The sequence below is a fragment of the Hemiscyllium ocellatum genome, chromosome 35 (genome assembly GCF_020745735.1).
Source record: "Hemiscyllium ocellatum isolate sHemOce1 chromosome 35, sHemOce1.pat.X.cur, whole genome shotgun sequence".
NCBI classification, from domain to species: domain Eukaryota; kingdom Metazoa; phylum Chordata; class Chondrichthyes; order Orectolobiformes; family Hemiscylliidae; genus Hemiscyllium; species Hemiscyllium ocellatum.
Window position 1 is genome coordinate 44,794,774 of NC_083435.1, and position 144,179 is coordinate 44,938,952.

At 41.8% G+C, this 144,179-nt stretch overlaps 3 protein-coding genes across 9 annotated transcripts; 2 read left to right on the forward strand and 1 right to left on the reverse strand.

Moving 5' to 3' along the window:
• Positions 1-581: 581 nt before the first annotated feature.
• On the reverse strand, positions 582-29,602 carry LOC132832520 (zinc finger protein 271-like). Of its 6 annotated transcripts, none has more exons than XM_060850600.1 (2): positions 29,342-29,602; positions 582-2,703 (listed from the first exon to the last, which is right to left on the reverse strand). In XM_060850600.1, the coding sequence occupies exon 2, from the start codon at positions 2,199-2,201 to the stop codon at positions 1,245-1,247; it is 957 nt and encodes a 318-aa protein (XP_060706583.1). In that variant the 5' UTR covers positions 2,202-2,703; positions 29,342-29,602; the 3' UTR covers positions 582-1,244. The 6 variants fall into 6 exon arrangements, 5 of the variants coding, with proteins under 5 accessions (XP_060706583.1, XP_060706585.1, XP_060706581.1 ...); XM_060850602.1 differs by lacking the exon at positions 29,342-29,602 and adding an exon at positions 13,003-13,023; XM_060850598.1 differs by lacking the exon at positions 29,342-29,602 and adding an exon at positions 5,474-5,543.
• Positions 29,603-29,705: 103 nt separating this feature from the next.
• Positions 29,706-36,421, forward strand: LOC132832512 (zinc finger protein 227-like). Of its 2 annotated transcripts, none has more exons than XM_060850583.1 (2): positions 29,706-29,730; positions 30,649-36,421. In XM_060850583.1, exon 2 carries the CDS (start codon positions 31,210-31,212, stop codon positions 32,662-32,664), a length of 1,455 nt encoding a protein of 484 aa, XP_060706566.1. In that variant the 5' UTR covers positions 29,706-29,730; positions 30,649-31,209; the 3' UTR covers positions 32,665-36,421. The 2 variants fall into 2 exon arrangements, with proteins under 2 accessions (XP_060706566.1, XP_060706567.1); XM_060850584.1 differs by lacking the exon at positions 29,706-29,730 and adding an exon at positions 29,750-29,998.
• Positions 36,422-48,031: 11,610 nt separating this feature from the next.
• On the forward strand, positions 48,032-73,608 carry LOC132832407 (major histocompatibility complex class I-related gene protein-like). The gene is made up of 7 exons (XM_060850370.1): positions 48,032-48,192; positions 63,705-63,965; positions 67,007-67,279; positions 67,914-68,186; positions 71,083-71,241; positions 71,465-71,500; positions 71,762-73,608. Exons 2-7 carry the CDS (start codon positions 63,737-63,739, stop codon positions 71,806-71,808), a joined length of 1,017 nt encoding a protein of 338 aa, XP_060706353.1. The 5' UTR covers positions 48,032-48,192; positions 63,705-63,736; the 3' UTR covers positions 71,809-73,608.
• The last annotated feature ends 70,571 nt before the right edge of the window (positions 73,609-144,179 follow it).

The following is a 144,179-nucleotide window of genomic DNA, read 5'->3' on the forward strand; positions in this document are numbered from 1 at the left end:
TTTGCACACACTATTTGTTGTAGAGAACAGTGTAAATCTCTCTGACTATACAATCCCCTAAGATCATTACATTCCTTTTTATATCCTCCCCACTTGAATAGTTTTCTGTGTCACAGTGTTTTGGTCAGTCAGCTCATCCATCATGTATCTCTCACTCTCATCAAATGTGCTGAACAAACCTCAAGCCTGGTGGACAATGACAAAAGCTGATGCTCCTACATTCCTGTTCTCTGGGTTCTCTTACTTGGTTAACTCAGAGTCGCATCATCCTTTTCCTTTCCTTTCCTATGGTATTATCTGAAGACCATTTTCTAAGGAGCGTGACTGTATCCTGGAATAAACTGTCTAATAACTTTCCCCAACCTGATGCATCACAGTCTCTACAGTTCAGTCTCCTGCTCATAAATCCTGATGCAAAGCTGCATCAGATCCAGAAACTTTCTATTGAATGTGTTTGCATTGGATCAAGTTGGTATCCAGCAGGTCCCACACTGCTGAAACTGTCATGTGTTACGTGTTCCTCCATCTTTAATGTATTTGAATTAACTACTTAATTACTTTATTCAATAATTTCATTTCTTTTAAATATTTTATTAATCTTACCACTGCTCCGAGACAATTTTAAACTGTAGCAATAAAACAGCCCTGAACCACTAACCAAATACCCACCCACAATTACTCCTGTAAATGAGTCAGAACCAATTCCAAAATGGTGAAAAGTTAGCAAAAGAAAAGAAGCACTTTGTTCTCTTTGTCACCAACTCCCAGCACTCTGTTCAAAGTCACACACATGCCTGGATATGAGTTAGCTCAGTCCCAGGTAAGAAAAACATTCAGGTAGTTTTCTTAATCAACTAATTTCACTTAATTAAGCAACTTAACAAACAGATCTCAAGTAGAGAGCGTTTATATCCCAGTGTAAAGCTGAATGAAATTTAGACTTTAAACAGTAAGTTACAGTTAAATGTGAGATACAAATACATTTCTAGACAGACATTAACAAATCCCTTTGTCACCCAAGTGCCAGCATGCTATTCAAAGTCACTCTCAGTTGTCACACACTTCACACCTGAATGCTTTCTAACCTCTGTAGATCTGATGTTTCAAGGAGGTGGGAGAGGAGTGGGTGACAGCCTGGTCATAAACACCAAACTTGAAGAATTTCTCCCCTTGTGAATCCTCTGATGTCCCAGCACATTCAAAGACATCACAGTTCCTTTCACACAAGTGTCACAAATCAGAAGTCACTTCACAGTGTGAATGCGCTGGTGTCTGTGCAGGTTTGATCGTTCTGTAAACGATTTGTCACACACCTCGCATGTGAATGGTTTCTCTCCTGTGTGAACACGTTGGTGTCTGCGGAGATTTGTTGACTGTGAAAATGATTTGTTACACAGCTTGCACGGGAATGGTTTTGCCCCTGTGTGAATGTATTGGTGTTTCAGGAGATCAGACGAGATGGTGAAAGCTTTTTCGCAGATGTTGCAAGTGAATGGTTTCTCCCCTGTGTGAAAGCGTTGGTGTGTGCGGAGGGATGATGATGCCGAGAATGATTTATAGCACACCTTGCAAGTAAATGGTTTCTCTCCCGTGTGAATGTGTTGGTGCTTCAGCAGATCAGAGGAGTTGGTAAACGCCTTCTCACAAAATCCACATCTGAATGGTTTCTGTCCTGTGTGAATGCGTTTGTGTTTGCAGAGGGTCGATGAGTTGGAGAATGACTTATCGCATACTTTACACGTGAATGGTTTCTCCTCTGTGTGAATGCGTTGGTGTGAACAAAGGGTCGATGAGTCTGAGAATGATTTGTTGCACATCTCACACTTGAATGGTTTTTCCTTTGTGTGAACGAGTTGGTGTTTGCGGAGGGTAGAGGAGAGGGAGAATGATTTGTCACACACCTCACATGTGTATGGTTTCTCCCCAGTGTGCGTCCGTAGATGTGTGCGAAGGTTCTCGGACTCCGAGAAGGATTTGTCACACACTTCACACGTGAAAGGTTTCTCCCCAGTGTGGATGCGTTGGTGTCTGAGCAGGTTCTCTGACTGCGAGAATGATTTATCACACACGTCGCATGTGAATGGTTTCTCCCCAGTGTGAATGCGTCGGTGTCTGCGGAGGTTCGATGACTCCGAGAATGTTTTGTTGCAGACCTCGCATGTGAATGGTTTCTCCCTCGTGTGAATACGTTGATTAGTCATGAGCCTTGATTGTGCACAAAAACCTGAGTGGTTTCTTTTGCAGGTGGCTGCAGTTATGTTAACAGTAATACCTTGTGTTAAGAAATATTGTCAGGCTGTGAACCTCCCAGATACAGCTGAAATACAACAGCTTCTTAACTGTAGGAATGAGTCTCTTGAGGCTCGATGAATGATTGAGGCTCTCACTACGTTTTGAGCCACTCAAACTTCTACCCAGCTTCACTCTGACTGATCACCCACACTGGAACCTTCAGAAAGGTTGGTTCTGATGGAAGTCTCCACACCACTGACCAGTTTCAGATCTGATAATATGTCAAAGTTCCCCTGACCTGATTAATTTCCAGATGATGGTTTCACTGCCCAACCTTGTCTGTGTTGAGCAATGCTGCGAAGGGACGAAATTTTTCCAACAGTTGTACAGTTGTTCCTTTGGGTGATGGTCAGGAAATATCTGTGGTGTCTATCCTCTCTGCGTTGTCAGGTATAGCACACTGCAATCTTCCTGCAAAACAGGAAAAGGAAACATGATTTCCTCCAACTCTCTCTCCTCATTTGCTGAAGGGGCTGACTCCGCAGTTAGAAACTGTTCCACAGCGAGCGTCAGTCTGCTATTCCCCTGTCTGTGGGGGGATCAGATGCAAGTCTTTTCTTTTACCTCACATATCTATCACACACACTCTGTTTCTAGCAAGGATACTGGATATGCAATCGGGAACAGACAAAGTGGATAATTTTTCTCCTATAGTCAGACAGACACCCTATCTTCCAAGGCACCATTGAAGGCAATGGGAAAAAAACTGTCACTCTCCATGGGAGTAGTGCCAGCTGACTGGAGGGAGGCAAATGTTGTTCTTCTTTTCAAGAAAAGGAAGAGGGAAATCCCTTGAAATTACAGACCAGTCAGTCTTATGTTTGTGGTAAAATAAACTAGCAAATCACTATGAGGTTGTGTTATGTTGGCAAAGATCATTTTTACCCTTTGAGTTGAATATAAAAAAATCAGGTCAAATAATTCAATTGAGATTTAGAAATGTTTCCTTTGTTACTTAAAATTATTTGATGAAAACACGTGCACAATAAGTGCTAGAATCTAAGAAAAATACTGCTTCAATGTCATTGATTGAAGGATTCTGGTTTATCCTGGAAAATTAGATATACTGTATCCGGTCACACTATCTATCCCAAATCCAGCTACACTGCTGGGTAAAGTGATCAAATCCAAGCCTAGGCTTTTGGGAGAGGCTGAGGCCTTCCAGTAAAATCTTCTTGAATTACTGTGAGTGCAGCTTTAGCAGCTGAATTAATTCAAATATGGGTATGGAATGAACTGAGAGGAAGTGGTGGAGGCTGGTACAATTGCAACATTTAACAGACATTTGGACGGGTATATGAATAGTAAGGGTTTGGAGGGATATGGGCCAGGTGCTGGCAGGTGGGATTAGATTGGGTTGGGATATCTGGTCAGCTTGGATGGGTTAGACAGAAGAGTCTGTTTCCATGCTGTACATCTCTATAACTCTAAATAGAACTACGGAATGTTACATACAGAGAATTATGCCAAACTTGCACAGCTTTACAGGATCACAGGGTAGCTAGGAAAGAACTCAAAAATGGACTGAGGATAGCTAGGAGGGGCGAGAAAAACCCTTGGCGGAAAGATTTGGGAAAACCCAAAGGTGTTCTACACATACGTGAGAAATAGAATGATCAGAAAGAGGGTAGGACCAATCAGTAATAGTGGAGGGAACTTGGGACTGGAATCCGAAGAGGTAGGGCAAGTCCTAAATGAGATTTTTGCTTCAGTATTCACAATAGAGAAGGACCTTGTTGATAGTGAGAACACTGTGGATCAGGTTAATAGGCCTAAACAAATTGATATTAAAGAAGTGGACGTGCTGGAAATTCTGGGAAACATCAAGATAGGTAAGTCCCCAGGGCCGGCCCAGATATGTCTAAGGTTACTATGGGAAGTGAGGAATGAGATTGCTGCGCCTCTTTGTATCCTTACTCTCCACGCGAGTAGCACTAGCTGATTGTAGGAAGGCAAATGTTGTTCCTCTGTTCAAGGGAGGAATAGGGAAATCCCTGGAAATTACAGACCAGTCAGTCTTACGTCTATGGTAAGCAAGGTACTGGAAAGGATTCTGAGAGATAGGATTGATGACTATTTGGACAAACATATTCAATTAAAAATAGTCAGCATGATTTTGTGAGCATTTGTACTTGTAGAGTTACATTGTACTTTGCTCAAAATCTGCATGAATCCATGCAAGACTCTATTAACTCATTTTTTAGGTTAGAATCTGTCTAAACATTATGGCACAGACAACAGAACACAGGGGGCTAACACTTTCAACATCTTATCTGGCCTGACACCAATTGTTCCAGTTAACCTGAGAATGTAACGTTTAAAATGTTTTGTGATTTACATATGAAAGAAGTGAAACTATCATGGTCATTCTAACAGGTGAGAGACTTAACAAACAATCAAGATATTTTTCAATGCATAATTTCAGTTACATCACACAGTAAACTTTTGCTGTACATTCTGTGTCTTACAATTGTGCACTCCACAACCAACCACCTGATGAAGGAGTGGCGCTCCGGAAGCTAGTGCTTCCAATTAAACCTGTTGGTCTATAACCTGGTGTTGTGTGATTTTTAACTTTGTATACCCTAGTCCAACACCTGCATTTCCAAATCATGACTACAATTGTCTGGTCTGTCTACATGTGAGTCCAATGCCACACAACATGGCTGATTCTGAATTGTCCTCTGAAGCGGCCAAACAACAATGGCTCTTCTGCCCATCAGGATTTAATAGAATTCTACCAAATCTACTGTTTAGGCCTTTCTACTGTAAGGGAAACAATCCCAACTTCTCTAGTCTGTCCGAGTAATTGTAATTCCTCAATCTTGAAACAATTCCAGTAAATTTCTTCTGTGCTCTCCCCAAAATTCTTCACTGAATATTGCTCACGTCACTTCTCTCCAATAAGGAGCCTGAATATAGCAGTCTTCACCAACAAGGTTCTGTCTGCAGATCAACGGGTCCCACAGGAGAGCTGAATGATAGAGAAAAGGACAAAGCAGGGCATCAAGACATTTTTCTCCCTCAAGTCAGACTCCGTTCACTTCCTCTCTACAGATCGATTTTAAATCAGAACCTCACTTCTGAGTACTGACCCTTCAGCCTTCACAGTGAGCATCAGCATTTACTCTTGCAGCAGCTGTTAGGAAACCATTTATATAGAAACTGCCCCTTCACTCACCATCTCCTCACTTGGTTTTCAGTCCCTATAGGAAGTGAACCAGCTCTGGAAGAGGAAGAGGAGACAATGAGCAGAGTGGGTGGACTCTCTGATTGACGTCTCTCACAGTCAATCCAAATATTTCTGGAGTAACAGGAGTTTCCCGAAACTTGGGGAAACTGACCGGGGAATTGGAAGTGACTTTGAGCAGCAGATCAGGTTCGAAACGCTCGGATGTGAACTTGAAGGAATAGATTTTTCACATTTCAAATGAAAACGGAGTAACTTTTCAATGTTAACACCGTCCATCAAACACTCACAAGAGAAGGTACAGCATAAATTAGACCGAAAGTCAAACCCGAGGAGCAGGGAAATCGATGTTTCGGGCAAAAGCCCTCGACACGTCGATTTTCCTGCTTCTCGGATGCTGCCTGACCTGCTATGCTTTTCCAGCACCACTCTAAACTCTGGTTTCCAGCATCTGCCTTCCTCACTTTTGCCTAAGTCTGAACTGTTCCTGGACAGGTAGATTAACCCAGGTCACTCACACCCGGAACAGGATCAAGACTGTCCTGCCTCTGTCAATGCTGTATTACGGAGCCCTATGTCGTTGGATGGAGTTTTGGGAGCAGGGTGTGGTGAAATAGGTTAGAATCACAGAGATGTACAGCACGAAAACAGACCCTTTGGTTCAACTCGTCCATGCCAACCAGATGTTGTAAATGAATCTCGTCCCATTTTCCAACATTTGGCTTATATTCCTTAAAACTATTCCTATTCATATAACCATCCAGATGCCTTTTAAATATTGTAATTGTACCAGCCTTCATTATTTCCTCTGGTAGCTCATTCTATACACCCAACAATTGTTGCGTGAAAAAGTTGCCCCCGAGGTCCATTTTAAATTTTTCCCCTCTCGCCATCAACCTGTGCCCCCCACTTCTGGACTCTCCCATCCCAGGTCAAAGGATATATTGCTGGAAAAGCACAGTCAGACAGCATCTGAGGAGCAGGAGAATCAACGCTTCAAGTATAAGCTTTTAATCAGGAATGAGGCTTGTGGCCAAAGGGGGCTGAGAGATAAATGGGATGGGGGGGTGGGGTAGGGGGAAGGTAGCTGGAAATTTGATAGGTAGCTAAAGGTGGGGGGGGTGGTGATGAAGATGATAGGTCACAAAGGAGGGTGGAGTGGATAGGTGGGAAGGAAGATATACACGTTGGAGGTTCAAGAGGGCGGTGCCAAGTTAGAAAGTTGGATCTGGGGTAAGGTGGGGGGAGGGGAAATGAAGAAACTAGTGAAATCCACATTGGGAATGGCCAATTTTGACGGCAAAGTGGATAAATCCCCAGGACCTGAGAACTGGGCGGCACGGTGGCACAGTGGTTAGCACTGCTGCCTCACATTACAGAGGAGGAAGTGCTGGATGTCTTGAAATGGTTAAAAGTGGATAAATCCCCAGGACCTGAGAACTGGGCGGCGCGGTGGCACAGTGGTTAGCACTGCTGCCTCACATTACAGAGGAGGAAGTGGTGGATGTCTTGAAATGGTTAAATGTGGATAAATCCCCAGGACCTGAGAACTGGGCGGCACGGTGGCACAGTGGTTAGCACTGCTGCCTCACAATTCCTGACTCAGGCGACAGACTGTGTGGAGTTTGCACGTTCTCCCGGTGTCTGCGTGGGTTTCCTCCGGGTGCTCTGGTTTCCTCCCACAGTCCAAAGATGTGCGGGTCAGGTGAATTGGCCATGCTAAATTGCCCGTAGTGTTAGGTAAGGGGTAAATGTAGGGGTATGGGTGGGTTGCGCTTCGGCGGGTCGTTGTGGACTTGTTGGGCCGAAGGGCCTGTTTCCACACTGTAAGTAATCTAATCTAAACTCTGTGGGAAGCTAGAGAGTGATTTCTGGGCATCTTGCTGAGATATTTGTATCATCGATAGTCACAGGTGAGGTGCCAGAAGACTGGAGGTTGGAGATATGCAAGTCTTGGGCCTCCTCCATCACTAAACCCTCACAACCCAATGCCAATAGACAATAGGTGCAGGAGTAGGCCATTCTGCCCTTCAAGCCTGCACCACCATTCAATATGATCATGGCTGATCATCCTTAATCAGTATCCTGTTCCTGCCTTATCTCCATAACCCTTGATTCCACTATCCTTGAGAGCTCTATCCAACTCTTTCTTAAATGAATCCAGAGACTGGGCCTCCACTGCCACTGGGGCAGAGCATTCCACACAGCCACCACTCTCTGGGTGAAGAAGTTTCTCCTCATCTCTGTCCTAAATGGTCTACCCCGTATTTCTAAGCTGTTTCCTGCCTCCAGAGTGTCAAATCCTTTAATAATCTTATACGTCTCAATCAGATCCCCTCTCAGTCTTCTAAACTCAAGGGTATACAAGCCCAGTCACTTGTTCTGCCTGGAGGAAGAACACCTCATCTTCTGCCTTGCAACCGTCCAACCACACGGGATCAATTTGTATTTCACCAGTTCCTCATTTCCCCTCCTCCCACCTTATCCCAGATCCAACCTTCCAACTCGGCACCACCCTCTTGAACTGTCCTATCTGTCCATCTCTCTTCCCACCTATCCACTCCACCCTCCTCTCCAAGCTATCACATTCACCTCCACATTCATCAACCTATCGCATTACCAGCTATTTTTCCCTCCCCAGCAACTCCTCCCGCCCAATCTCCACTTATCTCTCAGCCCACCTGAGCCACAAGCTTCATTCCCGATAAAGGGCTTATGCTCGAAATGTTGATTCTCCTGCTCCTTGGATGTTGCCTGACCGGCTGTGCTTTTCCAGCACCTTATTCTTCAACTTCGAACTGCAGCATCTGTGGTCCTCACTTTCTCCACAACCCCAGCGAAAAGACATTGTCTTTTTTCCCTATCCATACACCTCATGATTTTATAAAGTCTGTAAGGTCACCCCTCAGCCTCCGACACTCCAGAGAAAATAGTCCCAGCCGATTCAGTCATTGCCTAGAGCTCAAACGCTTGAACCCTGGCAATACCCTTGTAAATCTTTTCTAAACCCTTTCAAGTTTCACAAGATCCTTCCCAAAAGAAGGAGACCAGAATTGCACACAACATTCCAAAAGTGGCTTAACCAATGTTCTGTACAGTTGCAACATGACCTCCCATCTCCTGTACTCAATGCTCTGACCAATAAAGGAAAGTATACCAAATGCCATCTACATTATTCTATCTACCTGAGACACTACCTTCAAGGTACTATGAACCTGTACTCCAAGGTCTCTTTGTTCAGCAACCCTTCCTGGGATCTTATCATTAAGTGTATAAATCCTTCCCTGATTTACCTTTCCAAAATGCAGCCCCTCACATTTATCTAATTAAACTCCATCTGCCACTCCTCGGCCCAATGGCCCATCTGATCAAGATCTCATTGTACTCTGAAGTAACCTTCTTTACTATCCACTACACCTCCAATTTTATTGTCATCTGAAAACATACTAACTATAACTCCTATGTTCACATCCAAATCTTTTATACAAATGACAAAAAGCAGTGGACCCGGTACTGATCCTTGTGGCACACCACTGGTCAATGGCCTCCAGTCTGAAAAGCAACCCTCCAGCACCACCCTCTGTCTTCTACCTTCAAGCCAGTTCTGTATCCAAATGGCTGTACTCGATGTGATCTGACCTTGCTCAGAAGTCTATTATGTGGACCCTTGTCTTACTGAATTCCAAATATATCATGTTCACCTCTATGCCTTCATCAATCCTCCTTGTTACTTCTTCAAAAAACTCAATTAAGTTAGTGAGACATGATTTCCCTCACACAAAGCCATGTTGACAATCCACAATCAGTCCTTGACTCTCCAAATATATGTAAATCCTGTTCCTCAGGATTCTCTCCAACAACTTGCTCGTCACCAATGTGAGGCTCACCAGTATGTAGTTCCCTGGTTTTCCTCACTGCCACTGTTCAATAGTAGCATCATATTAGCCAACTTTCAGTCTTCTGGCACCTCACCTTTGACTATTGATGATCCAAATACCTCAGCAAGGGGCCCAGCAATCACTTCCTTAGCTTCCCACATAGTTCTAGGGTATACCTGGAGACTCATCCACCTTTATGTGTTTCAAGACATCCAGCACCCCCTCCTCTGCAATAAGGACATTTTTCAAGATGTCACCATCTATTTCCACGCATTCTGTATCACCCATGTCCTTCTCCACAGTAAACACTGATGCAAAATACTCATTTAGTATCTTCCCATATCTTCCACACGAAGGCCGCCTTGCTGATCTTTGAGGTGTCCTATTCTCTCCCAAGTTACACTTTTGTCCTTAATCTATTTATAAAGTGGTCTTGGATTCTCCTTAACCCTATTTGCCAAAGCTGTCTCATGTCCCCATTTTGCCCTCCTGATTTCCCTCTTAAGTATAGTCCTACTGCCTTTGTACTCTTCTAAGGATTCACTTGATTTCTGCTGTCGATATGTGACATACGCTTCCTTCTTTTTCTCAACCAAACCTCAATTTCTCCAGTCATCTAGCATTTCCTGACCCTAATAAGAACATAATATCTCTGGATTTTCATGAGCTCATTTTTGAACACTTCCCATTTTCCAACCGTCCCTTTATCTGCGAACATCCACACCCAATCAACTTTTGAAAGTTCTTGCCTAACACCTTCAAAATTGGCCTTTCTCCAATTTGGAGCTGTAACTTTTAGATTCTGCCAATCCTTTTCCATAACTATTTTATGGTCACTGGCCTCAATGTGCTCCCCCAATGACATCTCAGTCACTTGCCCTGCCTTATTTCCAAAGAGTAGGTCAAAGTTTTGTACATTCTCTTATATGTACATCTACACACTGAATCAGAAAATGTTCTTGTGCACATTTAACAAATTCATCTCCTTTAATCACTCTGTTGAAATGTCAATCAGAGTCAAAGATAGAGTTATAGAGTCATACAGCACAGAAACAGACTCTTCTGTCCAACTTGTCTGCATGGACCAGATACTGATTTTGTCGTATTTGGCAGCCTTTGACCCATATCCTTTTAAACCTTTCCTATTTATGTGCCTTTTAAATATTGCAACTGGATCCACCTCCACCACTTTCTCTGGCAGCTCGTCCCATATACACACACCACCACCATCTGTGTGAAAAGGTTACCCCTTGGGTTCCATTTAACGCTATGGCAGTCCCAGTCTATTGTTGGAAAATTAAAATCCCATCCTATTATTCTTACAGAGAACTCAGATCACCTCACAAATTTGTTTCTCAACTTCCCGCTGACCTTTGGGGGAGGTCTTCAGTATAATCCAAATGAGGTAATCATCCCTTTCTTATTTCTCAGTTTGACCCAAATAACTTGCCTGGACATTTCCCCAGGAATATCCTCCCTCAGTACAGCCATCATGTTATCCCTAGTCAAAAATGCCACTCTCCATCCTCTCTTGCCCCCCTTGCTATCCTCCCTATAGCCTTTGTATCTTGGCAGATTAAGCTGCCAGTCCTGTAATTGCTACGATATCCAAGTCCCATGTTCCTTACCATGCCCTGATTTCATCTGCCTTCCTTGTTAGGCCCCTTGCATTGAAATAAATGCAGTTTAACTTACCTCATTCTCTGTTTTGTTCCTGCTTGCCCTGACTGTTTAACTTGCTCACATTCCCAACTGTATCAGTCTCAGACTGATCTCTTTCCACACTATCTCCCTGAGTCCCATCCCCCATCTCACTAGTTTAAATCCTCCCAAGAATCTCAAGCAAATCTCCCTACCAGTTTATTAGTCTCCTTCCATTTCAGGTTGTAAACATTTACACCATCAGGTGAAGACAATACAGCCCCTCAAGACCAGTACCAATTTAATTACATCATGGCTGACCCATAATAAAACTAGGAACAGCAGAACGTCATTCAATCCCTCATGCCAATTTGAATCTCTTTGGTTCATACAATAGTCCCACCTATTTACAGCCCTATTCCTTAACACCCTTGCTGACATAAATCAATTAATTTAATCAATTCATTGAAAATGGAATCGCAGGTAGACAGTCTGGTGAGAAGGTGTTTTGTACCTTGCCTTCATTGGTCAGTGCATTCAGTATAGAAGTTGGAAAGTCATATTGTGACTGTACAGGACATTGGTGAGATCAGTTTTAGAATACAGCATACAGTTCTGGTCTCCCTACTATAAGAAGGATGTTGTTAAACTTGAAAAGGTTCAGAAAAGATTCACAAGGATGTAGCTGGGATTGGACAGTTTGACCTGTAGGGTAGACTGAATAGTCCGTCTTTTATCCTGAAGCATTGAACGCTGAGGATGACCTTATGGAAGTTTATTAAATCATGAGAGGCATGGTAATGTGAATCGGCAATTTCATTTTTTTTCCCAGAGTAGGGGAACCCATAACTAGTGAGCATAGTTTTAAGGTGAGAGGAAAAGTATTTAAATGGAACCCAAGGGGTAACCTTTTCACACAGATGGTGGTGTGTGTGCATGGGACAAGCTGCCAGAGAAAGTGGTGGAGGTGGATTCAGTTGCAATATTTAAAAGGCACCTGGATAGGGATATGAATAGGAAGGGTTTAAAAAGGATATGGATCAAAGGCTGCCAAATAGGACTAAATCAGTTTAGAATATCTGGTCAATGCAGACAAGTTGGACATAAGGGTCTGTTTCCGTGCTGTATGACTCTATAACTCTATCTCTGACTCTGATTGACATTTCAAAATAGTGATTGTGCTGGGGTATTGGGTAACGACAGGATTTGGCTGGGAACATTATTCTGTGTGTTGTGATGGTGTTCAGCTCGGGAGATATATTTTGAATTGCTTTGCATCACTGGGAAGCAAGTAACAGAATGAGAATTGGCTGGATGGGAATGGCTCAGATTGTTTGATTAGTTCAAACAGTAAGTTCTCTGCTTGTCACAGAATGTGACAGTGAATTTGAGATTTGTTTGTGAACGAAAATTTTCTTTAACCCCAGAACTCGAACCCACAATCCTGGTTTAGGAGGCTAAACTGAGGCTGTCCAAGACAAGGATTTGATGATTGTAAGGGGACCACTTATGTAATCACTGCCAAATTTCACACCTTTTTATGGCCTGCCACCTTCTTTCAAACACAGCCCAACTGGGTCGATTCCAGCAATGAGCTGACAGGATTGAGATTTGCGTGGCAGCAATTAATGCTGCAAAGTATTGTCTGTGTGTGAGGAACAGTTGTCCATCAAGAACTTCCCTTGCTTAATCTGACTCAGTTTTGGTGATTTCCCCGACCCTGATTCCTGGCCCCTCCTTGATCATACTGTCTCATCCAGTCTCATTCTCATACTATCAATCACAGAGAAGGCCATCTCTGATCACTTCCATGGACAGCTCAGCGCTGATATCTCCCTTCAATATTCCAGACTGACCACCTTCTGTAACCCTTCAATGGTAATAACTATTCCCCAATGCAATGACAACTGCACTCTCTTAGAATCCCATATGTTTCAACCTTTGATCTTTCATTCACCCCAACATTTCTGCAGCAACTGTTTAACTCAAAGCCACCCTCACCTCTGGAGTCAGAGTCAGTGGGCATGAAGTGTTAACTTGGTTCTCTCTCCACAAATCTCCCAGACCTGCTGATTTCTCAAGCAATTTTTGTTTGCATTTGTTTCAGATCTTCAGAATCCACAGTTCTTTGTTTTATTTTAAAGATTGGTCTGGGAACTGGACACGTGAATAAATTGGGACGGGGAAGAGACTGGAACATGGATGGAGAGGTGAATTAACTGTGGCTTCTTGGGAGAGGAGCTGTGCAATTAAATGTTGACCCTTAGAAATTGGAGCTAAGGAGTCGACTCTTTAACAGGGCAATGAGGTCAAACTCAACGCATGGGACGGACTCTTAGTCATTTCCTTGGTAGTAGAGCAATACGTCGTATTTCTGTCTCCTGTTCTCTGAGATGTTTCCCTGGTGTGCTCTTTCTCTCCTTTGCCGCGCTGTCTGTGCACCTGCTGATCCCAGCACTGCAAGTCATCGCTGCCTTGGATGCCTGATCAGCTGTCAAAACACATTCGAGGCTGCACTTCCCACACTGATGTCAGTTTGAAGGCTAGCAAGAATGAACAGTGCTATTTCCACACGAGAAATCGAGCCATCAGTTGCAATAAGTGAGATTTAATTCAAGTGGGACAACGACAAGTTTAAATATCTCCTAATCTGCTGCTCAAAGTCACTTCCAATTCCCTGGTCAGTTTCCCAAGTTTCAGGAAACTCCTGTTACTCCAGAAATATTTGTATTGACTGTGAGAGACGTCAAATAGAGAGCCCACCCACTCTGCCCATTGTCTCCTCTTCCTCTTCCAGAGCTGGTTCACTTCCTATAGGGACTGAAAACCAAGTGAGGAGATGGTGAGTGAAGGAGCAGCTTTTATAGAAATTGTATCCCATAATATCCACACCAATCTTCAGGCAGTCTGACTATCCTGTGGGTAATCAGGGGTGGAAATGTCCCTTATGCTGTGTGAGAAGATCCAGCTGAGAGAGCTGTTCACTCGGTGCTTTGTGCTGAACTGTTTGACTGGAGCTGTATGTTGGATATTGAGTGTGTTTATTGGAAGCGTTTCCCTCTGATTCCCAGGCTGAGTTTTGTTGGTAGGTCATTCCCAATTCCGAGAAGGTGAGGTTTAAACTGTGTTAGAATTCTAACTTACTGTTTTAAGTACTGTGTTTGTTGGAAGCTGTTTATTATCTTACAGACTAATTCATTGTAATCATGACTGATCATCAAACTCAATTGCCTGTCCCATGTTTCCCACCATATCCTTTGATTCCTTTAGCTCCAAGTGCTCTGGTTAAGATTCTTCTTAAAAGGATGTTTTGAATGTTCTGTCTGTGGCTGTTTTCTGAGGTAGCAAATCCCACATTCTTGCCACTCTCTGGATAAAACAAAAAGAACTTCTCATCTCGATCCTAACAGGTTGGTTCCATAGCTTGGGACTTTCTAGACTCATCTGCAATCGGCAGCATCCTTCCTGTATTCACATCTAGTCCTGATAGATATTTGTGGGTTTCTTTTGAGATTCTCACTCATTCTTATGAACTCCAGTCAATATAATCCTAATTAATTCAATCTCTACTCTTATCAGTCCAGCCAACCCAGGGATCAATTTGGTAAACCTTTGCTGCACTCCCTCTATAGTAAGAACATGCTTTCTCCGATAAGGAGATCAAAATTGCACATGATATTCCAGGTGTAGTTTTACGAAAGCCATCTGTAATTGCGACAAATATTCTTGCTCCTGTATCCTCTCATCTTGAAGGTCAACACCTGCTACATGTACATGCTCATCTTCAGCGACTAGTGTAGGAAGCCACCCATGTATTGTTGCACATTCCCCTCTCTCAGAATGTAGCCTCTGAGCTAATAATCTGCCTTCCTGCTTTTGCTCCCAAAGTGGATAACTAAATTGGTGAAGCAGAAGAGGAAAGAAAGGACAGAGTGGTTGAACTCTCTGATGAACCACTCTCACAGCCAGTCCAAATATTTCTGGAGCAACATGAATTTCCTGAAACAAAACCAGAAATTCCTGGCAAAACTCAGCAGGTTTGGTGGTATCTGTGGGGAACAAAACAGAGTTAACGTTTCTGTTCTGATGAAGAGTCACTGAACTGAAAATGTTAACTCTGCTACATTCCCACAGTTGCTGCCAGACCTGCTGAATTTGTCAAGCAATTTGTTTTTTGTTTCCGATCTCCAGCACCAGCAGCTCTTTGTTTTATGAGTATCCTGAAGATTGGGAAACTGGTGAAATGTGGGACATTGAGCAGCAGATCAGGTGAGATTAAAAGTTGTTATAATCCTATGATTGAATTTCAATGAGATCACTCCTTCATCTTCCAAACTCCATGGAATATAACCTTCGATTGTTCCATCTCTCCTCATCATGTAACTGTGTGCAGTCCAGGGGCAATACTTGTAAGTCTACATCGCACTCCCTCAAGACAAATTTCTCCTTCCTGTGGTGAGGTGTGTGTTCCTCGAGTGGATGTATCGTCAGAGGCTGTTGCCACATCAATCACCGTTCTCCCCCCCCCCCCCCCCCCCCCCCCCCGCTCCCCCTCCCACCACCCTACTAAAATCTGGGAGTTTATTTTGCGGGGACTTGGAGTGCAATTAACCTTCTTGATATAGCCTCTCTCTCCACAGTCCATTAGCAGGACAGAGTCATATAACTCAATCAGACCCTTTGGTCCAACTCATCCATGTCCTGATGAAGGGCTTTTGCCCAAAACATCGATTTTTACTGCTCCTCGGATGCTGCCTGAACTGCTGTGCTTTTCCAGCACCACTCTAATCTAGGCCCAGAACTACTCCCAATATTCCAAGTCTGGTCAAACCAGAGCTTTGTATCACTTAAACATGACTTCCAACATCTTGTATTCTCTTCCTTGAGATATTTCATGAGCCTTTTTGATGTTTAATGTTTTCATTACCTGGTTCCTCAAGTCTCTTAAAAACTGACTATCTGATGGCTTCTCTTCATTTGCCTGATGAGTGGAGCTGCAATAACACAACTTCAGTCAGAAATACAGAGACAATCTCCGCACCCTCTGCACACCAGGCACCAGCCCCCAGCCCTGTCAAGTTTTTACCATCCCCTTCAGACCTCCCCCTCACTGAGGATGAATGATCAGTCGTCAATAAAGCTCTGACCTTCATCCCAAAATGCTCCCGGGTCAACTAATTCCATATGCATTGCGACATCGAACTTTTCTTCTGTCACCTCCACCTCCATGCTTACGTTTTCGATTGTGACTTCCACCCACTGTCCGAGGACCCCTTCTTCCACCTCAAACATACTCCATCTTCTTGGACACCCGGTCCTGGTCTCTTACCTGCCCTAGATCGCTTCATCTCCAACAGCTGCTGTGACATTGACTGTCTCAACCTGTCCACCTCACTTACCCACTCCAAGCTCACAAAGCACAGCCATCCATTACCTCCGCTCCAACCCCTAACCCACCCATCAAACCAGCAGTCAAAGGGGATTCAGTGGTAGTTTGGCGCATCAAACTCTACATTGCTGAAGCTAGGTGCCAATTCACAAACACCTCATCCTACCGCCCCCTTGACCACAACCTCACCTCCCATCACCAAACCATCAGTATGAAAGGGTTTTGCCCAAAATGTCAACTCTCCTGCTCCTTAGATTCTGCCTGACCTGCTGTGCTTTTTCAGCGCCACACATTTTTGAATTTGACTCTCCAGCATCTGAAGTCATCACTTTCGCTCAGAAGTAAACTGCCTGTTTGATTGGTAGCCTGTCCAACACTTCCAAATTCACTCCGTTCACAACCAATGCACAGAGATATCAGTGTAAACCATTCATACCAAGCATTGCAGTAACTCTCACAATGCTCCTTCCAAAGTTTCTTCCAAACCTGTGAATTCCAGCAGCTACAAGGACAAGGGCAGCAGATGCAGAGGAAACACACCCACTATAAGTTCTCCTTAAGGTTGCCCAACTTCCTGACATTGAATTCAGTTACCATTGCTTCATTGTCACTGGATCAAATTCCTGGATCTACTTTGATAACAGCACTGTCAGTGTTCCTTCAACTTCTGATACAATAGATTGTCATGGTTCAAGTAGGTGGTTCAGCACCACCTCCTGAAGGGAAACATAGATGGGCATTAAATATTAGTCAGGCCAGTCAACTAGAACCATTTCTGGGAAAATATGAATTTCAAAAAAAATAGTATGAAATGTTGGCTCTTTCATCAAGGGTAAGATAGAGTTAGAAGAAATCATGTTTCCTTTCCCTGTTTTACAGATGGAATGCACCATGCTATACAGGAAAATACAGAGAGGATAGACATGGCAGATGGATCTTGATTCTCACACATGGAACAATTGTACAACTGTGGGAAGACATCCAATCCTTTCAGGACATTGGTCAACACAGAGAAAGTTGGGCATTTAAACCATCATCTGGAAATAGGTTGGGACAGGGGAGCTTTGACATATCAGATCTGAAACTTGTCAGTCATGAGGAGCCTTCCATTAGAATCAGGTTCAACAAATATAGGAAATCTTGATGAAATGAAATGAAAAAATAATCAAATCTCCATACTTCATAAAGGATACCAGTGCAAGTCCAGAAAATCCAAAAGCCAGCAGCTTCCGACTCTCCTGATGCAGCTCCCAGTAGCAAAATCTTGTTACTACTCAGCCTCTCAAACAGGAGAAGCTGCCCCGTGAATGATCGGTTACAGTGGGGCTAGGAAGAAGTGTGAGTGGCTCCAAGTGTAGTGAGAGCTTTAATCATTCATCGAGCCTTGTGAGCCACTGACTCATTCCTCCAGATGAGAGACAGTTCAAGTGTATGAAGAGGGCCCCTGGGTTTCATAAAGTCTCTTATCACATAAGGTGCATTTGTTGTACAGGAACAGCTTCATGGAAGAGAAGTCACTGAAGTGTGAGGTTTGTGACCCAGCCTTCACAATGCCAATGACACTTGTGAATCATCAATATATTCACACTGGTGAGAGGCCATTCAAGTGTGAGGTGTGTGACAAAACATTCTTGTACTCATCAACCCTCCGCAGACACCAACAGCTTCACACAGGGGAGAAACCCTTTAAATGTGACGTGTGTGACAAATCATTCTTACAGTCGTGGGGTCTCCTTGAACACCAGCGCATTCACACAGGAGAGAAACCATTCACGTGCAAGGTGTGCATCAAATCATTCTCTACTTCTTCAGCCCTTCGTGTTCACCAGCGCATTCACACAGGACAGAAACCATTCACCTGCAAGGTGTGTGACAAATCATTCTCACACTCATCCACACTCCACGGACATCAACGCATTCACACTCGGGAAAAACCATTCACATGTGGCATATGTGACAAGTCATTTACCAATTCATCAACCCTCCACGCACACCAACGCATTCACACAGGGGAGAAACCATTCACGTGTAAGGTATGCGACAAATCTTTCTCACAGTTATCACACCTTCGCAGACACCGATGTATTCACAAAGGCGAGTAACCATCAACAGGCACTGTACATGACAAATCATTCTGTAATTTATTGGCTTTCCACAACACAGATGCAGTCACACAGTAAGAAGACCACTCACGTGTCATGTGTGAACAAACCGTTCTTGAGGCCTTTGACCTTCCTGTTCTGTCAGAGGATTCACAGAGGAGCAACTCTTCAGGCATGAGGGGTGTGGGAAATCCATCTCGAGACTATCAAATGCCCACTCAGACCAACTCAGTGAATACAGGAGAGATTATTTCAGCTCTGGCATCATTGACCATCTGTGCATACTAATGCATTCATATGGAGCACAATCCCTTCATTTGTGAGATGCATTGGAAAACTTTTTCCTTACGTCAGAGTTCTGCAAATACCAGCGCAGTCACACTGGGGAAAAGCTGTTCAAGTGTGTGAGATGTAACAAATTGTTGTCAAATTCATTGACTCTTCACAGATGTCAACACTTTCTCGCCAGGGACGAACCATTCGCTGGTAGTATGTGTCAAATTATTCTTGTTGTAATTGCTCCTCCACACACATCTAAGCATCCACAGAGGCAAGATACCGTTCAAGTGTAAGGTGGGTGATAAATTATGCTCACAGCCGTTGTACCTCCTGCTTCATTAGATAATTCACACACAGAGTAACAATTTAACTGTGATGGTTTATGGTTAAGATTTTGTCATGTCTTCAGCTCTTCTAGAATACCAGAGGACTTATGGAGGGGAGTAAACTTTCAAATATGATTTGTGAAAAAACTTCCACCAACGTCCCCAGTCTTCAAAAGCATCAGCGGATCCATGCTGGAAAGAAACAGATTTGGATGTGAGATGTGTGTTGAGGCTTTCACACAATCTTCTGGTCCCCCTGTACACAGACACTGAGAAACTCTTCTGTTGTGAGTCTTATTTTAATGCTGGAACATCAGTGAATCCACATGGAGATGGATCTCTTGAAGGGAAGAAGAAAGAGAAACTAGAGAACAATGTGAATTTAGAGCCAGGACAGGAGGGAGCATTTATGCAAGTTTGTCCAAAGAGACGGGTGGAAGTGAAGGAAGTGGTAGAGGCAGCTCGTGGGATTGTTTCAAGCTTACTTCCCTGAGCAAAGAAGTCAGTATCCAGGAAGCAGAGACTTAAAGTCAATAGATTCAAGTCAGGATCGGAAGAGATTTGAGGATAAGTGGTTTTCACCAGAGGGTGCTGACGCTTTGGAGTTGACTGTCTGAAAAGATGTTAGAGTCAGAAACATTTTGAAACACTTGGATACAAACCTGAAGGAATCACTTCTCTACATTTAAAATGAAGATTGCAATTGAGCATTTAGCAAGAAAATTCATGTTAAAATAAGTCAACATTTCAAAGCCAAAAAATACACACTGGGAGTAAAAAGGCAATTTTGGAATGAATAATTTTCATAAATTGGCCAAATAATCCTGCCAGCATTCTGTGGTACCTTGCAAACCTGGCAAACACAATGACTGATGTTTTCAATTGACCAGTCACGAGATCGTGAATGAAGCCTCAGACCACACAATGAATGTTCATCCATCCAGTTCAATGATTGACCCAATCACTGAACTCCTCTGACTACCCTGCAGAACTGTAAATAACAATAAGTCAATAAGCTGCGTGGAGCCACCACATCTGAATGTGCTCCATATTCCTTGGAAATACTCATCACAGAGAACTTGCTGTTTCAAGTGAAATTAACCTAATCTGATAACTAGGGTCTTCTAAATCAAAACAAGTTTCATATGTTAATGGACTGGTCATGAATCAGGATTTGAGACTGTTACAATATGTCAGATGACACATTTGGGGATGTGTTTGTGATGATCATTGTCAGACGTGCTCTTTTGTCGGTTTCACAAAATGTGTGTTTCGCAGTAAGTGTGGTCGTAGCAGTAGCAAGAGACCAGCGACCCCAGAAACAGACAACAGTAAAAGCAGCAGTTACAGTACTACACAGTGTAGAGCTTCTTCGAAAATCAGTTTAAGAAGGAGATTGGATGAATTCAAACAGAACAACAAAGCTAAAGGAACAGCAAGAATTAAAGCAGCAAATTTTCAGAAGCAGCTATTCAAGGATTAGCAGTGAGACTGCAGCTCAGACTTTCTAGGAATAGAGTTTGTCAGTTTGATATTGATTTAACTCAAAAAAGGAGCAGGGAACTGATGTTTGTGTGTTTATGAATCATACAATAAACTGTTGGAGAGTGAAGTTGTGAACAGTGTTAATTTTCTGCACTTTCAGGCTGATCTATAGATTTCAGAGTATGAGAGAGAGGTGTAGGTTCATTTAAGGATGGAATAACTGCTCCACGTTGACACTGTGCCATCAAACATCATGGAGATGGTAGAACACGGGTTACAGAGTAAAACACCATCAAAACAAGTGTCGGATTAATCCAGGCTACAGCCATCAAGATCAAGACTCATCCTGCCCCCATCTCTCAAGCTCCTGTATTACTAACCCAAATATCAGTGGAAACTGAGTTTAGGAGTAGGGCTGGGTCAATTAGTATGCTGGGGGTTTTGAGGAGGAGGGTTGTTGTCCTCTAGTTCTGGGAAAGTGTACAATGATCCCAACGGATTTATAATTGGGACAATTCTACAGTCACAGCAGGAGGACAGGCTGCTGACCAGTGTCATTGAGGAACACCATAGACTTACAGTCAGCAGTCAATTATTCTGGAGTGTGGCTGAACTTGAGTCAGTGGGATTGAGGATATTTCGGATTTTGCTCGATGTGAGGATCCTCTATCGATGCCTAGTCGGTAGCTTAGAATCATACAGCACAAAAGGAGACATTTCGGTCCAACTCATATGCGCCAATCAGACAACCCAACGTGACCTAGTCCCATTGCCAGAATTTGGCCTCTATTCCTCTAAACCCTTCCTCTTCATATAGCAGTCCAGATACCTTTTAAATATTGTAATTGTACCTGCCTCCACTACCTCATCTGGCAGCATGTTTTATACATGTGTGTTAAAAAGTGATACCTCAGATCTTTTAAATCTTTCACCTGTAATCTATGCCCTCTAGTTTTGGACTCCTCCACCTCAGGAAAAAAAAACACCTTGGGTATTCACCCTATCTATGCCCATTGTAATTTTATAAACCACCATAAGATCACCCTTCGGCCTCCCAACGCTCCAGAGAAAAAAACCCAGCTGATCAGCTCCTCCTTATAACTCAAAACACTCCAGTCCTAGCCACATCCTTGTAACTCTTTTCTGCATCTTTTCAAGTTTAACAACATCCTGTAGAAGGGTGACTAGAATTGTATGCTGTATTCCAAAAGTGGCCTAACCAATGTCTGGTACAGCCGCAACATGACATCCCATCTCTAATAATCAATGTTCTGACAAAAGAGGGCATGCATTCTAAACATCTTCTTCACAACCTTGTCTATCTATGACTCCACTTCTTAGGAACTATGTACCTGCACCCCTAGCTTTCTTCATTTGGCAACACACCCCAGGCCTTACAGTTAACCGTATAATTCCTGCCCTGGTTTGCCTTATCAAGATGCAACTCCTCACATTTTTTTAAAAATTAAACTCAATTTGCCACCCTTTGATCCTGGAGTCTACTGACTTCTCTACATCAGTTTCACTTCCTCTGACACTAGGGACATTACCATCATTCACTGCTTAGGAACCCCGACACAAATACAGCATTGACACATGCAGCTCAAACTAGGTACAACTAGTAGACTGTCAGTTTACAGGAGAAAAAGTGTTTTGGACGTAGCCTTGGGACTTGACAAGGTTTCCAGTACAATATGAACTCTTTAAGTAACATCACAAAACAAAAATGTTTGGTCTTCAGCAATTTGGGAGTGGTGGGAACTTGTTCTTAACAAAATGGCTGAGGGGAAAGTGAGGACTGCAAATGCTGGAGATCAAAGCTGAAAATGTGTTGCTGGAAAAGCGCAGCAGGTCAGGCAGCATCCAAGGAGCAGGAGATTCGACGCTTCGGGCATGAGCTCTTCTTGAGGAATGATTCCTGAAGAAGGGCTCATGCCCGAAACGTCGAATCTCCTGCTCCTTGGATGCTGCCTGACCTGCTGCGCTTTTCCAGCAACACATTTTCAGCTCTTAACAAAATGGCTGTCATGTTTGTGACATTACAAGAGTAGCTTCATTCTCAAAGCACTGAACTAGAGGAGATGCTGCTTTCCAACAGGCTTAATTTGTGGTTGATGCTGATTTATAAATGTAAGTCTTTCCTTCCGACTTCAGGAAAGGTTCTGCTTCCTTTGAATGGCAATTATAAACATATTGATGGAGAAATATCGCAGTCCACAGTGACATTGACTAATATGTCGTGTACAACACTCTAAATGTAGGATCCGGAGTGTTTCAGTAAAGAGGAAGACACCAGGCTGACAGGTCAGGTAGATTAGATGAATTCAAAATTTAATTTACTGAGAATTACAAATGGACACAGAGGATTCATAAAATAAGAGAAAAACAACAAATCGATATTCAACCTGAAGCAAAGTTGAAATTAATGAAAATAACAAAACATTTGAAAATAACTCAAGATCTTTCCCAGAACTTGAAATGAATCATGGAAGAGTGTAAAGTGAACAAATCATATTGTATTATATCAAGATATGATTGCCTAAGAGAAATAAGTTCTGTCGAAATTCACCTCCCTGTCTCCACCCCCTCCCTCCGCATACTCAAGGTACTTGTCCTCCCAGACAGGAGAGTGCAGACATTCCCCTTGGTAAGTCAAACACCCTCACTTAGAAAGTCATAGAGATGTACAGCATGGAAGCAGACCCTTCGGTCCAACTCGTCCATGCCGACCAGATATCCCAACCCATCTAGTCCTAACCACCAGTACCCGGCCCATATCCCTCTAAACCCTTCCTATTTTTTTTTAGATTAGACTTACAGTGTGGAAACAGGCCCTTCGGCCCAACAAGTCCACACCGACCCGCCGAAGCGCAACCCACCCATACCCCTACATTTACCCCTTACCTAACACTACGGGCAATTTAGCTTGGCCGATTCACCTGACCCGCACATCTTTGTGACTGTGGGAGGAAACCGGAGCACCCGGAGGAAACCCACGCAGACACGGGGAGAACGTGCAAACTCCACACAGTCAGTCGCCTGAGTCGGGAATTGAACCCGGGTCTACAGGCGCTGTGAGGCAGCAGTGCTAACCACTGTGCCACCGTGCCGCCCAATGTGCCACCGTGCCGCCACGGTGTTGCAATTGTACTAGCCTCCACCACTTCCTCTGGTAGCTCATTCCATATACATACCACCCTCTGCATGGAAAAGTTGCCCCTTAGGTCTTTTTCCCCCTCTATCGTTTCCCTCTCATCTTAAACCTATTCCCTCTAGTTCTGGACTCCCCCAACCCAGGGAAAAGACTTTGTCTATTTACCCTATCCATGTCCCTCTTGATTTTATAAGGTGACCCCTCAGCCTCCGACGCTCCAGGGAAAACAGCCCTAGCCTATTAAACTTCTCCTTATAGCTCAAATCCTCCAACCCTGGCACTATCCTTGTAAATCATTTCTGAACCCTTTCAAGTTTCACAACATCCTTCCGATAGGAAGGAGATCAGAATTGCATGCAGTTTTCCAACAGAGGCCCAACCAATGTCCTGTACAGCCGCAACATGACCTCCTAACTCCTGTACTCAACACTCTGACCAATAAAGGAAAGCATACCAAACACCTTCTTCACTATCCTATCTACCTGCGATTCCACTCTCAAGAGCTATAACCTGAACTCCAAGGTATCTTTGTTCAGGAACACTACATAGGACCTTACCATTAAGTGTATAAGTTCTGCTAAGATTTGCTTTCCGAAAATGCAGCACCTTACATTTATCGAAACTAAACTCCATCTGCCACTCCTCAGCCCATTGGCCCTGAAGAGGATCTGTCTATCATTTACATCCCCAACTAAAGCAGGGTCTGATTCTACCCCATACCCACACCTGAGAGCTGGTGCACTTTTACACAATCACATCTTGAGGAAGTCTCAGAATAGCACAGATAGAAGTTTTTTCAAGATCATGTTGTTATAGGAAGGATGTTATTAAACTGGAAAGAGTGCAGAAGAAATTTACAAGGATTTTGTCAGGACTCAAGGGACGGAGTTATAGGGAGAGGTTGGACAAGCTGGGACTCTTTAGAGTGTAGGAGACTGAGGTGGGCATCTTATAGAAGTGTATAAGATCATGAGTGGCATTGATAGGGTGTATGTGCTCAGTCTTTTTTTCTTAGGGTTGAGAATTGGGGACTAGAGGGCATCAGTTTAAGGTTGGAGGGGAAAGAATAAAAGGGAACTTTTTTATACAGAGGGTGGTATGCCTCTTGAATGAGCTGCCAGCAAAAGTGGTCTGAGGTAGACACATTAACAACATTTAAAAAAGCATTTCGACAAATACATGGAAAGGAAATGTTTAGAAGGATATGGGACAAGTGCAGGGAAATAGGGTGAGTGTGAATGGACATTTTGATCAGCATGGACCAGTTTGAGCCAAAGGATCCGTCTTCATACTGTCGGACTCTCTGATTCTCTGATTTACTCTGGCTCCCAATTTCAATGGTTAGAAATGACACTAAACATTAGTGACACTGGCTGGAGCTCTTTCCCATCATACAATCCAAACAATGGTTATAGAGGTCACATGTGTAATGGATCAATCAGTTTCCATTTGTGGAAGACCCTCTTCCCCTGGATGATTTGGACAGTGCTTTCTCATTCTCAGGATCTCTGCCTCTTGGCAATCCATTCCCCACAATGCTTCTGCAGTTGTCAATCTGGTTTAACCATTTCCCTAAAATCTGGTTGCTCTCAAAATTACCTTAATTTTTTTTCCTGAAACAAATAAAAACGGAAATTGCCGGATAAACTCACGTCGAGTTGCATCAGTGGAGAGATAACAGAGTTAAGATTTTGAGTTCAGTGACCATGGTTTTTTTGTTTTATTTTATTTTCTTCCCAGTTGATCGCTATGCTTCTGGAGTCCGAAATGTCAGGCTTTGGGTGTATCTGGTACACAACTCATTTAAGCATCCATCGGTGGATCTGACTGGACCACATCAAGCATTAGCAGTCCTGCTTTCCTCTGTCAAAAAACTGTAGGTTACTGCAGGACCATGCTGAACAGAAAAAATAATCCACAACTTCTCCTCCCCAAAACTAATTATGTCCACATGGAAGTTATGTTCCAACTTTCCAGAGCTCTGTTTAGACCCTACTTAGAGAACTGTGTTCAGTTCTGGGCACTGCACCTTGGAAAGGATATATTGGTTTTCAGAAGTGACTGAATTACTGTCTTGTTCAGCTACAAAATTAGCTCCTGACTCCTATACTCAATGCACGAGCCGATAAAGGCAAACATACCAATTCCTTCTTCACTATCCTATCTACCTGTCTCCACTTTCAAGGAACTATGAACCTACACTCCAATGTCTCTGTGTTCAGGAACACTCCCCAGGAACTTACCATTGGTGTAAAAGTCCTGCCCGAATTTGCCGTACCAAAATTCAGCACCTCACATTTATCTAAACTAAACTCTATCTGCCACTTCTCAGCCCATTGGCCCATAGGGCGGCACGGTGGCACAGTGGTTAGCACTGCTGCCTCACAGCGCCAGGGACCTGGGTTCAATTCCCGCCTCAGGCGACTGACTGTGTGGAGTTTGCACGTTCTCCCCGTGTCTGCGTGGGTTTCCTCCGGGTGCTCCTGTTTCCTCCCACAGTCCAAAGATGTGCGGGTCAGGTGAATTGGCCATGTGTTAGGTAAGGGGTATATGTAGGGGTATGGGTGGGTTGCGCTTCGGCGGGTCGGTGTGGACTTGTTGGGCCGAAGGGCCTGTTTCCACACTGTAAGTAATCTAAGCTAATCTGATCAGGATCCCATTGTACTCTGAGAGAACATTCTTTGCTCTCCAGTACACCTCCAATTTTGGTGTAATTTGCAAACTTACTAACTATACCTCCTCTGTTCATATCTACAACAACTAAAAAAATGACAGAAAGGAGTCAACCCAGCACCAATCTGTGTGGCACACCACTGGTCACTGGCCTGCAGTCTGAAAAGTAATCCTCTACCATCAACACTCTGTCTTCAAAGTTAAAAATCACACAACACCAGGCTATAGTCCAAGCTTTCAGAGTGCTGCACTGTCAGGTGGCTAGTGGGGCAGGATAATAGGACACAGAATTTACAGGAAAAGATCAAACTGTCATACAACTGATGCGGTGTATTGAACAAACCTAGATTATTCTTAAGTCTTTTATCACATAGAATATGGATGGCGGTTTCGATTTACTAATGTAGAAATCCCGAACTTCTTACAAGTCACAGTCCTGAGATAACTTAATGTTTTATCAGTATAAAAGTGGTGACATCTCAGCTCCGACAATGCATTAAATGTGTGAGTCTGGTCAGAGTCTGTCTTTATCCCGACCTTGAGTCAGGCTGGTTCTATTGGAACTTATAAAATATCACATGGATGGACTACTGACAGTTTGTGTGCTTTTTGAACAAAATACAACGTATCTGCAAATACAAATCTGCAATCGCAATTCATCCCCCTTACTGTTGGCGAGTCTACTACTGTTGCAGCAGACGTTCGCGTGTCCACTTTCGAGCCACTTCTTTATCCATCAGAGGGACATTGATAAAATGCAGAGCTGGGTTGAGAAGTGGCAAATGGAGTTTAATGCAGAATAATGTGAGGTCGTTCACTTCGGAAGAAATAACAGGAACAGAGTATTGGGCTAATGGTCAAATTCTTGGCAGTGTAGATGAACAGAGAGATCTCGATGTCCAGGTGCACAAACCCCTGAAAGTTGCCAGCCAGGTTGATTGGGTTATTAAGAAGACATATGGTGTGTTGGCATTGGTAGAGGAATTGAGTTTTGGTGCCATAAGGTCATGCTTCAGCTGTACAAGACACTGATAAGGTCGTACCTGGAGTACTGTGCAATTCTGGTCATTGCATTATTGGAAGGATGTGCATGCTTTGGAAAGGGTTCAGAGGAGATTTACTACGATGTTGCCTGGTATGCAAGGGAAGTCGTATGAGCAAAGGCTGAGGAAACTGAGGCTGTTTTTGTTGGAGAGAAGAGGGTTGAGTGGTGACTTAGTTGAGACATATAAGATAATCAAAGGGTTCGATAAGTGGGCAGTGAGAGCCTTTTTCTTTGGACGGTGAAGGCTAACATGGGAGGACATAGCTTTAAATTGAGGGGTAATACATTTAGGACAGATATTAGGAGTAGTTTCTTCACTCAGAGAGTAGCAGGGGTGTGTAACAGCCTGCAACAATAGTAGATGTGCCGATGTTAAGGTCATTTAACATACATGTGGATAAAAATGGAACGGTGTAGGTTAGATGGGCATCAGATTATTTTGACAGGTCTGCGCAACATTGAGGGCCGAAGGGCCTGTACTAATGTTCTACGTTCTATATAAATGGTGAGTTCTTCCTGTATTCCATGTCACCTAACCTTTCTAAACAATCTAGATGAGCATCCTTATTGAATGCGTTACTGAATATATAGATTACATCCCCACTCTGCCCTCGCCAATCCTCTTCGTACACGATTTCCCATGCACAAAGCCATGTTGACTATCCGTAATGAATCATGCCTTTCCAAATACTGTAAACCCTGTCTCTCAGGATTCCCTCCAACAACTTGCCCAACAACTTTGTCAGGCTCACCGGTCTATAGTTTCCGGGCTTTTCCTTACCATCTTTCTTAAATAGTGGCATCACATTAACCAACCTCCAGTCTTCTGGCACCTCAGCTTTGGCTTTTGATGACACAAATATCTCAGCAAGAGGCCCAACAATCCCTGGCTTTCCATGGCATTTTAAGGTACACCCCCTCAAGTGCGAGAGTTTTATTCAACTTTATACATTTTAAGCCATCCAGCACCTTCTCTGTAATACGGTATATTTTAATGTGTCGCTATTTATTTTCCCACGTTCTATATCTTCCAAATCCTTCTCCACTGTAAACATTAATACAACATACTCATTTTGTACCTCCCTCATCTCCTGTAGTTCCACGCATTGGCGGCCTTGCTGATCTTTAAGGGGCCCTATACTCTCCCTACTTAGCATTTTGTCCTGAGTGTATTTATCCATTTGCCAAAGCTATCTCATGTCTCCTTTTCACTCTCCTGATTTCCCTTTAAGTGTCCTCCTACTGCCTTTATACTCTTCTCAGGAGTTACTTGAACTCTGCTGTCTATAACTGACAAATGATTCCTTATTTTTCTTAAATTGAATGAAGTGCAGTAAAACCATTGTTTCACCTGGAAGATGTGTCTGGTGCCTTGGATAGTGAGATAATAATGAGGATGTTTAAGGGTGATGTCTGCAAACACATCTTCACAAAAAGGGGACTGGAAACCTGGAACTCTCTCCCCATTAAAATCATGAAGCTGGAGGTCAATTGAAAATATTAAAACTGAGATTGATTTGTTCATTATGAGACAAGGGGATTAAGTGTTATGGAGTCAAGACACGAAGTTAGATTTAAAACACAGACCAGCTATGATTAAATTGAATGATGTAGCGCGTTCAAAGGATTATTCCTTAAATTCTCCTTGACTGTCTTCTCTCAATTCCAAGAACAATTGATTAGTAACATCCACTTAACCTCTAGCTGCTCTTCACATACTCTCTCCCTCACAAAGTATTCTTCCTTTCCCATGTGTGGGGATGTAAGGAGATCCAGTGACCGTGTGAAAATTTTGCTCTCTGCCTCACACCTGAATGGTTGCTCCACATTGTGAGTGATTTGGTAATTCCTGACTATCGATGAGAGTACGAAAAACCTGCCACTCACCTCACATCTGAATGGTTTCTCCGTGTGAATTCTCTGATGCAACAGGTTTCTCCAACCTGTGTGAATGCGTTGATGAAGGATGCTACTCCTACATTAGAAATCTCTGTCAAACATTTCCCAGGGGAACTGTGACAGCAGATGCAATAAGTGAGGTTTTATTCAGATTGGACAATGACAAGTTTAAATCCCCACTTGATCTGCTGCTCAAAGTCACCTCCATTTCCCCGGTCAGTTTCCCAAGTTTCAGGAAACTCATGTTGCTCCAGAAATATTTGGATTGACTGTGAGAGACGTCAATCAGAAAGTCCACCCACTCTGCTCATTGTCTCCTCTTCCTCTTCCAGAGCTGGTTCACTTCCTATAGGGACTGAAAACCAAGTGAGGAGATGGTGAGTGAAGGAGCAGCTTTTACAGAAATTGTATCCCATAATATCCACACCAATCTTCAGGCAGTCTGACTATCCTGTGGGTAATTAGGAGTGGAAATGTCCCTTATGCTGTGTGAGAAGATCCAGCTGAGAGAGCTGTTTACTCGGTGCTTTGTGCTGAACTGTTTGACTGCAGCTGTGTGTTGGATATTGAGTGTGTTTATTGGAAGCATTTCTCTCTGATTTCCAGGCTGTGTATTGTTGATGATTCATTCCTGAATATGAGAAGGTGGGAGTTGCAAAGTGTTTGAGCATTCTTCCTGATTTCATATTGTTGGCTTTTGTGTATATTGGAAGCTGGTTATTAACCTTTCCACTGTCTATTGTCTCTGGGGAAAGCTCCTGGAATTTCATTCCTAGCTGCATTCTGTAGTATAATTCCTATCCTCACCTCGGGGACTGTAATAGTTCAAATGGGTCAGCATCACATTCTGAAGGGACATTAGATTAGATTAGATTACTTACAGTGTGGAAACAGGCTCTTCAGCCCAACAAGTCCACACTGACCTGCCGAAGCGTAACCCACCCAGGCCCATTTCCCTACATTTACCCCTTTATCTAACACTACAGGCAATTTAGCATGGCCAATTCACCTAATCTGCACATTTTTGGATTGTGGGAGGAAACCGGAGCACGCGGAGGAAACCCACTATGCCACACAGAGAGTCGCGTGAGGCGGGAATTGAACCCGAGTCTCTGGCGCAGTGAGGTAACAGTACTAACCACTGTGCCACCGTGCCACCCACGGAATGACAACAAATGCTATTGAGTCAGCGACAGCCCTAATCTGAAAATGCGAAGATGAAATGACAAAGAATTCAACCAGTTTATTGAGGGGGGGAATTCGAAGAAATCATGTTTCCATTTCCTGTTTTGCAGAAGGATTTCACTGTATGACAGCAGAGAATACAAAGATCATCACCCAGAGAAGAATAACACAACTGTGGGAAGACATATAGTCCCTTCACAGCACTGCTGAACACGGACGCTTGCTCAGTAAATTGTTCTTGCTCAGGAGAGTTGACAAAGCAACAGATCTGAAAGTGATCAGTAGTGTGGAGCCTTCCATCAAAACCAAAGTTTGCCTATGAGTGATCAGTCAGATTGAGCTGGGAAGAAGTATGAGTGACTCCAAGTGTAGTAAACTTCACACTTCAATCATTCATTGAGTTTCATGAATCACTGATTCTTTCTTACAGGTGAGAGGCAGTTCATGTGTGTAAGCGAGTAAGCTGTCAACAAGGTGCACCTGTCGAAAATCTGTTAAAACCAAATGAGTTAAATGATAGAGAAACTGTTAAACAGTGCGTGAGTTTTTGTAAAGTCACCTACATTCATGAATCATTGACACATTCATTTTTGGGAGAAATGGTTCAAATTTGTGGTGTATAAATTGATTTCGGAAGGTCATCATACCTGATAAATAACCAACACATTCACATGGGAAAAAGAGCATTCACATGCAATGTGTGCGACAAATCATTCTCATCGTCATCAACCCTCCTCATGCACCAACACATTCATACAGGGGAGAAGCCATTCGTATGCAGTCAATGTGGGAAATCATTCTCCCAGTCATCAAAACTCCTTGACCACCAACGTGTCCACACGGGGGAGAAACCATTCCAGTGTAAAGTGTGTGACAAATCATTCTCACAGTTACGATACCTTCGCATACACCAATGTGTCCACACGGGAGTGAAACCCTTTCATTGTGAAGTGTGCGACAAATCCTTCTCACAGTCAGGATACCTACGAGTACATCAACGCATCCACACAGGAGAGAAACCATTTCGATGCAAGGTGTGTGACAAATCATTCTCGCAGTCAGGATACCTGCATACACACCAACGTGTCCATACAGGAGAGAAACCTTTCTATTGTGAGGTATGTGACAAATCCTTCTCACAGGCAGGATACCTCCGCATACACAGACGTATTCATGCAGGAGATAAATTGTTTAAATGTGACTTTTGTGACAAGTCATTCCCCACTTCATTAAGACTCCTGTTCCATCAGAGGATTCACACTGGGGAGAAACCATTCAAATGTGACCTATGTGACAAGTCATTCTCACAGTCAGGAAATCTCCAGTTACATCGGCGTGTTCACACAGGGGAGAAACCATTCAACTGTGAAGTGTGTGATAAGTCTTTCTCACATTCAGGATCCCTGACCCTACACCAGCGTGTACACACAGGGGAGAAACCATTCAGCTGTGAACTGTGTGACAAATCTTTCTCCTGGTCAGGATCCCTCCGCATACACCGGCGTATGCACACAGGAGAGAAACCCTTTAAGTGTGAAGTGTGTGACAAATCATTTGCGCGAGCAGTATTCCTCCGTACACACCAACGTGTGCACACAGGAGAGAAACCCTTCCATTGTGAGGTGTGTGACAAATCATTCACACAGGCAGGATACCTGCACATACACCAACGTATTCACACAGGAGAGAAGTTGTTTAAGTGTGAGGTGTGTGACAAATCTTTCCCCACGTCATCAGGACTCCTGTTCCATCAGAGGATTCATACTGGAGAAAAACCATTCCGATGTGAAGTGTGTGACAAATCATTCTCATCATCATCAAACCTCCGCATTCATGAACGTGTCCACACAGGAGAGAAACCTTTCCAGTGTGAGGTGTGTGACAAATCATTCACACAGGCAGGATACCTCCGCACACACCAACGTATTCACACAGGAGAGAAGTTGTTTAAGTGTGAGGTGTGTGACAAATCATTCCCCACTTCACAAAGACTCCTGATCCATCAGAGGATTCACACAGGGGAGAAACCATTCAGGTGTGAGGTGTGTGACAAATCGTTCACACAGTCAGGGAACCTCCGCACACACCAACGAGTACACACAGGAGAGAACTTGTTGAAGTGTTAGTTGCATGACAGTTCATTCCCTAACTCTTGGAGACTGTTGCTCCATCAGAGAATTCATACTTAAGAGAAACTATTCATTTATAAGTTGTGTCACAACTCATTCTTGAAGTCATTGAGTCTACACAGACATCAGTTTATTCACATAGGGAAGATCATTCATGTATATGTGTATCAAATCATTTTTAAATTTATCAACTCTTCACAGCCATCAAAGCATTCACATGGAGGTTAAATTCTCAAATTATTAGAGCTTCTTGCTCTATCAGAGGGTCCACACAGGGGAGTAATGTATGCTCTGTGATGAACCTTTCATGATGTCTTCAAATATCTGGGAGTCCACAGGATTCAAACTTCGGAGAAATTATTGAGTCCAATGTTTGTGACTGTCTTTGTACAGTCTGTGTATCTTCTGGTCCATCAACACACTCACAGGGAGGTAACCTAGTCGAAGTATGTTCTGTAATGAAGTCTCCACACAATTGTCAGATCTCTGGATCTTTGGATTTTCTGGGAAATCAGTGAAGCAACATGGTATACCTCCCAGTGCGTCATGTGTCAGGATTGTATCACCACTTTTTCCTCTCTCACCAGACATTTATGCCTCCACACAGACTTGGAGCTGAGTCAGCTGCCTGAGTTGCACTGAAAGTTGACTGTGTGGTTTACTCTCCAGTCCTCACACAGGAGAGCTGTTGTTCCAAAGCACTGTCCGTCTCAAACCTCTCCCATCATCTGTCCATTCAACAAGTTCAATTTAACCTTTGACCTGATCACCAAAGAAGGCCCCTGCAGAGGATTACTTCAAGTGTAAAGTTTGAAATAAGCTCAATGTGAAGAATGTTCAGTGGGATTGGTATACAGAACAAAAAGCAGCAAACAACTTGTGAATGACAATACCAATGCTGAAGGATTATGAAATCAACTGTTATATTTTGTGAGTTTTAAAACAAATGATTTTACTTATACTGCTCACTTGTCTGAAATTGAATGTGGTTTTACTCATCCCATTTTGTTAATTGTGGGAGCCCATTTCCTCCAGTTCCTCGTTTTGTGCACTCTGACTTTGTAAGGAATACAGCAACGTTGGTAAAGTTAAATGTGAAGTACGGTTTATTTCATGTACGTTTTTTTTACATTCAGGAATCCTTCACACCGTAAAAATACATGGAAATGTAGAAGTGATCCTGGTGAGAATAGTGCATGGAAAACCACCATCCCATGAGTTGTCATGTGTCAGAAACGACCAGTTGAATCTCTGGGATGGTTCATGCCTGAATGTGGCCACATTCTGAAGGAAATTATGTATTCCCTGTAACAACCTTATGTACTAACATGTAGCAAAACAGATTGTTAATAAGTAATATGCAAACTTTATCTACCCTTCTAAAGGTGAAATGAGATGACTTTGTCACAGTTTGTTGGTATTCTGACTGCAAAAGTCCCTCAATTCAGTAGCCGCTCAGTTATTTCTTGATCTTGGTTTCAGTTAGAATTTTTTGCAAGTTCTTTGAATGTTACTTCACTTGCTCAGGCTTGAAGGTCTGAGTCCCAACTGACTTTTCTCCTCCCAGTTCAGTAACAAACTGCCCCTCATCGACCATTCAAAACCCTGTTGCTGGGTAATTTACTTTTTAATGGAAGGACATCTGGTGTTGATGTATCTCACAAAAAAAATTAGAATCAGCTTCCAGGAAATGTATCTACTCTTGTGTGATCACAAGTGACTACACAGTTCCACTTGCCTTTTTAGTTGAGAAAGAACTAAAAATCCAAACGTTCATTTTTAAATTTCAATTTCCAAGTAAAGTGTGTGTCATCCTTAATAAACAGTGAAAAAGTATCCACTTAAATACAAAATAAAACCAAGAAGTGCAATTCTGGTCTTCCTATTGGAAGGATGCTGTGAAACTTGAAATGGTTCAGAAAAGATTTACAAGGATGTTGCCAGGGTTGGAGGATTTGAGCTACAGCGAAAGGTTGAATAGTCTGTGGCTGTTTTCCCTGGAGCGTTGGAGGCTGAAGGGTGACCTATTGAGGTTTATAAAGTCATGAAGGGCCTGGATAGAATAAATAGACAAAGTCTCTTCCCTGGACTGGGGGAGTCCAGAACTAGAAGGCATAGGTTTCGGGTGAGAGGGGAAAGATATAAAAGAGACCTAATGACAACCTTTTCACTCAGAGGGTGGTACATGTATGGAATGAGCTACCAGAGGAAATGGTGAAGGCTGGTACAACTGCAACGTTTAAAAGCCAATTGGATGGGTATATGAATACGAAGGGTTTGGAGGGATATGGGCCACATGCTGGCAGGTGGGTCGAAATTGGGTTGGGATATCTGGTCAGCATGGATGGGTTCGACCGAAGGGTGTGTTTCTGTGCTGTACATCTCTTTGACTCTATTTACAATTTTATCATTATGGGTTGATTGGTTGAAGAGTTGTCAACAGTTTATTTTTAAAAGTCCCTTTGAAAGGCTTTTGAGGAACTTTTGCTGAAATGTGATTTGTGCTTCACTGACTTGATGAAAGCAGGTTTACTTAAAGAGTGCACAAGTAGAGGTTAGTGGTACATTTTACTAGCCAGAGGTTTCTCCATTGTCACGTGGAGTTAAAAGTGTAGATTTTATCAGTAGATGTGCAATGGAGCAGCACTGACCCCTGGTCTATGGGTGGCACGGTGGCACAGTGGTTAGCACTGCTGCCTCTCAGCGCTAGAGACCCGGGTTCAACTCCCGCCTCAGGCGACTGACTGTGTGGAGTTTGCACATTCTCCCCGTGTCTGTGTGGGTTTCCTCTGCGTGCTCCAGTTTCCTCCCACAGTCCAAAGATGTGCGAGTCAGGTGAATTGGCCATGCTAAATTGCCCATAGTGTTAGGTAAGAGGTAAATGTAAGGGTATGGGTGGGTTGCGCTTCAGCGGGTCGGTGTGGACTTGTTGGGCCGAAGGGCCTGTTTCCACACTGTAAGTAATCTAATCTAATCTGTCTGTTATTTCAGAATTACACAGTTAAAAAGTGTTCAGAACTATGGAAACTATGCGATGAAAAGAGAAGCAATTATCATCGAGACAAAGGCTGACTGTTTATGGGCCTTTGCAAAGATTATTAATAAATCTTATGGTGTGGATGTGTCTTGCATTGTATTGTGTGAGGGATTTTCTTTGAGACAGTTGTTCCTATAGCAGATTAAAACACAACTGTTAATCTTCCAGACCCATCAGGAGTTGTCTGGGTGTTAATTGTCTGGCTGATATTGACTCTGGAGAAGTTTTCAGCAGATGATTTGTTATTCCACTTAAATGATTATGCAATCCTTTTTGTTATTCAAATTTTGGTTTTTACAATGATGAAGTGTCAATGAAACAGGAATTAGAGTAACTCCCTATGTAGTGAAAACACCCAGTTTTGTTTATATCCAGCGTGTTAACATAAACTGAACAACTTTATCCATAGTTTTAGAAGTGGAGCTTGGATAATGTCTTTGATGGTGAGTATTTCAAGCATTAACTGTTTGAGAGAGCATTGTTGTTAGACTGCATCATTGCTTTATCTCTCTCAAACAGTTACTGGATGAAATGCTCACATTTCTCAAACTACTATGTTCTCCAAAATACTTGTCCAGGATGTTACTGTTCTGTCCAAGATGGGAAGAGTGCACTTTCACTCCTTAGTCCCATTGCTGCACAGCCACAACATCAATGTAATTGCCTTTCCCGCTATGTTTAGTTGTATCTATTCGACTTACAATAAAAAAGAACTGTTAACCACGTTTCAGTAATGAGGACAAAATTATTAATTATTATGACATAGAATTTATTCATTGATGATGCAAAACTAATTAACACACAAAGTTTGTAACATGAAACAAAAAACCTTACTTCTCAAGATAACCCAAAACAAATACACGCACAAACACTACGTTAGTGGAAAAAGCAAATTTTTCTCTACCATAATTCACGATGTGAAAATAAACATTTTTGGGCAAATATAAGATTAGTGATGTTCGAATGACTAATACTCTGATGTTCTGATGTATGTATAGGTGTCACAAAACATAGGCAGTTATCCCTGGGATCTTGGCAGATGCAACATGCTGTGGAAACATAGTGTTAAGAAATCTTCCAGTTGCTTTTCAGGAGGACAGTCAGAATTAATGACAAATCTTTTTGTCCAGAAACAGGAGAACTGAGCAATGAGCCCCTTCCCGACAGCAAACTTGTCACCAGCTATTCCAAAAACTAGCCTGAAAGCTGTAGAGCCAGGAAGACATCAGAAAACAAGTAGTTGTCATAAGACATGCAACTGATAAGGAATTCCTTTAAAAAAAAAGTTTAACGTCATTTCATTCTTAACAAACCCCTGGTGGTTGTGAAGACTAGTTGTCAAGCTCAAGCCCATAAAAGAAATTTAAACCTGAAGCAAATGTGTAATAGAGGCAGTTTTTTTGTTGCTTTGACTAAGTTCTGAACAACGCTGTTAAAAACCAAGTACTCTCTTTCATATATTATAGTTTGCTTTAATTTCAGTTTTCACTTAATTTAGTTCTTTCCTAATAATATCAATAAATGTCACAGACCACAGCAAAAGTTGTATCTTGGCTGTAGAATTGAAGTCAAACTCCAGAACTAGCCATACTTCTAACCAAGTGACAACACTGGCATCTACCTGAGAATTACCCATGTGTGTCCTGTACGAATATTTCACAAACTCAGGGTGTCCAAAAGCATCATTTAGACAATCATGTGTTTTGTAAAATTTAACCACTGTTTGTTACTTCAGAATACTGGCAGCCTTGTTTTCTCATGGCAAGATCCCACAAACATTAATGTAATACTGACTGGACCATCTGTTTTTGTGACTGTGGGATCTACACTGACCAGGATACTCGGGATATATTCCTTGTCCTTCCAGTCTCAAGAGATGTTCTAGATTCATCTGAGAGGGCAGACAGTATTTTGGATTAACATTAACTGTTTCTTTAACAGTGCAGCACTACCTCAGTACTACATTGGAACGTCAAGCAACAGTACTCAGACTCTGGGTGAAATTGCAATCTTCTGACTTAGTTGAGAGGGTATGGCTGAAAATAACTTCTAATATTTCTGTTCTATTGTTTAGACATAGTTCCAAAAATGTATCAGGAATAAAAATTTAAGAAATAACCCACTCTTCCCACTGAGAGCTCAGTGTTGGTTTTCATGAGTTTTGTGCTTGTTTTCAAATTACTCCATGGCTTTGCCACTCTCTATCTTTGTACTCTCTTTCATCCCTCAGTACTTCTCTGTAGTTTCAGCCATCAATTTTGTGTTCAAGTCCTGGAGTGGGACTTAAACTAACAATGCCCTGAATCAGAGAACAAGGTTGTCAGTACAAGTCCAATTCGAGATGGATTATTCCACCTGGATTACAGTTGCTGCCAGAGAGAAATAAGTAATTCCTCAGATTCTGTGTCCCTGGACAAGCACCCCATCACCAATTATTGAAACATAAACATTGTAAAATGAGAGAAGACATTATCCAGTAAATATTTACACATTGAAATCAATCAGATCACAATGCGCCAAACTTAAATAAAAGTACTTAAAGTGATGTTTAGTAATGTTTATTTTAGTGAAATTTCTCTGCAAACAGGCCACAAAATCCAATCACCGGTTTTGGCACAACTGAAAGTTTTTTTTTGAAGTGTTTCTGTTGCCTTTGTCCACATGATCTGCACATAGCCACACCACCCTCCTCTCCGACATATCTCTAACACCCTCTACCCGCATCTACCTCTTGCCTTCCCAGTAACCTTCCTCCCATCTCCATCCCCACCCACATCCTCCTATTTATCTCTGAGCTCCTCCATTCTATTCACCTCTAGTTCATCAAAATGGGAAACGAATACTGCTTTAAATCAGAAAGTTTTGAAGGAGATGATGCAGTTCTAAGGCAAATTCTTAGAACTCAATGTATTTACACTGCATCTTCAAGCGATGGGGGAAGCTGCTGGTGACTCATAAACACTATGGATTTATATTCAAGCCAGTTCTGCCCAGACACAGCCTTTTGATTGAAAAAAAAATTAGGACCCAGTTGTATGGGTCAGGAATACTCAGCATGATAACAATTGTCTGGTTAGTGCTTGGGTGGTGAACTATCTTTGTGTGAACAAACCAGGAACTGAAAGACTCTAAAGCAGCCCCCTGTTTTTTTTTCTCTCTCGCTGTCCTTCCCAGAAAAAAAACGGAAAATAGCTAACCACTTTAATAAATCATTTGCCTGCAAACTGCCTCCTATAACCAAGTACACAGTGTGCTAACTACCATATGTGCAGCAAATGTCTTGGAAAGAAGGGGACTGGTAATCATAAGGATTTGGGAAAAGACAGGACACTTAATTAAATCTACTAGATAGGTAATTAGTTGAAATGTGTTCCCTTAATTTTTTATTACTCCACTCATAGGCTAAATGTTCTTTTGTTTGACTATGTGTGTGAGATTAATAATTGGTACATTTAACAGAGAAAATTATCAGTTGATAATTTGTACTTTGTTTATCTGAGGTTAGAACTGATTAATTTGTATTGAGTAATAATTTCTTCTTAAATACAATGTTGTCTGTTGTCAATGTTGTCTGTTAACCTGAAATCATTGAATAGGAAAATTGGGCCTTTCAGTAACAGGATTATATCTTGAACTTTTGTGATGACCCTGGGGGTATTGGGACTGAAGGATCAGTGCCGAGTGAATTATGACAATTAGTCATCTGTGATTTTTGTCACTGGTTTATGAAATATCAACCAGAAATCCGACAGCAATCACAAATGACCACAATCCCAGACAGGGAAAACTGAGAGTAGTAAGTTTCTGATATCAGTGCATGTTTGATGTGGTTCTTCAAATTACACGCAGAGCTTTCAGGTGTTCAGTCACCAACAGTTAATCATATTCCTGACTCTACTGTACATCCAGTGGCTAACATTTACTGCAGGAAAACTGCAGGCCTAAAGATGATGGTTTATTTCAGTTGTATCACAAGCACAAGAAAGAGTGAAAATTGTCTAATATAGTCATAATTATGACTACCAGATCAGTCTAGTCTTGATCATCAGTAAAGCAATGGAAGGTGTCAACAACAGTGCCTTCAATCAGCACCTACTCAGCAATAACCTGCTCAGTGACACTCAGTTTGTGTTCTGCCAGACCACTTAGATCCTGACTTCATTAATGCCTTGGTTCAAACGTAAACAAATAAGCTGAATTCCAGAGGTGAGGGAACAGTGACTGTCCTTAACATCAAAGCCAGATTTGACCAGGTGTGACACCAAACAGCCCTTGCAGAACTTGAGTCAGTGGAATCAGGGGGAAACTCACTGTTGCTTGGAGTTATATCTGACACAAAAGAAGATATTTGTGGTTGTTGAAAGTCGGTCATAGAATATAGAACGTTACAGCACAGTAACTCGGCCCTCAATGTTGCACCAGCCTGTGAACATAATCTGATGTCCATTTAATCCACACCATTCCGTTATTATCCATATGTATATCAATGCCCATTTAAATGTCTTTAATGTCGGTGAGTCTACTACTGTCACATGAAGGCCGTTCCACATTTCTACCCCTCTCTGAGTGAAGAAACTACCCCTAATATCTGTCCTAAATCTATCAGCCGTCAATTTAAAGCTATGTCCCCTTGTGTTAGACTTCACCATCCGAGGAAAAAGGCTCTCATTGTCCATCCTATCTAACCCTCTGATTATATTATACATCTCAATTAAATCAACTCTCAATCTTCTTCTCTCCAACAAAACAGCGTCAGTTCCCTCAGCCTTTCATTGTAAGGCCTTTCTTCCATACCAGGCAATGACCTAGTAAATCTCCTTTGAGCCCTTTCCAAAGCTTCCACATTCTTCTGATAATGCGGTGACCAGAACTGCACACAATACTCCAGGTGTGGCCTTACCAGTGTCCTGTACAGCTGAAGCATGACTTGTAGCTCCAAAACTCCAATCCCACTACCAATAAGCGCCAACACACCACATGCCTCCTTAACAACCCGATCAAGTTGGGTGGCAACTTTCAGGGATATATGCACTTGGACACCGAGATCTCTCTGTTCATCTACACTGCCAAGAATTTTACCATTAGCCCAGTACTCTGCATTCCTGTTACTTCTTCCGAAGTGAACTACCTCACACTTTTCTGTATTAAACTCCATTTGCCACTTCTCAGCCTAGCTCTGCATCTTATCGATGTCCCTTTGTAACCCACATCCTTCGGCACAGTCCACAACTCTGCCTACCTTGTGTCATCTGCAAATTTACTACGCCCACATCTCGATCATTTATGAAAATGACTAGCAGCGATGGCCCCAAAACAGATCCTTGCAGCACACCACTGGTAACTGAGTTTCAAGATGAACATTTCCCATCAACCACCACCCTCTGTCTTCTTTCAACTAGCCAATTTCTGATCCAAACTGCTAAATCACCATCAATCCTGAAACTCTGTATTTTGTACAATAGCCTATCATGTGGAACCTTATCAAATGTCTTACTGAAGTCCACATTCACCACATCAACTGTTTTACCTTCATCCACCTGTTCTGTGACCTTCTCAAAGAACTCAATAAGGTTCCTGAGGCATGACCTACCCTTCCCAAAAAGAGCAATAGCAAATTTCCTCCCCAAGATATTGGTACCCCTCTGGTTCAGGTGAAGACCATCCTGTTTGTAGAGATCCCACCTCCCCAAGAAGGAGCTCCAATTATCTAAGAATTCAAAACCCTCCCTCCTGCACCATCTCTGCAGCAATGTGTTCAGCTCCAATCTCTTCCTGTTCCTCGCTTCACCTCATCACCCTTCCAGGACATTTCTGCAGGAATTCCTCAGTGTCCTTGGCACAAGCATTTCAGCTGCTTTGCCAATGACTTTTCCTTGATCATAAGCTTAGAAGAGGGGATATCTGGTGATGAATACAAATGGACAGCATTATTCATGACTACTCAGGTACTGAGTACTAGAAAAGCACAGCAGGTCAGGCAGCATCTGAGGATCGGGAGAATCGACATATTGGTCATAAGCCCTTCATCAGGAATCAGCTTACGCCCAAAACATTGATTCTCCTGCTCCTCGGATGCTGCCTAACTGCTCTGCTTTTCCAGCACCACACTCTAGTCTCTGATCTCCATCATCTGCAGTCTTCACTTTCTCCTACTCAGGTACTGAGGTAGGCAGTATCCATATGCAGTGAGACCTGAACAATATCTAGGCAGACAGAGAAATGGCAAGTAAATTCATACCACACAAGCGACAAGCAATGATTCTCCAAATCTGATTGAAGATTTGTAGTTCGGGTATCCGTTGTTGTGGTTCTGCTCGCCGAGCTGGAAGTTTTTGCTGCATTCTCTTAGTGCTGTTTTTTTGTGGAGTGTTGTACTGTTCTGTCCTATAGTACTATAGGACAGAACAGGACAACACTCCGCAAAAAAACAGCACTAAGAGAAAAAATGGACAAACTAACACACAAAAAGGAGGACACTACAACACACAACTGTGTTAAAAACCTCTCCCACAGACAGCTCACAGACATGGAAAGAACTATACTGGCCAAGGGACTCAAATACAACCACAGGGATGCCAACACAGCAGACTTCCTAGCAGCACTAGAAAGCACACTCAGGAACAATGGACTGACAGAAGAGACACAACAAACAGTGAGACAAACGGTAGTACCCATGATGATAAGAAAACGACAAACACATAACCAAATGCAGCAAAAACTTCCAGCTCGGCAAGCAGAACCACAACAATGATTCTCCAGCAGAAGAGAATCTAACCATTTCTCCAGCTCAGTGCTGTCGCCGTAACTGAATCCCATAGCAACGACATCCTGAAGATTATTATTGACTGGGAACTAAGCTGGATCAGCCATATAAAGAAAGTGTCTATGAGAGCAGGACAGAGCCGAGGAATCGTTCAGCAAATCTTCCTGAGTCCCTGAAACCTATTGGCACCACATTAGCAAGAACATTTTTTCATCAGTGATCTCCATAGTAAGTATCTACTATCTACAAGATACATTGCGGAAATTCAAAGATTCTGAGGCAGCACCTTTCAAACCCATGATACTTCTGTCTGGAAGCACAAGGTCAGCAGATAGATGAGAATATCACCACCATCAGGTTTCTGTCCAAGCAACTCACCATTTTGATTTGGAAATACATTACCATTCCTTTAGCGTTGCTGAAATAAAATTTTGAAACTCCATGTCTAACAGCATTTTGGATCTAGCTACAATATCTGGACTGCAGCAGTTCAAGGGCAATTAGGGATGGGTCATGAATGTTGGCCCTTGTCATCGATGCCCATATCCCATGAATGATTTTTTAAAAATTCACATGAGTTTCCACATTTATGATATTGCCCACCATTTTAAACTTTATCTCTGTACCTCTGATCTTTGTAATGCTGAAGGAAAAGAGATAGTGAACAGGAACGAGACAGAGAGGGAGCCAAGGAAGAAGGGGTAGAAATCAAGACAATGAACAATGAAGAATAAGAGCTCAGGAAGCAGAGGTTGGAGGAGGAGGAGAACAGAGGAAATTGCTGCCACCACTCTCTGCTCAGTATGTACCTTCTGTAGCTATTTTCCTTTATCCCTCAATCTTGTGGCGGGGGGGGGAAATCACATGTAATAGTTTCTTTCAGTTGTGTCCTATACACGGGAGAAGCAGTTAAAATATCTTAATCCAGTCACAATTATAATATTAACTTAAATATATTGACAGGAGTTTCTAATTTTTATATTTATAATTGACTTCAAAACTGTGATTATTTTCATCATAGAGTCAGAGCCCTACAGCACAAAATCAGGCCTCAGGCCCAAACTGATCCATTCTGACCAAAATAGCCACCGATGCTCACCCCATTTCCTTGCGCTTGTCCCATTTCTTTCTGAATCTTTCCTATCCATGTATTTGTCCAAATGCCTTTTAAATGTTGTTAAGAGACCCACCTCTTCCGCTGGCAGCTCATTCTATATGCATACCACCCTCTGTGTAAAAAAGTTGGCCCTCAGGTTCCCTTTTATTCTTTCTCCTCTAACCTTAAACTAATGCCCTCTAGTTCTCAATTCCCCAACCCTGGGAAAAAGATGGTGCGCATTCACCCCATCCATGTCTCTCTTGATCTTATACACTTCTATGCTCAGTCTCCAATGCGTGAATGAAAAAAAAAGTCTAGTTTGTCCAAACCTCTATCTATAACTCAGACCCTCGAGTCCTGGCAACATCCTTATAAATTTCTTCTGCACACTTTCCAGTTTAACAACTTCGTTCCGATAGTAAGGTGACCAAAACTGAACACAATACTCCAAGTGTGGCCTCACAAATGTCCTGTAAACTGCAACATAACTTTCCAACTTCTAAACTCAATGCCCTTACTGATGAAGGCCAATGTGCCAAAAGCCTTCTTCACTGTCCCATCTACCTGTGACTCCACTTTCAGAGAACCATGCACTTGAACTCCAAGGTCCTCCTGTTCCACTACACTCCTTAAGGCCCTACCATTCACCATGAAACTCCTGGCTTGATTTGACTTTCCAAAATGCAAAACCTGACACTTATCTATATTAAACACCATTTGTCATTTATCAGTCCACTTCCTCAACTGATCAAGGTCCAGCTGCAATTTCTGATAATCTTCCTAACAGTCCACGATACTTCCTAATTTAGTGTCATCTGCAAACTTATTAATCATACCTTGTGCATTCTCCTCTAAATCATTGATATAGATTATAAACAGCAATGGACCGAGTACCAATCCCCGAGAAATTCCACTCATCACAGGCCTCCAGTTTGACAAGCATTCTTTACTATTACCCTCTGTTTCCTCTCATCAAACCAACTGTGTATCCAATTTGCCAGGTCCACCTGGATTCCATGCAATCTAACCTTCCAGAGCAGCCTACCATGTGGAACCTTATCAAAGGCCTTACTGAAACCCATATTCCAGCTTTCTAATATTGAGAAAGGCTCAGAGTGAATCGCACTGCTGTACAAAGGACTTCATTAAATTTAATACAGTAGTGGCATACCTTACTGGAGCTTTATGGAATAGCCCCCATACAGTATTGAATGTCACCCAAACAGACTCACAGAGCTCCCGGAACAGAAAGAAAACGTTCTTATTGTATCAACTCAGCCTCTCAACATAACCATATTGATTTACATGCTGCCAATCCATTTATTTAGTCCTGTTAAGAAGTCAATCTACAATCATTCCTCCACCTCCACCGCATCTGTTCCCAGGATGACCAGTTCCACCTCAGAAAGTCTCAAATGGCCTCCTTTTTTCACGATCGCAACTTCCCTTCCCACATGATTGACGATGCTCTCCAGTGCATCTCTTCCACTTCACGCACCACCATCCTTGAACCGCACCCATTCCAACACAACAAGGACAGAACTCCTCCGGCCCTCACCTTCCACCTCACCAACCTTCACATACAACACATCATCCTCCGCCACTTCCGCCACCTCCAAACAAACCCCACCACCAGAGATATATTTCCCTCCCTAATCAATGTTCTGATACCACATGGGATAAATGTGGATTTCAACAGCTTTCTCATCTCCCCTCCCCCTACATTATCCTAGTTAGAAGCCTCCAACTCGACACCACCCTCCGGACCCTTCCATCACTCCCCCCTCTGACCTATCACCCGCTCCCTCACTTTCATTCACTTATCGCTTTCCCAGCTACCTTCCCCCACAACCTCAATCCCCTTCCATTTATCTCTCAGTCCCAACACACAAGCCTCTTTCCTGATACATCGATTCTCCTGGTCCTTGGATGCTGCCTGACCTGCTGTGCTTTTCCAGCACTACGCTCTTGACTATAGTCATCAAGAGCTGACAATCAAGACTCTGACTCAGAGGCAAGGACCCTATTTATTGCACCACCACCCCCTACTTTGTCCAACAATACACTGGTAGTTCACAGGAAACCTTCCATGAGAATGAAATGTTTCTTCTCATATGGGACTGAGGTCGCTAGGTGGCCAGCATTGATAGCCCATCCCTATTTGCCCTGGAGAAGGTGATGGTGAGCTGCCTTCTTGAATTGCTGCAGTCCACTTGTGTGTTGATCCACAAAGCGGGTATGGAGGAAATTACAGGATTTTGACCCAACAATGTGAATGAACAGTGGTATATTTCCAAGTCATGGGTGGTGAGTGGCTTGGAGGGGAACATGCACGTGGTGGTGTTCCAATTACCTGCTGCCCTGTCCTTCCAGGTGGAAGGGATTGTGGGTTTGGAAAGTGCTGTCTAAGGATCTTCGGTGAATTTCTGCAGTGCGTCTTGTAGATAATACACACTGCTGCAACTGAGCACCGGTGGTGGAGGGATTGAATGTTTGTAGATGTGGTGCTAGTCAAGCGGGTTTGTCCTGGATGGTGCCAAGTTTCTTGAGTGTTATTGGAGCTGCACCCATCCAGGCAAGTGGAAAGTATTCCATCACACTCCTAACTTGTGCCTTGTAGATGGTGGATACATTTTTGGGGTGTCAGGAGGTGAGTTACTCACCGTGGTCTCGCCAGTTTCTGACCTGCTCTTATAGCCACTGTGATGTGAGGAGTCCAGTTGAGTTTCTAGTCAATGATAACCCCAAGGATGTTGACAGTGGGGGAATTCAGTGATGGTAATACCATTGAATGTCAAGGGGCAGCGGTTAATATGTCTTTTATTGATGATGTTCATTGTCTGGCATTTGTGTGGCATGAATGTTACTTGCCACTTGTCAGCCCAAGCCTGGATATTGTCCAGGTCTTGTTGCATTTGAGTATGGACTGCTTCACTATCTGAGGAATCGTGAATGCTGCTGAACACTGTGCAATAATTGGTGAACATGACCACTTCTGACCTTATGACAGAGGGAAGATCATTGATGAAGCAACTGAAGATTGTTGGGCCTAGGACACTACCCTGAAGAACTCCTGCAGAGATGTGCTGAAGCTGAGATGTCCTGAAGCTCCACAACCACAACCATCTTCCTTTGTGCCAGGTATGACTCTAACCAGCGAAGTGGTTGCCCCTGATACCCATTGATTCCAGTTCTGCCAGAGATCCTTGATGCCGTACTCAATCAAATGCGGTATTGATGTCAAGGGCTGTCACTCTCACCTGACCTCTGGAATTCAGCGATTTTGTCCATTTTTGAACCAAGGCTGTAACAAGGTCAGGAACTGAGTGACCCTGGCGGAACCTAAGCTGGGCATCACTGAGCAGATTGCTGCTGAGCACGTGATGCTTGATAGCGCTGTTGATGAACCTTTCCATCACTTTACTGATAATGGATAGTAGACTGATTGGGTGGTAATTGGCCAGGTTGGATTTGTCCTGCTTTTTGTGTATGGGACATATCTGGGCAATTTTCCACATTGTTGGATAGACGCCAGTGCTGTAACTGTACTGGAAGAGCTTGGCTGCGGGAGCAGCAAGTTCTGGAGCACACATCTTCAGTACTATTGCCGGAATGTTTTCAGGGCCCATTGCTTTGCAGTATCCAGTGTCTCTAGCCGTTTTTCAGATTTCACGTGCAGTGAATCAAATTGGATGGGATGCACATAAAACTTTAACAGGGCATCAAAACACAACTCACTGCAAATAAAGATAAGGTTGATATATGATCACTGTTGTAATGAAAATAATGGCAACTAATGCGTGCACGTCAAGGTCTCATAAACTGGAATATGATCATGACGAGATGATAATGTTTTGAAAAGGGATCCATATTCATCGGTTCAGTCCTGAAGAAGGGTTATACCTGAAACGTTAACTTCTCCACCTTCTGATGCTGCCTGGCTTGCTGTGTTCTTCCAGCCCCCTGCTTGTCTACCTCGGAATCCAGCATCTGCAGTTCTTTTTTTGTTTCCAGTGATGTGCCCTCCAAGCAACTGAACACACATTACTGATGAAGAGCTTATACTCGAAACCTCGACTGTCCTGCTCCTCGATGCTGGCTCACCTTCTGTGCTTTTCCAGCACCACACTTTTTGCCCCTGATCTCTAGCATCTGCGGTCGCCACTTTCTCCTAGTGGAGTACAGCTGGCTTGTTTCAGGCTGGTGAAGAGGCTGCGATCCCGGATTCCGCCACAAGGCGTCGCCATTTACAGGCGCAAGTCTCCAACACCAGCACTGTTCACGCTGCAGTTTCCAACGTTCGGCGACAGCCACTCCTGTGGAACAGAACTACAACTCCCGTTAGGCATCGCGGGTAATTCTCCCCAGATTGCATGCCTCTTTCTTCACTACGCAGGCGCAATGCCCATATGTAGTGTGGGTAATGTAGTTCGAAGAGGGAATGTGGGAAGTTTGTATGAATTGAGCAGAGACCATGTGGAGGTTTTAAACAACCTCAGTGAAGGGGGAGCTTTCTGGGCTTGGGGCTGTAATTCAGTCACGTTTGAGGAGATGGTCTGTCCATTCCTCCATAAAACGCAGGAAGGCACTTCCAGAGAACGTCTCTCCAATGTTTTCTCACCAAATGTGAGTTTTTGCTGCAAAGTCGGAGATATTTTGGAGATGTTGGGTTTTCACAAGATTTTGGGACAGATCTGAAAAATGTTGACGTTAGGATATTACTGTCTAAAAATTATTTTCACATGAATTATTGGAATCCTTTTGTGTGGATGGAGTGAAAGTTTGCATTATTTTGTGTGAACCCCGCTGTAAATGGTTATCCGATGTCTATTGTTGTCCGATTAGATAAATTACATCTGCATGTTAATGGCCCATAAAAAAAATCAATCATCTGTTGATGAAGTTTTATAGTCAACGTATCTTTTTGACTTCCTTGGTAAATTCAGCAGCGAGGTGAAGGGTTTGAACCGCAGACTCAGAGCTGAATAATTGGTTGGTTTGGTCAGGTCTCCAGGTACAGGGCATGCTCGGAAGGAGTGCACCACAATTCTGGATTTTACATCCCGGACCTGTGGAGGGTATATATACACTCTGACACAGGCTCATGGAGAATTAAGTTCTGCAGAAGGGTCGTGGGACCTGAGATGTTAACTTTGTTTGCTCTCCACAAATGCTACCAAACCTGCGGAGTTTTCCCAGCAACTTCTGCTTCTGCTTATTGTTCTATATTATTCATATTCTGTATTTTTAATATGGATAATAATATTTGTCCATTGCTTATAGGTCAGTTTTCAGAATCTAGGAGCATTGTAATATTTGGAGTTTGTCAAATGGTGAGTTTATTGTTCATAAATTCTGAAATGTTTACTAATATCAGAGTGATGGTAGCTAATCTAGCATCTGAAAAATGGGGTTGTAATTGCAGAACTTGGTGGAGATCACTCTTATTCCTAAATACATGGGGACATGACGGATGTTGAGGTTAGGGATAGATGTTTGATAACTCTCAGCAAGTTAGCATAAGGAGGGAAGAAATAGTGGATATTCTAAAAGACATTAATGTGGATAAGTTCCCAGGTCCAGATGGGATCTATTCCATGTTGCTGAGGGAAGCGAGAGAGGAAATAGCTGGGGCTTAACAGATATCTGCAGCATCCTTGAACATATTTGAGGCCCCGAAGCACTGGAAAATTGCTAATGTTGTTCGCTGGATTAAGGAGGGTCGGGACAATCCAGGAAGTTATAGACAGTGGGTCTGACATAAGTGGGAGGGAAGCTTCTGGAGAAGATACTGAGCAGATAGGATTTGTTCCCATTTGGAAGAAAATGGGCCTCTCAGAGAGCGGCAACATGGTTTTGTGCAGGGAAGATTGTGTCTTACCAACTTAATAGGATTCTTCGAGGAAGTGACAAAGTTCATTGATGAACAAAGGGCTGTAGGTGTCATACCCATGGACTTCTATAAGGTGTTTAATAAGGTTCCCCATGGTAGGCTGATGGAAAAAGTGAAATCGAATAGGGTCGAGGGTGTACTAGCTAAATGGATAAACAGGAGATAGTAGTAGTGGCCTGTGACCTGTGAGGGACCTGTGACCAGTGGTGTTCTACAGGGTTCCATGCTGGGTCCACTGTTGTTTGTGATCCACATAAATGATCTGGAGGAAGGTATAGGTGATCTGATTAGCAAATTCACAGAAGACACTAAGATTGATGTAGTTGCACATAGTGAAGGGGACTGCCAGAGAATACAGCAGAAAATTGATAGATTGCAGCGTTGGTCAGAGAAATTACAGATGGAGTTCAATCCGGGCAAATGCAAGGTGATGCATTTTGGAAGATCCAATACAAGAGCGAACTATGCAGTAAATGGAAAAGTCCTGGGGAAAATTAATGTACAGAGAGATCTGGGTGTTTAGATCCACTGTTCCCTGAAGGTCACAACGCAGGTCAATAGAGTGGTTAAGAAGGCATATGGCATGCTTTCCTTCATCGGATGAGGTATTGAGTAAAAGAGTTGGCAGATCACGCTACAGCTGTATACGACTTTAGTTCAGCCACATTTGGAATACTGCATGCAGTTTTGGTTGCCACATTACCAAAAGGATGTGGATGCTTTGGAGGGGTGCAGAGGAGGTTCACCAGGACGTTGCCTGGTATAGAGGGTGCTAGCTATGAAGAGAGATTGAATAGATTAGGATTATTTTCATTTGGAAGACAGAGGTTCAGGAGGGACCTGAGTGAGGTCTCCAAAATCATGAGAGGAAGAGCAAGAAACTTTTTCCCAAAGTGGAGGACTCAATTACTAGAGGTCACGAGTTCAAAGTGAGAGAGCGGAAATATTTAGGGAAGCTATGCCTGGAAAGTTCTTTAAGCAGAGAGTGGTGGGTGCCTGGAACATATTGGCAATGTAGGTGGTAGAGGTGGGCATGATAGTGTCATTTAAGATTTATCGAGACAGATACTTGAATGGGCGGGGGTAGAGGGATACATCTCATATATAAACTTAGAACAGAGGCAACATGTTTAGATAGAGGATCTGGATCAGTGCAGACTTGGAGGGCTGAAGAACCTGTTCCTGTGCTGCAATTTTCTTTTATCTTTGTTCTGAGCATCATCCCTTGTAATTCCTGTAGTTTCCTGCAGTGAGTTCTGTAAATCCCACCCCCTGCCACTGATTCCATTAGATCAACCTAGAAAATGCCAAACATTAGTTAAGCAATTTCCAAAAATTTCCACGTCTCGTTTCTCCATAATACTTTCACCAACATTTTCCCTTCCCCTTCAGAGCGATTGTGTTTTTTCTCTGAGCTGATTTCCTGAACTGACACTTTGGTTAAATCAGTAATTCTTTTGACCTTCCATTTCTCTATTGCGTAAACAAGTTCAAACTGAATATTCGGACTGAGTAACCAATCAGGACCCTGAAAGGTGAACCAAACAGGGCAGTGATGCCCTGTTAAATGCCAAACAGAGTTTGGGAATGAGATATTAGATGAATTGGCCATGCTAAATTGCCTGTAGTTAGATTAGGTCACTTACAGTCTGGAAACAGGCCCTTCAGCCCAACAAGTCCACACCAACCCGCCAAAGCGCAACCCACCCAGACCCATTCCTCTACATTTACCCCTTCACCTAACACTGCGGGCAATTTAGCATGGCCAATTCATCTGCACATTTTTGGACTGTGGGAGGAAACCGAAGCACCCGGAGGAAGCCCACGCAGACACAGGGAGAATGTGCAAACTCCACACAGTCAGTTGCCTGAGGCTGGAATTGAACCCGGGTCTCTGGCACTGTGAGGCAGCAGTGCTAACACTGTGCCACCGTGCTGCCCATGTGTTAGGTGAAGGGGTAAATGTAGGGGACTGGGTCTGGGTGGGTTGCTCTTTGGAGGGTCGGTGTGGACTTGTTGGGCCGAAGGGCCTGTTTCCACACTGTAAGTAATCTAATCTAATCTAATCATATGGTCAGTGGTTTTGTAATAACTAATAGGTTGTGCAGGTTAGTGTTATAGAATATAATGCCGATATACTGAAAGGTAGTTTATATATGAGGTACTATCGTAAACTGCTTTTTTTGGTTTAAAATTATTGAGGGCTTACAAGAGACACAGACTTAGATGTCTGGTAGATTTAGAGATGTTGTTATACATCAGGATCAATCGATCGATGGATGACTGTCAGGAAAGGTAAGAAGATGGTTCAGAAGTCTGCAGTGTCTATTTCTCTGAGATACTCAGTTTGGATGCTGTTGCAAAGGATAGGCTCTCAGAGGAAAATAGAAGAGACAGTCAGAACTTGGGCACTAAGAATAAATCTTATGTTAGGCAGGGTTTGACAAAATGTAAAGGAATGATTGTTATGAGGGACACTTCTGTCAAGGGTATAGACAGAAAATTCTACAGGAGCGAGTGTCCAAGGTGGTATGCTGTTTTCATAATCCCAGGATTAAGAATGTCTCAAAATGTTTGAAGTATATTGTTAAAGGGGAGATTGAGAAACCAGAAGTTGTTGCAGACATTGGTTAACATAACATAGTTAAAGAAATGATGAAGGCTTTGCAGAATGAATATAAGCGGTTAGGTACAAGATGAGAAAATAAAGAATCTCAGAAGTAGTAACCAGCAAATTGCTGCAGATGCTGGAATCAGTCCTGAAAACAAAAAATGCTGGGAATCACAGTGGGTCAGGCAGCATCCGTGAAGAGAAGGCAAGCTATTATTTCAAGACTGGATGATTTTTGATCAGAGCTGACGAAGTGTGGAGGGGACAGTATTTATGCTACAGTGGCAGCATGAGGGCTGTTGGAGTGTGAGAGGAGAAAGGATGTTGATCGTCCAGATTAAGTGATCGGAATGTGAAAATGGCAGAATATTTATGTCCAGCTGCCCATCGGGAAAGAACACAGAGTCCAGCTGGAGTTGGGGGGAGAGGCGCGAGGACATGATGACAGGGAATCCAACAAGTAAAGCTTAAAATAAGGGGAAGAAATCTGAAGGTGTTGAACTCAATATGAAGTCCAGAAGATTGTAAGGTGTCTTGTCTGAAGTTCAGATGTTGGTCCTCCAGTTTGCTGTGATTCGCTGGAACATTGCAGCATGCCGAGGACAGACAAGTGGGAATGTGAGTGGGATGCTGTGTGAAAATGATTGGCAGTGGCCAAGTCAGGGTCATGCTTGCGCACAGACTGAAGGTGCTCCGCCAAGCAATTTCCCAGTCTGCATTTGGTTTCTCGAATATAGAGTAGGCGGCATTTGTTGCAGCGAATGCAATAGACCAGATTGAAGGCGGTACAGGTGAAATGCTGCTTCACCTAGAAAGACTGTTCAGACCCTTGGACGGTGAGCAGGGAGGAGGGGAAGCGGCAGGTGTGGCACTTTCTGCATTTACATGGGAAGGCGGGGTGGTGTCCATGTTCTGGAAGAAATCATCTCTTTGAAATGCAGGCAAGGCAAATGTGGGAAAGATGTGCTTGGTGAGCTGCTGTTCTTGTCTGAAATGGCAGATGCGGCCATTCAAATGGCTCTTTGAATGCGGAGGCTTGTGCGATAACGAAAACTGAGAACAACGGGGACCCAATCATACTGTTTTGAGTGATGGGAAGGGGCAAGGGTGGAGGCTTTGGTAACAGGTCAAATATGTTTGATGGCTCTGTTAGCACAGTGGGTGGGAAGGCATGGTTATGGAAGAAGGAAGCTATGTCAACAGAGCTGTTTTTGGAAGGATATAGGTCCAATCATACTTGATCTGGGAGAATGGCATGGAATTCTTACAGAAGGTGGGTGTGAAGGGCTGTAGTCAAGGTAGCTATGGGAGTTAGTGGTTGGCAAAGGACAATTTATTTCCTAAAATGGAGAGGGTGAGGGCAAGGAAAGAAAGTGTCAGAGATGGACAATGTGAAATGCCATGGTGGCATTTCTGGGATTATTGAGATCTCTTCTGGGGCAGAAAAGGCCTGTTGAAAAAGGATGGCTTTCACTTGTACTGAAAAAGATCAATATTGTAGCGGGAAGATTTGCTAATTCTCTTAAGGGAAACTGTAAACTATTAGTGACGGGGAGTGGAGGGATTCAAAGGAGCAGAGTAAATAGCATGTAGAATGAGGATGGTTTTGAGTCTGAAAAGACCACGTTAATTAGAAAAGACAAGTAATGGCACATGAACCAGCTCTCAAAAGAGCAGACAAAGGGCAGAGTGGGTGGGCTCTCTGATCGACGTCTCTCACAGTCAATCCAAATATATCTGGAGCAACATGAGTTTCCTGAAACTTGGGAAACTGACCGGGGAAATGGAGGTGACTTTGAGCAGCCGATCAGGTGGGGGTTTAAACTTGTCATCGTCCCATTTGAATAAAACCTCCCTTATTGCAGCTGTTGTATACAGAACACAGGGAGAGACTGTTCCCACTGGCGAACAGATGAGAAACAAGAAACAAGAAACACTTTCTCCCACCTCCAAACTCACTGTCAATCACAAACAAAACAGAAATTGCTGGCAAAGCTCAGCAGTCTGTCAACAGAAATTGCAGTTAATGTTTGAGTCGAGTGACACTTTCTCAAAACTACTGCCAATTACATGTTAATCACTTGTTCAGTATGGTCAGAAGAGAATGGCCCCCTCCTGCTCGCCGTCCTGACCAGACCACTGTGGTGGCAGACTCTTCAGCCATCACAATCACCTTCCAGGAGTAGTGTTCCAGTGACACCCACAAGAAGCTGGACAATTAGTCTCTAGTATTCCTTTGGGCACTTTATAGCTCCAGCTCTCAACACTGAGTTCAAAAACTATCAAGCGTGTAGGTCAATATTAACAACTCTTCCAGCCCAGTGTCTTGTTTTCATGGGTTTAATCTAAGCAGAGCTGACACAATTTCAGGCTAACTGAGCAGAACTGGTAGCATCTGTGAGTAGAAAGCAAAGTTAACTATTCGAGTACAGTGACCCTTCTTCAGAACTCTGCTTTCTCTGCACTGCCCAGCTCTACCGCTGACCAAAGACTCACAAACCTGACTGGCCCGGCCGACCCATTGTCTCAGCCTGTTCCAGCCCGCCAAGCTCATCTCCACATACCTCGATACTGTGCTAGCCTCCTTTTCCAGGAACTCCTCACATATGTTCAGGGCACCAACCACACCCTCCATCTCCTCCAAGACTTTTGTTTCCCTGGCCCCCAATGTCTCATCTTCACCAAAGGCATCCAGTCCCTATATACATCCATCTGCCATGACAAAGGCCTCCAAACCCTAACTTCTTTCTCACCTGGCATCCCCACCAGAATCCTTCCACTGACACTCGCATTTCTCTGTCTGAACTGGTCCTCACTTTCAAAAACTCCTCCTTTGAACCCTTCCACTTTTTCCAGCCAAAAGGGGTTGCCATGGGCACCCGCATGGGCCCTTGTTATGCCTGTCTCTTTATTGGTTATGTGAAACAGTCCACCTTCTGTCGTTACACTGGCACTATTCTCCACATTTTCCTTTGCTAATTGATTGTATCGGCACCGCCTCATGCTCCCACGAGGAGGTTGAACGGTTCATCAACTTCACCAACACATTCCACCCTGACCTAAAGTTCACTTGGACCATCTTAGACACCTCCCTCACCTTTCTGGACTTCTCCATCTCCATCAACGGTGACTGACTCAATTCGGATATCTTCAACAAACTCACCAACTGCCACAGCTACCTGGATTACACCTCCTCCCACCGTGCCTCTTGTAAAAATGCTATCCCTTATTCCTAATTCCTTCACCTTCGCCGCATCTGCTCCCAGGAGGAACAGTTCCACCACAGAACACTCCAGATGAACGCCTCCTTCAAAGATCGCAATTTTCCCTCCAGCACATCTCATTCACATCTCGCACCTCTGCCCTCAACCCCCACCCTTCCCAACGCAACAAGGACAGAACCCTCACCCCCGGGTCTTCACCTTTCAACCCACCAACTTCCATATACATCTCATCATCCTTTGCCATTTCTGCCATCTACAAACATACCCCATCACCAGAGATTTCCCTCCTCAACCCGATTTGATTTCTGTAAAGACCATTCCCTCCACAAATCACTTGTCAGGTCCACACCTCCCCCCCCCCCCCTCACCAACCCACCCTCCCCTCCCAGCAACCCCACCTGCCACCTGTCTCACTTCCACCCCAAGCGGAAAGGGAACCACCTGGGTCACTGGCCACAGGAGGCACATGTATAGCAATTGCTCTTGTTCAGACTTTTTACAGTATACTTTACCCATTCAACCCAGGGATTTGCATCCCCGTACCCAGTTTCTATTTGGATAGTCTGTTTCAAGTCCTTTACCTCTATAATTTTTACTACTTTAGGGTCATCAGGAGGGGTGAAAGGTTGTATTTCATTATCCAGTAGTTCCGCTCGTTTTCCCTGTCCTACGCTAATTCGAAAACAACAGCCCGAGAAATCCTTCCCATTTGCTTTCATTTCTATCCCAGATGTTTCAGTTAATTGTATCTCATAGGTGCCCCCCCCCCCCGAATTGCTGCGTGCCATGTGGTTTTCTTTATTGTTAGCTTTATTGGGTTACACTTTTTATCGGGACAATCGCGAGCTGGTGGGAAGGGGGTCCGGTGTACTGTGATGAGACCATTATACCAAGTACCATCCCCAAGGACATCCCCATTGGACTTAAGCTGTATCTCAAAGCTGCGGTACTGTCTCTGATTATCTACATCCCCACAATTTACTAAGCTGCACGCATCAGCGTCTATTACTTGGAGATTAGTAGACTCAGGAACTGTTAATAATACATATGAAGATAATATTTGACAAAATCCCAATACTAAGAGGGCTAGCATCATAACTCTAAGCATTCCCAATACTCTAAAAATCATGCTGAAGCACAAAAAAGACTTAATATACAATCCTACAGAAATAATCCCGCGCTCGCGTCGCCACTGTATAATCAGTTACTCAAAGTCTCTTTAGTCTGAGTTTCGGTGGGTCTTGCGTTGAATCGGCTGTCCAGACGTCTTCCTCAACTAGAGAGTTCACTGTCCCTTTGATCCGAGTGTAGTGAATCCAGCCTTTCTCCGTTATTGCTTATTGTCCTTATTGCCGTTTCGGTAGGCAAAAGAGCCTGGTACGGCCCTTTCCAGTCCAGTTGCAATTTAGTCTCTGCCCATGATTTTACTAAGACCCAATCCCCTGGCTGGATGGGATGAACGTGAATTCAAGGGGCGGAGTCTGTGCCAATAAACCCTGTTTCCTGAGGAAAGACAAACAGGAAAAGCCCAGTATATACTTCTTTAAGAACAAATCTTTAGTTTCGGGAACTGGCAATTCTCCATTCGTTCCCAGACAAGGTAATCCAAATAAGACTTCATAGGGGGATAGTCCCAAATCTTTTCTTGGGGCTGTTCGTACTTGCAAGAGAGCTATAGGTAAACATTTGGTCCAAGGGAGTCTGGTTTCTATTATCAATTTAGAGAGCTGTCGTTTGAGTGTTTGGTTCATTCTCTCAACCCTTCCTGATGATGGTGGGTGCCATGGAGTATGGAACTCCCAGGAAATTCCCAACCCTTTCATTGCCCCCTGTAACACTTTAGAGGTAAAATGAGTTCCTTGGTCGGAACCTATTCGGTTTACTAGCCCATATCGGGGAATTATGTGCTCCAATATTGTTTTAGACACCCCACTCTCAGTGGCAGTCACAGCCTGCACACACTCAGGCCATCTCCTGGATACTGGATCCAACAGCTTCAAAATATATGCTACTGACTGTTTCATTCCTCCCCACCTCTGGGTTAATACTCCCTAGGCCGCTCCCTTCTCTACAGTAGCAAAGAGGTGGAAAGGTTTATCGAGGGAAGATAAGGCTAACACGGGGGCATGGATCAGATCTCTTTTGAGTTCCTCAACTAGTTTTTTTTCCTCATCATCCCAACTTAGACATTTTGGTTCCTTCTCTAATAGTTTGAGATATAATTTCTTAGTCTTTTGAGCATAGGAATCAATCCACAATCTGCAATATCCTGTTAGACCCAAAAATTTCCGTAACTCCTGTTTAGTCCTGGGCAGCGGCATCCCCAATATTCCCTCTATCCCTTCCGGGCTTATCTTTCGCTCCACATATTGTAATTTGTTTGTAGATACTCGCAGGCCCTGCTGGCCCAGGAAATTCAAAAATTTGTCAGTGGCTTCTACTACTCTTTCTCTTCTCTTTCCTGTTACTAAGAGGTCGTCTACATACTGCAACAGGGTAGTCCCCTTGGGGCTGCTAAATATCTCCAATATTTGTTCTAACATCTGTCCAAATAAATTTGGGGATTCTGTAAACGCCTGGGGGAGCACAGGCCACCGTTATTGTTTCCATCCTGTCCTGGGGTCTTCCCATTCAAAGGCGAACAAATTTGTACTTTCCTCCATCAAGGGACAAGCCCAAAAGGCATCCTTTAAATCTATCACACTAAATCATGTGTGGTCATGAGGGATCTTACTTAATAACGTATAGGGGTTTGGCACCACTGGGTGTCTGATCTGTACTATTCCATTTAATGTTCTCAAATCCTGCACCAATCGATAAGTTCCATCAGATTTCCGTACAGGTAGAATTGGGGTATTATAAGGAGACATACATGGCTCCAACAATCCATCTCTAATCAGTCCCTCAATTACTGGCTACAGTCCTTGTTTACCTTCGATGAAAATGGGATATTGTCGCTCACAGACTACGTCCCCTTTCCTTTTTAAATTTATTTCAAGGGGAGGGATTTGTAGTCCTCCACAATTCCCTTCTCTAGCCCATACAATAGGGTCAATCTCTCTCCTCACGTCCTCTCTGTCCTACATGCTGCCACCTGCCGCTCCAGTTGCTCAATATTGGTTCCATTCTTTTCTTAACTACCTCATCAACCGTAGCTACCATCATTTTCACCTTCTGTTATTGTCTCTCATCCTCTCTCTTTACAAACACTTTCTGTACCTCTCTTAACAATTCATCTGATGGTTTTTCACTCCACCCTTCTATCTTCTGTATCTTTCTCTGTATGTCTGGCCATGCCTTTGTCACAAAATATACTTTCAAAAGACCCTGTGCCACTGGGTCCTCAGGGATCATTCCAGAATATTTCCGCATTGAGTCTCTCAATCTCTGCAAGAAAGCTGAGGGAGTTTCATCTTTCTCCTGTCCAACTTGAAAGGCTTTAGTCAAATTCTGCGACTTTGGAACTGCCTCTCTTATTCCTTTTGGAATCAGGTCTTTCAATTCCCTCATTTCTTCTCTATGCTCCGGGTTTTGATTTTCCCACTGGGGGTCTCTGAGGGGAAACTTCAACTCACCCTGTCCAGCATCCCCATCTCCAATCGGGTGTTCCCTCTCCCATATTTTAATGGCTGCTCCTTGTATAAGTCCCCTTTCTTCCCCAGTAAATAGTATATTCAAAATAGACATTAACTCAGCCTACGTATACAGACTGGGCCCCAAAAATTGATCAATTTGTTCAGACAACCCTACCGGATCCTCAACCAGGACCTTCATTTCTTTTTTAAATGTTCTGACATCCCCACTGGTAAGGAGGGCACTTACAATTAGTACCTCCCGAAGGGGATAAGTCATTACTTTCTTCCCCTTCTTTTTTAAGAAATATTGCAATATTTCTAGCTCCCCATAACTTCAAATACAAATTCATCAATTCATGCTTGACTAATTTTAAAGCCTGTTCCTAACTTGTAAATATATTTATATATTTAAATATATTTATATATTTAAATAAATATATTTATATATTTACATTAATTTATTCAGTATTTAATATTTAAAATGTAAAATGCATACATTACCAACTTTGAAATCCACTATAATTACCCAGTTTTAGTCCTTTAATTTAAATCCAAACTTAGTTTTCTTAAGTAGTCCTGACCAATCATTGCTTAATTACAATACTATAGGTCATGAAATAATCAGAACTGCCTTAAAAGAATCTGTATATTCAAGTTTAAAAAAACAACTTCTAATGCAAGAACAATGGCCGAATCCAAGGTCACAGATATTAACCATAGAATTTTGTTTTTACTACAATCTAATGTGGAACTGAAACTTCAACTGTCCTCCATAAATCGCTTTTATGTAAGGATAAAAGAATTAGTTAGTAACTGATAGTAAGGCAGTCATGACCTGTAAAAAGAACAGGAGTTATCATCTTTTTTTTCATAATTTCTGTAGAATCCTTAACATTAAAAGGCATCATGTTAAGTTTCCATAATAAAAATCAGATTCAAAACAATCCTGGAACTCAGGCTCCACCGAATAAAGCGCAAACATTCAATCACCAACAAACAAATGTGCATTCAAACCAAATCACAAAGGGTTAAACTTTCTACCAGCTGTACAGCTCTTTTCATTCTCTCTCACACATTGACATATAAATTCAGATATTTACAAACCCAGTCTTCGTCCGACCTGTACTTTGGCCAGAAGACGGCGAGACAAAGAATGGATTCCTTAGTCCATACAAAGCAACAATATTTAATCATCTTTTTCCCTTGTACAAGTATAATTTTTCCAATTCCACACATCCTGCCCAATGGACTTTCTGGAGGTATGTTGTAAGAGACCCCGCCTCTATTTCCATTGCCTTTTTCTTCTTTTGTTCTCCCGGAGGCTTTTTCCTTATCCACGGCACAAACCAAATTGAGTTCCTTCGTTAGTCCCTTATTAACTACTAAAACTCAATCCCGGCCACCAAGGCAGTACTTAAAAGTCAATTTTCTTACCTTGGTCTGTGCACAGAGTTGCCTGGCCCCTTTTTGCCGTATTTTCTATCAAACTCCTTTCACTGTCTGATTCAGATGTCTCTCTTGTGGGATTCGTTGCAGTCTCCCAAGGGAGCGGACCAAACCGGGACACGAGACTGCTCCTCAATTGGGAACGGGACGCGTCTTCCCAGTGTCCAGGGCCACCACAACCCTCGCCGATAGAAGAACATCTTGGACAGCCCCCAATTGTGAGAAACAAAGCTCACTCACGTCAATAATTTCAGTCCGAGACAAGATCTGAATCAGTAGTGTCATTTATTTCACACTTGCAAGTGGGTGTGATGTCCACAAGGCAGGGACAAAAAATACCGAATTCAACAAATACTCAATATTTATATAATTTGGTTTCTTTTTTTAAATTTCATTGCTCCTCCCCTGTTTACATCTTCCACTTCCCTAACAACGACACCCATTACTCCGGTTTATCTCTTGCCTTATCCGGCCTTGTCTGTGACAAAATGCTTATTTCTGGCCTCACAAGGCCATTTGACCTCATCCCGCTGTTAGGCACATCCTTTCCTTACCATTATCTACTCCCTCCATCTGTGCCTCCCCTCTCAGCATCTTATCATTAAGACCCTCTTAATTGGGGTTTGTTCCTGTGTTTCTGTAAAAGTGGAAAACAGATGTTTATACCTATTGTTTGTCCAGGCGAATCTATTTTAACTGCCTCCCCTCACAGCATCTTATCTATTTGCCTGTAATATCTACCATTGTTTTGCAGTCCGTTTCATTCTTGCATACAATTTTAGCTAATACAAAAAAAATTATGTATTTCCTCCACATAGTTTCCATTCTTGTCGTCTCAGTTCTTGGCTGAAACAATTACACACTGGTGTGAGTTCATTTATTTTGTATAAGTAATTATAATTGCAGAAGTAACACTACTTTATTTATAGATTGTGTGATATAGGTAATGAGAGAAGGCAGAGTTTAACATTTCGGGTCCATTGACCCTTCTTCAGAATGGCCCTCAATTCTCTCCCCATTCACAACCCCATCAGTCCTCCTTCAGCTTCTGTGCAATTTCTTTAGAATTAGATTAATTGTCACTTGTTCTCAAGTACAAGAATACAGTGCAAAGTTTGCAATGTCGCTCGTAATGGTAATAATGTGGAGGGAGGGCTCCTAATGGTGCAATCTTAGATAGAAAATTGGAGAAATAAAGGATAAAAAAGTTACATCACCTAACTGATTCATGGAATAAGATAGAAAATAGCACACTCATTGGCCTTAGTGTAGCCCCATCCCCTCTCCTTCCTGCATTTTCCTTCCCTCACTGTTCTTTGCCTCTCTTTTACACCATTTCCTCATTCACATTCCACCCCCTTCACTGTTCATCCTGCTGTCTTCACACTTCCCCTGGGGCAGATTTCTCGCTGTTGTGGACAGGCTGTTCCCCTCTGGAACCAAGCCCTTCATCAGATAGCTGTCTTTGCTGAGGCTCAAACTCACTCAGCTGCAGGAAGATCTTAAAGCCCAACTTAGCCCCTCCATAACCTATCCTCAGGCCAGTCCCTTGTGAATGGATAGTCATTCCCACCTTTTTTAGATTGAAAGTGAATCAAGTGGAGAATAGGAATTTCAATCTGGGCTCCATCATGGCAGCTTCTCTCTCCATTTCACTTCCTTTCAACCCTTGTCCCACGTTCTCAGTGTGAAAAATAGGATCTGCAAATATTCTAGGATCTTTTGGAGATTCGGTAGCATGGTGGCTCAGTGGTTAGCACTGTTGCTTCACAGCGCCAAGGACTTGGGTTCAATTCCAGCCTTGGGTGACTGTGCAGAGTTTGCACATTCTCCATGTGATAATCTGGGTTTCCTCCAGGTGTTCAGGTTTCCTCCCACAGTCAAACGATGTGCAGGTTAGGTGAATTGGCCTTACAAAATTGTCCATAGTTTTCAAGCATGTGTCAGTTTAGTAAGAGGTAAATGTACAGCCATAGGAGGATGGGTCGGGGTGGACTTGCTGGGCCGGAGGGCCTGTTTCCACACTGTCAGGATTCTATGATCTATGATCCCTGTCCTAATCTATCTGTCTGTGCTTAAAAAAATGACACACAGCCCAAATTCTCAGACAATCAGCAGTACTCTTAGCTGCTGCCAACTCCCAGGCAATTAACCTTATTGAGCCATTAGTCCCTCCACCAAACTTCACGCGTTTACATTTTGCCTGAGTACACTTGTGTTGCAATTAATAGTGTTGTGGTTTCCTGTATCTGCAGGGGACCAGGTCTGTGGAGCAGCCCTTAAAGCTGCTTGTGTGCCTTTCAGGTTACATTATCACATAAGACTCTGCTCACAGAGCACAGGAGTCACCCGATCTGAAGTGGTCAAGAGCACAGGAATCATCCAGTCTGAACTCGACAGGGAACACAGTTCCTTGGAAAAGATTCCTCGTAAATTATTTATTCCAACCTGTTAAAGGAAGCTGCAATGGTCCGTTTCTCAGTGCTGGTCTCTCTGTGTGGAGTGGTCTATGCAGGTTGGTACTGGAGTCAGAGAGCATATTACTGGCTCTTGAGGCAATAACCCTTAATCAGTGGGTAATTGGCTCAAGCAGGTTTGCAGTGTCAGGCTTGGTACTGGGACATTAAACCTCAGTGAGTAATGGTGTTAGAGAGTGCATTCAGTCTCAGGCTGGAGAAAGAGCTCAGCTACAGTTTGACAATCAAGCCATGCATTTGCAACACTGTAACTTCAAAAACATCTCTCTGCAATTAAATCCTTTAAATAGTCTCATCATCTCAATGAGATCATGCTGTAATTGAAATGAATTGAATTGCATGTATTGTTAATTGCACCGAGGCACAGTGAAAAACTCTGTCTTGCAAGCAATCCAGGCAGATCACGTAGTTAAACAGCATAGATAAGTAAATAATAGGTAAACAGTGGCAAAAACAAAAACACGGGCACAGGCAAATGCTACAGGTTTGAGAGTCCATTCATTATTCTGACAACAGTAGGGTTGAAACTGTTTTCAGTGGAATACAAGCCAGGTCTCTGTAACTTGTTCAAAGCTCAGTATCTGTCTGTTTGAGATATACACTTCAACCAATCTATCCTTATGAAGATGCAGTGCCCACAACAGAAAGCAGTTCTCCAGAGTTTTAGACAACAAAAACATACTTTAATAAATACTGTCAGAACTAGTGAGTGTCTGGTTTTATTTACAGGCAGCTCTATATTTTAGGGTTTACTTATGGGAGCTATGTGTCGGGGTTTATTTACAGGGAGCTCTGGGATTAATGTACAGTGGATTCTCTGTCAGAGTTTATTTGCAAGGAGCTCTGCAATGTTTTTGAGGTTCAAGTCCTGATATCATCCTCTCTCTCCTCCTCCTCCTCTCCCTGTCTCAGGCTCTCATTCCCTCCGGTATTTCTACACTGCAATGACCCCAATTCCTGGTTTGCCTGAGTTTCTGGCCGTTGGTTATGTCGATGATATCCCAATTGATTACTACGACAGTGATCTTCGCAAAGTGATCCCTCGGCAACGATGGATGGCAGAGTGTCAGGGCCCTGAGTATTGGGAACAGCAGACTCAGGTCCTGAGGAGCTCTGAGCACATCGGGCTGACCAATATTCAGACAGCCTTAAACCGCACCAACCAGAATGGAGGTGAGACCAACCCTCCATCTGGCTCCATATGTCTGCCTATTACCCACTTCCACACCTGATACCTCAGTTTTCTCTGTTATCACCCATTCTCCCATCTCTTTATTACTCCCATCCTCCATGTCTCTGTAGTCTTCCATCCTCTGTGCCCCCATTCCTTGTGTCTGTCTATTCTCTCCAACCCTTGATATCTTTCCATTCTTACTCATTTCTGTTTCATTCCCCCGGAATTTCATCTCTGAATTTGTGGGTAGGTTGGCACTGCTGAGTCACTGTTGTATAAGCTAGCACAGCTACAAATGTCGAGGCGTGATAGATGGAGTTTAATCTAGATAAATGTGAGGTGCTACATTTTGATAGGGCACATCAAGGCAGGACTTGTACACCGTAACAGTAAGGTCCTAGGGAGCGTTGCTGAAGAAAGGGACCTCGAAGTGCAGGCTTATAGTTTCTTGAAAGTGGAGTCGGAGGTAGACAGGATGGTGAGGAAGGCTTTTGGCACACTTGACTTTACTGGTCAGAAGATTAAGTACAGGAGTTGGGATGAATATTGTGGCTATACAAGACATTGGTTTGGCTTCTTTTGGCTTGTTTTAAATGCCCCCCAACATCAGATCTTCTCAATGGTTTGATGTTGATGACACAGGTTGACGAAGGTCGAGCAGTGGATGTGATGTATGTGGACTTCAGCAATGCACTTGATTAGGTTTCCACGGTAGCCTTATTCATAAAGTCAGGAAGTATGGGATACAGGGAGATTTGGCTGTCTGGATTCAGAATTGGCTGGCTGACAGAAGGCAGAGAGTGGTTGTAGATGGAAAGTATTCTGCCTGGAGGTCAGTGGTGAGTCGTGTCGCACAGGGCTCTGTTCTTTGGCCTCTGCTCTTTGCAGTTTTTATAAATGACTTGGTTGAGGAGGTTGAGGGGTGCCTTGGTAAATTTGCCGATGACACAAAGGTTGGAGGTGTCATCAATAATATTCAGGGCTATTGCAGGCTGCAGTGCGACATAGACAGGATGCAGAGCTGGGCTGAGAAATGGCAGATGGAGTTCAACTTGGATAAATGCAAAGTGATGCATTTTGGAAGGTCGAACTTGAATGCTGAATATGGGATTCTTGGCAGTGTGGAGGAAGGGAGGGATCTTGGTGTTCAAGTGCGTAGATCTGTCAAAGTTGTCATCCAAGTGGATAGGGTTGTTAAGAAAGCATATGTTGTTTTGGCTTTCATTAACAGGGAGATTGAGTTTAAGAGCCGCGAGGTCTACAAAACCCTGGTGAGACCACATTTGGAATATTGTGTCCAGTTCTAGTTGCCCTATTATAGGAAAGATACAGAGACTTTGGAGATGGTGCAAAGGTTTACTGCCTGGACTGGAGGCTTGTCTTACGAAGAGAGGTTGACTATGCTTGGACTTTTCTCTCTAGAAAGCAGAAGGAAAAGAGGTGACCCGATCGAGGTATACAAGGTAATGAGAGGCATGGATAGAGTCGTTAGCCAGAGAATTTTCCCCAGGACAGGATTCACTGGCATGAGGGGTCATAGCTTTAAGGTGTTAGGAGGCAAGTATAGAGGAAACATCAGACGTAGATCTTTTCAGAGAGAGTTGTGAATGCATGGAATACATTGCCAGCGTTGGTTGTGGAAGTAGAGTCATTAGAGACATTTAAGCGTCTGTTGGACATGCACATGGACAGCAGTGAATCAAGGGGTTCATAGGTTAGGTTATTTTTAAATTAGATTAGAAATAATCCTCAGCACAACATTGTGGACCAAAGGGCCTGTTCTGTGCTGCACTTTTCTACGTTCCATGTTCTATGTTAGCAAAGCAAGAAACTCATAATTGATTGGGTTTTAGTATCGTGGGTCATAATTTAAAGTGATTGCTGTTTTGATAACAATTTGAATTTAATCTACCAAAGTCAGATATCCCTTTCATGGCCAAATGTTACACATTTTCAATTTTCCAGCACACTCTGGGACTGCCATCTCGCCATATGCACAGCTGCTTGTAAGCTCTCAGTTCAGACCAGCATTCACTCTCTCTCTTTCAGGCCTTCAGTTTCATAACAGTGGGTGTGTGTATAGAATAACCTGTCAGAGCCAGAGGCTGGCACAATTGCAACATTTAAAAGGCATATGAAAACGAATGGTTCAGAGGAATATAGGCCAAATGCTGGCAAAAGGGACTAGATTAATTTCGGTTATTTGGTTGGCATGATCTGTTTTCTTGCTTTCTATCTCCATGACTTAGTTATCAATGCTCTAATGATCCTGTGATTCGACAAATAGGGAATACCAAGATTCCTCTGATTGCAAACATTCCCCTCTCCCTCACCATTCAAACAAATTCTGCTTTTCCTATTTTTCAACTAATTTAATGCTTCTCCACATTGCAATGTTCTTGCCCTCTCACATACACGTTTTCTCTATCCCAAACCACCGTCTGTGTCCTCAGGTTTGTCCTGGCTACTGACCCTCATGGCCCTTGCTAGTTACAGCTCACCAATACCAATATGACCAGTTTACACTGACTGTCTGCTTTTGGTCCATTCATCAGTGCTGAATCCCATCAATCACTATTTTCTGGAATAACCTCATATCTGGCACCTTATCAAAACTGATTTCAAATTCCCATATTATACACCAGCTTCACTAGCTCCTCCTTTTATTTACAATATTCATTTTGTCTTTGAGAAGTTGAAGTGGATTGGTCAAAGATGATGTCCCAGTCATAAATGCATGTTAACTCTGTGTAAATAAACTATGAACCTGTTACTTTGTCCCTAATAATAATATGTTTCAGTATTTTGCCTGTGACTGATGTGAGGCTCTCGCTGTGTGGATTCTCCTTCCTTTAAACAGGATTGTTCCGAATGGAACAGGATTGGTCTGTTTCCTTCTTTTCACTATTTGGAGTGTTTGAGAATAGAAGGAACTGGGAAGATGAAAACCTCCCACTTGGCCCTCTCTGCTAACCCAGAGGTCAGGGTAAGTGGGTTCTCTGTGCGATGATCTTTGATTGGCTCTGTGCTTGATTGACAGGGATTCACACGGTCCAGATAATGCATGGTTGTGAGCTCCAAGATGACGGGAAAAGCAATGGATTTCACCAGGAAGCCTGGGATGGCCAGGACTACATCAGCTTTGACAAGGAGCACATGGTGTGGGTTACCCCAGTATCCTGGGGATTGATCACCAAGAACACGTGGGACCAGGATAAAGCCAGGAATCTACAGAGGAAGGCTTACCTGGAGAGAACCTGCATTGAGTGGCTGAAAACATACTTGAAGCAGGGAAAGAGAGAACTAAAACCCAGTGAGTGAGTGAGGGGGAAGGGGTTGGGGAGATTATTGGGGGAGAGAGAGTGAGGGATGAGGGCTGGGTGGAGAGCAGAGTGTCAGAATGTCTGAGAGAGAGGGAGTATTTTTCAATTCATTTATGGGATGTGGGCATTGGTGGCTTGGCCAGTATTTATTGCTCAAGTTCTCGTGTTCCGAATCGCTAGTCCAGTGACGTTATCACTCTATCACTTCCTTAAACACCACATCGGAATGAAAGTGAGGGTATGAGATGAGTGAATGAGGGGAGACTGAGGTTGAGGGGCAACTGAGTACGTAGAGGTGAATTAATAATAAGATAGGGGAGCAGGAGTGAGAGTGAACAACAGGCAATTGAGAGTCATGGAGTCTGAGAAGTGGGAATTGGTGGGAGCAAAGATTGAGATGATAGTCTGTTAGGGAGCAGTGAATGATATTCATTATTTCACCTTTAGATGAAAGGTCTAATCTCCAGATTATTGGGGAGTTTATGATTCCTTGGGTCAGGGTCCAACCCCAGGTTAAAGGGGGATTAAAGATTCCTTCGGATCTGGTTTAAACTCCAATTTGAAAGGATATTTATCAATCCCTGCGTCTTGCTTATGCAACGCTGATCTCTTTCACTTTCTCAGTTGCTCCTCAGATGTTCCTTACTGTGGATACTGCATCAGCAACTGATTCAGCCCAACTGTCCTGTCTCGTGACGGGATTTTACCCTCGCGACATTGAAGTCATTCTTCTAAAAAATGACAGACCAATCGGGGAGACATACTCTACTGGCATTCTGCCCAACCACAATGGTACTTACCAATTCAGGAGGTGGGCAGTAATCAACTTGGAGGACAGAGCCACCTATTCCTGTCAGTATGAACACAGCAGTGAAGGGTTGGAGACCCGACAGTTGGGTAAGAGCAATCGCAACTTTTGGGGATTGGGTATATGTGGATGACTGTAGGAGACAGTGTGTGTCTGGGACTGTGGCGGAGGATGGGTGTGTGTGTGCTAGGGACTGCGGGAGACAATGTGTTTGTGTCAGGGTCTTTGGGATGGTGTGTGTCAGAGACTATGGGGCTAGTGCCTGATGAGGGACTGGAGTTTCACTGAACTTGAAATACAAGGTTAAAAGGTTTCACACATGCTGCCAATTCTAAACTATGCACCACTGTCACACTGATCTTGTAATTCATCATGTGAATCTGTGGCAGTATAATGGCTCATTCACTCACTACAATCTTTATATTTGTACATCTATATCTATTTTATAAAGCAGTCAATCACTGATTTGTAAGAAATTCCCTTCACTGCAGCTCAATAAAAATGACAAGGATTCTGATCTTTCAAAAGCATCATAGCAGAAACTTCTAAAAATGAAACAGCTGTTTATCTATGAAAAACATATTGCGTAATTGATAAAATTGTTGAGAGACAGAGCTGTCAATTACACACTGTTTTACCCTTTGGTGCAGCTATTTCAACATGCTAACGGACAGGCAGCTTCTCACCCACAAACATATAAAAAGACTTGCAAAGTGGAATAGACTCCCAGTTCGGGGCTACTTTGGGAACACTATTACAACCCACCTTCCAGCCAGAAAGACCTTTATTCATCCCCATCTTTGCATTGTCACTCAGCTAATTTCTTATCCCTTAATTCTATTTGCCTGCATCTTCTTAACAAGCCTCCTTTCTGTGAGTTTGTTGAATGCTTCAACAAGTCCACATACGTAACATGTGCTGCACACAAACTTGATCAACTTTCCCTGCTACATTGTTAATCAGGCATAACGTCCCTTGAATAAATCCATAATAGTTTTGTACGATTAATCCAGGCCTTTCCAAATGAAAGTTGATTTTGTCCCTGATGATGATTTCCCCTGCTGTTGGACTGCTTGCCCTGTACTTTCCTGGATTTATCCTTGCTTCAATGAATGATGCTAGAACAGGAGTGACTCGACCCCTTCCATTTATCTCACCTGTACCTAATGAAGACTGAGAGATGGTGACCCATGTTTCTGCCATTTGTACATGAGCTTTCAATAATCTCTGACACGTTCCATCTGGGCCAGATAAATAACAAACCTAATGTCTTTCATACATCTTTCCATTTATCATTCTCCTATCTATAACTTTTGTCTCCATAACTAGAGTCACTAAATCATTTGCTTTCATTGGGAAGACTGGTGCCATGTGTTCATTTTGTAGTTTAACTGTAGTTAGGGTCATGTCTGGAGTATAATTGTGTCCACTTCTGAGCATTGCTCCTTCGGAAAGGTACAGTGAGAATGGTGTTGGGAGGAATTTAGCACAGATTTACCTAAATGTTGCACAATTTCAGAAGTTTAATTATGAGGAAAGCTTACTGATCTTCACTGAGGCAGAGTAAGTTCATGGTGATTTTATCGAGTATTTTAGGATTCTTAAAGGAATTATTGATAAAGTCAATGAAACAGATTTATTTTCCATGTCAGGGAGTCCAGGAAAAGGGAGAAGGCCTTCAAATCAGAGTCTGCCTCTCCAGGAGAGACATTCAAAATCTCCTCTTCACTGTGCAGAGCTGTCTTCTATAAGACATAGTCAACCCGAGCTCAATTAATCTCAAATCTTATATCGATAGAGTTTTGGATTGTTAAAGGTATTAAGTAAGAAGTAGTTCCGATGCAGATCACCTGGGATCTCACCAAATAGTGGAACAGATACAAAGGGTCTGAATTGTCATTTCCTATTCTTCTTGTCTGAGATATTCAGCTGCTGGTGTTACAGTGATTGGTCAATAGTTTCCGGGTTCATCTCTGTCCTCTGGAATGTTATCTTAGTGATTTTCCAACCCTTTGACATTTCCCTCATAGATGAGGAAGATAAGAAGATGGTGATCAGAGCCTCTGCAATCTTCACCCTTCAATTCCTCAGTAACCTACATTGTATCCCTCAGCCATTTTTTGACTTGCCATTCTCTTTACCTCAGTTCCTTCTCTCAATCTATTTTTATTCCATTTTATTCTCCCGCAGCCTCCTCCTTTTATTGTTTCATTGTTAGTGTCACTTTCAGTCAAGGTCTATTTTAAATACTTATTTAGTACATCAGATGTCCCCTATGTCTACATAAGGTAACCCTTCTTTTCATTATAACCAGCCCTACCCCTTCTGATCTGCTCTTAATTGCTTCATGTTGAGAATTTCACCTGGGCCAGCCTCCTTTTCAACCTTCTTTAGCTGAGTATATTCCTGTTTAGTTTTCTCAGAGCCACTCCTAACCTCAAGATATTGTAATCAATGTTTCCTAAATGGTTTCCCACTGAAATCTGCATCCCTTATCCCACTTCATTCCGCAGAGCAAGCATTCCAGGCTTTTAACAAGTCCTTTGAATAATTACGTCATCTCCACTTTGCTCCCCTAGAAACCTTTGAACCCGCATTACTTTCACAAAGTGATTGACTGTGAGGACTACAAAGTGGATTAATCAATTGTGTGACCAGGAAGGGGACTAATTGTGAGGTTGGCTGGTGATTTACCGCCCATATTGATGACTAGACTGGAATTTGGAATGACAAGTAATTCCAAAGTTTGTAAAAAGAAAACAATCTTCATTTAATTATCTCCCTCCCTAAAGTGGATTACAAAAGTGTATTCCTTGTCACAGTGCATCTTTCTAACCAGTACCACCCTCCAGTCAGACGGCCAATCACATCACAGACTGTAACTTAGCACGCAGGCTCATCCTTGGTACAGCTATTTCTGAATGAGCAGTGACTGTGATTATTTATTGAACACTGAACTCCTCCTCAATTGTCACCCCACCACAGTCGAGGCATTCCAACTATCTCCAAGATCTCTACAGGGAACAAATGACCATTTGAATATTGGAATTGTTGCTGCTGTCCTCGTTCTGATTGGTATCGCCGTTGGTATAGTTGTCTGGAGGAGGAGAGGGAAGACAGCAGGACAGGATCTGCCACTGACAGGTAGGAGCAGCTTGAAACATCACCACAGTTGAGGAACATTACCCAAGAAGGTTTGGGGAGCAATTGGGAACTAAAGTTCCCATGTAGTGTACAGTAAGTTTACGTGGGTAATGATGAGGGAGCAGCGTGTAACTGATGTCCCCTTGCGTAAATAGTAAGTTTGTGTGGGGCTGGTGTAAGGAAAAGACAATTGAAGTTCTGTTTTTGTGTGTGTCTCTTATAGGAGGAAAAAAGAAATCTGTTTATAATCTGGCAAATTGTAAGTGTGAAAATTATAAATACTTGTGTCTGTTTTTCTCCCTGTATCTGTCAGTGTACATCTCCCTGTGGATGTTTGCATTTCTGTCTCGAACAGTGCGTACATGCCTGCTTCGGTCCTGCATCTGTGTTACTGTCTGTGCCTGTGTTTTATGTGTGTGTGTACCTGTCTTTTTGTTTATTTGGCTGTATCTATGAATTCCTGTATGTCACTCTCCCACCTTGTAAAGTGTCTGTGTGACGGAAATGTTTCCTTTTACAGCTACTGATTCAGGAGAATCACCCACTACCTCGTTCTCCTTGGCCTGAGATATGAAGTCACATTCCGCAATTTTTACAGCTGAATAGACACCAAACTGGCATGAACTGTGGACCCATGGTACTAGGGGAGAGAGACTGGATTGTATGTCATCATTGCTTTCTCACTTGACATTTGTGTTTCCACTCCGAAAAATCCAGGTTTGCGACCAAGTCTGGAAAAGACATCAATGCCAGTAGTGAAGTGAATAACTCTGGTCTTGAATCATTCAGTTTCGTTTAATACATAGGGCTTTCATGATATCAATTTGTTTTTTGGAAGATACAGATTAATTTTATCACCGTTGAGAAGGCTAATGTCTTGTCAGATTGAGAGTGAAGCTTTTCTCTTCCTCCTTGACTCATCTCCTTCTGCAGCTGCTTACTATTCCTTGCTTCTCTTCCCAATAACAAATGAATCTTGTATATTGAATGCACACGCACACACACACACACACACCCCCATCCACACACTCACCCACACTCACGCAGACCCTCTCTCGTATACAAGGTCTCTCTCATACACTGACACACATCACCCCCATACTCACCCCCACACACAAACCCTGTCAGACTTATACCCCATTACAGAAGCACACCCCCACACATGCACGCACACACACCCCACAGACACACATTCACATGCTCACACTTACGCTGTCTGCCCTGCACACACACACACACTAATATTTTGTCAGTTGAATTTGTACTTTCAGAATTACATCCTATTTCGCTCAAAACTGCCAAACTCCATGTAAGATCCTGTAAATCCCACTTTAGAAATAGAATCAGTCTGAACATTGGGACACCAACAGACTTTAACCTCATGGCTTTAACCTCAGTATTCAAGCTGAGATGGCACTTATTGTTAAAGCTAACTTGAAAATATAGCTTTTAAAAAGTTCTGGGATTTACATATGAAAGAACCAAAACTAACATGGTCATTCGGAAAGATGAAAGACTTAACAAACAATCCAATTTTTTTCAATATATCATTTCAGTGGCATCACACTGTAGTCATTTGCTATGAATTCTGTATCATATGATCTTATACTCCATAACCACCTGATGAAGGAGCAGTGCTCCGAAAGCTAGTGCTTCCCAATTAACCTGTTGAACTATAACCTGGTGCTGTATGATTTGTAACTTTGACTTACCTCTCGGTCAGCCTCTCGGTCTCCTGTTTATTCAAGGGAAGTATGGTTTCTCCCATTTCCCATTGTCTAACTGTTGTCTGTGACTCTATCCAGTGACTAATCCCAATATTAACTATTCAATCTGAACTTGTCTAGTCCCCTCGTATTTCTGGTTTTGCCCTGATGTTGAAAAGTGAATCTTCTGGGAACCTCTTGTTCTATTCAAGGTCCCTGACCTGTTGCCAAGTTCAGTTCCCTGACGGATTCATCCTGCTAACTCTGCACCCTGACCAACAGGTGGATGCCACTGGGTCAAACACTGGTCCCACTTCTCCTTTAAAAAATTGGAATTAATTGACATTCCCTTCTCCTTGTTTAAACAACTTGACAAAAATTCCTCCTCATCTCTCTCCCCACTTTGTCACTATTGATGATCATTTGTTACATTGACTGACTCTTCCTATTAGGGAAAAATAATTGACTCCATCAAGACACCTCTTCAGTTTGAAAACCCTTGATTAAATCCTCTCATTTCCTCTGCTCCAGTTCAGAGTCTGTGCACTGACCAATGAGTGAGATTAGCGTTGATGGAGGTTATGGTAGGGAGGAGGCCTGTTGATGAGACAATAATGTGCATGCTTTCAGTTTTTTTTTTCCTTCTTGATTTTTAATAACAAGTACTGAGTAATAGTTTGTATTGCAAGTTTAAATTGCAGTATGCAAATATTCATATAAGGTGTGAAAGCATGTGCATCAGATATCATCAAACTGTGACACAAAATGCAAAGCTTGTCACAGATGTATCCTGTTATGAACTTGTTGTGAAAGAAACGTTACCCTAATGTGAGAAGAGTTGTGTTCTATTACATTTTGGATAAAAATAGCCTCGATTCATTGATTAATAATTGTGTTACTGATCCATTTCTTGATATGTTTGACGGTGCAGTAACCTGAATACATTGTGAAGGTGCAGTAATTTGCAGCTTTCAGAAAGCAATAATTTGATTAACTGTAAGCTGGAGACTGCATGCTGGAGCAGAACATTGTCTGAACAGGACAGGGTGTAAGGCAGTACTGGAGATTAGTGAGACTTGTTGAGAGTTGCTGAGACATGTGATCCACTTCAGTAAATGTAACTGTCTGTAAAGATTTGATCAATATAAAAGTGACTGCTTGCTGGTCTAGTTTGAAAATGGCCTGCTAAATCAGAAAATCTTTTTGAAATGATACACCTTAAACATTATCAGATGCAGGATCAGCAGTTACCAACCAACACACCCTGAGACCCAGTGTGGACCTTCCGGGAAATGGTTTCTGTTTAAATGATCAGAAATTTCTATTGTTGCTCCTGATTTTAAAGCTTTTAGAGTCTGACCAGAATCAATTGTCTTCTGTGACTCCCTCAAGGATTTCTATAACCATTCTAACTACAGAGAATACTGGGGACTGATTTGTGAAATCAGCACAGAGTTCAGATTGATAATGATGTTGTTCAGGAGGGAGAAAGGGTATATCAAAGAAATATCAGACACCTATCATTATTATGGTCATACTGGAGTCTGGTCTCATCAGAATTATCCCCACAGCCTGGGATCAGCAGATAATTCCAATCCGAGCAGCAGGACAGTCAGTGAAACACAATCAGGTTTCCAGTTTATCACTTGGATTCATCCGCATTTGCAATAAAACGGTCTGAAAGGTGCTCTTTACCAGAGAATGTTTGAGATGAAATGTAAATCTTTCCTGATGCTGCACTGGAAGATACTTTATTTACTTGTGGGAATAGTTTGTTGTCCTTCCCTAAGAAGGTGGTGGGAAGCTGCCTTCTTGAACTGTTGTAGTCCACCCATGTTGTATGTTGACTTACAATGCCAATCAGGAAGAAATTCCGGGATTTTGTCCCAGCGACAGTAAAGGAACAGCGGTACATTCAAAGTCAGGATCTTGCAGTTGGTGGTGTTCCATGTATCTGCTGCCGTTGTCCTGCTAGATGGAAAAGATAATGGATTTGGAAGTGCTGTCTAAAGGCAGTCAGGAGGTGAGTTACCACATTATTCCTCAGCCTCTGACCTCTTCCTATGTTTATGTGGTGAACCCAATTGAGTTTCTGGTCAATGGTAATCCCAGAAACAATTCGTAGTTGGGTATTCAGTTATGGTAATACCATTGAATAGCAAGCTGGAGTGGGTAGATTGTCTCTTGTTGGAGATAGTCATTGTCTGGCATTTGTGTGGCCTGAATGTTACTTGTCAGTTTTCAGCCTGATGCTGGATATTGTACAGCTCTTGTTCCATTTGAACACGGACTGCTTCAGTATTCGAGGAGTCACGAATGGTACTGAACATGGTTCCATCATCAACAAACATCCCCACTTTTGACTTTGTAATGCGGGTAAGGTAATTGAGGAAGCATCTGAAGATGATTGGGACTCAGACACCACACCAAAGAAGTCCTGCAGAAGTTTTCTGGAGTTGGGATGACTGACCTCCGATAACCATAACCATCTTCCAATGTGCCAGGTATGATTCTAACCAGCGGAGAGTTTGCCCTCATGATACCCATTGATTACAAATTTGCTGGGGCTTCTTGTTGCCACACTTGGTCAAATGCAGCCTTGATGTCAAGGGCTGTTACTCTCACCACCTCTAGAATTCATTTCTTTTGCCCATCTTTGAATCAAGGCTGTAATATACAGAGCTGAGTGACCCTGACAGACCCTGACACTAAGCAGATTATTGATGAGCAAAGGAATGCTTGATAGCATTGTTGATGACACCTTCCATCACTTTACTGATGATCAAAGGGAGTCTGATGTGCTGGGAACTAGCTTGGTAGGGTTTTTTCAGCTTTGTGTGTACTCGACTTATTTGAACAATTTTTCACATTGTCAGGTAAATGCCAATATTGTAACTGTCCTGGAAGTTTTGGAGTACAAGTCTTTAGGTTGTAAGGTCCCATAAACATTGCCCAATCCAGGAATTCCAATTATTTCTTCACATCACATAGAGTGAATTGAATTGGCTAAAGACTGGTGCATGTGACGCTGGTTTCCAGTAAAGGTGGCCAAGATAGACCATCCACTTGGAACTTCTGGCTGAAGATTGTTGTGGATGCTTCAGCATTTTCTTTTGCATTAATGTGTTGGGCAATTTCATGATTGAAGATGGAGATATTTGTGGACCCTCCATCAGTGAGTTGTTTAATTGTTCACCACCATTCACGACTGGATGTGGTAAGATTACAGAGCTTGGATCTGACCCATTGGTTGTCTGATCACTTAGCTCTCTCACTTGCTGTTTATGCTACTTGCAATCTGTCTTGTAGTTTAGATGATGTCCAATTTGAGCTGCTCTGTAAGGGAACTTTACAAATATTGTGAATAAAATCTACTGTGGGATTGTCAGAAGGTAGGTGGATAGAAGAAGAATATGAAAATGAAAAGACAATGTTACATTACATCACATCTTTTGTGACCAATAACGATCTCAAAGTGTTTTCCAGCCAATGATGAACTTTTGAAGGTTACTGTCCATTCAGTGTTCTATGTTTCCCTTGCTGGGTTGCGGGTGTCAGGGGAGAGGCCAGCATTTGTGGCCAATCCTTATTCCTCTTCAGCTCCCATAAAAGTCAACAACATTTCTGTGAGTCTGGTACCATTTGTCAGCCAGACCAGGTAGTGATCACAGATTTGCATTAGCGATCCAGGTATATTTTCATCATTTACAGTCTGACTGCAAACGCAGGTTGGTAAGCTCACTGTCTGGATGGCAGGTTTGTAATGCAGAGACGAGCCAAGAGCATGAGTTCAATTCCTGCACCAGGTGAGGTTACTATGAATGACTGTCCTTCTCAACCTCTCCCTTCACCTAAGGTATGGTGATCCTCAGGTCACCTCTAGTGGTCGATCTGTAATGAGAAAGCACCTGGTAAATCTGTGGTAGCTATATTACTATGACTAGCTTTATATTCCAAAAATAGGTATTGAATTCTAATTCCAGAAACTGCCATGGTGTGATTTCAGCCCATTCCCCAATAGGACCACTGACCTATTGATAGAACCACAGCACTGGCTGCCTGTTTTCCGCTTTTGGACAAATATCCATCCAACAAGTTCAAATTGTGGCCAGTCTTGACCTGATTCATCACTCAGTGCCGTATCTGCCTGCAGCACAATCCTCATCCATATCCTCACTCCGTATTCCCACAAAGTGCCTCACCTGAAAGACATTGGAAACCCCTTCAGATCACGTCCGCTCATTTTTCTCAACTATGGTTCAACATTATGGGCGGCACGGTGGCACAGTGGTTAGCACTGCTGCCTCACAGCACCTGAGACCCGGGTTCAATTCCCGACTCAGGTGACTGACTGTGTGGAGTTTGCATGTTCTCCCCGTGTCTGCGTGGGTTTCCTCCGGGTGCTCCGGTTTCCTCCCACAGTCCAAAGATGTGCGGGTCAGGTGAATTGGCCATGCTAAATTGCCCGTAGTGTTAGGTAAGGGGTAAATGTAGGGGTATGGGTGGGTTTCGCTTCGGCGGGTCGGTGTGGACTTGTTGGGCGGAAGGGCCTGTTTCCACACTGTAAGTCTAAAAAAAATAACCACATAGCCGTTTCTCAGTTGATCACATGGACTTAAGTCAGACTTGTGGCTGAGGCTAAAGTAAGAAACAGGATTATATATATAGGCAAGGTCCAAGCTAGCGTGAGGTGAGCTACTGATGAACAGTGTTCACGCAGAGTTTGTGGTGAAGCATGAACTGCAGAAATTATTGGTGATTAAAGACATATATTGTGTGTAAGATTGAAGCATTTGCAGCAATCTTCAGCCAAAAATGCCAACTGGATGATCCATTTCAGTCTCCTCCAGAGGTCCCAGCATCACAGATGACAGACTTCAGCTATTTTGAATCCATCTGTGTGATATCAAGGAATGTTTGGAGTCAGTCGATAGTGCAAAGTGTATGAGCCTCCATAAAGTTGTGGGTATAACAGTGAGAACTTATGTTCCAATGCTTTCACCTCCTCATACATGCTCAGTGCAGCTACACAATGTGTAAAATTTCCAAGGTATATCCCACATGCTAAAAGCAGACCAAATTCTGCTCAGTTGGTTTATTGTTGATCATCAGTAAAGTGATGAAGGGTGTCATCAAGCAGCACTTTTTTTTAGCAATGACCTGATTAGTGACTCCTCATTTCGGTTTCAGCATGGCCACTCTACTCCTGACCTTGTGAGAAATTTGGTCCAAACACGAAGAACTGAATTCCAGAGTTGACTTGAGATTGACTGCCTTGGGCATCAAAGCTGCATTTGACAGAGTGTGGCATCAATAAACCCAGCAGTATTGCAATCAGTGGGAGTCAGTGAATATTATGGGACAAACTCGCTTCAGGTTGGAGTCATACCTTGGAAGATGATTGTGGTTATTGGAGGTCAATCAGCTCAGCTCTAGTACATTTTTTGCAGGGTTAGTCAGTGTAGTGCCATAGGTGCAATCATCTTCCCTTCATCTTAAGGTCAGAGGTGTGAATGTTCATTGATGTACGATATTCAGCACCATTTGCAATTCCTCAAATACTGAAGCCGACCATGTGCAAATGTTACATGGTCTGGAAAATATCCTGGCTTGGGCTGACAAATGGCAAGACTGCTTAATATTCCCTTTTCAGGACAATTAGGAATGAAAAAGAAATGCTTGTGTAACTGATGACACTCGCATACTAAAGAGCACTTTTAAAAATGGGAGTAAACCTCCTTGGAGAAAGATTTTGTCTTCCTTCTGATCTGAGATGAAGGAGGAGTTTTGATTGTATCAGTCATTCTGCTGTGTCACTTACTGAAGCCTCAGGGCAAAAGCACAGATTGTTTAGATTCAGCTGCATTCTGAAATGTGAATTGTGTCAACATGAGTCAAAAGGATTCCTCCCCTTCATGGTGTGGACAGTAAAGAGATGGAATAAATATTCACTTCTCCATTTGCGTTATTGATGGTATAGCAATTAAATATCTGCCAGCATAAAGTGCAGTATGCAAATTATCTCACACATGAAAGGGTGTGTGTCAAACATACACAAAACTATTGACCATGGAGCTGAGGGCAGATGCATCCTGTTCCGAATGACTGCTAGAAAATAGGACAACAGGAAGTTGTTTTTAAAAAGTATAAATATTTAAATGTTCAGGAGCAAACCTGGATATGGAGCACAAAAAGTGAGTGTGCCAGTCTAGTGAGCAGTGAGGTAGCTGAGTGGCCCATTGGTCATTTGAACAGAAGAGTAGAGAAATCTTGAACTTGTATGGGCTCTGGTGAGGTCACAACTGCAAATCTGTGTGCACTTTGATCTCCATATTTAAGAAAAGATTAACTAAGATTGGAGGTTGTTGTCTGTGCTTTGGACACTGACTCCTTTATGTGTTAAAAACACTTTACACAAGTGTTTTTGTCACTGAGGTGGACAAAGGGACATAGAATTCAATTCAACTTTGTTAACAAAATATTCCTCAAACACAGTATATGCATTTTCCAAATTCTCGTAATATTTGCACTCTTATGTTTGTCCATCTGTGAAAGGATATTAAGTCTAATGTGGTTGACATCGGCTGTGGGAATCTCTTCCCTCCAATGATGGTGAGTTATAGAACCACAGAGACGCATGGCACGAAAACATACCTTTCAGTCAAATTCATCCTAAATTAATCTAGTCACTACTTGGCCCATATCCCTCTTAATCCTTCCACTTCATGCACCCATCAAGATGCCTTTAAAATGTTGTAATTGTACTAGCCACTACCACTTACTCTGGCAGATCATTCCGTACCCACCATCCACAGCGTGAACAAATTGTTCTTTTGGTCCCTCTTGAATTTTTCCCCCTCAACTTAAACCTCTACCCTCTAGTTCTAGAGTCCCCCACCCCAGGGAAAAATACCTTGTCCATGCCCCTCATAATGTTATAAACCTTCATAAGATCACCCCTCAGTCTCTGACACTTCAGGAGAAATCGCCCTAGCCTATTCAGCCTCTCCTTATAGCTCAAATCCTCCAAACCTGGCAACATCCTTGTAAATGTTTTCTGAACCATTTCAAGCTTCACGACATACTTTCTTTAGTAAGAACACCAGAATTACACACAATATTCTAAAAGTGCATAACCAATGTCCTGTACAGCTGCAGCATGACCTCCTATATTTAATGCTCTGACCAATAAAGGAAAGCCTTCTTCACGTCCTATCTGAGACTCCACTTTCAAAGAACTATGAACCTGAACTGCTGGATCTCTTTGCTCAGGGACCCACGCCCTAAACCTTTACCATTAAGTGTATTTCCACTGTATCAGTTCTTGTCAAAGTCAGAAACAGGAAATGAGCAGCCAATTTATTGGGAGTTTTCAATAGATACCCCATTAGCAACTGAGACATGGAGGAGCAGGTTGGGAGATAGATAGATTTTGGCAGAAGGGTTGTTGTCATGGATGACTTCAACTTTCTTAATTTTGATTGGGACCTTCTTAGTGCAAATAGTTTGGATGAGCAGATTTTGTCAGGTGTGTCGAGGAAGGATTTCTGACTCAATATGTGGATAGGCTAATTAAAGTAGAGACTGGATTACACCTCTTCCCACCCTACCTCTTGCAAAAATGCCATCCCGTATTCCCAATTCCTCCACCTCCGCTGTATCTGCTCCCAGGAGGACCAGTTCCACCACAGAACACACCAGATGGCCTCCTCCTTTAGTGATCACAATTTCCCTTCTCACTTGGTTAAAGATGCCCTCCAACGCATCTCGTCCACATCCCGCACCTCTGTCCTCAGACCCCACCCCTCCAACCGTAACAAGGACAGAAAGCCCCGGTGGTCACCTTCCACCCTACAAACCTTCGCATAAACCAAATCATCCGCTGACATTTCCGCCACCTCCAAAAAGACCCCACCACCATGGATATATTTCCCTCCCCACCCCTTTCTGTCTTCCGCAAAGACCGTTCCCTCTGTGACTACCTGGTCTGGTCCACACCCCCCTACAACCCACCCTGTCATCCTGGCACTTTCCCCTGCCACAGCAGGAACTGTAAAACCTGTGCCCACACCTCCTCCCTCACCTCTATCCAAGGCCTTAAAGGAGCCTTCCACATCCATCAAAGTTTTACCTGCACATTCACTAATATCATTTATTGTATCCATTGCTCCCGATGCGGTCTCCTCTAAATTTGGGGAGACTGGGCGCCTCTTAGCAGAGCGCTTTTAGGAACATCTCTGGGACACCCACACCAATCAACCACACCGCCCTGTGGCCCAATGTTTCAACTCCCCCTCCCACTCTGCCGAGGACATGGAGGTCCTGGGCCTCCTTCACCGCTGCTCCCTCACCACCAGACACCTGGAGGAAGAACACCTCATCTTTCAGAATACTTCAACCCCAGAGCATCAATGTGGACTTCAACAGTTTCCTCATTTCCCTTTTCCCTCACCTCATCCTAGTTCCAAACTTCCAGATCAGCACTGTCCCCATGACTTGTCCAGACTTGTCCTACCTGCCTATCTCCTTTTCCACCTATCCACTCCACCCTCTCCTCCCTAACCTATCACCTTCATTCCCTCCCCCACTCACCCATTGTACTCTATGCTATTTTCTCCCCACCCCCACCCTCCTCTCGCTTATCTCTCCACGCTTCAAGCTCACTGCCTTTATTTCTGATGAAGGGCTTTTGCCCGAAATGTCGATTTCGCTGTACCTTGGATGCTGCCTGAACTGCTGTGCTCTTCCAGCACCACTAATCCAGAACCATATTTGACCAGGTCAGCTGCCACATCTCTTTGTAGGAGAGCGTTTTGGTGATAGTGATCACAACTCCCTGACCTTTGCTATAGTCATAGAAAGGGATAATTGCAGGTGGTAGAGGAAAGTATTTAATTAGGGGAGGGCGAATTGCAATGCTATTAAGCAGGAACTGTGGAGCATAAATTGGGAGCAGATATTTTCAGGGAAATGCACGGCAGAAATGTGGCGGTTGTTTAGGGAGCACTTGCTGTGAGTGCTAGATAGGTCCCACTGAAGGTAGGAAGGGCTGGTGGGTTGAACGAACTTTGGATCACAAGAGATGTGGAACATCTAGTCAAGAGGAAGACGGCAACTTATTTACGGTTGAGGAAGCAAAGATCAGACAGGGCTCTGGGGAGTTACAACGTAGACAGGAATGAACTGGACAATGAACTTAGGAGAGCTAGACGGGATCATATAAAAAAAAACCTTTGTGATAGACTTAAGGAAAACCACAAGGCATTCTACACTGAGCTGAGGAACAAGAGGATGGCCAGAGTAAGATTAGCGCCAATCAAGGATAATGGAGGGAACACATGCCTCTAGTCAGAAGAGGAAGGGGAAGTCCTCAATTAATACATTAATTCACTAGTGAGAAGGACCTTGTCACTTTTGAGGAGAGTGTGAAACAGGCTGGTACACTCGAACAGGTTGGTGTTAAGAAGGAGGTTGTGCTGGAAATTTTGACAATCATACAGACAGATAAGTCCCGTGGGCCAGACGGGATATACCCAAGGTTACTACAGAAAGTGAGGGAAGAAATTGCTGCACCTTTGATGATACTCCTTGCATCCTCACTGTCCACTGGAGTAGTACCAGATGATTGGATGGTGAAAAATGCAGTTCCCTTGTTCAAAAAAGGGAACAGGGATAACCCTTGGAATTACAGACCAGTCAGTCTTACGTCAATGGTGGGCAATTTATTGTAGACAATTTGGAGAATAGGGATTTATGATTATTTGCAAAAGCATAGTTTGATTAGCACAAGCCTTATTTAATTCTCGGGGATGTGACAAAGCACATTCATGAAGGTAAAGCAGTGGATGTGGTGAATAAGGATTTTAGCAAGGCTTATCATAAGGTTCCCCATAGGCTCATTCAGAAAGTAAAGAGGCATGGGATACAGCGGAATTTGGCTGTCTGTTACAGAATTGATTGGCTCACACAGAGAATGGTAGGAGGTGAAAAGTATTGAGACTTGAGCTCGGTAGGCAGTGGTCATAGAGTCATAGAGATATAGAGCACGGAAACAGATTCTTTGGTCCAATTTGTCCCACCTGCGAGCACCCAGCCTATATCCCTTCAAACCATTCCTATTCATATAACCATCCAGATGCCTTCTAAATGTTGCAATTGTACCAGCCTCCACCACTTCCTCTGTCAGCTCATTCCATACATATGCCATTCTCTGTGTGAAAAAGTTGCCCCTTAGGTCTCTTTTATCTTAACCCTCTCACCCTAAACGTATTCTCTCTAGTTCTGGACTCTCCCACCTCAGGGAAAAGACTTTGTCTATTTATCCTATCCATGCCACTCATGATTTTATAAATCCCAATATGGTCACTCCTCAGCCTCCAAGACTCCAGGGAAAACAGCCCTAGCCTATTCAATCTTTCCCTCAGATGCTCCAACTCTGGCAATCCTTGTTAAACCTTTCTGAACACGTTCAGGTTTCACGACATCATTCCAATAGGAAGGAGAACAGAATTGCATGCAATATTCCAAAAGATTGCCCTGTACAATCGCAGCATGATCTCCCTACTCCTGTACTCAGTACTCTGACCAAGAAAGGCAATCATACCAAACATTTAATACTACCAATCATTTCAATCCAACCAGACAGGTACCATCCGGCTTTGGCCTCATTACTATGGGTGAGCTTAATTCCCTGCAACTCATTCCGATTTTTTTTTAAATTAGATTAGACTTACAGTGTGGAAACAGGCCCTTCGGCCCAACAAGTCCACACCGACCCGCCGAAGCGCAACCCACCCATACCCCTACATTTATCCCTTACCTAACACTACGGGCAATTTAGCTTGGCCAATTCACCTGACCCGCACATCTTTGGACTGTGGGAGGAAACCGGAGCACCCGGAGGAAACCCACGCTGACACGGGGAGAACGTGCAAACTCCACACAGTCAGTCGCCTGAGTCGGGAATTGAACCCGGGTCTACAGGCGCTGTGAGGCAGCAGTGCTAACCACTGTGCCACCGTGCCGCCCACTTTGTGTCATCTCCGTGCATATTGTCTAACTCCTTTTGAACCTGAGCCAACTTTTAGTGCTTTAAGTCAATAAAGATTTTGCTTAATTGGAATACCATCTCCGATATCTACATAATGTGTAATGAGATTAGCCATTCCAAACTACTTCAAACATATCTCTCCAGATGGTTGCAATAACTCTTCCAGGTCGTTTTGCTCTTTCTGTGGAAGGTAGCTTCTTCATCGTCCAAAGTAAATTGAGGAATTTCCAATTCAGAATCATCAATCTTGGCATTTCACTCTGTGCTGAAATCAATAAGAAATCCTCCATTTGCTTTCCTGCACTATCAAGCTACATAATATTTACATAACACACGCAGTTAGATTTCGTTGGAAGTTGTCAAATAATATCATTCTTAACAAATAATTCATCTCAATCAATTTCTTTTCAATTGGATAATGACCATTAAACCCTGATTAAAAGGTTCGCAGAGCGCTGGCAATAGCATGATAATTTACCTCCGCATACCAATTTGTGATTTTTTTTGGAGTTCCTGTCTGCTTCCTTTTTAATCACAATCTGTGCTATTTTCAAATTTTGTCTAACCAACTCTACCATTCTAGTTAATCTTTCTCTAAAATTTGTCACGTAGTCCAAGGTATGTGGTCTCTGAACCCTGACTCAAAAATGTCTTCTTAATAAGTTGCAATGACCTGCTTACCTCATACCGAAAAGCTGATTTGAAAGGATTGAAGTTCATTGGTTCATTAGGTGCATCGTTATTGCAAAAAGTTTAAATGGAATCCCTTTATTTCAATCCTGTTCATCAACCTGATTATACACTCGCAACATGATCTTAAGATTTTAATGCCACCATTCTAATACTCCCCGAAACTCTGAATGGCAAGCAATGTAATTGAATTATACAATTATACGCAGGACCTTTGAAAGTTTTATGGAAAATAGAGACCTACAGGTTCACGTACATAATTCTGTGAAGATTAGGAAAATTGTATAGAAAATAATTCCTACAGGATGGAAGCAGGCTCTTTGGCCCAACAACTCTACACCGACTCTTTGAAGAGTAACCCACCGGACACATTCCCTACCCCATTACTCAAATTTTACGCCGTTTAATGCACCTAATCTACTCATCCTTGAAGACAATGGGCAATTTAGCATGGCCAATCCGCTTAACCTGCACACCTTTGGATAGTGAGACAAAACCGGAGCACCCAGTGGAAACCCAGGCAGACATGGGGAAAATGTGCAAACTCCACACAGACAGTCGCTGGAATGGAAGGCAGGTGCTTTGAGACAGCAGTGCTAACCACTGACCCACCATGCTGCCGTCCTGAAGGCACTGTGTTTAATAAGGTGTTTAACATGCTCGTCATTTTTGCTCAGATATTTGTGTACAAAAGTCGTGAAGCCAATTTGGGATTATACAGACCGTTGGTGACGCCTGTTCTGCTGTATTTTGTCCAGTTCTGAACGCCCTATAGGAATGGTATTATTTTCAGTAAGAGTGTTCAGAAAAGATTGAATAGCATAAGGGCGAGGATTGATGCTTTGCATTATAGAGAGAAGCTGGACAGACTGAGACTTTCTTTTACTCGACTGTAGGAAATTTAGGGATGACCTTATGGAGGTTTTACAATCAACAGCATAGCTATACTGTGCAGACCAATTTTTTCTTGTAATTTTGCTTGCGATTTCCTTACTCCCAAATGACCTCCTGTAGTTAATACTATTGCAATTTTCAATACCTACTATCTATAATCCAATAATAATGTAATTCGTTGAATTACCATCCATTTTTCATCTGCCTGAATCTTCCTTTCTGCATTGCGACTTCAGCTTTAATGTAGTAGCATTCTGCAAATTATTCAGATTCTTCTTCTGTGATGCAACTGGTACAAGTACTTTGGTTTCTAAAATACCATTCTGCTGTAATTAACTAACTTCTCTGAACTAAAAATATTCACTTTGTCCTCCACCTGTTCTTGTTATTTAGCAACCGTTTGAACAAACATGAACTGTGACAATTGAGCTCCAACTTTCTAATCTTTGCTTCTTTCTTTCTCGTCCTGCTTCAAATTGTAAATTTGTGACCTTGTGATCAGGCAGTAATGAAAGGTCCGAGGAAATGCCTGTTATAAAACCACAGTTGTCAGATTGTCCATTGGTTTTTCTACCACACTGATACAGTTATATCATGCTGGCATCTGCAAAGCAGAGGATTTTTTTATTACTCCTAACAGCACTTTACCACTTTTTGCCAAACTCTGCAACCTCGCCTTATACAACGAAGCACTACTTCGCACACCATGAATTACACATTTTGCAACTTTCTCTGGCAATATTGCTTCCAAATTACATATTTCCTCATTTCTCACTATTAGAGATTGACTTGCTCCTGTATCTCTTATAATTTGGAGTTCATCACCTGCTCCTCCTGACTCATGCAAGTAAAGTTTGGATAGATTTAACGCTTCTTCTGAAAAAAAAACCCTGACCAGCTCATGCATTGTTTTGAAGCATTTTGTCTCCCCTTGTGCTTTCCTTCAATACTTCAGCAAAACTCACAGGCTCATCTTGTTTTCTCGTAGCCGTCTTTCCAAGTATTTTTTTTTGTTTTATTAGCCACCAATGTTGCAAATTTATATGGGATCTACTATATTACAGTGAAAGCACTTTAGCTTTGTTTTGTTTACCTTTCCCGCACGTAGATTTTTTTTAAACCCTGCAATAAACTATCTTTACAATCTTCATTGAGATATCCTTTTCCTTTACCATCTGAGAATTTTTTTCTTTTCCCCAATTTCTATCCCTGACTGATTGAAATTGATGTGGGAAGTAAAACATTTGAATTATGAACTTATTTGCGATTTCTGCCCCTCATCTTGCAGTCTTAACTCTCTGCCATTTCTCGTGATTTCCTATTACTTCATGAAGTGAACTAAAAAAACTCACAAAATAATCATCTCTCTACGAACAGAATATGTTTAAACCTATTCAAAACCATTATCTGTCTCTCGAATTTACTTTGTTTGATCCTTTCAAACTCGACGTAGATCTGACCAGTATCCCTCCTTAGATTCCAAAATGTTGCGGAAAGTGGGGACTGCATATTGTGGAGATCAGAGACAAATCTGTGGTACTGGAAAAGCATAGCCTATCAGGCAGCATCTGAGGAGCAGGAGATTTGACGTTTCGAGCATTCTTGATGAAGAACTTAAACTGCAAACGCCAATTTCCTGCTCATCGGATGCTGCCTGAACAGCTGTGTTTTTCCAACATCACACGTTTTGACCCTGAACCCATTCGACTGCTTCTGTTGTTCCAACTTAAAGATATATCCCAAAGCATCACAAGCTATTACTTTATAACTTTGAGCAGACCGATCATTACCTCTATCTCAATATTTCTTCATGAGAAAGGACAGAATTCACGTTTTAAAGCTAGTATCAACACACCGCAGATGAACCAAAAGAAAAGATGGTGCTCATAAACACTTATCTCGTGTTTAGAATCTGAATACTGTTCCAAATTTGCGAATGCCATTTATGTCACCCTCAATATCGTGAACACAAACAGACTTACCCAACCTGTCCTTAATTCAACCATTTGAGCGCAGGCATCATTCTGTAAATCCACACAGAAACCTCGACTAACTTTTTATCACTACTCACTATTCGAAAAATAATCTACTGCTGCATAAATCTGTTAGCCCCCATAATCTTGGAGATCTAACAATTTGAACACAGAACCCGAAGGTAGAAGCAAGAGGGCAATGATCGAGGGTTGCTTTTCAGAATGGAGACCTCTGACCACATTCTTTGTTGGTGGGTCCACCACCTTTTGCCATTTAAAATTTCAATGATTTGGATGTGATTAAAGGAGATATGGTTAGTAGGTTTGAGGATAACAACAAAAAAGGGACGAAAAGCGGGCAGCGAAGAAGTTACCTCACAGTGTAATTGGATCTTCATCATATGGGTCAGTGGGAGAAGGAGTGGCAAATGGAGTTTAATTCAGATAAATGTGGGGTTAAGCATTTTAGTAAGGCAAATGAGGGTAGGACTGATACTCTTAATAATAAAATCCTGGGGAGTGTTGCTGGTTAAAGAGGTTTTGGAGTACAGGTTCGCAGTTCATTGAAAGTGTAGTAAATGTAGATAGGTTAGTGAAGAAGGCATTTGGTATGCTTGCCTTCATTGGCTAGTGCATTGAGTATAGGTGTTGCTTGCTCATGTTGTGGCTGTAAAATACATTAGTTTGTCCGCTTTTGGTTTATTCTGTGCAAATCTAGTCTCCTTCCCATAGGAAGTATGTTGTGAACATGAGCGGGTTCGGAAAAGATTTCTTGGATGGTTTGAGCTTGGGGAGTGACTGAAAGAACTGGGGTATTTGCCCTGCAAAATCAGAGGATGACGGGTGACCTCATACACTTTTATAAAACCATGAGGATCACAGGGAAAACAGGCGAGGTCTTTCCCCTGAAGTGCAGAATTCCAAAATTAGAGTGCACAGGGTTAGTGTGGTGCATGTGTGGAATGAGCTGCCATTGGAGGCTGGTACGATTACAACATTTCAATGACATCTGGCTGTGTATTTGATAGAGTTTAAATAGTTTAGAGAGAAGGGTTTAGGCTAAATGTTGGCAAATAGATTTAGATTTATATGGGGTATCTGGTCGTCATGGAGGACATGGACCGAAGGGTTTGTTTGAGTGTTATATCCTTATGTGTCAAGAATCTTTTACCAAACAGTCCAATTCTGTCCTATTTCATTTCGGTCATGTTTGAGTGAAACCTTAATAAAAAGAAGGAAAGACTCTAAAATGTAACTTGACAATGTGGAATGTGACATCTCAGTAAACTGTTGACCGAAAGGAATTCTATAAACCTATCTTAGATCACGGGATCCTGCAGCAAATTATTAATTCTGGCTCCTGTGAGTGACATTATAAATTCACTATGATCCTAAATGGAAGCGTTCTTTGCACAAAGAGGAATGTGTGAGAACTCTGACAAGTTGTGATAGTGCATTTGGATCCGAAACTTATTGCAATATGGTGTCAGATTATGCAAAATGAACATATGCCCGAAGAATTCTGGGGGATTCAAGTAGATGCTTCGATGAAAAATTGTCAGAAAGACCAAAGCAATTTAACAATAGAATTTGAAACCCAACAGCCCGAGTGTTAGCGCTGTCTGCAACAAAAACACTTTAAAAATAAACTGCGGGAGTCTTCCCAGACGTGGCAATAGGGTCTTGATTCACTGTGTATAGCACCTCAATTTCCAAACTGAGAATGGGGAAACTGGGAATTCTGAATTGCGGGACAGTTCGGGTTGCAATTCATTGATTTTGTAGACTGTACTCTCTCAGAGTTAACTCTTGATGTGAGAGTCAGGTGAAGCAGGCGCCGTGAAGGGACAATATATGGACGTGTTTAATATTCCAAAACAGAAGGCACGATAATAGGAATATATGACACTTTCAGGAATAAGGCGGTATTCAACCTCACTGAATAATTAACTGATATTACCTTCATGGACCTCACAAATTATTCATTAATCCATTTCATTTCTCAATATCAAATCTCTACTAATCTTTTTCATTTTTGGTTTCTCAAATGATTAGTCTGATAATGATTTCATTACACTGCAGGCATTCTTTCTTCAAGATATTGTCGCAAACGTCGTTTTGTCAATTGTGGTTACTCGTGATTAATCCAGAATCTTTCTAATATGCATTTCTAATTCCTTTTTAATGTTACCCTCTCCCTGTTCACGACCACAGGATACCAATGGTCATCTCCGTGTAATTTTCCCACCTCTTCTGTTTCCAACACCGCCCAAACATAATGGGCATTTGATTTTTCTCTTCCAATATGCTATCGCAGTGATATCACAACTTACTGACAATTCTTTGCAATCTTTCTCATCTTTTGAAGTTGCTGTCAAGGAAAACGGAATGTTTATCCTGCAACAGCTGGGCCTTCACATACTGCATGTGAGCATGTCAGAATTTTCGTGTGTGTGTTTGTTGGTGTTACAGTTTGCATGGGTATGGGTGTGAATCAGTCGGGGCATACGGGGAAGGCAGACTGTATCTATAGTGCGTATGTGTCAGTGTCAGAGATGGATAGAGTGTGTGAGTGTCAGAATCTGCAGATAAACTGTGTGTATGTGTGTGTGTTTGCGTGCGTGCGTATGCGTCACAATCTAAAGTGGAGTGTGAATGTGTCAGAATCAAATGGGCACCGAGTATGTGTGTGTCAGCTTCTGTGAGTGAACTGTGTGTGTGTGTGTGTGGGGGGGAGGGTGGCAATTGCATATGTTTATGTATTTAAAAAGTAGATTTTTCTCATATTTCAATCTTCGTTAATCAGCTTTACATTTCAGTATCAAAATACACCAGTAATTTTGCTGCTCATTGATATACCCGTTTGATGGTTCTTCTTATTATATAAGTACTGTAAATTAAATATGTCATTGGCCATATTTGTAACCAAGTAAAACATTTCGATCTATGCAGAGACCCAAAATGCACAGATTTGGTAGAGGCAGAAGGTAGACCTCCCACGTCAGGCGTTGTGTCAGCCATTTATGTTTCTACAAATTTAATAGTGTCCATAGTGTCCATTCACTTACAAAAGTGATAAGCTGTCTTATAAATCAGAACTCTCCAGAATACAGTATATGGTCAATGATACAGAATAATTGGAGCAGCAGCAACTATTCAACCTCTCGAACCTGCTGCACTATCAAATGTGGTCATGGCTGATCATTCAGCAAGGAACCCCTTTCCTGCACTCTCCCTGTACGTGTTGATCCCTTTAGCCCTAAGAAAGGCATCCAGCTCTATCTTGAAAGACATTATATCCCCAAGCACATTCTACAGCAGGGAATGCCACTGTCTGACCACTCTATAAATGAAGAACATCATCTTCATCTCACTCTGAAATGGCACATACCTTTAAACGTGACTCCTGTTTGTGGACACCTTGGATATCCAGAATATACTTCCTTCCTATGTCTTTCTAGTTCTGTTAAGACTGTTACAGGCTTCCGTGCGATCCCTCTTCATTCATTGAAACTCTAGAGGGCATGGTCTCATTGATTCAGTTTGTCTGCACATGCCGGTCCTCCCATTAGAGTAATCAGTCTGCGAAACGTTTGTTACACTCCCCTCATGTCAGATAATGAATCAAAAACTATAAACAATTACATTGGATATAATTTTGCTATTGCCTTCTCGAAAACTCACAAAACATTCCTGCTCCTGTACTCTGTAGCTCACAGCCTATTGTTTGCCTTTCCATCGCCTGCTATACTCCCAGCGTGCTAACATTGAGAGTCAAGTGTACAAGTGCACCCACGTCCTTTTCGCCATCTGTCACCATTCAGGCAACAATGTGCCCTTCTTTTCTTGAGACCGAAACACATAATCTTTATGCACATTCGACTTTATTCAGTTTATCCAAGTTCATGAGACTCGGCATCATGTGTATTATGTGTGTGTTCTTTCAAATAATGTTAATCTTATGGAATATTTTCGCTGGCAGTGTTTGATTGGAAAGATAAGACGGGCAGTTTAATCCAAATGTACACTATGATGTATCAGCATTGTCAGTATTTGAAAGCATGGTGTTGAAGGAGGTGACACCATGGACGTGACACCACGCTTTGTCTTCATTGGCACTATTTGATGGAAACAATGCTGAAGGATCTCTTACCTGGATCATCCCTATCTGAGGTATGTTTGTTGAGGACATGTGTAGATGGCCTTCGATCTACTGTGCATCTCATTCGGTGCATGTCCTGATGACGCTGCATTCGATGGAGTGTTTTAAGATTACTCTGTTACTGGCTACGATGTTATTATTCCAACCATGTTCCGACCAGTTATTACTGCTGCTCATTTCATCACTTATTAGTTATTTCACCAAAGCAAATTACCCTCCAGAAAAGCTGCTGAATGATCAATAGACGTAGACTCACTTTCTGGGAGACTATTACATGGATAAAGTGAAAGCTGAACGTGTGCCAACAGCGGTACATTATATTTGCAGCATCAGTTATCGGTTTGACGAGGGTGATTTGGGGAGATTGTGTCCTTTAACGCATGGAGATGGAGTCAGGAACAAGGCAAATTGGTCATGAATACAGATTGTGTAATGATACAAAAACCTGGTCACTTCACCCGATGACACCTCGTCAAGGAGACGCATTAGGTGAGTGAACAACTTTTGTTAGAGTGCAGTTGGTCAATTGGAATTCTTCACCTTCGCTGGTGCATTCCAACGTTTGAGACAATATTTTTAATGCAAGAGTAATACAACACTATTCAGACAATTATTTTCAGAACACAGGTCTGCATGCATTTTATTCAACTGAAAAATGAATTAGTACAGACTTTTAATATGGAATTTTGAAATTAAAATGTTTATTAAGTTCAACTATATTAGTTTTCCACATTAGTACAATTAATTTTGCTCAGTTTAAGTCTCGCACAGAAATTAACTGTGGTGTATTTTATTCATTGCTGTAATCAGGCATCAGACTAACGTAACAAGCTAACACAAAATAAGATGTGTATGTTGATGATTTCCAAAGGACCTTTGCCACTATTTTGCCAATCAAATACATGGAAGTGAATCCACGTCTTCAGAACACGTTCACGTTTTTTTTTCGATCAGGACATGCATTTCTGACGATGTGTCTGGAGATGGATCTTTCAGTCCTGAGGGAAATTCTAAGAGCCTCACTGTTCACGTGAAAATACACCGTATCAACATGTGAGCGGCTGATGTAGTCTGTAATTTAGCTGAATTAGTCCTGTCATTTTTATCTACTTCATCTAGATAAGAAGATAATATACTGATCAAGCTGCTCCTTACTTTTATTTTGAAAACACAGTTAGATGCAAATGTAACACATCTTTTTTTTTTACAGTTTATTACAATTAGGTTAAAATGTCTTCTACCTGAATTACACCTCAAATTCTAATCTTTAAATATGCAAGAAGGCTTTTTATCACATTGAAACAATTTAGAAAACACACACCTAACATAATTCTGCATGAGTTTATACACCATCCTCAAACTGCAATGAACAAGTGTTATTCATCATTTGCAGATTATGCCACAAAAATTTTATAATGTTGTGAAATATCTGGTTTTTATCTTGCATACAACTACAATTACTGATACAAATGTAAGAAATTCCGGAGACTCTTCAACTTTGTTGTATACATCTAATTGCTGAGTACATACAAAAACAGCAATTCGTTTTTTCTAAATTGTATGGTGATGGAATTTTGCAAAATTAAAAATGTGTTTCATTGAAGCTTTTTAAAACTACTGAAAGAAAAGCAACTATTGCTGCAGAAAGTGGGGGGAAGTTGTGCGGACAAAATAGAATTCAAAGTCACTGGACTCGCAACTTTGACAGATTTGCTTTTTTAAAAAATTAAGACCATTGGTGAACCCAATATACTTTATCCAAGCATATTAAAATTGGCAATTTTTAGAAATCATTGACGAAAAAAGTAAGATGTCATGTATTTACCGTCAAGATATCACCTGTTACTGTCTTGGGTCCTCTTTGCAGATTGATATAATTTTATTCCGAGAAAAATACTTTTCAGTGAAATAGAACATGCTGAGCTAAGAGGAATCATAGACTCCCTACAAAGTGTAAGCAGACCAATTAGTCCAATGCGTCCACACTGACGGTCAAAAGAGTATTCCGCCCAGACCCAACAACCTCTCCCGGCAGCTCCGCAATCCTATCACTGTGACCCTGCACATTCCTGGAAACTGTGGTCAATTTAGCACCGAAGATCTGTCTAATCTGCACATGCCCAGACTGTTGGAGGAAATGAGAGCATCCGAAGGAAACAGATACAGACACGGGAAAATACGCAATGCCCACAGAGGTAGCCTAACCTGGAATTGTACCCAGGTTCCTGGTGTTATGCAGCAGCAGTGCTAACTAACGGAAACAGTGTTATATATTAACCAATTGGCTGAAATTATTTTTAAAAATCCTGGTGACAGATCCATCCAGTGGGAAACAAAGACGTTCCCAGAAAATGACCTTATTGTAATTCGAGCAGTGTGGGGCTGAACTGGAATCTGTTGAGTTCAGCCTGAACACAGAATATAGAATGTGAATTGGGTTTCATTGCAGATTCGATGCTGAGAATTGTTCTATTCTTTTCAGTGCTTCAATAACTTCAATATGATTCTGAGTGGATATTTGATCCCATTATTCAGCTCCTGTCTAAATTTTCTCTGGGCCACTGCATAAATACATGTGTTCGTGCAGGTACTCAAATTGAGGAGCATAAAGCTAGTAATATCTGCGACATACAGCGGGTCATTAAAGCTTGCAGAATAATACTTGCGTTTAATTGTCATTAGTAAGAAACATATCATATACAGCATCCATAATATTAGGAAGTTTCCAGATACAGTGAAAAGTAAAATGATAGATTTCTTCCTCTTCTCTATCTCTGGATCATTCTGATCTACATCATTCTTGCTCTCTCGCAGCCTCCGGCGAATTTTGCTGGTTATTAAAACTTGTCCCACAGTCAGAACATTGAACAGGAAGATCAACATTGTTGGGAACAGTGGAGTCAAACATCGGTCAATCCAACTAAAAGCTTTCCATGCAGCAAAAGTATAATAATCTAATTTGAAGTTGCAGCCCCAGGCCACGTTTTCTATTATAATGTATGGCCCAAATGTAAAACAAAATGGAATGTTTTTGAAACATAGCACCAGACAGACTGCTCCGATAACCACAGCTGCTGTTTTCTCAGTGCAATATCTGATCCTTAGCCTCTGGCAACAAATGGAAATAAAGCGATCAAAAGTGAAAGTCACTGTTAACCAGACAGAACAATCGGTGGCTGCACGAGCCATGGCATAGTTGGCAGAGCAAATGGGGGTGAGAAAAAGGAATGTATTCGGAAAATACAGATCATTGATCCTCCAAAGCACCACGTCAGTGATAAGAGTTAAGAGATCCGCTGAAGCCATTGCTTGCAGGTAACGAGTGATACATTTGGAGAGACCACATTTTCCCTGTGACAGGATTATGATAGTTATCACATTACCTGTATGATTATAAACAAAAAGAAGCAGAGAAATCATCGAACATAGAACATAGAAGATTGAGAAACACAGCACAGTACAGGCGTTTCGGCCCTCACTGTTGCACCAACCTGTGAAAACAATCTAAACCTCATCCATCTTACAATATTCCATTATCATCCATAATCCATGACCACTTAATTGCACTTAAATTTTGCGAGTCTACTACTGTTGCAGTTAGGGCATCCACGTCTTCACTACTCTCTGTCGAAAGAACCTGCCTCTGGCACCTGTCCTAGATCTATCACCACTCTGTTTCGAGCTATGTCCCCTTGAACATGCTAGCATTATACGAGGAAAAGGGCTCTCACAGTCGACACTATCTAATCCTTTGCTCATTTTGTATGTCTCTATTAAGTTATCTTTCTTCTCATCCTTCGTTTCTCTAACGAAAACAGCCTCAAATCACTCAGCCTTACCTGAAAAGACCTTCCTGCCATACCAGGCAACTTTTTAATAAATTTCCCCTGCCCCTTTTCCAATGCTTCCATATCTGTACTATAACTCAGGGAACAGAACTGCATCCAATACTCCTACTTTGGCTGCACTAGAGATTTGCACAGTTGCAGCTTGACCTCATAGTTCGTAAACTCAGCCCCTGAATCAATAAAAGTTGACACACCGCATGCCTTCTTGTCAAAACAATCAACCTAGGTGACAAGCTTCAGGGATTCTATGCACATGGATACCGAGATCTCTTTGCTCATCTTCACAACCAAGAATCTTACAATTAGCCTTGGAATCTGTATTCCTGCTATTCTTTCCAAAGTGAATCACCTCACATTTTTCCACATTAAATCCATTTTCCAGCACTCAGCACAGCTCTGCAGCTTTGTCCCTCTGCCTCTGTAACCTGCAGCATTCTTCAGCACAGTCCACAACTCCACCGACTTTAGTGTTATCTGTAAATTTACGAACCAATTCTTCGAAACCCTTATCTAAGTCATTGATAAAAACGCCAAACCGCAGTGGCTGCAAAGCAGATCCTTGCAGTATTCCACTCCAGGATAAACATTTCCCATTAACCCACTGTCTTCTTTCAACAAACCAGTTTCTAATCCAAGTCGCTAACTCACCTTTGATCCCATGTCTACAAACGTGCTGCAATAGCCTACCTTTTGGGCCCTGATGAAACACTTTATTGAAATCCCTGTTCACAACATCAACACTTTATAATCATCCACTTGCTTCTTCATCTTCTTAAAGAACTCAGTAAGCTTTGTGAAACACGACCTACCCTTCAAAAGCCGAGGTTCTCCAATCTCCTCCCTAATTTTCCAGAGAATCCCACGATAAATTATATCCGGCCCAAGGGACTTATCTATTTCCAGACTTTCCAGAATTGCTAACACCTCCTGCTTATGAACCTCAATCGTGTCTATTCTAATAAACTACATCTCAGTATTATCCTCAAAAACTTTGCCTTTTTTCCTCTGTGAATATTGTCTAAAAATATTAATGCAGCACCTCCCCAATCTCCTCGGTCTCTGGCATACAACTTCCCACTACTGTACTTGACAGGGTCTAATCTTGTTCCAGTCATCCCTTTGTTCCTGATTTAGATACGGAAATCTTTAGGGTTTACCTTCATCCAACCTACCAAAGACTTTTCATGTCCCCTCTGGCTCTTTGTAGCTCTCTCTTTCGGTACTTCCTGGCTAACTTGTCACACTCAAGCGTCCACACTAAGCCTTCATGTCATATATTTACATAAGCCTTCTTCTTCCTCTTGACAAGAGCTTCAACTACTTTGTCAAACCACAGCTCCCTTGCTAAATCATTGTTTCCTTGCCTGTCAGGGACATATTTGTCAAGGATATGCAGTAGCTCTTCCTTGTGCCAATCCCCCGTTGTTTCCTTTCCCATCCTATGCATCCAAAAACTTGCCGAATCCCATCATAATTGCCTTTTCCCCAGCTATAACCATTGCCTTGCGTTATATATCTGTCCCTTTCCATTGCTAAAGTAAACTTAACCAAATTGTGGTTTCTGTCAACAAAGTGCTCACCTACCTCCAAACCTAACACCTGGGCCGGTTCATCACTCAGTACCAAATCCAAAGTGTCACGCCCCTGATTAACCTATCTACATACTTTTGTCAGGAAATCGTCCTGCATACATTCGAAAAAAAAACTGACCCATCCTAGGTACTCAAACTATAACCTTTCCTCCAATATTAGGAAAGGTAAAGTTCCCAATACTAACTACCCTAATTCTTTCACTCCAATCCAGAATCATCTTTGCAATGCTTTCATCTACATCTCTGGAACTTTGCAGAGGCCTATTGAAAATGCCCAACAGGGTGACCTTTTCTTTACTGTTTCTAACCTCGACCCATACTACTGAAGTAGACAAATCCTCATCAAACATCCTTTCTGCCACCTTAATACTGTCCTTTGCTAACAATTTCACGCCTCCCCCTCTTTTACCACCTTCCCCACCCTTACTGAATCATCTAAGTCCCAGAACCTACAACAGCCATTTCTTCGTCTGCTCCATTCTTGGTTCAAAGATGGCCACACGAAGTCCCAAGTACTAATCCATGCTGTAAGTTCACCCATCTTATTCTAGATACTCCTGGCCTTGAAGCAGACGACAATTCAAACTGGCCTCCTGCCTGCCAGGACACTCCTGCGACCTTGAAACCTTGTTCATGACCTCACAACTCTGAACCTCGTGATTACTGGAGTACAATTACGGTTTCTATCCTCTTGCTGAATTAGTTTCAATTCCCCTGAAGAGCGGTAGCAAACCTCCACTTCAGGATTTTGGTACCCCTCTTGTTCAGGTGTAGACCATCCCGTTTGTAGAGGTCCTACCTACTCTAGAACGATCCCAAATTATCTAGGTATATAAATCCCTAATTCTTGCATTATTCCCGTAGCCACGTGTTCAACTCATTTCTCTCCCTCTTCTCATCTCTCTAGCACGTGGCACGAGTAACAAACCAGAGATTAAAATCTCGGTTGTTCTATCTTCACGCTTCCACCCGTGATCCGTGAAATTCTGCCTTAAGTCCCCAACTTTTTCCTATTCATACCGTTGGTGCTAATGTGGACCAAAACTTGGGCTGCTCCATGTCCCTTCAGGATGCCGAAAAATCTCCCCGCATTCCCTTCAGGGCAATACGAACAGACTCTGCACCAAAGACGTGTATCCCAGGACTTACCCTGATAAGTAGGCGCCCCCCTCAACCGCATCCAGAATGGTATTCAAAATTTGCATGAATTGTAAATAAGATTAATGAAAAAACGAATCCTTTTTTTCGTATTTTGGTGAGAATTGTATTTTATTCCCGGATCTATTGATGCTATCTCAATAATACTGTGGCTAAAATTGCACAAGTGAATGCATAGTAAGGTCATGGTGCAATGTAATTAACATAAATTGAATGCATCCCTGTGTATGTGGTGTAACATCTGAAGTAAAGTTAAACTACTCACCAGTTTCCTTGATGAGGAAACGTCTGTGTGGGCTCCCTGATTCTAATCTAGGTGAATGAGATTATTTACAGTGTGGGAACAGGCCCTTCACCCAACAAGTCCACACCGACCCGCCTAAGTGCAACCCACCCAGACCAATCCCCCTACATTTACCCCTTCACCTAACACTACAGGCAATTTAGTTAGGCCAATTTACCGGAGCGTCCGCAGGAAACCTGCGCAGACACGGGGAGAACGTGCACACACCACACAGTCAGTCGCCTGAGGCCGGAATTGAACGTGGATCTCTAGCGCTGTGAGGCAGCAGCGCTAACCACTGTGCCACCATGCCGCCGATAATAGGCCATACTAATTTGCAAATAGCGTTTAGGGATGTGTAGTCTAGGTGAATTAGTCAAGGATAAATGTAGAATAAAGGGGATGGAGATTGGGTCTAGGAGGGTTGCTCTTCAGAGGGGCAGAGTGTACTTGTTGGACCAAACGACCTAGTTCCACAGCGTAGGCATTCTGTGATCCTTTAATTCTACGAAATGGACACCACACTATTGGACTAAAGTATAGGAAACCAAAAAAAAAATATAACTATATTGACAGAAAATGCTGAGAGTTAAAACAATGAGTGCACTCGAGAGTGATAGAAGTTTGCAACACAGAAAATAGCCTCGTGCATCTGCGCTGGACGAATAATGTTACTAAGCTATTCTAAAATTATTTTACACCTTTTAACCCAAATCCTTGAAGACTCAACATCCCAAATGCTCATCTAAAAATTCTTGATAATTCTGAGGTTTTCCAGCTCTACCATCTGCATGACCGTGGTTCTGACGGCGTCTGACAACCGTCTGCATGACCATGGTTTGCCTTGCACCCCCTCAAATAATTTATGCTCTTACCTACAAATTGCGTCATCTGATCAATGATCCCTCCAACCAGGAGAAATGTTGTTCATGTGTACCCGATATATCATCCTCATAATTAGGTATATTGAAATATGTCCCCTCTGAATGTCGTTCCATCAACTTACTTTGCACCGTCTCCAATCAAATCACAATAACGAGAATTCCACAGACTGCACACGTAACCTCTTTGACGTTGTGCTGTTTGATTCCAAATAGCCTCCCTTATCCTAATCTTGATGCTCCTCCAGTAAAGGCAGAATTGCATGACTTCTTAATCACTTTATTCACCTGTCCTAATTCCTTAAGCGACCAGTGGGCATATACATTAGGATCTCACCGATCTTTACTGCTTCACAGTGTTCTACCACATTATTATGCGTAGTTTGTCCTGCCCAAGGTCAACACCTCACATCGACCCAGATCAAATTCAATTTGTCACTAATCAACCCATCTGTGCCCATCATCTACATTCTCCCTTAATCTCAGTCTTTTTTCCTCAATATTCACCACTTCAGTAATTTTGGTTTCACCTGCGAACTTACTGATTCACCTTCCTGCGTTCAAATCAAAATCACTTCTATCAAACACAGACAGCGATGGCCGTTACACTGACCCCTCTGGGCCGTACTGGGCAGAGACCTCAAGTCAGAAAACCACCACTCTCTGCTTTCTGTCATTCATTTATTTGTGGATCCATTTTGTCAAACATGTTTGGATCCCAATTGGTTCTTCATTTGATGTCTGCCTCGCATCAAGAACATTGTCAACAGCCTTGCTGAGGTCTGAGTAATCAATGTCAAAAGCATTGTTCTCATTGCCACGCCTGATTACCTCTTTCAAATAATCAATCAAATTGTTGAAATATAACATTCCCTTTACAAGTCAATTTTGACTGTACTTGACGAATCCTAAACTCTCCAAAGTGAACCTACATGACATTATTAATTCTGTCTATCAGAATTGCTTCCAATACCGCCACTTAACTGACTGACCCGTTGTTTCCTATTTATCACTTGCTGCTTTCTTGAATAATGGTAAAACATCGACTGTCTTCCAGTCTTCTATAACTCTCTTGTGGCCAGAAAAGAGTTGAACATGCTGTGATTTCTTCCTTGCCTCAATCAACATTTCATTGAAACCTGGATATTTCGCTACTTTTAGCTCTGCCAGTTGATTCAAAACCTCCTCTTTGTCAATCCTAATTTCTTTAATTGTATCACAAATTTTCTCATTGAATTCCAATTCGCACATAACTTTGAGTGCACCCTCTTGCTGGACACACAAATCACCAGAGTGTACTTTAATGGATTCCATTCTTTCTATCGTTAATCTTTTACCCTGAAGGTACCTGTGAAAGAACTAAAGATTTCTCTTTATTTTCCTGCCGTTATAGTTTTAACAATTGCCTTATTTTATCTGAAAGTATCCTTTAATATACATCTTTAGTTTTAATTATAGTCCTTTGAAGTTCCAACTGGAACATTCAATCCTCTTCCAGAATTTCTGATTTTTTTTTAGCACTTGGTAAGTGACATAAATCGTCTTCATTTCTTTTTCCCTGGTGTTTACAGGCCCAAGACGCTTTTTGATTTATGTAGGTTGTTATTGACCAGAACAGACTCCCTCATACCATTTCAAAATAACCCATAAGCTAATTTTGCTAGTTTGCTAGGTGTAACGGGGATCTTCCAGAAGAGTTGGTCAATACTGGTCAAACCCCACATTTTTAAACAATACAGAATTTCTTTACAAGATGATCGAATGAAACACAAACAAATCAGAACAGTAAAACAAATAATGCAATCTATCCGAAAACCCAACAGATTATCCCAACTTAATGCTGTTGTTCGAAATTCTTGGAACAACCCCCATAAACACTCCTTTGCACAAAAGAAAAAGAAAACAAACGCAGAATCTTACAGGAGAGAAACCAGACAGACAAGAGATCAGCCTGGACTTTCTTCAACCACCTGACTGTTTTTAATAAATAGACAGACTTGCCAAAAAACAAATAAACCAGTCAACGCCTGAGCTGGGAAAATTGGTCACACCCATTTCATTGTACCTGTGTTTTCTTTTACACTTTTGCCCGGGGCATTATGTGTTAGTTATAATCAATTTGGCCAAAAAACACAGCGAAGCCAACATTTTCGGCACCATTGTCTCTTACGACATTTCTGAAAAGGAAAATACAAGGACAACATGACCTTGTTAAAAGAGGAGCATCACCACATTTCCTTCCTTAAAAATACATCAATATCCAAGTATGGTTCCATTTTTAAAAAATCCTAATCTTGCACTGTTAAAAGTCTGCAATACACACATATGCACCATTGATAATAGTCACGCAAACATGTAGTAATACATTTTGTTTAAGACACTCCTGGAACCAACTATGCGCTGGAAATCACCTTTTCTCGACCTGCCATGTACACAGCTTTCAAATTGGATAGCTGTGGCAAAATGTTCCAACCAAACAGTCTGGCATTGTTGCCCTTAAATTTCCAAACAAACTTCAATGTGTTACGGCTGCGTGTATAATTGTCTCAAATACATTACTGGTGAAGTAAACTGTGAAATGCTGCTTCGCCACACGAAGTTCAAAGTCTCCTTCTTAATTGTCGAATATTTCCTCTGATGAGTATTCTATCTTCGCGTCATCTTCATCCAAGTGCACAGCACAGATGCCTACAGCATTTGATCGATGTCCAGCCGGATTATCTATGTGTAATTAGGTGTGGCTAATGCTGGAACAGTGATTCACACAACGTTCAGGCTGTGAAATATCTTCTGACAGTTCGCTGTCCACTGAAACTTCTTGCCTTTGTTTAGCAATTCAGTGAGTGGAGCAGCCACACTGCTGTAATTTGATACGAATTTTTGAAATAATCCACTCATCTCACGGACCAGAGGACCGCTGCTCTTTTTGCAGATGGTACAGGAAACTGCTCAATTCCCTTTGTTTTTCTATTCTCGGGTGCCATTTCCCAAGTCCAAACACATGGCCCGGAAGGTGACTCTGGTTTTGTCAAATTCACTTTTCACCAAGGTTATCACCAAGCCTGCCTTCTGATGTCGATCGAGTAAGTCTGATAAATGTTACAAATGTTCCTTCCATGTGTGACTTAATATGACCAAGTCATTTTTTGTGTATGAGACATTTGAGTCATCTGGCAATTATCTAATTGGCTAGTGTCAGAAAAGTGGCTGCCATATTTTCATATCAAATGCCATGACATTAAACTGATCTAGTCCATAATTATGAAAACCGAAATTGCCTTCACACTTCCTGTCACTTCCAGATTTGACACTGGATTTCTGCCAGTATCCTTTGCACAATTCCAACTTAGAAATATAGTTTATTTTGCCCCACTTTCTGAACACAGTCTTCGAAACATTGAATCAAATATATCTCAGTTTTCATCACTAACTTTGCAATACTAAACATATAATTGTTGGGTAAGACCTGGTTCTCGTACTATTCCCATAGATAAGCTCCAGTCACTGTATGCCTCTTTGAATAAGTCATCCTGGAGCACGCATTCAATCTCCTGTTGAATCTTCGCGTATTGCCTATCAGGGTGATGCACAATTGGAACAGCAACTCCTATATCGACATCATGCATGGTTAGGTTAGTACTTCTCAACTTATTTCCACGTATCTCCACATGTGATAGTAATAGTTCTTTCAAGTCATTTCGATTTTCCTCTGAAAGATAACTCAATGATTTTTCCCAATTCTTGACAACTTCTTTATTGACCAATTTAATTTGAGGAATGTCCATTTTTGGCTCTTATAAACTTGCTTCTTCCCCCTGTTTTGTAACCAATAATACAATTTCCTTTTGGCTTTCCTTCCCTGTTACAACACATTTTGAGCATATTTGCTCAGCACACTCTGTGAAATTTTCTTTCTGTCAGAGTCCTTATCAAATACTTATCAAGTCACTCAACTTCCTTTCGAATTGAAAAGATCCATTAATCATTTCATTAAAAGGTTCACTGATTACTGCAAGTAACAATTACATCTATTCTCTGAAAGCAAAATTGCAAGTTTTGATCTATTGCCTACTTTTTGTTTCATTGTATGCTGTGCTGCTTTTAAATGTTTAATAGTCAACACTCACACTTTAATTAATCATTCACGAAGATTTGACACATGCTCCAAATATATCATCTCTGAATTCTGCCTTACCAATTTCTCCTTAATGAATTTTAGCGGTCATCTCACTTCATGCCCCCAAACTAATTCAAATGGACTGAATTTGTCTAATTCATTTATTACATCTTTAATCACAAGAAGTACAAACCGAATTCCCTTGTCGCATTCATCTAGATAGTCTTAAGTATAAGCCCTGCAATGGCCAATACCACCTTTCTAGCGGTTGGTGCGACTCTGTATGTTACAATGTAGACTTGAATTGTTTTATTCCGAAATTGACATTAACCTTCATGCATTATTTTTATAACGTTTGACTCATAATCTACTATATCTCTGTGGGTAGTCTGCATCACATAAGAAAATTGAGTAACACCTCTACAATCCTGCTTCATGTGATATTGTATAAGGGAACGGCCTCTGGATATCGCGTGCACAATACCACTAGTGTGAACAAATGCTGATTCCCAATTTTTCTTTGAGGCTGGGATCCCATGAATCAACCGAATCTCTTGTAAACCGTTTCCTAATGCAGGAAAATGTATTAAAGATACGGTTTATTTTCTACCAATAGATTTCCAATTACCTGAGATGTCTGGCTTGTCTGTCAAAATTCAACTACATTCATGTGTAGTTCAGGCTAGTAAAATTATTTTTGTATTTTAACCTGTGTTGATTTTAAATCAAGCATGACCTCCCTCGTGGTAGCTCGTGTGCTACTTGCAATGCTTAATTTCTATACCCCATTGGCAATACAACTTGATGAACGTCTGCTCCTTTCTCATCTATCTGAATATGCAATAGCCTCCATTTCCTCACTAAACATCATATTTAAGACAGTAACATTTTGGAATGGATTGGGTTTCATTTATTGTCTATGCCTTTTGAATAAGTTGATGTAATTTTTTTTATCTTTCTGCTGTAACTCACTTAATTTGTCTGACCTAAATATATTTGCTTTGTCATATATTTGCTCCTGGTTTGTGCGAAACGTCTAATCAAACAGGTTCTCTTCTAATTCCACTTCAACCTTTTTATCTGTATGACCACACAGTCTGGACAAATCCAAGGGAATGTGTTCCTCAATAGTTAAGTTGTGTCAGTTTCCAATGGCTTTGCAACCACAGTATACAGCAGCCCTACCTGTGAACCAAATATACGATCAGCAAGGAGAAATTGTATTCGTGGAGTTAAGAGTTTGCCCAGTACTCCCACTGCAACTCGTCCAATATTCACTGAATGCTTCAAACTCACTTTTCATGATGGAGCACTTCTTGTCTCATCAAGAATTCATTGTGTGTACCTTTTCTGTTAATAGTCCTGTAGAGGTACATATCTCCTCATCTTTCAATTTCACAGATTGAGAGGATCCTGAATATCTTTATATTGTACATTCTTTAGTTGCTACACCTGGCCAATGCGAAACAAACGTTATCTTCGCAGGTTTATGGTGTATGAAGATCTGGCACTTTCTCCTTAACCAACCACCAACCAGCTTGAACATTCTGGTGCAGCTTTATAGCCTCCATTGTTACCATTCCAACACAATTCACTGCTTCTCCTGTTTTCCTACATCTGGGTTCCCAGTTTTTTCCCTAACATACAAACACTGTGATTTTATCACTACTTTATCACAATGAAAACATCGGCAGTTTTCAACTTTTCTTTCTCCTTCAAAAGTGTCCTTTTAAACCTGTGGTAAGTAATCCTTATGATCTTCACTGAGATCTACCATTTCCTTTCCAAGCGAGAATTTCTCTTCTGCCCAATTCCTATCATTCATGGATTGAAATTGATTTTGGAAGTCAAACTTTGATTTATGCACCAACTCATATTTATCATCCAATTCAGCTGCTAATATTGCCGTTTTATATCTCTGCTCCTCTATATTTCAGGAAGTGAATTTTTGTACTCCTGTCAAGTGCCAATTTCTGAAGTTCACACTCACATCTTTCATTCGTTTCTTCTCTTTCTGTTTCCCACTCTCGCTTTCAGATTACTGAACACCACTTTGCATCAGGATCAAATCACTAAAAAAAAGTAGATTACCGAAAAACGTAACCTATCCAAAAACCCAACAAATTAACCCAACTTATTGATACTGTTCCAAATACTTGGCAACAACCCCCATAAACTTGTGTTGGCACTACCTGTATAATCAAACACAGGGCCTGACAGGAGAGAGGTCACAGAGAAAGGAGCATCAGCTTAGCTCCTCTTCTCTGGGTCCATCAACTTTTTCAACTGCCTGACTGCTTTCAATGAATAGCCAGACTGGTCAAAATCCAAATGATACCAGAGACAAACTGAGCTGGGACTGGTCCCTCTCGTTTCATTTTATATTTTTCTACACTTAAATGCCTTTTGATTGAGGCAGCATCTATTAGGTATAAAACAATTGACCCTAAAACAAATGGTAACCAAGACTTTTTGCAAGTTGTGACCTTTATGGCCTCTCCTATATAAAAAAAGCAACATAATTTTGTTAAATAAACAGTATAGTCACAAATTGTGTTCTATCAGCCATACACATCTGAACACAATGTTTTGCAAGGAAAGCCTATGCAACGTAACTGGTAACTCAGCTGACTAAACCCAGTCATCATTTCGAAAATGTGCACAGAAATCGGCACTAAACATATTCGCTCCATTCACTTCCATTATTACTCTGTCTACTTCCGTCCAAGCGTAAGGCATTTTGGTATTCTCGAAACATTACCCTCCATCTCTAACATCGTAACGTGTATAATTCTGTCCTCCTTCATCTCTGTTATAATATGTGTGAAACTTTAATTCAAAAACACCGAGAAACTGCACCTTGACAATGTGCAATCTGATATCTCGTGACATTGTTGAGAGAAAATATTACACAAATTTAAAACGGATCACTGCACACTGCACCAAATTGATCAATTCTAAAGGCTCCGTGTGACGGAGGAAGCACAATATTAACCCAAAGTGGAACAGCTCATTGCACAAACAGAAACATATGGGAACTATGAAGCCCCCAATTGAGTATCATGTTCTGTTGGGGGCAGAGGATTGTGGAGGTATGGTCGGAGGAAAATGAAAGGGGTGGGGGGCGTTGTGGTTGCTGTTGCGGGAAATGAAGCTTTTCTCACAAGATAAAATTCTGAGGTTGGGGAAGAAGCAGCTATGGGGACAGTTCAGAAATCCCACGTGGCCATTACGTGTGAACGAAAGAAAATTCAGCACTCAACTATTCAATGAGATGATGTTCTGTGCAGAATCCTGAAGTTGAAAACAGAACTCCGATTACCACGTGGAGACAAAACATAGACTGTTTTCCAGACCGAAGCAGCCTTATTTAAATGACCATATCAGTGCCTGGCATAGTCTGTCACGGTGGTCTAGCGACAGGGAGTGAGAGCGGTAGGGAAAGAGGAGCAGAAATCAACTTCCACCCTCCGCTCCCCGAACCATCTGAAGAGAACAGAATTCCCGAGCAGCGAGTGACACGGTGACTGAGTACAAGCTGATCACAGGAATAATTTAACATATTTCGTCGCATTAGTCCAAGACGAGACATTCCATTCAACTTGGAATATTAGGCAAAATTAGAAACAACAAAGAAAAACAAAATCTACAGGTTTTACTGGAGAGTAAAATGATTGTGTGAAATGCAGCACATGACCCATCAGCGATCGGGACAGAGAGTGAGAAACAGATTGGATTTCTGCTTTTCAATGAGTGTTGAAAACGAGAGTCACTAACATAAAATGGGAGTGACCGAGCTAAGAATTGGAGTACAGCTATCCGTGAATTATACTGTTATTAATTGAATATAATCACTTACCTGGGATTCCAACCACTGCTATAATCGGATAATAAATCATTACAGCCTGTAAAATTGGCGGCAACAAGTTAAAAGGATAAGAACTGAATGGAATTCTCATCGTTCCTGAGAAATAATAATATTTTTGTCGTTGGGCACTGAATTATATCTGTTTGTCAGATGAGAGATGAAGAAAAACATCTTATTTATAATTGAGAGACATTGCCCTTGGGATCAGACAGAATCTGCAGTAATGACATTAGCTCCAGTCATTTGGACAATCAGGCAATTCCCTTCAGTGTAACGTTTGTGTCTCGCATTATAATCAAATCAATGTACAAAACCTGAAATTGTTGGAAAATCTCGGCTGGCTGGGCAGAATATTTGGAGAGAAAGCACTGTCAACTTTACCAATGGTATTGAACAGTCCAGTGACCGTTCCTTCTCTAAATTTTATCATTCTCGATCCTTTGTCATCGTTGAAATTTCTCTGCAGGACAAAGTCTCTCACGATTATGTGAATGCTATCATATCTTTTCCCAGTCTTCCTTTCTCGAAGAGAACCATTTTCGCATACGTATTTTCCAGGAAGGATTCTTATCAGATTCTTCAGCATTCGCTCCAAGGCCACCGCACTCTTCCAAAAGTGTAGTTCCCAGAATTAGACTCAAGATTTCAGCTGAGGTCACACTCCTGTCTTGTAGAAGTTCAACATGACTTCATTATTCTTGTACTACACACCACTTTTATTGAAGTATAGGTCATTGTTCACTTCATTAAACTCTCTCTCAACCTGCCGTGTCACTTTCAATGATGTATGCATATATGTGATCCATCTGTTATCGACCAGACGACACTTCTTCAAAACATTGCAAGAAATCAGCCCAGACCCTAACGTTGCTGGCTGTTTTAAGTACGTGCAACGTGGATACTTCAGGGGGATGCAGTCGGTCAAACTACTTAGCTTTAAACAAAATATAACATATTTTCAAGATTACTGAATGATAACGAAACCAAAAGAGAACACAATACTGAATAACTTAACTTATCTGAAAACCCAATAGATTGTCAGAAATGAGTTATGCTATTCCAAACCAATGCAACAATACCCATAAACATCTCTTGTCACAAATGGTAAAATCAGACATAGGCTCTTACATGGGAGAGAGAGAGAGAGAGAGAGAGACAGAGACAGAGACAGAGAGAAAGAGATAGTAATTGTTCCTTGGAACAGCAGCCTCCAACTGCCTGATAGTTTTTCGTGAATAGCCAGACTGCCAACACCAAATCCAACTAGAGAAATAGGTAAGCTGGAAGAACGAGCAACTCCTCCTTTATTGAACAAGTTTTTTTTAACTTTAAATCTTTTGCCTGAGGCAGTATCTGTCAGCTATAATCAAACTGACTATAAAATGCATAGGCCACAGCGATTTTCGGAATCACTGTCCATACGAGCTCCTGAAAGTAAAAGAAAAATTCAGGACAACATAATGCTGTAAAAACTGTTGCTTCATCACACCTCTACCCTGAAAAAAAATCATCATTATCCAAAGATGGCATCCTTTTAGCATACCTTAATCTAAAATGTTAGCACTCAACAACACACATATACATTACACTGACAATAATCAAGTAAACATACATTACTACATTTTGTTTCAGTCCATGTTACTCCTGCCACCGAACGCCTTAGTTTCTCATTCAGTTCTCGACAATATTTCTTCAACCATATTCTCTCGCCCTGCCATGTGCATAATTTTCTAATTTGGTGGCTGTCACAATGAGCTCCATATAAACAGTCTGGTATTTTTGTCTGTAACTTTTTTCCACAAACAGCAGTGGCTTACGGTCAGTGTATATAATCGTCTCAGATCCGGAATTCATGAAATAAACATTGCAATGTTGTAACGCCAATACCAAGCTCAAAGTCTCTTTCTTAATTGTCGAGTATTTCTGCTGATGAATGTTCTTTGCCTGGAAAAATACAAGGTAGATGTTTGCATCTTCTCGTCATCTTTCTACAAGAGAACAGCACTGGCACCCACATCACTTGCACTGGTAGCCATCTTGAATGGCTTTGTGTAATTAGATATGTCTCATATTGGAACATTGGTTAACACAGTTTTCAGGCTATCAAATGCTTTCTAGAAGTCCGCTGTCCACTGAAACCTCTTGCCTTTCTTTAGGAATTCAGTGTGTGGAACAGCAACACCACTATAATGGGGCACAAATTTTCAAGAAAATTCATTAAATCCAGGAACTTTGGTCTTTTTTATCGATGGTATGGGAAACCTCTCAATTTCATTTGTTTTTGCAACTCGTGTTGTCATTTGTCATGTCCAATAACATGGCCCAGGAAGATTATTTGGGCTTTGGCAAAAACAATTTTAGCTATGTTTATCACCAAGTCTGCCTTCCAAAGTCGATTGAGCAATTTTGATAAATGTTGCAAATGTTCCTTCCATGTCTGACTAAAAATCTCCAGGTCGTAATAAATACGACACAGTTTGCTAATCCAGCAATGACGTTGTTAGTTTGTCTCTCAGATGTGGCTGGAACATTTTTCGTTCAAAATGGCATGACTCTCAACTGATGCAGTCGATTCCGTGTTATGAAACAAGAAATTGTCTTTGCTCTTTTGGAGAAATATGCCTGCCAATATCAACTGAGCAAGTCCAACTTACAAATATAAGTTGATTGACCAACACCATCTTCCAAATGCAGAATCGGATTTGTAATTGCAATTGTAATTTGTACAATTTTTGTCTTTGTAATTGCATTGACTTAGCAATCGTCCACACCCATAACCAATCGGTTCCATCTGGTTTTGACAACATCACTGTGCGTGAGCTCCAGTCACTGTAACTCACTTCAATTATATTGTCTTGTAGTACGTGTTCAATCTCCTTTTCTACCTATGCCAACTTTAGAGAGTTATGCCGAAAAGGATGTTTCTTAATCTGAAAAGCATCTGTTATATCTTCATCATCCATAATTAGGTTAAAACTAATTATAGAACATAGAACACAAAGGCACATTAGAGATGCTTAGGCCCTCAGTTTTGTGCCGAACTTTTACCATACTTTAAGATCAACTTTCCTACATACCTTCCTACATACCACCTAAAATAATCGTCTCTCTAAGAATGTTATGGGTTTGCTAAATTTCTAAAGCACTTATCCACCTATCACAATTACTCTGATCATTTCCAACCGAATGTAGTTTAGACCACGGTCCCTGCTTAGTTTCCTGAAACATTATACGCAGACTCCTGGCACAAGCTCACCTGCATTTAAGATGGCTTTTGTCACCTCCTCATACGACTCAGATACCTCCTCTGATAATATTCGAATCCCTCGCTTGTTTGAACGATAGCTCTTGTTGGGATCAACAAAACACACGTGGTCACTGGCCAGAACATTTGTCTAGCCACTTTTTCAAATGAGCTGAAAAAAGCTTCCACATCCTTCTCATCAAATTTATGCAATGCTTGTATATATTTAAAGAGTTTCTCACCAGGCCTTTGATTACCATGGCTCATTCGCTCTCACTGTCTTCCTTACTAAGTTTACCATAAACCTTCATCTCCATCCTGTTAAGCTGACTTTCCTGTCTCAGTCCCAATGTTTGAAGTTGAAACTTTTATTTTCCTTCCTTTCTCTCTTTCTCTCTATTTCTATCTATTTTCACTCTCCTTCTCTCACTTTTTGTTTTTGTTCTTTTTCACTTTCGTCTGCTCTTAATCACAATTCAAACTGCTTACTTTTTCTTGTTGTTGCCTTGTCTTTTGCCTCTAACTCAAGCTGTTTTATTTTACTTGATCTTTAGCCACCTCTAAAGACTCTGACATCGTTTGCAGCAATTTAGATTATTTAGTCACTGATGTAAATATCTCGCATTTCCTCATGGAAGGAGATAACTCCAACTCCATCTTGTCTGCTAATTCCAGTATCTTGGTGTGAATTACGTTTTGCAAAACCCCTAAGAATACTTCTTACACTCAGAAGCGTCTTGATCACTGAAAGAGCCGTTGCTATCCCGAACACTGTTTAATCCAACTGAATTCAACACCCAGAATGCTTCAACTCCAGACTATTTGGATTCTGTGTCATTTACGACCTTCCTGAAACAAAAAGGCAAGGGCATCATAACCCTTTGAAAGGAGTATCATCACCATAGATTTATGCTTCACTTCTCTCTCTTCGTGTTATGAAACTACTCCATCCTTCTGGTCCACAATTCCAATCCTGGTTTCTTCAGAAATTTGAAGTAATGTAAAAATTGTACAATCGCCTAGTTGTGCAGGGTTCTCAGTGGATTTGACACAACGAACAAGATCAAGAATGCAGTCGCTGTATTCTGTGATTTACATGTCAAATACAGTCAAAGACTTTCATAGCTCCTGCGAAAGGGAATTCATGAATATTTGAAAGACTGGTCGTGATCCAACTGTAAATTGAACGTTGTGGATTCAGACCAAGGTGTTAATGTGTCTGAACAATAGGTAAGCAGTTGGTATGTTGGTATATGTGTACGAATGGCGCCTTCTCAATAGGTACAGTATGTTTAGACTTCCAGGATGCCACAAGGCATGGCTGCCTAGTGAATAGGATATCATATAAGTTCTCAAAATTTAACCTACTGCGAATCCTCTTGCAAGGATGCCTTCCTTGAAGAAGCTCTCTTCCTCTCTCTACAAGGATTTCAGTGAGTCTCTCTCTCACTGCACCCCCCAGGTCATCTCCTCTGCACAGAAGCTCTTCAGCCACGTTCTCAAATTTAACCTACTATCATTTAAGTAACATTGCTGCTGTATCCAGGAGTTAAATTGTGGCATCAAGTTCTGTTGAAGGGAGCAGCTGTAAGATTCGGTGTAGTTACGGTTCTCTAGAGGTGTGGTTACGTGCTTTCTGTCTGATGACGAGGATTTACAGTTAGGTGACCTGAGAGGGTCATGATTCAGGTTTGTGCGTTTCAATCAACTTGAGCGGTGTGGTACTACTTGTGCAAGTAATACTGTGCTCGTTAAAATTGCGCTGGTAGGGAGTATGGTGGTGGGTTTTGATGGTTGGCGTGAGATATTTTCATTGGACTGGTGGTGTTAAAGTATTGGGAAGGTACATTTGATAATGCTTATGCTTGGACACAAAATTCGCAACACATGTTGTGACATCTCAGTCATCAAATTGGTCCACGTCCAAATAAAGTAAGATATAGGCAATATGCAGGCTTGTTTGAAAGGTGAATTCGTGACATATAGATATCAGGCAATGACCAACTTCATCATGAGACAACCAGCCACTGCCCCTTAAATTCAATTGCATTACAATCATTAAATGCTCCACAGTAAATACTGTGGGCTTAACATCGAGCAAAAACTAGAATGCTGTTCACTTGCCTGAGTCAGTGTAGCTCCAGAAAGAAGCTTGACACTATCCAGAACAAGTCAACCAACTTGTTTGGTACCACATCCACGAACATCTACTGTCTCAAATGGGCAGATGTAGATACTGCAGATTCTGGAGATTAGAGTCAACATTAGAAGAATTCAAGAATTCAGTTCACCAGAGCGAAATGTGATTTGCTCTGAATGTTGGTCAAACCAGCGAAGTCTAAGTCCCATGAATGAATATCAAAAAGAAACTTCAGAGATACCCCAGATATTACACAGTCTTCAATATTCTTTAACATAAAATGGGCAACTATTAGCTAAATGAAACAGAACGCTCAGAATTTTGAAAGGTGAATTACTTCTTTGGAAGGTTCCATCTGCAGGAAATGTACCGATTTGATTCTTCATTTACTCACTTTATTTCTACGGAGCTTGCCACATCTGGAATTATGCACGGCCCCAATGCACAACTCCCAACTGCACTGCTTCAATTCTGCCATCAAAATAACTGAACCATGATTGGGGCTGATATTCTGAGGAATGAAAAACACCATTAGCTTGCTATTCCGTGCGTATTAAGTAGCATCTGGACTGAGTTTGACATTTTGAGCTGGTAAAACTGCTTCTGGCTCCTTCAGAAATCCTACTATTCCGTCCTGGCTCATGAAATTTAGGAGTTAGAGTTAAAATATTTTGGTTTGTAGAATAATCGTCCAATGTATCTGATTATCTATTAGAATAAGTCAAGCAGGCCCATCTGGATTCCACGACTTTAATAATACAGACGGATGGTTTCAAAGCAGATAAAGATGCTGATCAGAATTTTATGCTTTCTGGACAATTATCACAGAATGTGCTGGTTTGGGACTCTCCCACAGTTTGATACATAAACCAGACTGTAAGAGCATCAAATTTCATCTACTTATGTGAACATTTTGGCTAAAGTGTAAAGATGGGGCAGACGTCCTGACCCTTGAGAGACCGCAATAGTCACCACTTCATACTCCAAAAAATAAATCTCGTGCTCTTTAGAGTCATAGAGATGTACAGCATGGAAACAGACCCTTCAGTCCAACCGAACAAATATCCCAACCCAATCTAGTCCCACCTGCCAGCACTCGGCCCATATCCCTCCAAACCTTTCCTATTCATATATCTATCCAAATGCCTCTTAAATATTGCAATTATACCAACCTCCACCACTTCCTCTGGCAGCTCATTTCATACACGCCCACCCTCTGTGTGAAAAGGTTGTCCCTTAGGTCTCTTTTATATCTTGCCCCGCTCACCCTAAACCTATGCCCTCTAGTTCTGGACTCCCTGACCCCAGGGAAAAGAGGTTGTCTATTTATCCTATCCATGCCCCTCATAATTTTGTAAACCTCTAAAAGTTCATCCCTCAGCGTCCGACACTCCAGGGAAAACAGCCCTAGCCTGTTCAGCCTCGCCCTATTGCTCAAATCCTCCAACACTGGCAACATCCTTGCAAATCTTTTCTGAATTCTTTCAAGTTTCACAACATCTTTCCAATAGATAGGAGACCAGAATTGCACGCAAAATTTCAACAGTGGCCTAACCAATGTCTTGTATAGCCGCAACATGACTTCCCAACTCCTGTACTCAAGACACTGACCAATAAAGGAAAGTATGCCAAACGCCTTCTTCACTATCCCACCGATCTGCGCCTCCACTTTCAAGGAGTTATGAACCTGCATTCCAACGTCTCTTTGTTCAGCCACACTCCTTCGGACATTACCATTAAGTGCATAAGTCCTGCTTAGATTTGCTTTCCCAAAATGCAGCACCTCACATTTATCTAAATTAGACTCCATCTGCCGCTTCTCAGCCAATTGGCACATCTAGTCCAGATCCTGTTGTAATCTGAGATAACTTTCTTCACTGTCCACTACAACTCCAATTTTGGTGTCATCTCCAAACTTACTAACTGTACCTCTTATGCTCGCATCCAAATCATTTATGTAAATGACAAAACGTAGAGGGCTCAGCACCAATCCTTGTGGCACTCCATAGGTCACAGGCCTCCAGTCAGAAAAATAAACCTCCACCACCAACCTCTATCTTCTACCTTTGAACCAGTTCTGTATCCAAATGGCTAGTTCTCCCTGCATTCCATGAGATCTAACCTTGCTAATCAGTCTTCCACGGGGAACCTTGTCAAATGCCTTACTAAAGTCCATATAGATCACATCTACTACTCTGCCTTCATCAATCTTCTTTGTTACTTCTTCAAAAACCTCAGTCAAGTTTGTGAGTCATGATTTCCCACGCACAAAGCCATGTGCACTATCCCTATTCAGTTCTTGCCTTTCCAAATACGTGTATATCCTGTCACTCAGGATTCCCTCCAACAACTTGCCCACCACTAAGCTGAGGCTCACCAGTCTATAGTTCCCTGGCTTGTCTTTACCGTCTTTATTAAACTGTAGCACCACGTTTGCCAACCTCCAGTCTTCCTGCACCTCACCTGTGACTATCAATGACACAAATATCTCAGCAACAGTCCCAGCAATCATTTGTTTAGCTTCCCACAGAGATCTCGGGTACACCTGATCAGGTCCTGGGAATTTATCCACCTTTAACTGTTTCAAGACATTCAGCACTTCCTCCTCTGTAATCTGGACATTTTGCACGATGTCATCATCTACTTCCCTGTATCCTCCTTATCCTTTTCCACAGTAAATACTGATGCAAAATATTCATTTAGTATCTCCTCCATTTTCTGTGGCTCCACACAATGGCCGCCTTGCTGATCTTTCAGGCGCCCTATTCTCTCTCTAGTTACCCTTTTGTCCTTAATATATTTATAAAGTCCCTTTGGATTCTCCTTAATTCCATTTGCCAAAGCAATCTCATGACCCCTTTTTGCCCTCCCGATTTACCTGTTAAGTATACTCCTACTTCCTTTATACTCTTCTAAGGATTCACTCGATCTATCCTGTCTGTACCTGACATATGCTTCCTTCTTTTTCTTAACAAAGCTCTCAATTTCTTTAGTCATCCAGCATTCCCTATACATACCAGTCTTCCCTTTCACCCTGACAGGAATATACTTCCTCTGGATTCTTGTTATCTCATTTCTGAAAGCTTCTCATTTTCCAGCCGTCCCTTTACCTGAGCAAATCTGCGTCCAATCAGCTTTCGAAAGTTCCTGTTTAATATCGTCAAAATTGGCCTTTCTCCAATGTAGAACTTCAGCTTTTAGATCTGGTCTAACCTTACTTGTTGTTTGCGAAGCATTTAGCTATCTATTCCATTATAGATTCCCCAATCTCATATGCATTAAACTTGTTCACTAACTGCTTTTGTGGCAATTGAAAAATCGTTCTTAAAATCCAACAGTATCATAACCCTTTTTTTCCTTATCAATTATGATGAACAATAACTGATTGCATTTTTTTACAGTTGTTTTCACAATAGTTTTAAAACATAAATTACATCATATACTCAAACTTGGCTTATCAACCTGCATTTGGCGTCAATTTCAATTATACTCTCGCTTATAAAAGAAACAGTCCAGGAAATAAATTCCTTAATTAAAAGTTTGTAGATTGAGAAAGCTTCCAACCATATATTAGAAACTTGCCTTTGTCATTCAACTCTAAGGAAGTGCGAGACCTCAGTTGTGTGTGACCTCCGGCAAGAATTGTGAAGAAGCAATTCAAATAAACCTACAGATCTAAAAGGGAAGGGAACTATCTCTTGATTTTGCATTGTCAAAATGACGCTGTTAAGATATACATGGGAGCTTGTTTCTCCGCATTCTATTTTCAAATTTCATGCTGTGTTCTTTTATGCACTTACCTGTTTTATTACTTACTTCACACAATAAATTTCTATGATCTTGACAACACCAAATCTGCAGGCTTGTATGCTGATGATTAAATGCACATTCAACTAAAGAAAAAACATATTAGACCAAGAAATATTCAGAGAGCTCACTTTCCCTGTAGTAACATCAGCGGAAAATGCAACATTACTGTGGATAGGCCTAAAACAGAAACTCAAAACATTTATCAAACATGAGTTTTCTTTTGTAATTCTACATTGTTGCAGGCTAAGCCTCTGGATAATTTATGATTACTCTGTTATCACATTCTTTTAACAGATTCTCTGGATAGAATATTGCACTGGGCATCAATCCCCACTGCTTCATCAGCTGTCACAAATGATCATTTGAATCTTTGAGGTGGTTTACGTCTGCCCAATAACTCCATCTACGTTAAAATAAATGATGCCAATGCGCATTACTTAACATTAAAGAAAATAAACAGATACAAGTCGAGCAAGTTTCCTTCTAACTTGTTGCAAAAATGAATGCGGATTCAAAGACTGTATCCCTTTTCAATCGAAATGGACATGCATTCATTCTCATGTTCGATAAATCAGATTCCAAACTGTAGGATGTGGAATGAAATGACTTTTCTCACAGATTTCTGTTTGATATTTTGCGACGGTATCGCGTTGTTTCGACAGTTTCTTTCACTTTTCCAGTCTCCTTGACCGTACAGTTTTCCAGCACTTATTTACCTGCGTCTTGAAGATGTTAAAGATTTCAAAGCCATATTTTGAGATAGAATCACAAACGTGAATTATTTTACTCCATGTATTCAAACAGCCACTCGTTCTCTGAAGAATACTTGACCCGTCATGCAGGGGGACCTTTCTCTTCATCAAACAAATATAAACAATGAATTTTGCCAAAAATCTCAACACTTTCCATTCATACGGTGGTTTATCATTACGGGAAGGAGATTAGTGAAACTTCGTATACACTCTCAAACAAAAACGTCATCCCATAGATCGGGATGACAAAATTCTTCACAGGCTTCAGGATATCGGTTGCACACCGAACTCCAGAGAATGAAAATCACTTCAGTTGAATAATCTGAATTAGAAAAATAAACAAAATCATTCATTTAGAATTATAGCTCTCAAAGCTATTGCATACCAGATACTAATACTCACCATTCAAGCAATCAATGCACAGAATAGAAGCTCACCAGCTCTCTGTCTTCGTGTGCATTCCTCAAACCTTTTATCTTCCTAGTGGTATACTGAAATGTGGTCGCTAAAATCATGTTACAATTTGAGTTTTAACCGAATCAGCTTAACTCTCTTCCAGACCTACACAATTGAACATCATTCATTGTTATGATAACTTATATCAATGTATTACAACAAACCACTGATCATCGGAGCACATTTTGTACAGGAAATTTCAATTTCACTTAAGACATTGACCGAAAAACCGACAAGTGGACACTGAAAACACAAAATGTTACCTGCTGGGTATGCTCCATTTAAGAGCAAAGTGCAACGAAAATTACAGCACAGAAACACGCCCTTTAACCCTCCAAGCGTGCGCCAATCCAAGTCCTCTATCTAAATATGTCACGAATTTTCTAAGGATCTGTAGCCCTCTGGTGCCTTGTCAATTCATGTATTTGCCTTGATACATCTTAACTGATTCTGTCATGCCCACCACCTCACTTTCCGCAGCAATGTGTTCCAGGCACCGACCACTCTCTGTGTTTCAGAAGTTTCCACGCATATCTCCCTTGAACATTTCCACTCTCATTTTGACATCGCGAGCCCTGGTAATTGAGTCCTCCACTCTAGGAAAAGCGTCTTGCTTTCCACCATGTCTATAACTCTCATGATTGTCTAGACCTCAATCCGGTATCCCCTCAAAATCCATCTTCCAAATGAAAATTGTCCTAATCTACTCAACCTCTCTTCATACCTCTCGCTCATATCAGATAACTTTCTGGTGAATCTCCTCTGCACCTTCTCCAAAGCATCCACATAATCTTTGTAATGCGGTGTCCAGATCAGTACGTGGTATTCCAAATGTGGTCAAACCAAAGACCTATGCAACTGTAATATGGCCTGGCAACATATATACTCAATGGCCCGTCCAATGAAGGAAGGCATATGCATTCCTGACCATTTTACTAACCTGTGTTACCACCTTCAGGAAACAATGGACCTGCACACCCATATTTCTCTTTGCATCAATTTTCCTCAGGGATTTTCCATTTATTTGCAGTTTGCTCTTTCATTGAATCTTCCAAAATGTACCACCGTGCATTTGCCAGGATTGCCATTTCTTGCCTAATTGGCCAATCTTTCTTTAATCTGTTGCAATCTCTGACAATCTCCTTTACTATCTGCTACTCCACCAATCTTAGCAAACTTGCTAATCAGACCACTGTTATCTTCATCCAAATCCTTATATCACAAATACCAGCGATCTCAACAGTAATCCCTTTGGAACACCACTGGTCACAGTTTCCCATTTTAAGAAACTCCCCTCCACTACTAATGTCTGTCTCCAGCCATGTCGCTATCCATCTTGCTCGTGGACGCTATGCAACCTCACTTTCTCCACCAGCCTACCATGGAGAAACATGTCAAACGCCTTCCTGAAGTCCATGTATATGATGTCTACAGCGTTTCCTGATCAAACAGTTTTGTCAATAGCTCAAAACATTCGATTATGTTGGGAAGACATGAACTTCCCAGCTCGGAACCATGTTGCCGAACACTGATAAGCTAATTATCTTCTAAATACAAATAGATCCTATTCCTCATTACCACTCTCCACCAGCTTCCCTACCATTGACGTCAGGCTCACCAGTCTATACTTACCTGGATTATCCCTGCTTCCCTTCTTAAACAAAGGGCAACATTAGAGCTTCTCCAGTCGTCCAACACCTCACCCGTGTTCAAGGATGCTGCAAAGATATGTGGTAAAACGGCAGGTATTTCTGGTCTAAGCAAACTGGGATACATCACATCCAGACCTGCGCATTTGACCACCTTAATGCTTATTAGAATACCAACATTTGCTCCATCCTTACGCTGACGTGACCTAGAGTATTCAAATATCTATCCATAACCTCAGCATCCATCATCTCCCTCTCATCTGTGAATACTGATGCAAAGTACATTCTAAGAATCTCACTCAATTTCTCTGAGTTCGCGCATAACTTTCTTCATTTGTCCCTGAGAGGGCTATTCAAGTTGAAAATTATTCATGCCTCAGGAGGAGAAAGCCTGATTGCCGGCACATTATCGAGACCTGATTGAGAAACAGAGGCAGTCGTTGGCAGAATAAAACAGACTGAAACAAACTGTAATAGTGCATGTTTGCATGGTTATTGTTTGTGTGCTTTATCTGTGTATTGTACAGTACGACCAGTTTAAGATTAAGGCTTTTTAAAAGTAAGCCATCTTTGGATATTGATTTTTTAAAAGTGTGGAAATATGATGGTGCAGATTATATTGTCCTTTTTTCAAGGAGATTGTAAATGACACAGATTCTGAAAAGTGTGGGTTGAAAGGTATAGGGAAATTTGATTATAGCTCACATATACTGCCTCAGTGGAAAGGCTTTCAAGTTTTAAAATGACCACTTTGATAATGAAAGGAGAGTGGTCAGGTCTCCCAGATCATCCAATTTCTGGATTGCTTCGGTTTTAGAAGTCTGTTTTTTCACGGCAAGCAATGAGGTAGTGTTCTGAAACTACTGGACCCAAAGAAGTAGGTCGACGCTACTCCTCTCTCTCCTGTAAGACCATGTGCTTGATTTTACCTTTTGTTCCAATGGGTGTTTATGGGGATTGTTGAAGTATTTGCAACAGCGTCAATACATTGGGATGGATTGTTGTGTCTTTGAATCGGTTAAGCAATTCGGCATTCTGGTCTGTTTTGTTGTTTTTCATTCGATAATCTCGTAAATAAGTGATGTTTTGTTTAATACTAAGTTGTTTGACCAGTTGCATCCCTCCTGGAATATCTGATTAGATTACTTACATTGTGGAAACAGGTCCTTCGGCCCAACAAGTCCACACCGACCCGCGGAAGCGCAACTCACCCAGACTCATTCTCCTACATTTACCCCTTCACTAACACTACGGGCAATTTAGCATGGCCAGTTCACCTAACCTGTGACATTTGTGACATGGTAGGCAGCACGGTAACAAAGCCATTTACCACGCTTGCCTTCATTACTCAGAACTTTGAGTATGACAATTGCGAAGCCACGTTGAGGTTGTAAAGGACGTTTTTGAGACGTCTTGTGGAGTGGTGTGTAGTTCCTTTTTTTTCATTTCAGTCAGAGGATAAAGGGCGCTCTTCCAGCTGAGTATCCCTCATTTGTGAAAGTAGCAGTCTCCTGTGTATCATTAGTGTAATACGGTGAACTCATTGTTAGTGGACGGACCAGTAGTGAGAGATATTTTTATTTTAGTTCAGAAAGATTATGTTTGTTTATCAATAATATACATGAGCATATAATGTAGGACAAAACAGTTCAGTACAGAAATTGCAGAAAATCCAGGGGAATTTTGATATTCCCCTTGAATACTTCCACCCAGAAAGACAAATCATTTTTCAAATAAGAGAAGGAGATGTCACAAATCTAGGAAACAAACAGTCAAACAAACAAAAAAAATCCTCAATAAATTTGGCAAAAAAGCCGTTAGATGGTAGATTTTCCTTATTTCAAGCTGATTGCTCCAAACCCTATTTCTGTTTTGTCAGTCATACAGTGTGCCAATGCTGCCCCTTTAAGAGGTTATTTTGTCCTCGTTTTTATTTGAAGAGAGGTTGTAAGACAAAGGTACTGACCTGTCCATTTACAAGAAAGTAAACGATTTGTAAGGCCTTGGGTTTTTCTTTAAATTGGGAACAATGAAAGCAGCCTGGGTGCAGACAGTTCTCACAGTCCAGGCTTTCTTGTTTTTATTAATTTTTGAACAGTAGCCTTTGCAATCCAAACGAAAAGGAAGCTTGAGTGAATGTTCCCTTGATGCCACTTTCTCTATATCTTCTCGTGATTTTTTTTAACTAATTGGATTAAAGAACTGTATGTGTGAATCTGTGTTTGAGTTTAGCTTCGTGACAAGGCATACACTTATGAGATGTAAAGATTTTGCAACAGTTAATTATTAATAATTCCTACATGTATTATTGTGTTAAGTTTTCCAATGGCTAAGTGATTCTAAATTCCTTTCTTTTCTGTTTATTTTAACCTTGATGATTTAATAAATTGTGTTTCGCTTAATATTAAACAGTTTTACCCGTGTCATCGCACATGGAAACAGCACTTCACAACTAACTTCAAAATAAGAAAAAGTTAAGATTTAGGCTATTGTCGTTAAATATATGATGGGACGTGGTCAATGCAAATTGGGGTTCTTGTTGGGATCGAAATCTTTAATCCCAAATTGGGTTTAGGTTTGCTGGACACAAAGGCAGCAAGTGGTTTTTGTTGGGTTCGTTTGCGTTGGATGGTACATTCGGTTGGTTTAAAAAGGGAATGGATCATTTTTTACGGCTCTTTCAGTCACCAAGATCTTTCTGGGGGTGGGAGAAGTGACTTGGGAAATTTTCCAAAAAGTGAACAAGGAAAAGTTTTCCGAATTGTAAACAAATTGGAGTTGGGATTGTCTAGGTCTACGAGGAAAGTCTACATGTGCCTGACATATCCTTTGCTGTACAGTTGCCGTCAAGCATAATAAACTCTCCTACAATAAAGGATGCAGGAGCATATGCCAGATGCAGGATCGGGCATACAGAAAATTAAGGTATGAACTTAAGCAAGCCAAAATAACACGTGTGTACTAAACCATCTAAGCAACAGAGTAACAAACAAAATCAAATCCTTTTCTAACCAACGGAATAGATGTGAGCTGTAGTCCTGCCACATCCATCGTAATTGATGATAGACAATTAAATCACAAGAAGCTGAGACTCGACAAGTATCCCAATCCTACACTGAGATGGCAATAATTTGTTTACTAAAGTTCAGTGTGCATTCTGCGAAGACTACTCAGCTTCTGACATCACGACCACTTTGAAAAAAATGACCAAAGAGTTGAATCTAAGGGTGCGATGACAGTAGCTGCACTTGACCTGAAGGCCACATTTGACTGAGTGCGATATGAAGAAGCCTCAGCAAAACTGGCATCGATAGGAATGAAGGAGAAACATGAGGTGGTTGCAGTTACATCGATCACGAAGGAAAATGATTATTGTAGCCTGTCATTGCAGCACTGCCATCAACGGGTTACTTATCATAGATATTGCAGGCTATAAGTTTATTCAGCTTCAACTTGGGTAAACGTTGTTTTATAAATTAATACTGGAAACGATGTCCGGCCAGACAGACCAACAGCGTAATAACGTGACTTAAAAGACAGATAGATTGTACAAAATTAATAAATATGGGCAGAAACTAACAACAAACGCCAAAAGCAGCAAGGACATGATAATATACTTTCTCTATCTTCCACACCAACTACACTATATGAACATCCAAAGGAACTGACTGTTTTTGTGGCCCTAGCTGGGCCACATGCATTTTTAATTTGTACTTAATCATTCGGCTCTTTGCTCTGTTCAAGGAATACTGTGAGCAGTCCCTTACTAAGCATGAAGAGAAAACTCCTGGAAAGAGGTGTAGTTCGCAGGGAGATTGTTGTTCATCAGGGCGGCACGGTGGCACAGTGGTTAGCCTCACTGCTGCCTCACAGCGCCTGTAGACCCGGGTTCAATTCCCGCCTCAGGCGACTGACTGTGTGGAGTTTGCACGTTCTCTCCGTGTCTGCGTGGGTTTCCTCCGGGTGCTCCGGTTTCCTCCCACAGTCCAAAGATGTGCGGGTCAGGTGAATTGGCCAAGCTAAATTGCCCGTAGTGTTAGGTAAGGGGTGAATGTAGGGGTATGGGTGGGTTGCGCTTCGGCGGGTCGGTGTGGACTTGTTGGGCCGAAGGGCCTGTTTCCCCACTGTAAGTCTAATCTAATCTAGCTGTTTCACTGAGTATACAAATCCTACACCATACTCCAAGATCACAGCTATAATATCAACAGCCATTTGTGAAAGTGAATTCCAAATGCCTTCCACTATACACGTGTATTATAATACTCTGTGTTTACCTCGAGGCTTCACGTGTTAGCAATTAGAGTGAGGGATGTAATACAGTGATAACAGAGACCCGTCGCAAACAAAGGCGGATTTTGAAAATATCTCTCAACATTAACGGTTCACTGAAATTAAAGAATGTCATGAATGGGAAGAGTTGATGTATTGATTAAGGAGATTAATTATTGTAACTTGTCATCTCAGCACTGCCAGCAGCGAGGTACTTGAGGATGTGAAGATGGTGGATATCAGACCTTCACAGACCTTTTCAGTTCGTTGTGCCCATGCCACTATATGAACATTTATAGCTCGAGACTTTGCAGCTCACGGTTGTTCAAGCGGCCACGGAAGAATTTTTGAAATATAATCAGACCTTGTCAGGTTATCACCCTTTCAGACAATGTGTTCCTTGTCTCGATTTTGACTGGAAGAAAATATGTTCCCGATTTTCTTTATAATTAATTATTCAAATTGCTTTATGCGACGAAGAAAAAATTGTTTATGGGCCTCCCATTATTTTATATATTTAAATTTAATCGCCTCTCTAATTCCACAGTTCTACATCAGCCTATCCAATATTTCTTCACCATGATCGTTTTCCAGTGGAAAGTTGCATCTTCATACATCTGCAAAGTACCCTCTCCCGTGGAATCACATCTTTCCCGCAGTGTGGAGCTAAATTAAATACTCAAGTTCACATCGAATTTGTATGCAATTCTAAGTTTTATTACTTTTACTTGCAATCTATGCTTCCTTAATTAAGGAATGAACTGTATATGATTGCTTAACCAACATATTAAATTCTCGAATTTAGTACTCTTCCCCATTACATTGCACTTTACGCTATTCTGTCCAACTAGACAGTGCAATCGTTTCTTCCACTATTGAAAGCATTCCTGTTCAGAAACAATCGGTCCAATGTTTGTTTTTTTTGTGCAAACCGCTTCGTTATATCACTCCTTTCGAATCTAATATATGAACATACTGTTATTAAAATGATCTAGGAGAAAGTGAGGACTGCAGATGCTGGAGATCAGAGCTGAAAACGTGTTGCTGGAAAAGCGCAGCAGGTCAGGCAGCATCCAAGGAGTAGGAAAATCAACGTTTCGGGCATGAGCCCTTCTTCAGGAAGGCTTCCTGAAGAAGGCTTCATGCCCGAAACGTCGAATCTCCTGCTCCTTGGATGCTGCCTGACCTGCTGCGCTTTTCCAGCAACACTTTTCTCAGCTCAATTTTTAAAATGAACCTAATACTAACAGTGGCAGCAATTATATGTTTTCGATGTCTTCCATTTCAATATAAATGACTAGCGTTTACTGCTTGTTCCTCTTTCCCTCAGAAGATTTTTAAGATAATTTTGTCAGTCTTCACTGAATCAAAAGAAAGTCTTAAACTTCTTGCTGAGTCTGCCATTGGAATCTTTTCAAAAGCTTTGTTCAAGCCCACATTCGCTCCGTTCAGCACATCCACCTCCTCAAATGACAAATCACTGTTCCTTCAGGGTAGAGTTCCTTCAGAGAGGTCACTCTACCGACAAAAACCAATATGGACACGAGGCAAACAAAAGGGTTGAGCTTCATAAAGAAACGCTTAGTTGAACAGAGGTAAATGAAAGCGATCAAAACTAATATATTTTAAGGCATTAGAACATAGAACATAGAAAAGTACAGCACAGAACAGGCCCTTTGGCCCACCATGTGGTACCGAGCATTAATCCTAATGTAAAATAATGGAGGTTATTGGGCTAGTGTAGGTTAGGTAGGCTTCGGTCGGCACAACATCGAGGGCCGAAGGGCCTGTACTGCGCTGTATCTTTCTATGTTCTATGTTCTAAGTTCTAACTTAACCTATACACCCCTCAATTCACGGCTATCCATGTGCATGTCCAGCAGTCGCTTAAATGTCCCTAATGACTCTACTTCCAACACCACTGCTTGCAAAGCATTCCATACATTCACAACTCTCTGCGTAAAGAACCTTCCTCTGATGTCCCCTCTATACCTTTCACCCAATATCTTAAATCTATGACCCTTCGTGCCAGTCAATCCTGCCCTGGGGAAAGGTTTCTAGGTATTGACTCTATCCACGTCTCTCATTTTGTTGTATACCTGGATCAGGTTACCTCTCTTCGTCCTTCTCTCCAGAGAGAAAAGTCCGAGCTTAGTCAACCTCGAAAGGCAAACCCTCCAGTCCACGCAGCACCAGGGCACACCTTCTTTGCACCCTGCCAAGATTCCTGTCTTTAATCCTATATTCAGCATTTGTGTTCGACCTTCCAAAATGCATCACTTTGCATTTATCCAGTTTGAAGTCCATTTGCCATTTCTCAGCCTTGCCCTGCATCCTGCCTATGTCGTGTTGCTGCCCAGCCCTCGATACGATCAACGGCACCTCCAACATTTGTGTCATCTGCAAATTTACTAACCCACCCCTCAAGCTCCTCATCCAAGTCATTTATAAAAAAACTTCAAAGAGCAGAGGCCCAAGAACGGAGCCCTGCGGGATCCCACTCAACATTGACCTCCAGACAGAATAATTTCCATCTACAAGCACGCTCTGCCTTCAGTCAGCCAACCAATTCTGTTTGCTTCAAGGACACAAATCAGTTATGTGCTGATCGTAACAGAGGTAACGCCTCCACAAGGAAATATTCAAAGCAATTTCTGTGAGACTTCAGGTCATGTTCCTTGAGTTCATTGTTGACTCATACAACTATTCTATCAGATGAATGCATGAAGTTTTCCAGGACTGACTTTTAAGTATTTCTTTTAATGCAAAGAATGTTTAAAATCATTTCTGGGGAAGAGACCAAGAAACACAGTTTAAAACAGTAAATTGCGAGACAGACAAAGGCTGTTGAGTTGTCGAAAATGCTAAATAAAGATTTCAGTCACTACACCGACACGTAGTTCGAGCCCATCCATTTTTTTGGTCATTGCCGAGGAACCAAAGTTCTGAAGATGTTGGGAATTTGAACAAAAGTGAGCGAAACACGTTTAGCCAGGCACCATCTGTGGAGCTATGAAATTAAGTATTCAGGTGTTCAGAATAAATAACTGAATTATGAAGTCTGATTCTACAGAGGCTCATGGACAACACATCGGCAGAATATTTTGGTTAGATTTAATCTTTTAGTGTTCCTACCAATGTCGTTCCTTTCTCTGGGTTGCCCTGAATGGTGATTGTGAAACCTTGTCGAAAACGCCATTTTCTATACGATTTGGTCGCCTGGGTTTATTTCAGCCATGCAATGAGATACAACCAAACTGAACTGGGGATTTAGGAGTGTGAGACATTCCAGGTTACCATTCATTGCTTTCGCAGGCTGATGTGTTTCACAGTTAACGTTTGATGTGAGGGAGACATAAAGAGCAGACACAGTGAATGAACAATCCAATGGAAATGTGTAATATTCCTAAACAAGAGACGGAATTAAACAGCATTCAATCTCAATGAAGAATTATCAAATATTACACCACGGACCTCCCCCAATAAGGTTATTCATTAATCCCTTTTAATACATAATACCAAATCTCGATTAAACTTTTTCATTTCTGATTTCTCAGCCTGTTGGTCATATATAATGATCTCATTACACTGCAGGAATTAATTCTCGAACACGTTGCTGCCAAAGTTGTTTAACCAGTATCCTTTCACATTGTGGTTAATTGTGATTATTGCCGAATCGTTGTAGCATGTATTTCAATTTCCTGTTTAAAGACACCCTCTTCCCTATCAAGAACACGGGAGATATATAATGAACACTCTCTTATTTTTCCACCTCTTTTGTTTCTTTTAACACTACCCAGATTTAATGTACATTTAGTTTTTCTCTGCCAATATTCTTTTTTTTTAACTATCGCACAGATTTCATAATATACCGACAATACTATGAAAACTTGCTCTTCTTTGGATTTCTTGTTCTAGAACACCATATACTTTTCCTACAAATGCTGGACATTCTTGGTTCAGAAGAGGAGACGGCAGAGGTGATATCAGCGAACATAGTTCTTTATGAGCTTTACTAATTATACCAATCTGGCAAAGAAGTGAAAATAGGCATTAGGTGTGCTGATACCGAATTGAGTAAAGTAAAATAAGACTTCGTTAGTTCTATGTTCCATTCACTCTATAGTTAACAATCGTCTTGCTGAGGTTAAATTTAACTCTTCCCCTTGATCTTTGGGCATTTATGTGCTGCGACCTTAATAAAATAAAGAAACTTTGTAGCGGGGGTGGGGAATCAAAATCCAGTTTATTTATGGGAAAAACAAAGCTGAAAGAATAAATCTCAAGGATTTTCTTTTACCACAAAGGAGTCAATCACCAGCAAACAGTAAACAAAACATTAGGTGATCATCAAGACCGTAAAGCACATAATGTGCATCAGTTATATATGAACTAAAACGAAATTTGAAATAATATTAAAGTATAAAGGAATATAAACACGTTAAATAGCAAATGCAATTCAGTTGCCTTTTATTAAATCACTTGCCATATAATTCATCGTACATGACATCAGTCGTTGTTCTTGTGACATTGTGTCAGTGCCCATACTCTTAGGCTATAAGCCTGTGTCCAGGTAACACTTGCTCCCGAGGTGCATTTTAACAGATCTGAACAGTTTAATTAAAACATCTCCACGTATCAATTTCTTTCGAAAATGACCTTTCTCATTCAGATTGTCGGCTGTTGTTTGGCTGTTTAACCTAAAGTTGGCCAAACGTGGTTCAGAAAGATTCAGCCCAAGCTACCACTCTTGAGTGATCGTGGAATTTAGAAGAACCGAGAAGACCATAGGTTTTTGCTCCTAATTACTATGCAGTGAGTGTGATCAATGAAAGTTTCCCAGTATTATTCAGTGACACTGAACCTGAGCAGGAAAACCTCCCTGAAATCCGGCTGTGCATAATTGCCTGGTGGCCTTTGTTATTTTGAGGGAAACATTCTAAGTCTCTCACTCTGATGCTTATTCCATAATACTGACTAAAGGAGAGGAATTCAGAATCAATGCTTCCACATGGTATCTATTCTGTTATTTCGTAGAATGAATAATAATTATTCTGGGAATGAGTTGTGCGCCTTTTTATTTCTCTGTGCCTTTCACCTGGGATGATAGTGCAGTGTGGTAATGCACTAATTTAAAGCTAACCAAATAAGATAATGTTCTGGGGATATGGTTTCAAATCCCACCAGACCAGCTGAGAAACTGAAATTCAAGTAAAAGAGGCATGACCAATGTCTGAATATCTGACCCCTATTCATGTATTACACTGTTCAGCAGACTCCACATTACACTTTATGTGCTTACATTACTCACATGGCTGCGCTTCGTTTCCAATGGTGCTCTTGAAATAACACAACTTTTTGCCTAGTGTAAAAATGAGAATGTACAAAAGCGCGGCGTCTGGTGATGTGTGATTCAAACCTATGAAACACCCTGAAACTAGTAATCGTGTTGTGAAATGAGACAGTGAACAGAAAATACAGCGAATTTATGGTACAAAATTTATGATGTTAAAGTGATCGTTCTTTGCATTGCCTGAATGGAGTAAATTCAGCAAATAGGCTGCAATCACAAGAAGGGGTTTAATCTGATATATACTGAAACAGAACAGCTTTCTTTTTTATCAATCGCCAAGTTGATCATATTTTTGGCTGATGCTGGAGCCCGAAAATATATGATATGTTGTGAAAGGAAACACGTAATCAATAGTTGGCGACTTCTGCATAAACCACCATTCAAGTGATTACAAGTAGCATTGATGAATGAAAATTCATCACATATGAGCATGCAATCTAAATATTGCACCATGCATTCTATGAGTGAATTTGGATGAACACTGAATGTTGTGCTTGTTGGCTTTAAATATTCTGAACTTTACCATGTGTTACTCTGCTAATTGAAGCAAGAAACACTTCACTGCTCCTCCAGCTTTAGAAATCATTTTTCTTTCAACTCATTTATTCATTTTGCTTTAATCAGCTGGTTTTATTCAACAATCGCCTTTGATTACCAGCGGCCCTGGTTTCAGTTTTGCTTTTCCAGGAATTTATAGAGAAACAACAATCGGTTCATCTCCTTACACATCATCAAGAACTTTAACAATTTCACTAAATATTTAAACATCGAGAGCAGTAGCATCCACCTGCAGGCCACTTCACAGCCAATGGGTACTACTACCATTGTTCCGTGTTCCTGTTCCAAAAAAAAACGGGTTGCTTGTCCAAACGACTGCCCACTCTTACTGTACCCATTCAAAAAACTGCTACATCCCATACCAACCGATACATTTAACAGACAATGCATACTGCCCGTTTTCTTTTGTCACGTCCTTCAAGTAAAAGATTATTTTATTAAAAGTTATTTTTCAAACATCATCCTTAGTCCATTAAACATTTCCTACTGAAGCATTTTGGCCCACATCTCTATACCCTTCGTATTCAGTTCCATTCATACATTTTTGAAATCTCACTGTACACCTTGATCAACACCAATAGAACCCCGATTTGTGTCCAGCCCGAATCTTGCATCGCCTCTACCCTGGACCTTATTAAGCTTAGTTCCATCTGGAGGCATTATCCCTGTTCACTGGATAACGACTGACTCGTTGTCTCCAGTCCTTCAGCCTTTAGAATAAAATATCGTACCTTTGAAATTATCACAGTTCAATTCATATTATTTACAATCACGAATGTGGTTGGTATATTCAAAATTAGTTGAAATATATTTATATGTTTCTGTTCAGTTACTTATTTCTCTCTCTGTTTCTCTCTATGTACGTGCAACTTCTATTTCCCACAATCATCAAGTTCCGATTTTTTAATGAAGGTACAGAATATACAATTTAGTCACAAGCCAAGGAGGTTTTATTTTGCTAAAGAACGACTTTAACAAGTAAATTAACAAGGATGACAAAAGGATATTTCATCATGTGTTTCAACTCTGCTCTGAATTTGTTCTGCGTCATTGCATAAATGCATGTGTTGGTGGAACAACTTAGCAGCTGAAGTATAAATCCTACTTCTCCAACTATGTAATGTAGTCTTAAAGAACTGTATCCCAACCACCTCATCTGATAACAGATAGAGTATGTCAGAAAAACAGCCCATAACACAATAAAATTTCCAGATATAGCAAACATTATAACAACAGACTTTTTTCTGTTCTTGGTCTCTGCATCAGGTTGATTCGGTCCAATGCACTGGTTCCGGAGTCTCTGCCGGACAATGTTGGCAGCTATAATGTGCCTGACCGTTAAAACATTAAACAATAAAATTAGGACAAATGGGATACAGGGGGTGGAAATGTAGTGCAAAAGTTCAACTATTCTCCATAGCAGTGCAAAGCGCACATTCGTTGTAACATTACAAAACCAGGGGTCATTGGCAAGTCGATATGTACTTGTATACATAAAGTACCAGAAGATATTCTTGAGACAGCTCAGCACAACTACGATTCCTAGAACTATAGCTGTCATTTTCTCAGTGCAATATTTTATTTTCAGCTCCTGGCAACAAATGGCGACAAATCGATCGATGGTAAACATGACCGTAAACCAGACAGAACAGTCTGTGGCTGCATACAGTAGGACGGCATGAATATTACACACAGGAATGGACTGCACAGTGTATAGTTTCTCCCAGTGAGCAATTGGTATGTGCCTCAATATCAGGTCGAGGATAACGACAAACAGATCCGCCACTGCCATGGCCACCAGATAGTGGGTTACTAATTTGCAAAGTCCACACTTACCCCTTGAGAGGATGACAATCGCCACTGAGTTAACTGCATTAGGAGGAAATCATTAAAATAATTATATAGAAGTCAGGCTGTAAAAACAGCGCTTTGAAATACTTCAGAATAATTTTGAAATTTTGAAGTAAATCAGGATTTAGTTGCTTCCAGTTCAGATTTCTGTTCCTGTCTAAATGCACAGGCTTGGTCTCACATATCACGGTTAATTAACTAAATTTTAGAAAATAAATCAATAATTTGTTAATTATTATTGTGTTTAAATAGTTAGGTTTGAACCAATAACTTACTTGGGTCGATACAATTGCAATCTTGCTTTGACCAGTAGCTTCCTTATCAAATACTTGTAGCAAAAATATGATGAAAAACTGAATGACTTAATGTAACTCGATAATATGATGAACTGTGTAAAAATTCCGATTTTATCTAATATTCTCGAATTGGAATGCGAGAGAGACACCTGTCTATTTGTTTTACCACTGGACTAGTTATTCAGGAGCTCAGGTCGTTTTCAGAGAATTCATATTCAAATTGCATTATGATAGATGAGGAATTCGAATTCAATGAAATGTGAAACCGTTGCCCACCATCATAAAATAAAGCATCACGCTTCATAAACGGCCTATGATTTTTGCGTGGTCTCGTCACCATGTAATTCCCAATCCACAGCGAAATGTTTGCTGGTTGAACAGCCTGCTGAAGTGGCCATTTAATCCACCCAACGGTATCAAAAGCTAAAAACGTAAAATTGAATCAAACTTTACTTTCAGATGAGATTAACATCAGTAACAGAAACAGCAACAGCAAAATCATCCCGCAACATATAACATCTGGTATGAATATTGGCAAATATAAGCTAAAAGCAACATCACAGAATCATACTCTATAAACCGTGCCCCATATAACCTTCCCTGAGTGTGTCTTGTCCCATACAGTGTACCCATGGAGTCAATGTTCAATCTTTACATTCAGGGTACTCTCCAATGTGTTGCATGGCATTATCGTGGTGCTAAAATGGATATGCATTGAGCAGATCTGGTAACTCCGGGCTTCCCTTTAGATTGTTGCAGCAGGATAATTGTACTTCTACTGTGACGAACCTGTTCCTTTGAAAAGGTTAGATCGTCCTTGATTGATTTTTCAGAGAGGTTATATACAGACTAGACTGCGACACATCTGAAAGTTTGGATAGATTTTAAGCCTATTGGCTTGCAGTTAACAGATACTGCCTCAGCATAAGGCTTTCAAGTTAAAAACAACTTGTATAATGAATGGGAAATGGCCAGGCCTCGCAGCTCAGTTTTTGATTCAGTTCAACGACAGTTTGTGTATGTGGAGAAAGGCTGCTGGGACAAGCTCAGGCTGGACTCTCTCGCCTTCCATCTTCAAGCCTGTAAGCCCTTGTTTGTTTTTACTTTTGTGCCAAAGAGTGTTTAGTTGCAAGTATTTTAGTAGCATCATTAAGTCAGGATTACCTGTCGCATTCAGGTAGGATAAGTCATTCGGTATTCTATTTTCTGTTCTTTGTGCTTCAGTCAGTAATCTGGTAAATAAATCCGGTTTTTGTTTAAAACTAAGTTATCGGGACCAGCTAATTCTCTCCTGGAATATCCACTGTACACTTGCTAAAATCAAATCGCAAAGTTAGGGCCTGGGCTACCGTCTTAAAATGTTTTGAGGTATCTGACCTGGCCTATAACATTACATAAAGTTTAATGTCATAAACTGACAAATCCCTGATAGTAGAGTTATCATCCAGATGTAGATCCACCGATACAATTAATGGTGCAGGAGTGCAGAATTGGCACGCAGGAAATGTAATTGTGAAATTAGAAAATACGAAAAAGAGGATTACCTGTGCAGCAAAAAAAGATTAGATCTGAGCTCCAATTCTGCCAGATCCATCATCATTGATGATGAACAACTAAAACAACACACAAGAATATGAGACTACACTAGTATCCCAATCTTACACTGAGGTAGCGATAATCAACTCAATGAAGCTCAGTTTGTATTCTGCGACAACTAGTCAGTCCTGACCTCACGACTGCCTTAGTTGAAAATGGACCAAAGAGTTCAATCCAATGCTGACGTGAGAATAACTGGACTTGATCTGACGGCCATATTTGACTGAGTGTGACACGAAATAGACAAAGGAAAACTGAGAACGATGGAATCAAATGAACCTGCATTTGTTGGAGTCGCATCCAACACAAAGGAAAAAGGTTGTTGGTGGCTGTCATCTCAGCATTGGCATCAACAGTTTACTGATTACAGATATTTCTGACTAGACATTTATTAAATGGGGAAACATTGTTTCGTTAATTAATACTAGAAATAATGCCTGACCTCATATAAGCAACAATGATGAGAGAACATTACATAAAGAGATGGCAGTACTGTTGGAGTGCACAGAATTTAAAAATAAAAGTTTTGCTAAGACTTACAACAAACTCCAATAGCTGCGAGAACCGGATAGTATACCTTCTCTATCCTCCACAGTAACTGCAGGATCTGAATATCCAGTGGAACTGAGGGTTGTTGCTGCGCTTGTTGATTCAAGTGCATTTTCCCTGCGTGCTTAATCATTAGGTTCTGTGTTTCATACTGTTCATGATAATGAGAACAGTCACTTACTTATCGTGAAGAGAAAACCCCTGGAGGTGTTGTTCCCATGGAGATTGTTGTTAATCACAGCCATTAAACAGAATACACAAAGTCTAAAATGTACTCCAATGCATCAAATGCCCAAAGCATCAACAGAAAACGTAATATCAATAGCCACGTGTAAAAGGGAATTCAAAATACTTGTCACGATGTTGCCTGCTTTTACCCACAGCCTTCACTAACCTGAAACTCATGCCCTCTCGTCCTCGATATTCCAACCTTGGGGAAATAGGCTGACTGCGTTCACCCTGTCCATGCCTCTTATAGTCTTAATCACTTCTGTAATATCCCCCCTCTGTCCCACAGGCTCGAAAGAAAAATAGTCCCAGCTTTTCCAACCTCTCCCATCACTCAGACCGTTGAGTTCTGCCAAGTCTCTTGTAAATTTCTTTTGCACTCTTTCCGATTTAATAAAATCCTTCTTACAGAAAGGAGACCAAACAACTCAATACCTCAAGTGCAAATTCCTGACATCCTGTACTATTGCATTATTACTTCCCAACTTGAATGCTTATTGTCTGATAAAGGTATAAACAACAAACAGTAATGTACTCAGCACTGACACCTGACGCACACCCTTGTCAAAGGTCTCTATTCTGACAAGCAGCCTTCCACCATTACCCTCTGCTTTCTCCTACCAAGCCAAAAATGGATCCAAACTCCGCCCCCCTCCCCGACAACAACCGGTTTCCATGTGATCTAATCTTCGAAAGTGGTCTATCATCTAGAACCTGATCAAAGGTCTTGCTGAATACATAGAAACTACATCTACCACCTGCATTTGTCAGCCTTCCTGATCTCTACATCAACAGAATTCACACAACTTTGTGAGGCATGTTTTCTCATGCTCAAATCCATGTTGACTAACTTCTAATAAAACCCTAAATGCACAAATGCATGTAAATCTGATGTCTCAGAATCTTCTCAAATGGTTTACCCACCAAAAATGCTAGACTTAGTGATGGAAAGTTCCCTGGTTTGCAACCAGTGACGTCACGCGTAGCAAAGATGATGCATACGTATCGCCCAGTGCTAATGCAATTTCATCTCTAGACTTGTGCAGGTTTCTTGATTTCATCTGTTCAGGTTCAGGAAATTTAGCCACCTTCAGACACTATAATACATCCAGCACCTCCTCTCTTGTGATATAGACTGTAGCTCAGACTTCACCACTAACGTCCACATGTTCGCAAGTATTTCTATATGTTGAAAACAGTGGAGCATTATTCATTCAGGACCTCGTCAATCTCCTGTTGCATACACTCTCCGAATTTCACTAACATGCCTTGCAACCCATAGGTGTGATCCCTATCCCATTCCCTCAGTAACTTTGTTCTGTGTGGAAGGCTAGCTGTCTGATCATCTGCAATGCATAATGGACTTTGCAATGTTAAGAAATATTTGAATGCTGAACGTACTGATGTAATCCAGAAACAGGCCAGCAAAGTTTTTAAATACTTGAGACGTTTACAAAGAGGAGGAGCAGCTTAACAACATCACTCTCATTGCTCCCTGATTTTCCAAACTTTTTGCAAGATACTTAATATTTAATTGTTCATCTTGTCATCAACTCCCTTGAGTCCCTGCACACAGGTTTCAAGTTTGTAGTTTGATTTAAATAACACATGATCCCTTCCTTTGCAAACCACAACTAAACCTTGAATATTCCACATTTTAATTGATTATGCTTCTTGTGTAATCTGTAAGCAATTATGACATAAATATACCCCGGAGCCGTTCTTCATGTTTTCCAATGTACATTGATGATTTTGTTGTGGTCGTGCTTCCTCGAAAAAGACAAGGTGACCAGAGTGAGATTAAGAATATTTATGGTCTGCAGATAAGTTACTCTGTCATTTCATCACCACGGCAGAAGTGTGGACTGCAGATGCTGGGGGGTTGGAGTCAAGACTAGAGTGGTGCTGGAAATACACAACAAGTCAGGCAGCATCCAATGAGCAGGAAAATCGACTTTTCGGACAAAGGTCCTTCATCAGAAATGATCCTGGAAGCCTCGGGAATGGAGAGATGTCTCCACTCAAAGTTCTGGATGCAGGTTCATTTTCAGACGTTTCATCACCATACTGGGTGACATCTTCAGTGAGCTTTTGCACAAAGCATTGCTGATGATTCCTGCTTTCTATTTTTATGTTTGGGTTTCTTTGGGTTGGTGAGGTCATTTCCTGTGGTGACGTCATTCCCACATCACCAACCCAAAGAAAGCCAACCATGTAAAGAGAAAGCAGGAATCATCAGCAATACTTCGCCCAGAGGCTCACTGAAGATGTTCCCCACTATGGTGATGAAACGTCTGAAAATGAACCTTCCCGCTCAGTGAGCAAACCTATATCCAGAACCTCAACCTGAGCTACATATCTTCTCAAAGCTCACTTCCTCCAAAATTTTACTTGTGCCTCCTTTGCCACAATGAGCGATGATATTTCATATTAATAGATAAGAATTAATCACCATAAACTGCATCAACATTCTTTAGTTTGCATAGAGATTTTCCTCGGTATTTCGCAGCTGCTGGTTGGACCATTTCATGTTATTCACATAACAGTTGTGCATCACTTCAAATATCCAACAATAAATGGAAATAAGCTCATCTGAACAAGAAAAACTACTTGTCAAATATTCAAATGCTCCAGTTGAACTTGGAAACTGCACTAAGTCATAGAGTCGTAGAGTGCTAAAGTATGGAGACAGGACCTTTGGTCAGGTACTGGTCCGTGCTGACGAAAGTGACCACCTACACTGACAAAATTTCCTTGCGTTTAGCCGATATTCATCTAAATCTTTCCTATTCATGAATCTCTAGAAATGCCTTTTGAATGTTGTTAATTTATCCACCTGAACAACTTCTACTGACCGTTCACTCCATATACTTAGCACCCTATTTGGAAAGAAGGTTTATTAGTTGTTCTAGTTCATTCTTTCTATTGTAACCTTAAACTGATGCCCTGTAGTAGTCAACTGCCCAAAGACTGAGTGCATTCATCCTATCCATGTCTTGGGACATTTGGGAGGCCGGTTTTAGAATATTAATTTCAGGTTTGGTCTTCCTGCTGTAGGAAAAATGTTGTTACACTTAAAAGTGCAGAAAGATTGACAAGGATGTTTCCACAAGTGGAGTATTTGAGCTACAGGGAGAGGCTGAATAGGCTTATGCTTTCATCGAGACTGAGGGTTCACCTTACCGAGGATTATCAAATCAAGACAGGCATGATTATGGTGAATATGCAAGATCTTTTTGCCTCGGACAAATGTATCAAAAACTGGAGAGCATTGGTCTAAAGTGAGATGGAAAAGATTTTAAAAGGAAGTGAGGGGCAACGTTTTCATTTGAGGGGTGGGGCATGTACGGAACAGGCTGCCGGAGGAGATGGTGCAAGTAGGCAAAATTGTTCAGTGTTCCCAGGGGTGTGGGCAATATTTTGGCAAATGATACTCGAGCAGTTTCAGATATCTAGTTGGCATAGACGAGTTGGACCAAAGGGTCTGTTTCTAAGATGTATACATAGACTACATGTACACAGGAGAAATAGCTGTTTCCATTTTTAGTCATCTCGTCTGGATTTCCCTGCTCATCGGATGCGGCCTGACCTGCTGTGCTTTTCCAGCACCACTCTAATCTCGACTCTAGATTCCAGCATCTGCAGCCCTCACTTGTGCCAGCTTCCATTTTTGTTGCTGCATAAATACATTTTCAGGATCCTTTTCTTTTCCTTTCACTTTTCCTTGTCCATTTCAACACTTTATTTTAAGTCATCTTCACCTTTATTTTTGATGTCCTCCATTACCTGAAATTTTCTTTTAAGAAAAGAAATTATAGTTAGAATTATCGCCCTACTGCTTTATTCAAGCATGTCAATTAATCAATTTTTTAACCGTGATAAATTTCCACTAAGACCATTTGCTGAATATACATAAGGATTGCCTTACTGTTTTATAATCTTATTTCCCTTTAGTTGTTCACAATTCCTCTGAAAAAGTTGCAATCTCAAAACAATTAAGTGAGCTGTTTTGTAGGAACTTTGTTTTGTAGGAACACGTCCTTCCAAACCATCTGCTCGAAGGAGGTTCCAATCAATATTTGGAAAGTTAAAGTCACCCATTATAACAACCCTACTGAATCCACATTTTCCAAAATCTGCTTACCTATGCTTTCTTCAATCTCCCTGCTGCTAATGGGGGGCCTGTAGTAAACCCTAATGAGGTGTCTGCTCCCTTCCTGTTCCTAATTTCCACCCATACTGACCCAGTAGGCTGACCCTCCTCGACAATGGTAACTTCTGTAGCTGTGATACCCTCTCTGATTCGCAGTGCAACACCCACTCCTCTTCTTCCCCCTCTCTATTCTTTTTAAATTTTCAAATCCATGGAACATCCAGCAACAATTCCTGCCCCTGAGAAGCCCACGTCTCTGTTATGTTCACAATGTCATAGCACCAGGTATTGATCCAAGCTTTAAGTTCATCACTTTTATTCCCGATAGTCCTTGAATTAAAGCAAACGCACTTTAATCGATCCCTTGGTTCTTTCCCAAGAAATGCCTTCCCACTAGCTGCGCTACCTCTTGCTATTGCCTCATCTCCATCAACTCTCACCACTGGTATATAGCTCAGATTACCACCCCCTTGCTATACTAGTTTAAACCCTCTTGAATCACTCGAGCAAACCTTCCACCCAGGACATTGGCCCCCTTCCAGTTCAGGTGCAACCCGTCCTTCATGTACACGTCCCACCTTCCCCAGAAGGCATCCAAATTATCTACATATTTTATTCTCTCCCTCCAACACCAGCTGCGCAGCCATGCGTTAAGCTGTGTTCAGTTCCTGCTCCTTGCCTTGCTATCTCGTGGCACTGGTAGTAAACCAGAGAACACTACTCTGTTCCTCCTGCTCTGCAGCTTCCACCCTAACTCCCTGAACTCACGTTTTATATCCTCAATCCTTTTCCTGGCTATATCGTTGGTGCCAATATCTAACACGATTTCTGGCTGTTCACCCTCCCCTTTCATTATCTTGCACACCCGATCGAAGACGTCCCGGACCCTGGCTCCAGGGAGGCAACATTCCTTCAGGGAATCCCGATCCTGACCACAAAATCATCAGGTCAATTCTCCTAACAATCGAGTCTCCTACCACTAGCGCTTTTGTATTCTGCCCCCTTCCCTTCTGGGCCACAGTGTCAGGCTCAGTGCCAGAGAACTCACCACTATGGGTTTCCTCTGGTAGGTTATCCTCCCCATCTCTGTGTGGTGACTGAAGACCCATATACAGGCACACCTTTTGATAACAATGACTCAGTGAAGGAAAGAAAAGTATCATTGAAACTTCAGCTGACGAAATTGGTAAATGTCTGTTGTAAATAATCAACATACTTGTGTCTCCATTTGCGTTATTGGGTTCAATGTACCTGAGGAGAAAGTGAGGACTACAGGTGGTGGAGACCCGATAGTGTGGTGCTGGAACAGCACAGCAGGTCATGCAGCATCCGAGGTGCAGGAGAATCGAAGTTTCAGGTATGAGCCCTTCATCAGAAACAAATTTGATGCATGAACAAGACATTGAATAGCAACCATATTCTTTGTGCATTTTAAACTGAGAGGTTTATATTGTATGAACGTGTGATTCTGATATGTGGCTGTGTATATGTAAATCGACATAAACATATTCAGAATTCAACATAGAAAACTCTACACTCCTTCATTTTTCTATTTGTCGAAAAGTTAGGCAGAACTGCGTTCACAGTGCTGGATGAGAAGAGAAATTCTGGTTTTGTTCAAGAGAAAGAAGATCGTTTACATATCAGAACGAGAATGAAGGCTGACGGAGTACAGTTAAGAGGGAAAGCAAGAGAGCAAAAAGACTCCTGAAATTGTTTTGGAATAGAGTTAAGGAGAGTCCAAAGGGATTCTACAAACGTATTAGTGACAAAAGCTAAATAGGGGCACAATATGGCCCATGTAAGATCAGCAAAGCATTATATATGTAGAATCGCAGGAGATCGGGTGAGCTACTAAAATACATTTTCCATCGGTGTTTCATGTGCAACATACAGCTTATATACAAAGTTTTCTCAGAAGTAATGACATCTTTGAAAATGTTAATATTAAATGGAGAAGTTGCTGGACGTCTTAAAACATATAAAGCTAGATAAATTTACAACTCTGTGGGAAGCTATGGAAGAGATTTGCTGGGCGATTTTCTGAGATTAGATTAGACTTACAGTGTGGAAACAGGCCCTTCGGCCCAACAAGTCCACACCGACCCGCCGAAGCGAAACCCACCCATACCCCCTTACCTAACACTATGGGCAAATTTAGCATGGCCAATTCACCTGACCCGCACATCTTTGGACTGTGGGAGGAAACCGGAGCACCCGGAGGAAACCCACGCAGACACGGGGAGAACGTGCAAACTCCACACAGTCAGTCGCCTGAGTCGGGAATTGAACCCGGGTCTTCAGGCGCTGTGAGGCAGCAGTGCTAACCACTGTGCCACCGTGCCGCCCAGATTTGTAGTCAATGGTGAGGAGCCAGACGACTGTAGTTTTGCTAACGTTGTGCCAATATTTCAGAAAATCATTGTTGGAGGGGATCATCAGAAACATTATTTACATGTAAACATTATTTACATGAACATGAACAAGGAATAACTACGGGTAGTCAACATGGCGTACCTGTTTGAGCTTACTTTAACACATAGAGACCCGTGGACTAGTGTGCTCTCTTAAATTTTCTTTTTTCTGATTTTGAATTTCTCTGTTCCTGAATTGAGGCTGTCAAGAGATGAAAGCTGAGTTTGCGCAATTTGTCTTTGCCAAGTGTAGTAATAGGGTACTGCTACACTGAAACAGTTCGTGGGTAGTACTTAAATCTTATAATTTTCTCTCATATTCATATAGTGTTATAATGAAGACATTTTAAAAATATATTTCGTTCCTATTTTAAATTAAGCATTGGAAAAAAGTGTGCTTTGTTTGAAGGCTAGTATTTTGAAATATCTGAAACGAAATGTGTGACATTTGCCCTTAAATAAAAACATGTTGAGATTTATATTATCAGCCTGATTTAAGCTGAAGTGGTTTGGTTTCGGCCATACCATTATTTGTTGCTTAAAATGTGATATCCTCTGCTTCGGGTGATAACTGACATACGCGATTGTTGAGTTTTAAAATAACACCACTCATTCTCGATGCAAACTTTCAACATGGTATTCACGTTAGAAGGTACGATAACATGACTTGACTAAGAGAATATTGAGCCTGAGTGGTCATGCCTCCTTTATACAGATTCTGGCTGTTCAGTGTATTCAATATTAGTGAGTACATTGTCCATGACACTGTTTATAACAATCAGTGAGAAGAAAGGAGGACTGCAGATGCTGGAGATTAGAGCTGGAAATGTGTTTCTGGAAAAGCGCAGCAGGTCAGGCAGCATTGGAATTCCTGAAGAAGGGCTCATGCCCGAAACGTCGATTCTCCTGCTCCTTGGATGCTGCCTGACCTTCTGCGCTTCTCCAGCAACACATTTTCAGCTCTTATAACAATCACTGTCGATCTGCGAAAAGGGCACCGTTTTACATGTAGTAAATATGTTGATATTGCCTTCGAAATTGTCATCTTGTTGAAAATCATTCGTAGCTGAAGACTAAAAACATCAACGCAATTTAATATAACAGCAACGCACATCTTCTGTACGACCAAATGGCAACTTATTCGGTTAGAGAAATCTATATCATCCCTTTGGGTTGGTCTGGCGATCAACAGATATTCAGATGAAACATCCATTTACGACATCGGCCTCAATCTGGGAGTTTGGTATTGTAAATATTTAAGGACACATTTATATATACTTGCTTCATTTGAATCTTTGACAAGTAAACTGTTTAGTTCATAATCTCCTGAACTCAGTTCATGGATTCGTATGGAGAAAATCAAAGACATTCACAGATTCTGTCACTGCCAGGTGATGCATTTTGGAAGGTCGAATTTGAAAGCTGAGTACAGCATTAAGGATAGGATTCTTGGCAGTGTGGAGGAACAGAGGGATCTTGGTGTGCAGGTATATAGATCCCTTAAAATGACCACCCAAGTGGCCCAAGAAATCATAGTGTTTTGCTTTTCATTAACAGGGGGATTGAGTTTAAGAGTCGTGAGATCTTGTTGCAACTCCATAAAACTTTGGGTAGACCACACTTGGAATGCTGCGTCCAGTTCTGGTCGCCCTACTTTAGGAAAGGTGTGAATGCTTTGGAGAGGGTTCAGAGAAGGTTAACATAGAACATAGAACATAGAAAAACATAGAACATAGAAAAATACAGCGCAGTACAGGCCCTTCGGCCCTCAATGTTGCGCCGTCCGAATCCTACCTAACCTACACTAGCCCAATAACTTCCAAATGCCTATCCAATGCCCGCTTAAATGACCATAAAGAGGGAGAGTTCACCACTGCTACTGGCAGGGCATTCCATGAACTCACAACCAGCTGTGTAAAGAATCTACCCCCAACATATGTCCTATACCTTCCACCCCTTAATTTAAAGTTGTGTCCCCTTGTAACAGCTGACTCCATTAGCGGTAAAAGGTTCTCAGTGTCTACCCTATCTAAACCCCTAATCATCTTGTACACCTCTATCATATCTCCCCTAAACCTTCTTTTCTCCAATGAGAACAGCCCCAAGTGCCTCAGTCTTTCCTCATACGATTTTCCTACCATGCCAGGCAACATCCTGGTAAACCTCCTCTGCACTCGTTCCAATGCCTCCACATCCTTCCTATAGTATGGTGACCAAAACTGCACACAATACTCCAGATGAGGCCGCACCAGAGTCTTATACAACTGCAACATGACCTCCGGACTCCGGAACTCAATTCCTCTGTCAATAAAGCCCAGTACGCCATATGCCTTCCTCACAGCACTATTTACCTGGGTGGCAACTTTCAGAGATCTGTGTACATGGACACCAAGATCCCTCTGCTCATCCACACTACCAAGTAGCCTACCATTAGCCCAGTAATCCATCTTCTTGTTACTCCTACCAAAGTGAATGACTTCACACTTAGCTACATTGAATTCCATTTGCCACCTTTCTGCCCAGCTCTGCAACTTGTCTATATCCCGCTGTAACCTTCCACATCCTTCCTCACTATCCACAACTCCACCGACTTTTGTGTCATCCGCAAACTTACTCACCCAGCTTTCAAGCCCCTCCTCTAGATCATTTATAAAGATAACAAAAAGCAATGGTCCCAAGACAGATCCTTGTGGTACACCCCTAGTAACTGCACTCCAAGATGAACCTATACCATCAACTATTACCCTCTGTCTCCTTCCAGCCAGCCAATTCCTAATCCAAACCTCTAATGCACCCTCAATGCCATACCTCCGTAGTTTTTGCATTAGCCTACCATGGGGTACCTTCTCGAACGCCTTACTAAAATCCATATACACAACATCTACTGCTTTACCCTCGTCCACCTCCTTAGTCACCTGCTCAAAGAACTCAATAAGGTTTGTGAGGCACGATCTGCCCTTCACAAAACCAAACTAGGATGCTACCTGGAATGGAGGGCTTACCTTATGAAGAGAGGTTGACTGAGCTCAGACTTATTTCATTGGAGAAAAGGAGGTGTAGAGGGACTTAATTGAGGTATACAAGATAATGAGAGGCATAGACAGAGACTATTTCCCTGGACAGAAATGGCTAACAAGAAGGGTCATAGTTTTAAGCTCGTTGAAGGCAAGTATAGAGTGAATGTTAGAGGCTGGTTCTTTCCACAGAGAGTTGTGAGAGCATGGAATGCGTTGCCAGCAGCAGCTGTGGAAGCGAGGTCATTTGGGATATTTAAGAGACTGCTGGACATGCAAATTGTCACAGAAATTTGAGGGTGCACACATGAGGATCAATAGTCGGCACAACATCGAGGACTGAAGGGCCCGTTCTGTGATGTACTGTCCTATGTTCTATGTTCT

What these genes read in the sequence shown, in the direction of transcription:
- LOC132832520 (XM_060850600.1), bottom strand. Translation starts at nt 2,201, where the DNA reads ATGACTAATCAACGTATTCACACGAGGGAGAAACCATTCACATGCGAG.
- LOC132832512 (XM_060850583.1), top strand. Translation starts at nt 31,210, where the DNA reads ATGGGAAAAAGAGCATTCACATGCAATGTGTGCGACAAATCATTCTCA.
- LOC132832407 (XM_060850370.1), top strand. Translation starts at nt 63,737, where the DNA reads ATGACCCCAATTCCTGGTTTGCCTGAGTTTCTGGCCGTTGGTTATGTC. An exon ending in CCGCACCAACCAGAATGGAG is followed by an intron (nt 63,966 to 67,006) that starts GTGAGACCAACC and finishes CTTGATTGACAG; the next exon opens with GGATTCACACGGTCCAGATA. An exon ending in TGTTTATAATCTGGCAAATT is followed by an intron (nt 71,501 to 71,761) that starts GTAAGTGTGAAA and finishes TTCCTTTTACAG; the next exon opens with CTACTGATTCAGGAGAATCA.